General features: G+C 44.2%; 1 pseudogene; it reads right to left on the bottom strand.

Moving 5' to 3' along the window:
- Positions 1–10,197: 10,197 nt before the first annotated feature.
- LOC146041599 (piRNA biogenesis protein EXD1-like) lies at positions 10,198–109,387 on the bottom strand (annotated as a pseudogene).
- Between the last annotated feature and the right edge of the window lie 22,386 nt (positions 109,388–131,773).

Here is a 131,773-nt window from a genome sequence, read left to right as displayed (position 1 = left end):
CGCTGTTAAAATTAAAACTACGGGCAGCGGGGGGCGGGTAGGGGAGGGCAGGGGGCAGGGTGCAGCAATGGGCTGTAAAAGCCCATTGAAAATGAATGGGGAAGCGGCATTCATACTGGTGCTGCAATGACAGGGGCACCAGTATGAATGCACGCCCCCAGATGTGATTGGGCCAGCGGATCCAGCGATCCGCTGTCCTATCACACACACATGCATAGGCGTGCGCACCCCCCCTCACGCTCGCACGCTGCTAAATTCACCTCCAGCCTGCAGCAGATAAAAGCCGTCACACGGCGTCATCGTGGAAGGCTGCAGGGTGCTGGAGCGCTGGATCGCTGCCCTTTCAGTTTCAGCCCCCACCTCTATCGCGACATCCCCGCGCCCGACAGCCTGCCCGCCCGCTCGGCTCCAGAGTAGTGCTCCTGTCCTGACCTCTCTGTCTGCGTGAGCACCAGGTATGTCTGTCACTGGTGGTCGATGGGCAGTCTCTCTCTGTCTGCGTGAGCACCAGGTATGTCTGTCACTGGTGGTCGATGGGCAGGCTCTCTCTGTCTGCGTGAGCACCAGGTATGTCTGTCACTGGTGGTCGATGGGCAGGCTCTCTCTGTCTGCGTGAGCACCAGGTATGTCTGTCACTGGTGGTCGATGGGCAGGCTCTCTCTGTCTGCGTGAGCACCAGGTATGTCTGTCACTGGTGGTCAATGGGCAGGCAGCATGTTAGGGGAGAGAGGGCCAGGGGGGTCTCCCAGACCATATATATATATATATATATATATATATATATCATCTATAACAAACTTATATGTATATCTATATATCATAGATAAGTGGGCAGTACCCTCTGCTGCCGGTGCCCGCGGTGAGGTGAGTGCCTCCCCAGGCAATGTCCTCACCGCACGTCACTGTCAATTTCCATACAAAACGAGGGAAAAGGATGGGTTAATATCCCGAAGAAATTCAGATCGATCCTTAATGTAGTGCCAAAAACCTCAATAAGCAGTGCTAGGCTCCAGTTAATATTTTGTAGCTATTACATTGTTCTATCTTAAAGATTGAAGCCATATCAGCCCTATATTCAGGTAATAATCATGCATTGAATAATTTTAAGCACTGGAGAGTAGCACTGTATACAATATTGAGCCCCGATAAGGTCTGTCTTTACAGAGGTGTATTGATTGCGGTGCAGATTAGACGTAATTAAGTATTAATATGATCTAAGTCCTGTGGTATTGACCTTGCTTATATGCCTAGCTATGTATTTGTATGTCCGTCTGTGTAATTATGTTACATTTATGCAATGTTAAAAAGCGCACTTTTACTGTGTTCCGTCTTCCATATAGATTGTTATGAAACGGGTTGCCGTGGTTACCACGTTGACGCAGGGACGGAGCTTTGCCGCACGCGTCCGTGGTGTCCATGGCAACCCTACTACACACTGCCCGGCATCGCCGGGCCGTCTTTTGATGATGTCATTGGTGATTGTCGCTTCCTGCAGCGAGGAGGATTTCCTGCGCTCAGGGTGGCGTCCTACAGGTATTTAAGGGCTGTTTGATCTGTGTTTGTTGTGAGCCTGAAGACGACACGCTTGTGTCGAAACGTTGTAAAGTTTTTTCACATGTTTTACTAAAAGCTTTTTCCACATTTACTGGCTGGAGTGCTGCTTTCTTGTTGGATTGTATAACACGCTGTGTATTGCGGGCACCCGCCGCTGGAATTGGAGCTGTGGAGTGCCGGACCCCCTTGGGATTTATATATATATATATATATATAAATATAATATAACCCAGCACACAAACCCCTCTGCAGTCTGCACAGCACAAACTCCTCTGCACTGCACCACAAACCACTCTGCTGAGTCTGCACTGACTTTATTGCACTGCCACTACCCTCTGTGTTGCTGTGATATGCACAAATTTGAAGAAGAATTGTACTTACTGTTGGTGATCACGTATGACAAGTGTTTACGAATGCTGTCTGCCTAGAACAAATGTGGTTACCAGGGATAGCAACCAACAACTTTTTTAATTGATCTGTATTTAAAGTCTTTTTCCATGAAGCATACATCTGGCTATATAGGTATTTCTAAAATGACAGAATTTATTTTCTACCTACAGTAATACCGTTTGCTTTCCATTCACTTGTGCAACTGCTCCCCTTGGAGAAGTTGCATGCAATCCCCCCTTGAACCGCCCGAGACCTTCGCATGGGTCAGTATCGCATGCAATATATTGTATGTGGTCCTTTGGAGTATGATATATTGCATGTGATCCCAGCCAAGCCTACCTGGCTAGACTGCAATCGAACAGATCTCTACTGCTGGCAGTGCGACGCACAGGCTCCAATGCGATGCACATGGGACCATGCATCGCATTGGACTTGCTGCTGTCAATTACATGCGTCTATGGCACTTTTTATGAGGTTGATCACCGCAATCGCATAAAAAATGTGCAAATCTCATGTATAGCTAGTGTGTGGGCACTTTAAGGTGACCTGCACAATATGCAATCTGATGCTTTGGGCCGCTTGTAATGAAATCTGAGATTGTGTTGTTATGCACATGGATATGATCAGAGAGATACAGAGCACTAAAATACTGTCCAGGATATTGAGCTTACCTACAGATGGAACAGCTCTCATTAGAGCTGCTCCTGGTGATTCCATTGCCAATCGCCACCTTTCCCCATGCGCCAGAAGGGGGCGTGCATGCACAAGACGCTCACGCGCCCGTTCTGACAGAGCCCAACACTCGCCTGCCACTGCCAGAACCCTGCACTTCAGGGAGAGGGGCAGGGAATCCACCTCTCCACCACCGTGTGAAGGGGATGCGTGTGCTTGTGAGATGAGAACATCCGGATCCCGAGAATCCGGTTAACCCTGAACACCCCCCTATTCGAACGCTTTCTCAAGCCTGTTCGGGTTTTCCCACCCAGACTCAGAGCGCACCTTTCCAACTCTTGCGAGATCCCGCTGTTGGATCTTGCGAGATCTGGACAACGTCACTATATGTATATAAGGACGGCCGGGCGGGTGCCATGTTCTTTCCAGTCTAGGAGATTGAACAGTGTGCACGTCTAGCTGTCTTCCTTGGCGCCCATCCGCAAGCTCATTCTCCCATTCCGCTGTGCAATCTGTAACTACTACACTGCTGATAGTGACAACCTGCTGAGTCTGACTGTGTTAGTGTAGTGTAGTGTAGTGTAGTGGTACACTTACAGAATCTGTGCTGTATATTATATATTTATTACTGTAGTCTGTGCCTCATATAGATTGATTTACCTGTCCTCCAGTCCCTACCACCAAATTCCTTAATAATAATCCTTTTCAATTTTTCTGTGTCTGCTGCTGTGTGATAAGCTGGAACAGGGTAGTACCAGTCTCACCTCACCTGTGTAGGCCGCAAGTCGGTGCAAATTGCAAAATATAATTTTTATTTTATAATAAAGGGGTTAATACTGTCATAATTGGGGAAATTTACTAATATGAATTCCCTAGAAATTCGTATTAGTATTTTTCCTACGACTGCATACGACTGTTTCAGCCGTCTGCAAATTCGTGTTCCAGAGGGGAATTTACAAAGCAGTCATATACGACTGCTTTGTAACCCTCCGATGTCATACTAATTTGTATTAGCTGGCCATATATACGGCCGCTAATACAAAATTTTCAGGCAGTCTGCACGGATCAGTCAGATCCGTGCAGGCTGCAATCAGTCAGATCCGTGCAGGCTGCAAGGTGTAAAAAAAATAGAATAAATAAATAATAATAAAAAAAAAAAACAGCGTGGGGTCCCCCCCCCCACAGCTGTAACCAGCACCAGGCTGAAGGAGCCGGGGCCGGTAATAAAAAATCAGGGAACCCAACAAATAGGGGTTCCCCTATTTTTTTACAACCAGCCCCAGGCTCCAGGTCCGGGGCTGGTTCCCAAAATACAGGGGACAAAATGACTAGGGGTCCCCCGTATTTTAAGAACCAGCCCAGAGGAGCTGACTTTCTTGGCTCCTGATTGGCCGCTAGGCGGCCAATAGAAATCATTCTGAGAAGAGGCGCAGGGTATGAAATATCTCTGCGTGTCTTCTCTGTCCGATGCGGAGAGTGCGGGGAGCGCCGGCAGCTTTAAGAATACCTGGACTACGGCGGATCAAGAGAAGACATCTTCACCACAGGACCAGGTGAGTAGGATTTCCTTCCACAGCTCTACCATGGATTACGGACACGGACACCGCCATGGACCTGGAGGACGACACGGATGCCGACATGGGCATGGAGGACGACACAGGACAACGGACACCAGGACCGAGGGCTACCTACGGGCTCAAGATAGGTAAGTATCAGTATGTGTGTAATGTATGTATTAAAGTTTTATTTTCATTGTGTCAGTGTGTATTTATTGTACTATTTTTATTACTGTGGAACTACAAGTGCCAGCGGGCCCTTTAATGCCCCGCAGGCTGGGACTTGTGGTTCTCCAAGTCCCAGCTTGCGGGGGAGGCTTGCTGGGACTCATAGTTCCACAGTTTTAAACAATAGTTTTTCATATATTTTTTTACACTGAAATCAGCCCGGTGGCCACCGCACAGGGCCACCGGGGACAGCACCAGGCTTCAGCCTGGTCAGGTAAGTCCTGGAGGGGGGGGGGGGCTTTATTTGGGGGGGTCCCCACTCCCCCAGGGCCCCTGGCCAGGCTGACTGGTCAGTAGGGTGATGTTTTGGCCGCGGGACCGTATATAAAAAGTGTCCCCCGGCTGTGACATTACCCTACTGGCTGGTTTGGCCTGGGGCTGTTTCTTAAAATATGGGGGACCCCTAGTCATTTTGTCCCCCGTATTTTGGAAACCAGCCCCGGACCTGGAGCCTGGGGCTTGTTGTAAAAAATCGGGGAACCGCTATTTGTCGGGTTCCCTGATTTTTTATTACCGGCCCGGCTCTGTCAGCCTGGTGCTGGTTGCGGCTGGTTGCGTTTTTTTTAAATATTTATTTTTCTATTTTTTTTACACTAAAGCCTGCACGGATCCATGCAGGCTTAAAGTAAATACGACAGGGAAATCAAGGTGTATTTTCCTGCCGTATTTTTGCGGCTGTTTCACGCCAATTACCAGCCGTATTATCAATACGGCTGCTTAGTAAATCAGGAACCACCATTCTTTTGAATGGTGATTCCTGTCGTACCCTATCGATGGTGTAGACATTCGTATTTGTAAATACAAATACGAATGTCCCATCATTAGGAATACGAATTGCTGTATTTTCGTGATAGTAAATCCCGAAAATACAAATGTGTAAAAAATAGGTGTATTTCTGCCTACGAATACACTTATTTTTTACGAATTCATATTAGTAAATTCCCCCCAATAATCCTTTAAAATTGTTATGCGTCTGCTGCTGTGTGTGTAAGCCAGAAGAGGGTACTACAAGTCTCCCCTCACCTGTGCAGGCCGCTCGTTGGTGCATATTGCAAAATATAATTTTTATTTTACAATAAAGGCTTATTGACTTATTAATAATCTTTTAACATTTTTCTGTGTCTGCTGCTGTATGACTGTTAGCTGGGACAGGGTACTACAGGTCTCACCTCACCTGTGTGCACGCCGGTGCTGAAAAATAATCAATCTAATTTTTTGGGACAATAAGGATTACTGACTTAAATTCCTTAATAATAATCCTTTTCAATTTTTCTGTGTCTGCTGCTGTTTGGCTGTTAGCAGGGACCGGCCAAGGTAGTACAAGTCTCAACTCACCTGTGTGCACAGTGCTCACCACACATCAGTGCTGCAAAATAAGAAATCATTATTTTTTTTTACAATAAGGGTTACAGATACAATAATCTTTTTAAAATTTTCTGTGTCTCTGCTGCCGTGTGGCTGTACTCCAGAAAGATAATGGAGAACCAAAATATGGAGGCTACAATAATACAAGAACCTCTTCCTACAAGTGCTGAAGCTGCTGCCACTAGTCAAGACATAGAATATGATGATGAAATGCCATTAACATCTTCTGCCAATGCTGATGGCCAATTTCATCGTTGAGGGCTTGTAAAATCCAAAAAGGCAAAGTTGAGTACGTTTAAGAAAAAAATAAATGTAAATTCTTGGAGGAGAAACGTAAGCTTGCCAATATGCCATTTACCACATGGAGTGGCAAGGAATGGCTGAGGGCCTAGCCTATGTTCTTAATTATTGGTCCAGCTTCACATGACAATCACAGCCCTCCTCCTCCCCTCCCCCCTAGAAAATTAAAGAGCTGTCAACAAATAGACAGCAAACATTTCAGCCTTCTAAAGACACAGTATCACAAATCCTCAAGGTGAGTCCAAGGGTGTTGGTGGTTGCGAAACCTGACCTTCCCATTACTGTATGGGAAGAGGTGGCTCCTACCACCATTTGCAGCACGCCCTCTGCATACAGTATGTTACTGTCTACATCCTTGCTGGCGGGTCGCCAGAACGTACGCGCTGGCGACCCGCCAGCAGCCTCGCCAGCGAGGAGATTGAGACGCACGTGCGTCTCACGCGCACACGCGTCTCAGTCTCCGTCGCTAGCGCGACGGAAACCCTGTCCGTCTCCGCCTCAGGGAGACGGACAGGGTTAGGGGGGGTTAGGGGGGTGCGGGCAGGCGGCGGGGACCCCGGGTTACCGTCGGCAAGCCGGCGGGGACCCGGGGGAACGGATCGAAGCGCCGTCGGAAGGGGACGCGCGCGCCGCTCGTGCGCGCGCGTCCCCTTCTCACCATCGCCATGGCGCTGGCGGGGGATGGCGGCTGGCGACGCCAGCGCCATCCCCTGCAAAGATGGGACCTGACCCATCTGTATGCTGAAAGGATCGCCCACAGTCTAGTTCCTGATTTTGAAGTTGTCAATGTTGTACACCAGGAGGAGGAATTTGGAGGAAGTTGATGAGGAGGAGGATGCTGCTGATGGGGATGTGGTTTTCTTAAATGAGGCACCGGGTAAGACAGTTGTTGTCCGTGGGATGCAAAAGGCCATCACCATGCCTGGGCAGAAGACCAAAAAATCCACCTCTTTGGTCTGGAATTATTCTTATCCAGATCCGGACAACAACTGTATCACCATATGTAGCTTATGTAAAGCTGGAATAAGCAGGGGTAGGGACGTTGATCACCTAGGGACATCCTCTTATGCATCACCTGAAGTTAGTTCATACTGTAAGTCACTGTTTAGTTCAGAAACTGTGGCTAGGACCGTAAGCAGTCCAAGGACACCTAAATCCCTTTATCCAGTTGTATCCAAGCGCCTAAAAACCACACCAGCAAGTCACTCCTTGTCAATTTCCTCCTCCATCCGGATTGGAGGTAGTCCTGCAGGCCATGTCACTGTCATGACTAACTCCTCTTCCATCCGGGATTCCTCCGGAGGATCCTGCAGTGGTACGGCTTCTATTGCTGCCGCTGTTGCTGCTGGGAGTCGGTCATTGTCTCAGAGGGGAAGTCGTAACACCGCTATATCTTTCACTAAGCAATTGACCGTCCAACAGTCATTTGCCATGAGGACGAAGTACAACAGCAGTCATCCGATGGCAAAGTGGATAACTGCAACCTTGACAGCTATGTTGGTGTTAGATGTGCGTCTGGTGTCCGCCATCAGTGGAGTGGGATTTAGACGGTTGATGGAGGCATGGTGTCCCGGTACCAAATTATAATAGATTCCACTTCACTAGGCAGGCGATACCGAGGATGTACAGAGATGTCCGAAAAAGTGTCCTCAGTGCCCTGAAAAATGCGGTTGTACCCACTATACACCTTACCACGGACATGTGGACAAGTGGTTCCATGCAAACTAAGGACTATATGACTGTGACAGCCCACTGGTTAGATGCATCGCAGCAGCAGCATCTGCTGCAGGTCAGCTCCTTCCAAGGCAGGCTACATTGTGTAGCACCAGTTTCAGTAAGAGGCACAGTGCTGACAACCTCTTAGAGAAACTGAGGGAAATCATCTTGCAGTGGCTTACCCCACTTAGACTCTTCTGGACATTTGTGGTGTTGGACAATGCCAGTAACATTGTAAGGGCATTACATATGGGCAATTTCCAGCACGTGCCATGTTTTGCCCACACTATAAATTTGGTGGTGTAGCATTTCCTAAAAAGTGTAAGGAGCGCGCAGGAGATGCTTGCAGTGGCCTGCTAAATTGCTGGACACTTGCCTGCCTAAGGCTGGAGCAGCAGCAAAAACTCCTCAACCTGGTGGTGACGCGCTAGAACTCCACCCTCTATATGCTGCATAGGATGGAGGAGCAGCAAAAGGCCATCCAAGCCTACTCGGTCACCTACAACATAGGCAGAGGAGCAGTGATGCACCTGACTCAGGCACAGTGGAGGCTGATTTCCATGTTGTGCAAGATTCTCCAGCCATTTGAACCTGCCACACATGAAGTCAGCTCCGATACTGCCAGCTTGAGTCAGGTGATTCCCCTGATCAGGCTGTTGCAGAAGCAGCTGGAGAAAGTGAAGGTGGAGCTAAAGCGTAGCAATTTCGCAAAGCATGTCCCTCTTGTGGATGAAGCCCTCCATACGCTTTGCCAGGATACGAGGGTGGTCAGTCTGTTAAAGTCAGAGGAATACATTCTGGCCACCGTGCTTGATCCTCGGTTTTAAACTTGTGTTGTGTCTCTGTTTCCGGCAGACACAAGTCTACAAAGGTGCAAAGACCTGCTGGTCAGGAGATTGGCATCTGAAGCAGACCGTGACATGGCAACAGCTCCTCCATCATTTTCTCCCACACCTGTGCCTGCGAGAAAACAGCTGCAATTACCCACACAACCCACTGGCAGGGATGTAGGGCAGGCAGGAGGGAGTTTGGAGTCAGACATCTTGTCCGGACTAAAGGACCTGCCAATGATTGCTGACATCTACTGTCGCTGCATTGGATGCTGTCACCATTGAAAAATAGTGGAGGATTACTTTGGTGACAGCTTTCAAGTAGACATGTCAGACAGTCCATACCTGTACTGGCAGGATAAAAAAGGTAGTTTGGAGGCCCCTGTACAAACTGGCTCTATTTTACCTGAGTTGTTCCCCCTCTAGTGTGTACTCCGAAAGAGTTTTTAGTGCACCAGTGAACCTGGTCAGTGATCGGCGTAGGAGGTTGCTTCCGCAAAATGTGGAGAAGATGATGTTTATCAAAATGAATTATCAATTCTATAATGAAGACCAGCAATTGCCTCCAGAGACAACAGAGGGACCAGTGATTGTGGAGTCCAGCAAGGATGAATTGATAATCTGTGAGGATGAGGAAGTACACCCTGAAGGGGGTGAGGAATCAGAGGAGGAGGATGACCAGGACATCTTGCCTCTATAAAGACAATTTTTACAGGGAGAGGTGTCTTGCTTCTTTTTTGGGGGGCCAAAACAAACCAATCATTTTAGTCATAGTCGTGTGGCAGACCCTGTCGCTAAAATTATTGGTTTGTTAAAGTGTGCATGTCCTATTTACGCAACATAAGGATGGGTGGGAGGACCCAAGGACAATTCCATCTTGCATCTCTTTTTTTGACCATTATGTGCTTTGTGGGGCCTAGTTTTTCAAACTGCCATCTGCCGCTGCAGTGCCACTCCTAGATGAGCCACGTGTTTGTGCCACAAACTTGTGTGGCTTAGTATAGTTAGCCAGCTTCCTCGGTGCATTCATTGGCTTGTCTTTTCACCTGGTAAGAAACCCTTGGCCATTGACAATGTATTCAGGTATTGATTCCTCTCGCTTAACTTGCTGGAAAACAATTTCTACGGCCCAAATCATCCACTGCTCCTTGGCTATATGTATTTAAATACCCATCAACCAATGATGTAAAATCAGCTAACACATGTCTGTCCTATTTCTGCAACATAAGGGTGGGTGGGAGGGCCCAAGCACAATTCCATCTTGCATCACCATTCATTAATTCCACTGCTGAGAGTCATTGATATGTAAGATAAGTGAACTCGTCTTTAATTGCATACAACTGTTTGCACTCCACTTCTTGCTTCGGTTATGTACTGCGAGACTGTTGGTAACAATCACAGAGCCCAGTTATACCACTGCTGAAGGTCAATGATATGTAACATTAGATAAGTGGACTCGTCTTTAATTGCATACAACTGTTTGCTCTCCATTTCTTGCTTCGGCAATGTATTGCGAGACGGTTAGTAATAATCACAGAGCTGAGCAATCCCACTGCAGAGAGTCAAAGCTAGATTCCTCATTGCATTCATTGGTTTGTCTTTTTCACCCGGGTAAGAAACCCTTGGCCATTGACAATGTATTTGTGTATTGCTTCCTCTCGCCTAACTTGCTGGAAAACAGAAAGTTGCAAATGTGTAGACATTGGACGATCATGCCATATATTGGGGTTATTCATTGTTAAAGTTTGCTTGTAAGTCAGGAATGAAACTTGTGAAGATGGCATGTTGAGATGTTGAGTCAAACATTCCTGAAGTGAACACGTACGATTAGGAAGGAAGCCGCCGGTTTTCATGAAGAACAGGTACAGTATACTGTACATCTCCTACCTGTGTATCAAAGACATTGCTAAGAACCACCCCATATTGGTGGGACAAGACATTCCCCAGCCAGCAACAGTCATGGACCACATTTAGAATGCTTTTGTCTTCAAGCACAATTTGTAGCCCGTTTCTGAAAACTACAGGCCCCAAGAGGAGGACATCAAAAAAATAGCGACCTGCAGCCAGCACAACTTTCCATGGCAACACAAGTTCAGTCCCACTACACCAAAGCTCAGGACTTTCTGGCTCTGTAGATGTGGAATTGCGGGACCAAGCATAGTCTGAAACTGGTCTATCACAACATAGTCTGCATCTTCATCCTTAACTACACGTTTAATGGCCTGTAGGATACGGTCATGTATCCCATGCGGTGCAGGTAGATCAGGCTTTCTCATTTCCCCGGCAGGTTTCCCAGCATCTTCAACGCTCTCTTGTGATAAGGTTTTATCACTTTCATTAGCTGTATTTTCTGGCTCTTGACTTGAAGGACCAGACTATTCTTCTTGGTTCCAATTTCAGAATGGTATGCTCAAAGAGGATTTTTGTTCCAGGCACTTCTTTCCCAGTTGCTAAATCCATAACTTTTCTTAAAGTGATTGTACAGATGGGGCCGGTTTTATCTTTGCTGGCGAACCGCCAGCAGCATGCTGCTGGCGATCCGCCAGCAACATGGCGCTCCATCTGACTGAGACGCGCGTGCGTCCTCGTATCCGGGCGGCGGGCTGGCGAGGCAGACGCAATACTGTCCGCCTCCCGCTCGAGGGGGCAGGGGGGACCCGAGGGCACTGCGGGGGGTGCGGTCGCCCGGTGTGGGCACCGGGCGACCGAGGGCAGCACCGTCGGAAGGGGACGCGCGCGCACCTCGTGCGCATGCGTCCTCTTCCGGCATACAGATGGCAGCGGGGCAGGGGATGGCGATGGCGATGCCATCACCTGCAAAGATGAATCCTGCTACATTTGTACAGCTCACATCAATACTCATTGGCACGCCCTGAAAGCATCCATTGGTGGTTGTAAATTTGATATTTTTCCCAATGACCTTTGTTAGGGACCTGGTATCAGTTACTACGTCGATGCTAAATGTGTATTACGTGCACAGGACCAAGCACAGCACACACCGCCGACAGAAACAGCAAACAACCGCACCCTCCTAAAGACATTTTATCACAAATCCCCTAGGAGAGTCACAGGGTGTTGGTGGTTGTGATGCTGGACCCTCCCATCACTGTGATGGAGGATTACTTTGGTGACAGCATCCAAGTAGACATGTCAGACAGTCCTTACCTGTACTGGCAGGACTAAAAATGCAGTTTGGAAGCCCCTGAACAAAGTCAAACTGGATTTATTTTACCTGAGTTGTCCCCCCTCCAGTGTGTATTCTGAAATTTTTTTTAGTGCAGCAGGGAACCTGGTCAGTGAGCAGTGTAGAAGGTTGCTTCCGCAAAAAGTGGAGAAGATGATGTTCATCAAAATGAATTGGATGAGGATAAAGATGACATCTTGACTCTATAGAGCCAGTTTGTACAGGTAGAGGTGACTTGCTTCTTTTTTTGTGGGACCCAAACAAACCAATCATTTCAGCCACAGTCGTGTGGCAGACCCTGTCGCTGAAATGATTGGTTTGTTAAAGTGTGCATGTCCTATTTACACAACATAATGGCATTTATGCCATTATGTGCTTTTGGGGCCTAGTTTTTCAAACAGCCATCCTGTCTGACACTGCAGTACCACTCCTACATGAGCCACATGTTTGTGCCACACACTTTTGTGGCTTAGCATAGTTATCCAGCTACCTTGGTGCAACCTTTTGCCCTAAAAACAATATTGTGAGGTTCCAGGTGTTCAGAATAGACTGGAAATGAGTGGAAATTAATGACATTAAGGTCAGTAATAGCGTAGGAGCAAAAAAAAAATCCAAATTCTGCGATTTTAGCAATTTTTATGCTTTAAAAAAAAAAATCAGAACCCAAAACACGAATTACAAAACACAAAAATGGTGGTGTATTTGAACAGATCCGGATCCAAAACAGTGCCTGAGTTACAGACATCCCTATTCAATATGTGATAATATATGGACCAGATGTATCAAGCATCGAAAAGTACTAAAGTGGAGAGTGTTAAACCACCAGCCAATCAGCTCCTACCAGTCAGTTTTCAAACACAACCTGTGTAAAGACAGTTAGGAGCTGATTGGCTGGCTATTTATCACTCTCTATTTTATCACTTTTTGAAGCTTGTTACATCTGGCCCTTAATGCTTATTAACCACAAAAACAAGCAGGTGCATGATACAATCATTACTATTGACATAATATATATTACCGGTACTTGTGAGTTATCCGGGCGCCCGATTTTTTGATTGTATGCCTTAAGTTAAGGCATACAATCAGATGCGATGCGATGCGATATCGCATCGCATCGCATCGCATGCGACCATCGGATGCGATGACCCGATTTTTCCATAGGAATCAATGTTAAAATGATTCCTATGGAAAAAGGGGTCCTTTTCATACCCCTACTATCCAAGTGGGCATGGAGTTGGATATAAACCTGTGGCGAGCGTAGCGAGCCACCGAGCCCGAAGCGTGGCGAGCGAAGCGAGCCCCGCGAGGGGACGGTATTCCGTGTCCCCTCGCGGGGCTCGCTACGCTCGCCACGCTTCGGGCTCGGTGGCTCGCTACGCTCGCCACAGGTTTATATCCAACTCCATGCCCACTTGGATAGTAGGGGTATGAAAAGGACCCCTTTTTCCCATTGAATTCCATGTTAAAATGGACTCAGTCCATTTTAACATTGATTCCTATGGAAAAATCGGGTCATCGCATCGCATCGCATCCGATGGTCGCATGCGATGCGATGCGATGTCCCGATCCGACCCGATTTTGAAATCGGGCGCCCAGATAACTCACAAGTACCATATTACCTTTTTTTATATTTAATAATGAGATAAGAGGATGTTAGCATATATTTGGCACACTATTTGAGCCTTTCCACCAATGTGTAGGTCACCACTTTCGAGCAGGTCCTTAACACTCTGGGATTCACAAGTAATTGTATATACAGTAAAGGCTGCTGGGGTTCTCAGTGAAATAGAGACCATGTAAAGAGGGAATAACTTTTTTAAGCACTTCTTAAAAAGCCCCTCATTTATCATGTTTACTAAGCGGCAAATGTCTGCTAAACACAGAGGGCTCTAGGTAACTATGCCTGGTCTAGCGTGTCTGAGTGGAGAAGTTGGCAAGATTCTGATAAAGCATTTCTAACAGCAAAATGTTGCTAAATAAATCAAATTATTAAACAGCAAACACATACTGCAATAATCATAAATTATCACTATACTGTATGTGTCATGTAAATAATAATTAGACTTTGTAATCACGTGAAATGTCAATTAAAAAAAATGTCACTGTACAGGGCTGTATACCGTGTTCTCACTGTGAGTGAGAAATACACGGCTTTTACCCAGCATTAAAATGCCAGGGACTGCAGGGACGGACCCCCGTTCTCACTGCAAGGCAAATTCCCGGGTGAAGACATTCATTACGATCCAGTAATTTGCCTTTTAACATGGGTTTTTATGCAGTGAGAATGGGTCAACCCGTGTCTGCATACCCGGATCTCAAACACGGGTGAAAAAACCTGTGTTAAAAGGCAAATTTCCGGATCGACATGCTAGACCTGGGAATTTGCCTTCAGTGAGAATGGGGTATCAGACATAATTGTATCTTTAGCAGAATTGAGAGTCCTCTACTTGGTTAATTCTGGACCAGCAGCTTAGGGTTGTTCACCTGGCTGCCGCTACATCTCTGCCGCACCCTGTTTGTCACCTGGCCCGTCCCCCCTCACCTGGCCCAACTGCACAGTGACTTTAAACAAAGTATTTACTGTTCCGTGCATTAGCCACACCCCTTCCAAGTACCTCGACACAGCACGGCTGTTGACTCTGCTGTAATTGACAGTGAGGTGAGGGGCTTGCAGCAAAAAATAAATAAAAAAATGTAAAAATTATTGCTTAGTTGATGGATTACATGATTGATTGTTGTAGGCAACTGTATGACCAAACTTTTTCATATTGATGAACTCAACACACACAAGTTGTGCAATAAAAAAGCAGTTAGTTTTTACTTATTTAGCTAATGACAACTCATAGTGTTGAATCGCCCCACTTTGATGTATTATTATGTCAACAATAAAAGAAAAAAATAGATTGTGGCATTGGCAGCTTTGCAGCTGTATGGTCTACTAGGTAATGAGATTGGGGAGAGCTGTGCCAGTCGCACAGAAATTAAAAAATTATTATGCGGTAGTGCACAACGGCACACCTAAGACACAGCTCTGCGGTCAGCATACAGGCTGTGGAACTAGTGGCTCCAGCCAGCCAGCGGTAGCGCTGAAACGGGATCACACCCGTGTTCAGGCGCTTATCGCAACTGCATAGTGAGCCCCAGGAATATATACATTGTATCTGATAATTGTTACATCCTGGATAAGCATACACACTGTAAAACTGTCAATACCAGACATAACTTTTCCACTCTTAAATTTCAACCACCATGCTTTTATTCAGGGACAGTGTGAAGTGGGGTCCCACTAGGTGAGGATATATTATATCCTTTTTAAATCACTCAATGTTGTCCTATGTGTTTTTTTTATACCTTCGCAACTATTTTAATGAAACCAATAAAAGTCATGTTTTATTATTAAATTCTCTTTTGGTGCACCAACCAAAGACACCCTTTCTCTGTCCTCCCCATTATGGTCTACTAGGTAGAAAAGGCCTTATTCAAACCTGTTCACTAGGCTGCATATACTCGCAGCCCAGCAAACAGGCACAGATGTAGCGCCACTCATTCAGCCCGCGGCTGTTGCCATTCTCCACTCTGATGGAGCTCTCAGCCGCCTCCCGTCACCGGTCCCTGTCCATCCCCACCACCTCCCCACTCCCCCCCTAACGCTGCCCGTTTCCCTGAAGTGGAAATGGGCAGGGTTTCTCCTCCCCATCATGTGACTGGGACATGCGTGCATGTGAGGCACTCACGTGTCCCATTTAGATGGAGCACCTCTCTGCTAGACCTAATTAGCGGGGGCATTCTGGCGAGCCCTGGAGCTGCATCAGAGGCACTCCATCTTTAAGTGCCGACCACCCCCCCACACACGCACACACTACCCGAATCCCCTGGCTAGCATGTGAGGGGATGTGTACATGAACACATCCCCTCGCAAAGGGGTGCCCAGGAGAGAAATAATTCGATGGTCACTAACGTTCCCAGGGGAATGCCCAGCATTTTATGAGGACGCCCATAAAATGATGGGCGTTCCTTGCAGTCACCCCTGCCCGCCCACGGTCCTCCTGTTATTGTGCACATGCACAGACCCCCCACCATAAAAAACGGGGTCAAATTTTGACCCATATGAACGGGTCTGAATCAGGGCTAGAGACTGATAATAATAATAATTACATATTACTAAATATGTTTGATTGTTTGATTCAAATTTTAATTTGTAAGACTGTTCTGTATGTGAAAGAAATAACATAAAATACAAGTGATTTTTAAAATGAACACGCAAGACATATTTTTTAATTACAAATTAAACACTATATACCTCAGGTATATCAGGCTCAATATAATAAATTACCACAGAATCAATTAATTAATGTGCTGCTTCCAAATAATTAGAACCAGCATGAACAAAAATACAATAGAAAAGAGTGCACTAAAGAGATCTATACTTATTTTAATTAATTAAAGAAAATAAAAATGCTATTTAAAACAATTCATTTAAGAAAATACACACTTTAGAATACCGTATTTTTCGGCGTATAAGACGACTTTTTTCCCCTGAAAAACATGCCTCCAAGTGGGGGGGTCGTCTTATACGCCGGGTACACTTCAGTTGGGATCAGGCCAGGCTGTGCAGGGTTAATGGAGGGGAGCCGCTGCAGCATTCCTGAGTGACAGGAAGAAGAGCAAGCCACAGGATTGGCTGGCGCCGGGAGGAAGAGGCGGGCAGTGGAAGAGAGGAGGAAGGAGCGTGCACCGTGCATGGAAATCACGTGTAGCCAGAGAGAGGGTGCCGCACCAGTGCCGTGATGACCGTTTCCCACACCGACGCAGCACAGCCGCTGAAAAGGGAGGCCACACAGTGTAGCCGAGGCCAGAGCAGACAGAGGCGCCGGGGACAGCAGCACAAGGGACCCGCCACCCGCCGCAGCACACGTGGAGACCGGAGCCATGGCACTCAGGGGGAGAGGCTCCCCACAGGTACAGCTCCCACCCACTCGACCACGCACCACAGCAAATGGGGATCAGGGACAGGCACTCCAGTTAACAGCAGCAGATTATGCCGGTAGTCGGGGAACCCCTCCAGCCTAACCCTCTGCCTCCAGTTCTAGCACCCCTGCCTGAGGGACACTAGGTCCTCCGAACGCCCCCTGTGATTGACAGCCCAGCAGTATTCCCTCCAGGATACACAGACTGGCTACTTGCTATATCCCATCCAGTATCGCACGGTACGTTTTATTTGGTGTGTGGAAGAGGGGGTAGTCTTATAGGGCGAGTATATAACAAACTCTACATTTTGAGTGGAAATCTTGGGGGGTCGTCTTATACGCCCAGTCGTCTTATACGCCGGCAAATACGGTAATAACAATATTGCATATAAAATAAAATTCCAATTTTATATCACACCCACTTAAAAGTTAATTCAAAACTCTTGTATCCTGTGTAGTGGATAAGTGGGTAAGAGCACTGAAGACAGTATATAGAATAACATAAGAATTTGGAATGATCTTGGGTGTGATATTTAATTGTAATTTTATTTTATATGCAATATTGTTATTATTATATTTTTCTAAAGTGTGCCTTTTCTTAAATTAATTGTTTTAAAATGTGTCTTTTTATTTTCTTTAATAAATTAAAATAAGTATAGATCTAGAGTATTGTGTTCAGTTCTGGAGGCCATATCTCCAGAAGGATATAAATACATTAGAGACTGTACAAAGAAGAGCAACTAAAATGGTGCATGGCCTACATCACAAAACGTACCAGGAAAGACTAAAAGATCTTAATATGTATACTTTAGAGCAGAGAAGGGAAAGGGGGGACATGATAGAAACTTTCAAATATATCAAGGGCTTTAACAAAGTACAGGTGGGAGACATTCTTCACAGGAAGAGGAGCAACAGAACACGAGGACATGCACTGAAACTAAAGGGAGGAAGATTCAGGGGAAATGTGAGGAAGAATTTTTTCACAGAAAGAGTAGTAGATAAGTGGAATAGCCTCCCAACAGAGGTGGTAGATGCAAATACAGTAGTACAATTTAAACATGCTTGGGATAAGCATATTGATATCCTTACAAAAAACTAAGATGGGCCAAGTGGTTCTTATCTGCCGTCAAATTCTATGTTTCTATGTTTATTTAGTGTGCTCCCTTTTCTATTATATTTTTGTTCACACTTACAAATTACTTATGTTTGTCTATGCAAAATAAACCAATATGCCTCCAAAGATGCAGCCCATAATGAAAAGAAAAGTTGTGCAAGATGGAACTGGGCTTAGGCCCTCCCACCAAAATTTATGTTGGATATTGCACAGTTTAACAAACCAAGCACTTCAGTGACAGGGACTAACACTTTTGTGGCTGAAGTGCTTGGTTTGTTTGGGCCCCCACAAAATAAGTTTTTTGGAAGTACTACTATGATCACAAATGAGGAGTGCTAATTATTTAATAATCTTTTAAAATACATTTCATGAGGGACTTCCGCTTCTGGCTATATGCGGGCAGCAGCATGCTAGACACTGCTCCACACACGGACTCACCCACCCGCAGATAGGGCTTTCTCACAGCCCTCCAAATCACCGCCATTCCTTCCAGAGATGCTGCTCCTGACAATGGAGAAATTTCTATCTCCGCCGGGTACCTTGAAAATGCTACAGCAGAGAAATGACAAGCGCCCAGCCGAATCCAAGATGGCACCCGGACCGGACTCAGCTCCCCTCAACCCAGTCTTAAAGCTACCAGAATCTCAGGTACCACAGGCTACAACTAGTGACTCCACTCCAGTTACATATAGTGACATTGTCACTGCAATAAACGCAGCCATGACACCCTTATTAAATAAAGTAGTAGCCGACATTACACTGCAGCTGCAGCACCTTAATATGAGGGTCACAGACAACGAAAACAAAATAGGAGTGTTATCCCATGTTATGCATCTGGTCCAGCGTGACACTATTAGGCTCCAAAAGGACAATTTACACATTTGGAACAAATTAGATGACATGGAGAACCGCTCCAGACGTAATAATGTCAGAGTGGTTGGATTGCCTGACCCCCTTGGATTGCCTGACAAGGTGTCCCTTGTCCCCCTTGCTTTTTGCCATAGCCATAGAACCCCTAGCCAAAGCTTTAAGATCCTCCCCTAATTTTACTGGTATATCCATTAGAAACATAGAACTGAAATTGGCCCTATTTGCAGACGATATGCTTCTCTTTATCTCAAATCCACTATCATCAATCCCTGCAATAATGGGAATAATAGAAACATATGGTCCCAAATCCGGTTATAAAATCAATGTCACTAAATCTGAGATCCTCCCCATATCCTCCCCATCAGCAATGTTTCTCAATCATCCCAGTATGGCCCAATTTACAATACAACACACTAAATATCTGGGAATCTCCATTACCAAAGACCCACACCGTATCTACAAATCTAACTTTACTCCAATATTAACTAAAATCACATCCCAACTAGAGTGATGGAATAAACTTCCACTATCATTATTGGGGAGAGCTTCGGTGTTGAAAAGTATCATATTTCCTAAAATATTTTATTGTCTTCAACTACTGCTATGCATCCTTCCCAACTCAGACTTCCTCCTTCTCAACAAACTCATGTCTAAATTCCTATGGAGTGGAAAAAAAACAAGAATGAACATATCTAAACTGATGAGGGGACAGGCGGATGGTGGACTGAGACTCCCAAATTTTCAATTTTACTCCTGGTCAGTACAATTTAAATTTATTAATGACTGGTTTCATAACACGTCCATATACACGGACAACTTACTATACAAGGCAATTTTCCACCCTTTATCCCCTAGTGCTCTTCTTCACACACCACTTCGCAAGATTCCTACCCAAGTATTGACTCATATATTATTCCAGGGCACATATAATGCGTTGATTTCCATAAACAAAAAGATAAAAAGTGATTCTACCATAACACCTTTTATCCCCCTGAGGGGTAACCCCGCATTCGCACTATCACTATCCAACTCTTGCTTTCAGGGATGGAAACTAAAGGGTTTAGATCTTGCCACTAAACTCTTCGACCCAGGAGTGATAATCCCTTTCTCTACAATAAAGGACACATATGACATCCCTAATGCACATTTTTATATGTACTTACAGGCGAGACATTATGCGTCACCACTAATCCTAAACATAACCAACCCCACTGAACCAGCCCCTCTCCTTCATATATTCACTGTCCTAGCCAACATCAAATTTAAAACCAGCTTTATATATGATTTACTCCTTACCTATAACAACCTCCCTCCACTAGCCTCCTTAATCCAGTCCTGGTCATCAGACATTCCAGATGTTACTGATCAGGACGTTCTCTTTAGTAATTTCACACAAACTATGAAAATTCTACATTCAGTTTACATGCAAGAAGTGCACTTTAAATCTTTACATAGATTATATATTGCACCTGCACAGGATAGACATATGGCCGCAGAGGCGACTGGAGAGTGTTTGAAGTGCAGAATGAGTAATGCAAATACTTCCACTGTTTCTGGTCTTGCTCTAAGATCCTGAAATTTAATGGCATATATTAATAAAATATGTTCGGCAGACTTCCCTCTGGATCCTCTAGCATGTATTCATTTTAAAAAGTGGTCTATTCCCCCTCCAGTCTCTGCTACCATACCCTTCCTCACAATAAAGTTCACAATGGCTAAGAAACTAATTCTGACCCATTGGACAGTAAGAACAGCACCAACTCTGAATGAACTACAAGATAGACTATTTCAAATTCTCCTCTTTCATAAGAGAATGACCACCCAAAGGAAAAACAGAACATCTTGAACCTCTCAATGCCCCCATAACATTCATGATTCCCCCCCCCCTTCTGGAAAGACTATTCCCCCCCCCCCCCGCAACTACAATTTTCCTCTTACCCCTTCCTCGATGTATCCTGTCTTGTATGTTGTATAGTTATCAAAGTTATTCAGAAATGTTCTACAGGTGGTAATACTGTTGGAATAACGGTTCAGTTGCAAGCTTAAGCTTAAGTTCTAGACTTCTCCAAGGATCACTACACATCTTAATAATCATTGTGACACTGCCTTAAATGTTATAATAAATGTTAACATGATCAAAAGTCATGGGAGACGATCCCTAACCCATATACTATCTGTTCGCAATCTCTGTATGTAACCTGTCGCAGTTTCAACTGTTGTTTAAAAATGACAAAAGAGAAATAAAAATCTTTGAAACCAAAAAATCCATTTCATGATCTTTAATGGTTAATTTCCCTCCCTACCTCTATAAACTTTGGACTAATGAATGAAGCAGATGCCATCACAAACATTGCCAGGATTTGGGTTAACATAACTCCACTCACAAAAGGTGGCTTTTTTGTCTTATTCCCAGGCAACACAGTCACTTTCTTTCTATCATGGGAAAGGACTGCAGCCACTGATAGCTAATTTTTACAAATATCGTCAATCATCATCCTCGTACTCAACATCAGATCATAGCAGCATACACACACCCCCTCATTATTTTCCACTTCCAAACAAGCATCTTTAATTTCTATTATGGCCTAATCACCATCTTTACTTGGACTGCTCCCCATATGTGCAGATGGTGCTGAAATGGTAGGAGGCAAAAGAGGCTTCTTTACGAAAAAATTATATGAAAAGTCAGACTCTCCTTAGAGATTTCTAAATCTGAACACACAGGTTGATTCTTAATGTTCTTTTTGGCACATTTTTTTAAGGTCAGACACCTGTACCCTTTAGGAGGGAGAAAGTGGAGGAGGAGGCAGGGAGTGTGGGTGTGGTTAACTGATCAGGTGTGTAGCTAATTAGTCTCAGCAGTATAAAACAGCAGGAGGCAAGCAAATTTACTGAGCTTGTGAATTCAACTGACATTGGTTAAAGTGCTATTGTTTAAGTGTGGAGTTATATCCATGAAGGAGTTAAATCCAGGAATAGGTTAAACCAGGTTGTAACAAGAAGCATGGGTCTTCACTGTTTTGTTGTTTGTTGTTCTTTTCTTCTTGCTAGAGGCCCAGTTACCTGACCTGTTAAAGGGTCAACACAGTGCACAATATCAATCTTCACATAAAGATGGACATGCAATCTTGCACCAAAGAGCATGGCCGGACACTGTTAGGGGGGTCAGACTGACTGCAGTACAGTTAAGTATCTTTTCCTTTGATTACTGTTAATTACTGTTCTGAAATACTATTGTACTGGTATTTAATACTGAGTGGCGTGATTTAGTAGCAGTTTCTCCATCTAGGAAAAAATGAGTGGGAACAAGGTTGGGAATCTCCACCAGTGTGAATCTTGTAAGATGTATTCACCAATGGACATTGGGTTCAAAGGCGAGTATGTTTGTACCAGATGCATGCAGGGGATTGCTCTGGAAGCCAATGGACAAGGATCTAGAGTATCACATTGCAGCACTGACAGAGATACAGTATCTAACCATGAGCAGAGTTGTGCAGCTTTCCATCGCTGCATTAGAGGAAGATGGGGCACAGGGGGCGTCGGAGGTTCAGTCAAGCGCGGAAGAGAGGATCGGTAGCTGGTTAACAGTTAGGGGTTTCTAGAAGGAATAGACGACAGAAAAAGTGGCAGGCCAGCTCTGAGCCACCAAATCCTAGTAGATACACCCAAATGGATGAAGAGACTATGGTTGGGAGTTAGGAGCTGGGGTAGCTGGCAGGGAATGGTTCCTCTATCAACCATAGGAAAACCCCCTCTGGCATGGAGGGTAAATCAGAGAGGAAGGGCCCAAGGCAGATAGTGGTGTTAGGGGATTTGATTATTAGGAAAGTTGATAGGCCAAGCTGTTACCGGGACCATGATAGGCATACAGTCTGTTGTCTCCTGGGTGCTCAGATATGTCATAACTCGGACCATGTGGACAGATTTTTTGTGAGGGGCTGGGGGAGACCCAGCGGTCTTGGTGCATGTTGGCACCAATGACAAAGTCAATGGTAGATGGGATGTCCTCAAAAAAGGCTTTAGGGATCTAGGCAATAAACTTAGGTGAGGACATCTAAGCTAATAATCTCCTAAATATTGCCTGTCCACAAGCTAGTCCAGAGAGACAGAGGGAGATTTGGGAGGTTAACGTGTGGCTCAAAGATTGGTGCAGGAGGAAAGGATATGAGTTCCTAAAAAACTGGGCAGACCTCTCAATTATGTGCCATCTCTTTTGCTTCAACGGATTACACCATAATGGTGGGGGGGGCAGACGTGCTCAGGGGTAGAATGGTGGAAAGGCTTGAGTATATTTTAAACTAGGCGGGTGGGGGAGGGTATATTAAGAAACCTTAAACAAATAAGTGAGTGTAGAATAGATGGCAAACACAGCTACTGTACATTGTGGAGGAAGCAAGGGGAAGGGAGGAAGAAGGGAATAAGGTATAGTAAAGGTGTATGAGACACACAGCCAAGTAGAAATATTGTCCATGATACTGATTTATCGTTTCAGGAACCTTCTGAAACTGTAACAGGTAACACAACAAGGGCAAAGAAAAAACGAGATCTGAAATGCCTTTATCTGAATGCTAGGAGTTTAACTGTTAAAATGGGGGAACTAGAGATCCTAGTTTTGGAGGAAGATTTTGATCTCATAGGTGTTACCTTGGTGGGACGAATCACATGAATAGGAGGCTAAAATAGAAGGTTATAGTCTGTTTAAAAAAATAGATTAGGTAGAGGGGGGAGGGGAAGGAGGTATGTTTATATTATTAAACCATTCTTAAAACCATACATAAGGGAAAACATATACGAGAGCAAAATGGAGTCAGTAGAATTGGTATAGGTAGAAATCACAGGTAATATTAAAGGGGCTAAAAAACGTATAGTAGAAAAATGTTATAAACCACCCAACATAAATACGGAGGAGAAAAAAGACCCCTTGCTACAGGTAGGAAAAGCAGCCAGCTTAGGGAACATTATTATTATTGGTGACTTTAACTACCCAGAAATAAATTGGAAAGATAGGTCACATAGTACCGCTAAAGGAAATGTTTTATTGGATGCCCTAAATGACCACTATTTGTATAAATTTACTGAAAGTCCAACCAGAAATAACAATATCCTGGATAACTTGATAAGCCACAATGGGGACATTCTTACTAGCATAACCATAAGGGAGACATTGGGGAACAGTGATCACAATATGATCATATTTGATTTAATTTTTAACAAAGATAATTCGATTGGAGCAACTTGGTCCTTAAATTTCAGAAAAGCAATTTGGTAAGTTTGAGGAGTCTTTAAAGGATATAAACTAGAAATAATTATTTAGAGGTATGGATGCTACTAAAAGATGGCAAACTTTAACCCCTTCCCGCCGCAGCCTGTTTTTGCCTTCCTGACAGAGCCCTTTTTTTCAAATCTGACATGTATCACTTAAGTGGGGATAACTTTTTTTTGCTTTTACTTATCCCAGTGATTTTGAGATTTTTTTTCTCGTGACACATTGTACTTCAAGTTAGTGGTAAATTTGGGTCGATACAGTTGTACTGTGTTTTTTGTGAAAAATACCAAAATGTCGTAAAAAAATGGAAAATTTAGCAATTTTCAAAATGTTAAATTTTCTGCTTGTGAGACAAATAATCATACCACTCAAAATAGTTAATAACTAACAAAGACCATATGTCTACTTTATGTTGCCATCATTATTTCAACCTCCTTTTAATTTTTTTGGACACTAGGAGGCTTAAAATATGAATAGCAAATTCTCAAATTTTCAAGAAAATTTTAAACACTGATTTTTTTAGGGACCAGTTCAGTTCTGATGTGACTTTGAGGGACTTGTATGTGAGACACCCCCATAAATGATGCCATTTCAAAAACTGCACCCCTCACAATATTTAAAACAGCATTTTGAAAGTTTGTTAACCCTTTAGGTGTTTCACAGGAATTAAAACAAAGTGTAGGTGAAATTTCAAAATTTCATTTTTTTTGCAGATTTTCAATTTTAATACATTTTTCTAAGGAACACAGTAGATTTTACTAGAGAAATGTGACTAGAAATTGATTCCCCCAATTCTTTTGTTTTCATAAATATCCTATATGTGGCCCTAGTGTGCACGTTGACCAAACCACAGGCTTCATAATAGAAGGAGCACCTACTTGATTTTGGAGCCTCCTTTTTATGAGATTATTTTTTAGGCACCATGTAGGTTTCTAGGCACCATAAGATGCTAAAAGTTAGGAACCCCCCCACAAGTGACCCCATTTTGCAAACTACACCCCTCAGGGAATTCATCTAGGGGTATAGTGTACATTTCAAACCCCCAGGGGTTTCACCAATTGTGGTACAACTGGGCTGTGAAAATGAAAAATTACATTTTTTACACAAAAATGCAGTTCTGGCTCAAAATTTTTCATTTTCACAAGGAATGAAGGAGACAAAGCACCCCAAAATCTGTGCCCCAATTTCTCCCGAGTACGGCAATGCCTCACATGTGACCAAAAAATACCATTTGGGTGCATGGCAGGACTCAGAAGGGAAGGAGTGATATTTGGATTTTGCAGCACAGATTCTGGTGGAATGTTGGTGGGTGCTATGTCGCATTAGCAAGACCCCCGAAGCACCAATACAGTGGAACCCCCCACAAGTGACCCCATTTTGCAAACTACACCCCACAGGGAATTCAAGTAGGGGTATAGTGTACATTTCAAACCCCCAGGGGTTTCACCAATTGTGGTACAACTGGGCAGTGAAAATGAAAAATTAAATTTTTTACACAAAAATGCAGTTCTGGCTCAAAATTTTTCATTTTCACAAGGAATGAAGGAGACAAAGCACCCCAAAATCTGTGCCCCAATTTCTCCCGAGTACGGCAATGCCTCACATGTGACCAAAAAATACCATTTGGGTGCATGGCAGGACTCAGAAGGGAAGGAGTGATATTTGGATTTTGCAGCACAGATTCTGGTGGAATGTTGGTGGGTGCTATGTCGCATTAGCAAGACCCCCGAAGCACCAATACAGTGGAACCCCCCCACAAGTGACCCCATTTTGCAAACTACACCCCTCAGGGAATTCAGCTAGGGGTATAGTGTACATTTCAAACCCCCAGGGGTTTCACCAATTGTGGTACAACTGGGCAGTGAAAATGAAAAATTAAATTTTTTACACAAAAATGCAGTTCTGGCTCAAAATTTTTCATTTTCACAAGGAATGAAGGAGACAAAGCACCCCAAAATCTGTGCCCCAATTTCTCCCGAGTACGGCAATGCCTCACATGTGACCAAAAAATACCATTTGGGTGCATGTCAGGACTCAGAAGGGAAGGAGTGACATTTGGATTTTGCAGCACAGATTCTGGTGGAATGTTGGTGGGTGCTATGTCGCATTAGCAAGACCCCCGAAGCACCAATACAGTGGAACCCCCCCACAAGTGACCCCATTTTGCAAACTACACCCCTCAGGGAATTCATCTAGGGGTATAGTGTACATTTCAAACCCCCAGGGGTTTCACCAATTTTGATACAACTGGGCTGTGCAAATGAAAAATTACATTTTTTTACACAAAAATGCAGTTCTGGCTCAAAATTTTTCATTTTCATAAGGTATGAAGGAGAAAAAGCACCCCAAAATCTGTGCCCCAATTTCTCCCGAGTACGGCAATGCCTCATGTGTGACCAAAAAATGGCAGGACTCAGAAGGGAAGGAGTGATATTTGGATTTTGCAGCACAGATTCTGGTGGAATGTTGGTGGGTGCTATGTCGCATTAGCAAGACCCCCAAAGCACCAATACAGTGGAACCCCCCCACAAGTGACCCCATTTTGCAAACTACACCCCTCAGGGAATTCATCTAGGGGTATAGTGTACATTTCAAACCCCCAGGGGTTTCACCAATTTTGATACAACTGGGCTGTGCAAATGAAAAATTACATTTTTTTACTCAAAAATGCAGTTCTGGCTCAAAATTTTTCATTTTCATAAGGTATGAAGGAGAAAAAGCACCCCAAAATCTGTGCCCCAATTTCTCCCGAGTATGGCAATGCCTCATATGTGACCAAAAAATACCAGTTGGGTGCATGGACTCAGAAGGGAAGGAGTGATTTTTGGATTTTGCAGCTCAGATTCTGGTGGAATGAATGGTGGGTGCTATGTGGCATTAGCAAGACCCCCGAAGCACGGTGAAATGATGAACCTAATAATCCATAGATGTGTAGTATATTTTAAAACACTCCTTTATACATAGGCCGGGTTTGTCGGGGCAAGTTTCACAGTGGAAAATAGTATCCTTTCTTATTCCCTTTTTATAGCAAACTTTGCACCTTTTTTGTGTCCTGCCCTTTTTTGCAGTGGAGGGGATTTCGTTAGGAAAATGCTGCCCTGGTACAATACGGGGGCCAGTACTAGAAGTACTGGGGCCCTCTGCCTGCTGGTTCCCAAATATTAGGCCCTTTATGACTTCCTCTTGAAAGTGCATAAATGTCCCCCTCTGGCTGGTAGAACGGAATAGCACGTAAGCGTTATACAGTGCCATCTGGATGATATACACGGCCAGCTTCTTGTACCAGATTTTTGTTTTCCGCAGGGCACTGTACGGCTTCAGTACCTGATCTGAAAGATCCACTCCGCCCATGTACCTATTGTAATCTAGGATACAATTAGGTTTTGAGGTGTGGGTACTGGTACCTCATACAGGGACGGAGGTGGTACTGTCTCCATGAATTGTTGTCAGTATAAGGACATCCCTCTTGTCCTTATATTTGACCAACAACATATTTTCGGTGGATTGTGCCCTGCTTTCACCCCTTCTCAGTACTTGGGCAATGTGCGTTTTTGGGAGGCCTCTTTGGTTCTTGCGCACAGTACCGCAAGCTGCTGTACCTCTTGAACCAAGGGCCTTAAACAGGGGGATGCTAGTGTAAAAGTTATCCACATAGAGGTGATAACCTTTATCCAGGAAGGGGTGCACTAAATCCCAGACAATTTTTCCACTAACACCTACGAGGGAGGGGGGGCATTCTGGCGGTTCAATTCTTGAATCCTTCCCTTCATATACCCTAAACCTGTGGGTGTACCCTGAGGTGCTTTCACACAGTTTATACATTTTTATGCCATACCTTGCCCTCTTACTGGGAAGGTACTGGCGGAATTTAACCCTTCCTTTAAAATGTATGAGGGACTCGTCGATACAAATACATTTTTCAGGGATGTACATCTCTGCAAATTTGGCACTGAAATGATCAATGACCGGCCTGACTTTGAATAGCCGGTCAAAGGTGGGATCATCTCTGGGTGGGCACTGTGCATTATCGGTGTAATGTAAAAATTTAAGGATTGTCTCAAAACGAGTCCGAGCCATGGCCATACGGTGGAGTGGGGTGCTGTACAGAACATCTGTACTCCAATATTGCCTAATTTCTGGCTTTTTTACTATGCCCATATGTAACACCAGACCCCAAAACGTCATCATCTCTACTGCATCTACAGGGGTCCACCTAGCAAATAATGACGTGGGGTTTTGAGCAATAAACTGCTAGGCATATAAATTACTTTGGTCCACCATTAAATTTATAAAATCATCAGAGAAAAATAATTTGAAAAAGTCAATTTCTCTGAGACCTGTTGAATCAAATTGGATTCCTGGGATGGCCAAAAACTCAGGAACCTGGGGCTCAAAATTGTCTGGTGGTGGGGTCCATACGGGATCAATCATTTGGGGGGGGTCTCAGCTGCTCTACGGGGGCGTCTTTGAGGGGGTCCCTCATCACTAGAGGAGGAAGATGAGGTTAAGACGAATCCTTCAAATTCCCCGCTTGCATCACTGGCTGTGTCAGAGTCAGAGGCAAGCATGGCATATGCCTCCTCCGCTGAATACATTCTTCTGGATGACTGGGATGACATTTGGGATGACATTTGGGATGCCATTTTTATTTTTGTGTTTCTGTAAGTGTAATGTTTCAACACGTGTATAGTGTAGGGGGGGTACAAACTTTATTTCAACACGGGGGGTATGTAGTGTGTAGTGTGTATGTAGTGCAGAAAAAAAAATACTTTATACAGGAATTTGATCCCAATAAAAAAAAAAAAAATTATATCAACCCTGTGCCAAAAATGCTGTTCAGTGATGTACGTCACTGATCAGCGCTCAGCGGCCACAGGACACCCACAAAAGCAACGTGGGTGTAAAAACAATTTAAAAAAAAAATAAACCACAGCACTCTCCAAAAAAAAATTTTTTTTAAAAACTGCAGAAAAAAAATTATATCAACCCTGTGCCAAAAATGCTCAGTGATGTACGTCACTGATCAGCGCTCAGCAGCCACAGGACACCCACAAAAGCAACGTGGGTGTAAAAACAATTTAAAAAAAATAAACCACAACACTCTCCAAAAAAAAACATCTTAAAAAAACTGCAGAAAAAAAATTATATCAACCCTGTGCCAAAAATGCTGTTCAGTGATGTACGTCACTGATCAGCGCTCAGCGGCCACAGGACACCCACAAAAGCAACGTGGGTGTAAAAACAATTTGAAAAAAATAAACCACAGCACTCTCCAAAAAAAAAACAATTTAAAAAAACTGCAGAAAAAAAATTATATCAACCCTGTGCCAAAAATGCTGTTCAGTAATGTACGTCACTGATCAGCGCTCAGCGGCCACAGGACACCCACAAAAGCAACGTGGGTGTAAAAACAAAACCCCACTGCACTCTCCAAGCAGTGAGAGGCAGCAGGCACAAAACTGTGGGTGCAACCTGACAGGGTATATATAAAAAAAAAAACCTGCACCCCCAAAAAGTTGCTGATCAGTTAATTTATACTGATCAGCACAAAAGGGGGGGCAGCAGTCAGTTGCACAGGCAGCACAACCTTTGGTGCAACTGACAGGTATATATATATATATAAAAAAAAAAACCTGCACCCCGAAAAAGTTGCTTATCAGCACAGATATACTGATCAGCACAAAAGGGGGGGCAGCAGACACAAAATATAGCACTCTCTATCACTATCTCTCACTATCTCTCACTATCTCTAACTATCTCTCACTATCTCTCACTATCTCTCACTCTATGACATTGCAGCAGCAGCACACAGAAAGTCACAAGATCCAGGAAGCATCCAGCTGCTGGCAGCACGCTACCAGCGGTGATCAGGTAAGTATCAGGCAAGGATCAGGTCAGTATATCACGACAGAATGGCACGGTGACCGCTCTGCACGCAATTCCAGACCGGAATGGCGTCTGCAGCGCAGTCACCGTTAGTTTAAATCACGCGCCATGGCTGTGATTGGTCCGTCGGACCAATCACAGCCTTGGGGGCAGGTGGGGTGAGGTGGGGTGAGGTGTGGTCATCACCGGTGACCCCCTCACGCCCCCTCACACCCGGCGGTGATTGATCCCTGTGTTACCGAGCGTCTGATTCGCCGGTAACACAGGAAAATGCTGCGATTGGCTGTTCACATTGAACAGCCAATCGCAGCGATCGCCGACGGGGGGGAGGCATCGCCGCCCCCCCGGGCATGCTGGGACATGTCTGCTGTCAGGGACAGCAGACATCGTCCCTCTGTCACCGCGTCCCTAGACGCGGTGACAGTTTAAAGTCATGACGTATATATACGTCATGTGTCGGGAAGTACATCCCGGCCATGACGTATATATACGTCAAATGTCGGGAAGGGGTTAAAAACAAATACTGCTGTAGGGCACTGATAAATTCATTCCTTGGGTAAATAAAAGAACAAATGGCAAAAGTAAACCAATGTGGCTTAACAGAAAAGTCAAATTCGAAACAGCTAAAAAAAGAGGGCCATTAAAAGTGTTTAAACCACATGGGACACCCAAATCATTTGCTGCATATAAAGAATGTAATAAGAAATGTAAATTAGAGACTGAACCTAAATTAGCCACATATAGCAAATCTAATTCCCAAAAATTCTACAGTTACATAAACCGGTAATGTTTAGGGAAGGAAAATATTGGCTCACTAAAAAATAAGCAGGGTACCCTGGTAATAGAAGGAAAAGAAAAAGCAGATTCAATGAATTTTTTGCTTCGGTATTTACAAGGGAAGAATCTTCAGAAGACCTCCCACAGATTAAATGCTCAGCTCTTGATTGCTCACAAACTGTATGTTTGAGTGATGAAATAGTCAAAAATAGATTACAGAACCTAAATAGTAACAAATCTCCAGGCCCAGATGAAATACACCCTAGAATACTAAAATAATTGAGTTCTGTCATACCACTACCATTTTATCTGATATTCGAGGAATCAATACACTCGGGGACAGTCTGACAGTTAGACTGGCACATAGCTAACATAGTACCAATATGGAAGAAAGGTAGTAAAACTAACCCTGGAAATTATGGACAGTTCAGCCTTACATTCATTGTGGGGAAATATTAGATGAAATAATAAGAGATAGGACTTAGGGAAATCTGTTGATGCAATACTTATTGATATCGCTAAAGCTTTTGACATGGTGCCTCATAAAAGGGTATCAATAAAACTAGGTAATTGAGGGTTAGGAGATAAAATTTGTCATTGGATTAAAAACTGGTTGCACAATCGGGGACAGAGAGTGGTGGTAAATGGCATACATTCCAACTGGGGTAAGGTCCAAAGTGGAGTCCTGCAAGGTTCAATATTGGGACCCACCTTGTTTAATATATTCATTAAAGATATAGGAAGTGACACAGTGAGTAAAATTAAAATATTTGTGGATGACACAAAATTGAGTAAGGAAATTAACTCAGGAGAGGCTGTGGATACACTACAAAGTGACTTAATTAAACTGGAAAGGTGGTAAATGCAGTTTAACGTTGACAAATGTAAAGTAATTCATTATGAGAACAAAAATGAACAAGCTACTTATAGGTTATTAGAGTTATTATAGGAAACTCTGCTGTAGAGAAGGACTTGGGGTCATCATAGTTGAAAAATTGGTTAATATTGCACACTGCTCAAGTGCAACAGCAAACACAAACAGGATGCTGGCATGCATTAAAAGGGGAATGGATTCAAGGGATGTCAATGTGATAGTGCCTCTTTACAAGGCATTGGTGAGACCACACTTGGAATACTGTGTTCAGTTCTGTGCACTGCACCTTAAAAAGGAAATGGAACAGGTACAGAGAAGGGCGACTAAGCTAGTAAAAGGTCTCAAATCACTAGACTACAAATATAGGTTAACCAGGCTGAATATGTTTTTACTGGGAATCCTATGGAACTGGGAGATGATGTACTGAGGCTCAAGGAAAATAAATTTCATACTGAATTAGGAAGAGGATTCTTCACCATTAGAGCAGTAAAATTCTGGAACTCATTGCCAGTGGGGGTGGTTACAGCAACTACTGTTAATGAATTTAAATCAAAACGGAAAACATTTTTGGCCACTAAGATAATTTTATAGATATGACTTACTTAAGTTAGTAGTTACAAGTCAAATAAGTTGTACTTGATGGACTAACGTCTTTGTTCAACCTTAATAGCTATGTTACTACATATGTTACTATGTAGTGTACTGTTATTAACATTGTGAAATATTTCAATTTCAGGTGTCCTTTCCTTACCCTTCTGCCCCCTAAACCACATTAAGTAGATGTTGTAATATCATGACTGGCAGTAGCTGCAGCACTAATATTTGATTGCTTCTCCTGCTCTTTCCTTGACTGACATTCAGTTCCATAGCGATGAGCACACACTAAATTGTATATATTAAACTACAGTTTAATTGAATTATTTATTTACTTCACTTTTTTGGAAAATCCCTGCTCACTGCAGAGTAGCAGTACTTATATATTATGTGAACACATTGGGGTATGGTCTGTGGAGTCACAGTCCTTGTACAGTATGTCATGTTAATGCCCGATTTTGGAACTCAATCATGGCAGAAAAACCCAAGTCGGATTCTCTCGGATTCCAACAGTTTTTTGGGCATGGATGTCATCTCTAATTCAAACACTAATGAACATATTGTCCATGACAGATAGTCCTGCCTAAAGTAGATTTTTACCTATACACCAGTGGCAGAACTTGTGGGTTGTGGGTCCAGGTGCAAAAATGTACTGTCATTTGGGGCCCGTCCTCCACCCCAACCCAATTTCACAATATGCAACATGGCAGAGGGTGACGGAGAGAGGCAGGAGGACACAGAGTGTGATAGTGAAAAATAGTGGGTGACAGGAAGAGTTTGACAAGGGCAGCAGTGGGCCTCTTAATCCTCAGGGGCCCCAGTGCACTGCAACACCAATGGTAGTTCTGCCACTACTATACACCCTTACCACTGCAAGGTGTTATTGAAGATTACATTTCTTCCCCTACAAATATCATGGTATGTTAAGTATATGCCATTCTGCTAAGCCATACACTTTTACATACTTTTTCATTGCTATTAGTTGCTTTCCTATTAGACAACTTATGTTTTTTGTTTAGCACTCCGTTAAGTCACAGCCTGCTGTCACAGCATACAGGCAAATAATCTATTCTTCTTCACTGACAATCTTTTGACTTTTTTTTTTTTATTTTAAACCCACAACTGTCTGAGCATAAACAGGTGCCAAATGTCTTATTTAGTACATCTTTTCAGCTCCCTTTGTAACATGACAAAGAGAAAATGAGATTATCCTCACTTAGTTTTCAGATTCTTTGAAATATGTGACAGGCACAGAAATCTATACGGGTATTGTACTTCTCATCTTTGTCCATTTGCAGCAAAATAGTATATTAAGCACTAGGGGGTAGATGTATGAAGCAGTAATAAGGGAGGAGAAGTGAGCCAGAGGAGAAGTGCCCATGGCAACCAATCAGCTGCTCTATATAATATTTATATTATGCAAACTGTAGATGGTACTTCATTGCTAATTAGTTGCCATGGGCCACTTCTCCTCCCTTATCACTGCTTCATACATCTACCCCTATATACCTTTCCAGATAATTATGATGTCCACATTGATTGTCTGCATCTGAAAAATGTTGACATATTCACAATGTCAATATGTGAACCCTTCCCTCCCAAAAGCCTAAGCCTTGGGCAGATGGGGGTTAGGGTTAGTCTACAGAAGTGGAGGGATAGGGTTATACCCTAGTGAGGTTTAGAGGTTAGGGATAGATATTACTCTGCAAGCTCTATAGCTGTGTACACATGCTTGGATTTTTCCCTTTTTCCGATTCGATTTTGCTTATAGAAGCACAATCGAATCCACCGTCGAATGGTTTTTAGGACACTTTTGATTCAATTGCATTCAATTCGATGCGTGCTCCCATTTTCTCAAATTCGAATAGAAAAATCTACTGTGCCGCCAAGGAAATCTCGAATTCGATCCAGTAAATCGAATGAGTACATTGTGCCTACATTGTGAAATCAAAATCGAATCGAATGCAAAAGTACAGATCCAAAGCCAAATCGAATGGGATGATCTAATGCCAGATCTAATAGAAAATCGAATCTAACATCAAATCTAAAGCAAATCTAAGCGTGTGTACATGGCTTGTAATAGATCTGCTAAAAGTCATCATGACATCATCGATATCAATGGAAAATACAGCTGGAGCCATTGGACCTACCATATAGGGCAAGTCACCACTAGCCCAACAAGGGCGAATTGTCAATATTTCAATAAAGTTTACTTGTCTTCATAGTTGATGTGATCAACTTCAACATGATGAATTTCAGCCAAAATATACCCAAACCTCTATGGGGTTCATGCCTGGGGTACACTTCACAGCTATATTTTATTTATGTGATGCCCTTGGGTGGTTTTATTGGACTGGTTTGGGGGTGCCCTGCATGAACCCCATAGTGCTAGGGACCTGCTCTAAAGAGGTGACCTTAACATGGTGGGCAGGTACATATCTTTGGCCAAATGTATGCTAACAACCCCATAAATTAATTATAAAAGGAATATATGTTAGCAGCAATGAGTGCATAGTCCACCTGCAAACCCCCTCTGTCTTGAATTCAATAATTAACATGAGTGGGAAAATACCTTTGTCCATATAGTGTATGTATATAAAACAAACACATTTGCTATTGCCACTAACTATAATATACTGGATCTTGATGTATCTAGCAAATAAAACGGGATACTGGTCATAATTTGAGCAAAATATTTACCTTTACACATACTTTTCTACTTTCGAAAACTAGTTTCAGGGAGATTATGGTTGGCAGTAGAATTTTGCACAGCTCCCCAACAAGGGGGTGTGTCATGCTCCACCTGAAGGGCGTGGCTAGTTCCGTATATGGGCATATATGTGCTTAAATGCTTGTTGCTAAATATTTCTAGATAACATTAGTAACTATATACTTTGGGTAATGCAGCACGTATTGATAATAACATCGCTGCCTGCAATATTGGATTATCTGTTTGCAAATATTTGCTGTGATATTTAGTTTCTTTTCTCTCAGCACAACATGCGAGATAATAAATGTTATGTCTATGTAATAAATTCCATCTGGAAATCCCATATGATTGTATATATCTTTGATTTCTTTTTCCCCAAAAAAGGTAGCTGCATAAGGTGGGTTAGGAGAAATCAGGGAGATTGTATAGACTCTTCAGGGAGACAGGGAGATTGCTCCTATTTCAGTGAGTCTCCTGCAGAATGCAGGAGGGTAGGAAACTATGCGTCTGCAGCCCAATGTCAAAGGATCCCTAGTCTCTGCAAATCCCTACCCTTGCATTTATGTTGCTTTACAAAACAATAGGGATGCTACAATATTTCCAGGCTTGGGGAGCCAAGATATCTTTCAGGTGGGAAAGAGATCTGAGGGGGGAGAGGAGGAAACTAAACAGTACAGTAGGAAGTGGTCCTATATTGTACAGCCTTGATAGCTGTGCAATATATTCTTCCATACCCCAGCCCCTGTGATACTTACGGTAGATTCAATTGGGATCTAGTTTTAGTAAACTTAGCACTTTCAAGTTCAATATCTAGTCAGGCTCAACAGCCCTAGCGCTAGTAGCAGATCCAGTGGTGAGCCACTTTAAAATAAGAACATTAACATCATTCAAAATTCAGTGTAGTTCCTTTTTGAATAATAATACTAAAAAAAAATGACAATTTATTTAAACATTTAAACCAGACTGTTTGAATTGCAAAAAAAAAATATTGGCCTTCAAAAGGTTAAACATTTTGCATACATCACACCCAATTTTGGATTCCGGTGGATATATGCACTCTGATACCTAGTGAATATTATTCGAGCTCTGGCGGTTTTTCAGTGTGATTTTTTTAGAGGAATTTTCAGTGTCATTTAACTTAACTCATTGATGGAAATGTTCAATTTCCCATGAGAGCCTATAAAATAAATTATAACATCCAGCAACTGCAGTTTTTAAAAATTGCAACATAACCTTATACATATAAGCTGATAAATAACATCTAGAATGGATATTAGTAGCATAATGCCAATGGAACAGACAGTACTGCACATTATGCCCAATGTAATTTCCAGTAATAGCAATAGAAAAAAGTTTTTAATAAATATCTTGTGCGCACTGCAAAATTGTAATGAACATCTTTTGTCCTAATAGTTATTGCAGTTTTCATTATTCAGTGAGGGATTGTAGACAGAACAATACATTTGTCTATGAAAACAATATAATGAGCTAGGACACATTTTTGTGTGTTATATAAACTCGGTGTGTTTTTGTAGATAGGTAAAGTGGAACTACAGAGGGTGCAGCTGCTATGGGGCCCAATCTGTCTCAAGGGTCCGCAGCTCCCTCTGCACCCAGTTACACTGCAGTGTATGCTGAAAGGGGCACCCAATGTAGCTCGCCATCATTCACAGTAGCCTAGTGCATACCCTCCACCCAGATGCCGGAGATCTCAGCCCCCCTCCCAGCAGACCCAGCACCTCCCTCCTCCAACATGAGGGGAAGCAGTGTTAGGTCTGCCTCCTACTCCCACGCAGGGATGAGTCTGCCATTCCTCTAGCAGGAGCACCATTCTGAACTACAGCGTGTAGTTCATGTCCAGCCTGGATACTACTGCTGCCAGCCTCCCATTCACCCTGTGCCTGGGTCCATGAGCCTCACTCACTGACACTCTATGGGCTGCAGCTTACCCCACACACGTGTGTGTGTGTGTGTGAACCTTTATCATCCCCTACCCGCTTCATCTGTGTGTGTTACCTTCCCTACCACCCTTATCCCGAGTTACCCCCTGTACCACTTCTGCTGTGTGTGTGACTCCTAGAACCCTACAACCCCTGTGTATGAAACCTTCCCCTTCCTCTACATCCTTACTATGTGTGTGACCAGGGCTGCGGACAGGGGGTGCTGTGGGTACACACTGTCCCAGGCCCTGGCCTCTGGAGGGGCCCAGGCAGCTGCCCACAGTGAAAGTGGCACAGTGCCACCCCCCACCCCTCCAGCCAGGCACGCACAATACACAGTGCAGCCTGCAGAGCGCCGAGCCTAGGACACAGAGGGGCTTGGCGCTTTGCAGGCTGCACTGTGCAGTGGGCACTCCCAAGGAGATGCACGCAGAGAGTGGAGGTGGTAAGGAACATGGGCAATGCTGCGCTGGTGAAGGTCAAAAGTAGTGGTACTCATGTTTTATTTATCAATTCACAAAATGCAAAGTGAATTAACAAAATCTAAATAAAAGCAATATTTGGTGTAACCACCCTTTGCCTTCAAAATACCATAAATTCTTCTAGGCAAACTTGCACAAAGTCTTGGATTGTACTCAGGTGTTTGATTAACTAATCATACCAAACAGGTGATACTGTATTATCATCATTTCATAGTTTGATACACAGTCATTAACTGAAAGATAAAAAGCTGTGTAGGAGGCTTAAAACTGGGTGAGGAACAGCCAAACTCTCCTACAAATGTGAAGTTGTGGAAGACAGTTCCTGTCACAGGTCATACACCATGACAAGATTGATCACAGCAATGGCAGTTATGCAGCATCAGCAATGTTTTTTTAGGCATTCTTTCTAAACAAACTGAGGTTTCAAGATGTGTTGTTTAAGCTTTTTTGAAGAAGCACAAACAAATGAGCAACATTGATGACCGTAGATATAGTGGTCAGCCAAGCAAACTTAATGCATCAGATGAAAAGACACATCACGCTTACTGTACTTCCTTTTGAAAGTGGTGGATGTCCAGGAGTCCCATCAGTTATAAATTGTCCAGAACCAGTGGGACCCAGGTACAACCATGTACTGTTCGGGGAAGTATGGCCAGAAAAAATATAAGTTATTATCTAATTTTATGGTTTATAACATTGTGTATTCCTAAAAAAAAGCTTTTCACCCAACTGCAAAAAATGACTGTATGTCCTTTGAAATCATATCTGGTTGGATCCCCAATTCTCACTTGGATCAATCGCAATTACCTTAATTAAATCACTTTAAAAAACAGAAGTTTACTGTAAGTTTACGCTGTATTTTTCATTAGACCTTCTCACAGTAGCTGTGAGTTGAAAGTTTTGATAGTAGAAATTAAAGTCAGTAAAGCATTCAGGGTCAGAGGTCAGAATATGATTATTGGTGTGCCACAATAAACCAAGTCACCTTCGCCACTTGAAAATCAAATGTCGCCATCACTAGGACTGAAGATGACCTTCTTTAAGAAGATTGGATAAGAAGAGTCATTGACATTTGACCTAACAGGATATACCAGCACTTTAACGATCTCATTCTTGATTTGAGTGAATAATTCAAATATTATACCATGTACTTTTACTCTCTAAAAACGCAGATAACAATATTGTACAAGAAATGCAAACATTTATTTAAAGCAAAAAGTCTGATAGAAAAGTCTGATAGAAAAGATTATGACATTTCCTCTAAGTGCTGTTAAAGGCTTCCTTAATTTAAAAAAAAAAGTCTAAGAACACAATATCTTTATAAGATCTCTTAATTGGTCTTTTTAAAAAAGAAAAAAAAAACTCCCATTTTCAAAGCTGTTTTTAATAATTTTCAAAAGCCATTTTGAAACAAATCGATTTCTAAGACAAAGCTGTACAAAAGATGCCTGTAAGGTAAGTGCTTCTTGAAAAGTCATTTTGGGACTGTAGAATACACTATGCAATACATTTTAATGTAAATTTTTACATAGATTTTTTTTTTGTCAGACTCAAGTTACCAACAGAGCCACCAAGTGGTAGCTCCTCATAACTGCAGATGGCTAAGTTGCATACCAATAAGAAATTGAATAAGTTGGATAAGATCCACCAAAAAACAGACAATACAAGTACTTTTTAGTGGAAAAAGCTGCTCCAAGATATATAATTTAGTGCTCCTAGGGTAAGACAAAGAAAAAACAACAAATCATAAGCCCAATCTCAAATGCAGCATCAGTCATAAATGCTGCACTCTACTTGCCAAGTTTTGAAAAAGCATGTCAGGGAGATTGTGAAGGTGACACCAAGGGGCTGATTCTGGTTGACTCGCTAAACTGCAAAGATTGCCATGACCATTGAATGATTTATGTCCTTATGTCCAAATGTGGATGAGCCACAAAGCAGAATAAGATCTACTGTACTTGTAGAAGAAAAGACATTAATACGTGTCAGGGCTTGCTCATGTATAGTGCATTACAAGTGGTTCAATATAAGTGGCCATACGAAACCTTACTTATAATACATGAAGCCATAGGGATCATTGTGCCTTAAAACCATAAGGTATCTCCTCCCTATCTAATACCCCTTTCACACTAACAAATATTTCCCGGGTTATTGCACATGAATGCGCAAGAACCTGGGAAATTGGTCAGTGGGAAAGGGTCCTGAAAGATTGTACCGGGACCAACGTTCTGGGATTTCAACCCGGGTCTTGACCAGGGTTGGACCTGAAACAATTGCAGGTCCAGGGGCAGTTTCAATAGGTCAACGCGACTCAGGTCCCATCCACTGCGCTGTAAAGGCGCCGCTGGAAGATGCTGACATCTCCCAAAGCCAACCTGGTCCCTCCTCCTGATTACACCATGCATCAGCTTTATGCCAGGTTGCTCAGCTAGTGTGAAAGTGCTTGCAAGCCAAGTCGCACCCTGGATTTTGTACCAGGCTTTTGTGACCAAGCTTGCAAGTGCTTGAAAGTGAGAAAGGGGTATAAAGTAGAGTCAGAGGTGACTCCGGATTTCTGCTTAAAGAAAAGATTTGATGCAAACACTGTAAATCCTTCACAGGTGGAAACAACCATTTTAAGAACCTAAAAGGTTGCAATCAGTGTTGGCACACAAAGCAAAGTATAGACTGTTGGCCTGATTTAGAGATGAATGCCGATCATACCTAGCCACTGATCGGTGCTTTCGGACAGTTGAACAGTGTTTGTCGGTGGGTTGGGGAATCAAGAGATCGCACCCTCTGGTGTATGGGCCCCTTTACTCTATGTTTTTCTTCCACATCGTGGTACTTAAGGGGGCTAGTAGATAATGACCAGCCCCTCAAATCCTTTAAAGTGACTCTTTATTAGTTTTTACCGTCTTAATTATTACTATTGGTTAACATTTCTTTTCTTACCAGTTAATTTTTGTTTGTTAAGAATTGAGTCTTGATTATAAGTACTATTTATGGTTTGTACTCCTGATATTGTAAAAGCCATTTTCTTTTTATTACATTGTACACTTGATTATGCTTCAGAATCAATAAAAATGTTTAAACAAAAAACAAAAACCTTGCCGATAAGGCAGTTTTATTTAAATCAATGGAAATCACTGTAAACCGCATGAGTTCGGAACAAATTCAATGTTTAACATATAAGAATCTCGGAACAATGTATTCCTAGTGTTCTTTTGGCAGTTTTTAGCAATTTTGATACATTTGAATAGAAATTGAATGGAAAAATAACCTCAGAAATTCAAGACAAATATCAGCCTTATTACACTCTGTTCTCAAATTATATCCAATTAATATATTAAATTAACAAATTTCCTTTGAATGGCCTGAGAATTAATAGGGCTTGTATGTGTCCATTTTTCACACTCTACAAAACAAATTGAAAAAGCTTTCAGCCAAGATTTTAAACCATTTTTTATTTTGTTACCCTAAAAACTAACTCAATTTTAAGTTAGTTAAAAGAATATAATTAAGGCAAAGAACACGCACCACATAATGAAAATAGAGTAACAGATGGTAACTATTTATCTAAGGAATGGTATTTTAGTTAAGAGGATTGCGTAATACAGAAGGGTACACAGTACAGACAAAGCTTAAATAGTTCATCAAGCCAACTAGACTTTGATGTTAAAGTTCTCACATAATATGTGTACAACAAGTTCTTTCTTGTGATATTTATATATCATAAAATACAGTACAGCCAGATGGCTTATAATAATTCTGTCATAAACACAATAAGGCTCTTTAAGCAATTGTTTATAATTGAAAATCAATTTAGTCACACAACAGCTGATGACTCAAACTATGAACAGCCGAGTTACTTAACCAGTGGTGTTGGTTTCTTAAATGTTAGTAGGTACAGCCGTACTCACTGTTACATGCACACTGATAAGGGAGCAGAGTTGGGTTTCATACAGCTCACCACCTGTTCAGTGTATGCTACAAAGATGTAGTGGAGAGGAATGCTGGAACATTCTAGTCAGTGGCGGCTCCAGAGGAGGGGCTGCAGCACAGTTAAAAAAATCAAGTAGGGGAGCCACACCAACTGCCAGTGAGCCAGTTTGAAATGACAGTTTTTGGCAGCTGTTGTTTTGAATTTTGAAAGGCAGGAGTTTCCCCTGATTATAGCAGATATTATACTTATTTATTTAATGAGCACTCTCATAGAAGCTAAGCAGCAGATTTTGGTTTTCCACTATGTCACTCCGAGAAAGAAAAAGATGGCTCCTGTATATGCTCAGTATAGATCTGGGTGGACACCTTTGGCTAGGGTTTGAAGCTTTCCTGATAAAAAGGAAGCCTGAAGCTTGTGAAGTGGCATACTCTGTCAACAGTGGATTGGTGATTTGGAATGATCCATCCATGCAACATCTGGATAACAGAAGGTACAGTATGTTTGGTTAGTAAAGTTAGAAGATGACCACACACAACAGGAAATTGCCGTCACCTATCAATGGTTTTTAATACCATGCATAATAATGATTCCAATGTAAAATTGCATATTTGCACTTTGTACTGGATGTGTCATAAAGGGGAAACTGTCTTTTCATTTTGTAGACTATTTTAGATAATATTCATGACAATGTAATCTAGCCATTTCCTAGAAACCTTTCCATGAATGTTTGCCTGGCCATATGAAGATTAGTCAGTCCTTGGCTCAGTGATTACTTATAATAATTTATAAAGCACTCCCAACAGAATAAAGCCTAATCCCCCGCCCCCACAAGATGGCACATACAGAAGCCTCCTCTTCTCCCCCATATGGTATATACCCTGAGCCTACTTGTTTTGGTAGCCAAACATAGATTTGGGTGCCCCTCACTGTGGGTCAGGGGGAATTATCAATTGGCACACTCACATAAAGCAAGATGCACATATACTAGAAAAGACACAGGGCCAGATGCACTAAGCTTCAAAAGTGATCAAATGGAGAGTGATAAACAACCAGCCAATCAGTTCCTACCTGCCATGTCACAGACTGTGTTTGAAAAATGTCAGGCAGGAACTGATTGGTTGGTTGTTTATCACTCTCTATTTTATCACTTTTTCAAGCTTAGTGCATCTGCTCCATAATCTTGAAATGGTGCTATTGTATGGTGTAATGTGAATTGGTACTACTATGTGGCCATGCCCTAAACAATTGGGACAGTGCACGCTGAAGGCACGGTACAAAAATTTAGGGTATGGCCACATAATAGTACCAATTCACATTACACCATACAATAGCACCATTTCAACACACTGCGCAGGCTAGAGCCACTTGGACACACTGCGCCAAGATTCCACACACCATAATGCCCATTACACAACATGCCACACACCATTATGCCCATTACACAACATGCCACACACCATTATGCCCATTACACAACATGTCACATAATGTTATGCCCATTACACAACATGTCACATAATGTTATGCCCATTACACAACATGCCACACACCGCTATGCCCATTACAAAATGTGCCACATACCGTTATACCCATTACACAACATGCCACACAATGTTATGCCCATTACACAACATGCCACACACCATTATGCCCATTTAACAACATGCCACACACAGTTTTGGACATTTCCCAACATGCAGGGGGGAAAGAGGAGAGGGGTAATAGATGGGGTGTGGAGATAGGGGGTGAGGTAACGGCAGGATGAAGGGGGTGAGGCGACTTGTTTTTTCGATTATGAGGGGTGGGGTGAGAGGGTAAGGTGATGGGGGAGCACTGGCGGTGGGTAGCCTCAGGGAGCAGCTGCGCAGGTGGCATCGGGGAGCAGTAGTGCTCCGACATAAGATATAAAAGGGGACATACCATAGTGCAGGAGTCCTCAAACTATTTTGCTCTGGGACCCCATCAGGCAATACATATAATTACAGGATCCCAGCAGACAGCACATAGGTACATGGCAGCATTGTGGAGGCACAAGATGATTGGAGGAGTCTAATATAACAGATTGTTCAGACTCCTTGAATCACCGACTGAGATCAGAAAAGTCATCAGCCTGATGGTCAACAACATGGAGTCGCAACCCCATGCTGAGAAGGTCGGGATCCACTTTGGGGTTAGGACCCACAGTTTGAGAACCACTGCCATAGTGTAAGGCCTTTAAGGTTTACTGAACAGAAACAGATCATAAACATATAAAAACACAGGCACTATAATCTTTGTATTACTGAACTTTTTAGAAAGGCACAATGATGTCACCTTGCATTCAGCGTTAGCAGAGTCCTTCCAACGCGTTTCAATGCTGAAATCTTTATCAAGGTTAACAATTGATACACCTGAGGGCAGGGCCGGTGCAAGGTTTCTAGGCAACCTGGGCAAAACTTCTGCTTACTGCCCCCCCCCCCCCCCAACACCATCAAACCCCCACTCTCCCAGACAGACAAGAGAAGGTGCATGTGTGGCATGTTATGTTTCCAGCAACCTCACTGTATTGAACACAACAATAATGCATCTCTCAGAGCCATCCTTAATGATTTGATGTTCATTCTCAGTGGCATGCATACATTCATACATACGTATCTATAATAAACTGCTATATATATCTCCCTAAACACATTATTAGAGGCAGAGCCCACGTTACACTCATTACATCTGACTGAGCCCTTGTTACACACATTGCACCAGACAAAGCCCCTATTACACAACCAGGCTCAGCCCCCGTTACACACATTGGGCTAGGCGGAGCCCCCATTGCACACAGTGCACCCGGTGGAGCACATGTTGTACACAATGCACTAGGCGAAGCCCCCGTTGCACACATTGCGCCTGACGGAGCCCCCGTTGCACATATTGCACTAGGCTAAACCACCATTACACACATTGCACCAGGTGGATCCCATGTTACATACATTGCACCATGCAGAGCCTATGTGTAACACAATGCACCAGACTGAGCCCCTATTGCACCAGGCATTGCCACTGTTACACACATTTGCTAAATAGTATTACCTTTACAGACAGCCCCTATTACCTGAATCTAGAAGGTTCTGCAGATCACTTTGATGGGGCAGGCATTCCCTGCATTAGGCCCCACCCCTAAATACCTGCTTATTGTGGCAATCTGACACACTGAGGACTGTATAGCCCTGGCTGCTTCTGAGGAAGGCTTGGGGGGTGGGGAGCTTAAAGATTTTGGTGGCCTTTGAAAAAGGTGAGTTGCAGCGTCTGAAGGTTAGTCTGCCTCCAGACGGGTTTCTGATGCTACTGTTGTCAGGGAGGCACTGCTCTCCACTGCTGCTGGGGCGGTTGCTGCTGTTGAGGGTTGGCAGCTGCTGCTAAATTATTTCCGACTTGTCCACATTTCCGCTCTCCCTGACACCGTGGATTTTTTAAGTATGGTGCTGGGAGAAAAGTGATGGCTGCTCATGGGACCCGCTGCTTCCTTTAACTGTTGACTGAGCAATGAGCGCTCTCCAGTGGCTAGCGCCTATAGGCAGCTGCCTAAAGCTGCCTGGTGGTAGTGCCAGCCCTGCCTGAGGGTGGAATACTGAATGAGTGTGGATGACAATTGTATGCAAGCATTATCCATCACCTTCATCACCAATGCTTGGTGACACATGCAAGGAGGTGACACCAAAACATCATGCTATCATGGAGCCACCCTTCAGATGGTGTCACCCAGTGTGGCCTGCAGAATCCGCACACCCTTGTTACACCACTACTAATTTATGTAATGTTCACAGTGATCCTACATGGTTCTTTGTGTTTAAATAGTACACTGCAGTGCAGACTCCAGTCTTGCTTTTCTCCAAGGAAGCTTCATGCCCTATCCCAAAATGGCTGCAGTTATCTCTATAAACATGTGCTATCTTATCCTACCCTATCTGGTTTCTTATCTTGTATATCATTGTATCCTACAGTATCTTGTTTCTTTACAATGTAAGAATGTAGTGAGACATAAGGCTCCTACTTTAGTAGACAAGCAGTCTGCAATCTTCAAGCTGTTCTAGCACAATTGAACTGCTACCCAGTGAGCAACAGTATATGAAACCCAACTGAACTCATGTTCCATTCCATCACTTTTGTACATGTAACAGTGAGTACAACAATTTTTGCTATCTATCAACAGTGCCTGATTAACCAATAGCCTCATTAGGCTGCAGGCAAGGGCGCCGAGGCTGGGGGGGGGGGGGGGTGTTGCCTTGCAGGTGACAGCCGAGGAATAAAATTACGGCCTAATTTATTGCATGCTTGTTGATGTATTGTGGAGTTGAGGGCAAAGCTCTAAGGGTGACTGCCAGATGGTTCTGCCAATGTAACTTACTGATGGAACCATTACTTTATGAACATTGTGCTACAGTGTCAGCTGGGCAGCCTAAAGCCAAAGTCTCCTTCACACGCCACAAGCATTAGATCCTACATACCAGTTGTATAACTTCGTTACATGCACATGGGCAGTATGACTGGCAAGTCCCTAAGTGTCCGAGCATTGATGCATACAGATGTCGCAGCATAGTACAAACTCCTCTGAATGTTCCAGTGGCCCATAGCCCACCCCCCCAGCCTATCACCTAGGAAGCTGTTCCACCATCAGGATCAATGAACTCCAGCCCTGGAAACACTTATATCAGAAAGTCACAGGTGCTGCTAATCAGTCCAACCCTGATCACATCAGTTAGGAAACCTGGACTGGATCTAATTTTCCTACTGCTGCTGAACTAAAACCTGGTCTGGATTTTCCACATTAACCTCATGTGAAAATATGCTGCATCCGCCACAGTACCATACCAAGATTTGTCATCACATGCTTACGGTTGTAGTTTGGCTTCAGGGAACTACTGCAGGCTTCAGGTTATGTTCCTTTTTCATTATTATTTAATCTTAAAGCAGGTGTAAGACACTATATTATGAAGTTTGCCATGTATTTCCGTGTTATTCTTCCGTGTTATGAAAGCGAGGAAAATATAATAAGACAGTTCAAAGGAAAAATAACATGAAAGTATGGTTGTTCAATGGCAGAGAATGCAGATCAGAAATTTTTGCTATAAACACAGCAGCTTTTGGAACCCTGAAGTGCATTTTCCTCTACCACATCTTCCAATTCCTGCTGTTTCCACTTCTATTGCTCATTACTTCTTTTAAAATAAAATATTTTCACATACAATGGTATAATAAACTGCCACGGTTGTGTTTGAGCTAGGTTTAAAGAGAAACTTTGAAAGTAATTTCAGATGGAATTGTACAGAAATGTTTAGTAAGGATTTCAATGTACTTTACAAAGAGAAAATCTGTTGCATTGAAAGGGTAACGCTTCTTCAGTTTGTCGCAGTGGTTGCAGGACATGAAAATAATGGTAGCCTCCCATTTGAATTTTGAACAGTAATGCAGCCCACCCCTGGATCCGCCACTGCTAGTTACCCTACCGTGGGGTATATGTAGCATCACTCTAAAGCCCCGTACACACAGGTGAGATATATTGCTGAGCAATATATTGCTGAGCAATATATTGCTCAGTTTCTCCTTTTCATCAGCGACCAGAGATGGTCGCTGATGAAAGGGAACCTCTGCCGGCGGTGCTTGTTCCTGCGACCAGCAATTAGAATGGGGCTGAAAACGGGAGCGCCCACCTGGCGATTTATCGCCGGGGCACACTCCCATCACTGGCAATATCGCCAGCAACCATATTTCCAGAGATTTCAGCCCCTATCACCCCAGTGTGTACACAGCTTAACTGTGATTCTGTAATCTGGCTACAATTTGTGTTTATTTGCAGCAGGATGCGGTCAGTGGGTCCACAAGCATTTTTTTTAAATAGGTGTTTCATACATGGCAATTCATACAAAGCCATACACTTATACGGTGCCCATGCCAATTTAAGTCGACCTATACACCAGAAAAACACATAAAAAACTTTTTCATGTCAACCTTTTCCATGTCGACCTAATGACCATGTCAACCAATTTCATGTGTGAACCTATTGACTGTCGACCTAAGTTCTGTCGACCTTATGACCCATCCCTGTTTGCAGAATAATTACAAATACAATTGTGTTTATTATTATTGTGTTGAAAGCCAAGCTGAAGTTGACAAAGTTGACAGACTTCTTTTTCAACTTCAGCTCGGCTTTCAACACAATCATCCCCAACATCCTCCACCCCAAACTACTCTGCCGAGGAGTCCCTGAAGCTATGTGTTCTTGGATTGTGGACTTTCTGACTGATTAAAAACAAATTGTAAAAGCGAGGAAATTCACCTCCCAGGTGCGTCCCATCAGCACAGAAGCCCCCCCAGGGCTGTGTATTCTGACCACTGCTCTTCTCTCTGTACACCAACGACTGCACCTCAGAGGTGCAATCAGTAAAGATAATCAAATAAGCCGATGACACTACCGTCATTGGCCTTATTAAGGACGGGGACGAATCGGCCTACAGACAAGAAGTGGACGATTGACCTGGTGGCAGCAGCAACCATCTAGAGCTCAACCCATTCAAAACCATTGAGATGGTAGTGGAGTTTATAAAGAAGGCTGTTGGTGTTCCTCTGCTAACAATTGCTGACAGTGTGGTGTTGTTAATGGACTCCTTCAAATTCCTAGGAACCACAATCTCCTGGGACCTTAAATGGGGGCCCAACACTGATACTATTGTTGGAAAAGCGCAGCAGAGGCTATTCTTCCTTAGGCAACTGAGGAAGTTCAACAGAAGCTTCTGCTCCTCTTCTACTCCGCGATTGTGGAGTCTCCTCAATACTGGTCTGGTACAGCTCCGCCAGCAAGAGGGACAAATGCAAACTCCCAAAGGTAGTCAGAACTGCGGAGAAGATAATCGGGATGGACCTTCTCTCTGTCTAGGACCTGTACCTGTCCAGAGCAAAAAAGCGAGCAACTAAAATAGTCAAGGACCAACTACATCATGGTCATAGCTTGTTTAACTTGCTGCCATCAGGCAGATGCTACAGGGCTATTCCCACCAGGTCCAACAGAAGCCTAAAAAATTTCTTCCCTCAAACGGTTCACCTGTTGACACATGAACACATGAATACCTCCCTGTCTAGTCGCGCCATAACCCTTTGCACATAATCTAACACAGTGTCCCCTCGGAATAACTTTCTGTATACGGTACATGTTCCCCCACCTGGTTATATTGTTTATTGTTTATACCGTATGTTATTTATTGTTACCCACCTGGCTGCTGCACAGCAAACTGAAAAAAAAATCCTAGTATATGCAAGTATACCTGGCCAATAAAGCTGATTCTAATTCTGATTATTACCCAGCTATGTGAGTTCTTATGTCTGACACAGTGCATGTGTACAGTATGTCATTACACAGCAGACCATAATCCCAACTGCCTCTGCAGCTGCTCAATAGGTTAGGAACCTATTACATACGTTTTGTAAAGGGTTAAGGTCAGGGCTGCCGGCAGCTGTGCCAGGCTCAGGTACAGGGAGGAGTTATGGCAGTGTGGCTACAACCGCTCCTTAGGAAATACTGTACAGTATATAAAAAATATTTGTATGCTGGGCTGCTGCTGCTGCAGTCACTCCTCTCCTTTTCTGCTCCAGTCTACAATGGGGTGGAAGGGGCAGCAGGACCTGGGGTCAGCAACAGATGTGGTTTAGCAGTCCCACGGGGGGGGGGGGATGGATCCCGGGGATCCCAATGGTCAGTATCCCAACATTGGAATCCCAACTGCTGGTGCCCCAATGTGGGGACAAGCACAAAGAAGCCCCTTGCACGCTCACTCTTGCCATGCTGTGGGCTCGGTGGCTAGCTGTGCTCGCCACAGCTTCTATTCTCCTTCTATATATAGGGGACGTGACGGGGAATAGCCCCTGTAAGTCGGGATACCCCTGTTTGTGCACTGGCAGACTGGATTCTGACGTTGGGATATTGACCGCCCAGATCCCCCTGTCGGGCAGTCATCACCACCTGCCACTGTCACTCACCCTGTGAGGCTCACATCCACACAAGTTTTTAATGTACCAACACAACAAATAGAGGATAGGTAATTTGCCAAGAGTGGCGGAACAAATCACCGCAGTCACACAGCATAAAATACTGTTGCAAAGCACCCATAATGTTGGAGGCAGTTACACTCTCCTGGACTCCTGTTCCAAGTAGGCCACGCTCCAACGCATTTTGTCACACGGACTTCATCAGAGGGCTGCTTTTTAAGGTAGATACAGGTACGCTACTCTACATTGTTGCTGCTCACTGTCATCTGACCGCAAAGCGAGCACATCGTTGAATGCTGCTCCCTTTGGCTTTACTGCCAGATACCATTGAACGGAATGCGCACAATTGCTCACATTCTTTTTGATGGCATAGCGGGAGCGGGGGAACGCCCAGTCCCTGCTAGGCAGCAACATAATACTGCAGCACGTAAATAGGACACATCTATATAGACAAATGCTTCCCGCAGCAACAGGAGAGGACAAACAGTTTAAAACTCAACCAAAGTACCATCAACATTTTTCATAGACCCTGTGTTTATGCTGTGCCCATTTATCTTGCTTATTTTTGGACAGATAGTGCAAACTTCCCTACCCTACTGGAATGGCCGGGAGGTTCCCGCAAATCGGGTCCCCTTCCCGGCCCCCCAGGGAAGGTGGGCAAGTCTCCCTCATTTTCACCATAGCCCCTGCTCCCTCTCCCTGCTGTTTAAAACTGTGAATTTTGCGGGTCCGCGGGGAGGAGGCAGGGCTAAAATGATGCGATTTGCATCATTTCACGTCATTAACTCCCCTCCCCCCATCCACGGACCTGCAAATTGATGCGGCAGCCTGTCATGGGACGGGGCTTGGTGACATCAGCCGTGCCCCGCCCCCACAATAAAGCCTCTTCCCGCCCCCTTTCACTCCTCTCCCGGCTTCTCCTGGAGAGGAGTTTCAAAAAGTCATCAGGTTTGTGATAGTTGCTTTGCCAAGCTTGCAAGATTTGTAGCAAACCATTTTCAAAGAGTCAAAGCTGAACTGAAACAACAAATCGTTAACTGTTACCTACACATCTTATTGCTTCATATAATATCAGTGATTTTATTTTCAAGAGATTGCAGGTGTCTGAGCAAAAGATCGATGTCTTGGTGGTATAAGCCAGTGGTATTTTCTACATGCATCTTTTTAAATTATTGTTTGTTATATTTATTATCTAAATTATTTTTGTTAAGTCATTAGGGAGAGTACTGTACTGTAGTTCTTCCTAAAAGTATTTTTTTTTTATATCATGCAATTTAATCCTGAGATATTGGTAGTCGGAATATATCACAATAATATCGACCAATATTAGCTGATGGCTCAAAACAAAAATCCTTATTCCCAGGGAGAGATACAGTAAGTCAAAGCTTTGAACCAAAATTATCAACCATCTCCTAACTGACATTTTGCAGACAATGAGGTAGATATATGAAGGGGTGATAAGGGAAGAGAAGTGAGCCAGAGGAGAAGTGGCCCATGGCAACCAATCAGCTGCTCTGAATAATTTGATATAATGCAAATTATAGATGTTACTTCAGTGCTGATTGGTTGTCATGGGGCACTTCTCCTCTGGCTCACTTCTCCTCCCTTATCACCCCTTAATACATCTACCCCTATGCCGGTAAAATGACAGAAGCTGATTGGTTGCTACTCTAATGCTCGGACTGGCCCGACTGGGAACCTGTGGATTTACCGGTAGGCCCCATTGATTTCTGACCACTTCTTTTTAGGTGGGCGGGACCAGATGCAAACATTTAATGCCGCCGGTCAGTCAGTAGACTGACCAGGCGGCTGCAGTCATATGACTGACGAGGCGGCTGCAAGAGGCTTTTGTTATCATTGCAGGGCAGTCATCAGCTATTGAGTGGCTGGTGGCGGCTACATCCTGGGAGGGAGAAGAGGACTGTGCAGACAGTTGGACAGGTGTGTGGGTGGGCTGATGTCATGATGTCTACAGCATCACAACATCACAGGCAGGAGCTGCCCTACTTCCTGACATCACACGCCGGCCTTACCCTCCCAGTTCGACAAAGTAAAAAATAAATGTCACTGTGGGGTTTATTCTAGTTCATTCTTTCTGACAAAATCCTTCTTAGATGGACAAAACCATGTGCACTGCAGGGGGGCAGATGTAACATGTGCAGAGAGAATTAGATTTGGGTGAGTTATTTTGTTTCTGTGCAGGGAAAATACTGACTGCTTTATTTTACACTGCAATATAGATCTCACTTTGAAGAAAAACCCCACCCAAATCTAATTCTCTCTGCACAAGTTACATCTGCCCCACCCGCAGTGCACATGGGCCCTTATTCTGATCGGTGCGGCCGGATCCGAATATGCGGCCAGGACCGTGCGTGCGAAACCCCGCCTTCCATACGGATCGCCAACTCCGTCCGTACGCGGTAAGAAGCTGGCCGAACGGACCGCACGTGTATTTTTCATGGAATACGCCTCCTCCATCTCAGGGAACCTCCCCCATCATTTGATGGTCGCAGACCATCGAATGCAGGACCGAGTGGTCCACCAGCTCCCGCAACCTCAGACCACACGGACATTTTTCCGTGCAAAAGCAGGGATCTGGGCGGGCAGCTGACATCCGGCGATGTCATATGTCCGCCCCCTACACGTGCGTCACGGCCGCATTACCATACGTACGCCCAGCGTTTGCATGGGAACGCCCATGAAACGCGGGGCGTATGCATATGGTAATGAGCCCAAATAGCCCTTCACGCCCCTCTCCACCCCCTGTTCGGAGTGTTCACATTTCATGCAGGATTTGGCCGTACGCCCCGCTCGCACATGCGCAGAGACGCCTCTGCACATGCGCAGACACAAAACATCGGCGGCACCAACGCACGCGGATATTACCGCACCAACCAGAATCAGGGCCATGGTTTTGTCCATCTAAGAAGGATTTTGTCAGAAAGAATGAACTAGAATAACCCCCTGTGTGATCAATAATCGGCCTCATGCCCAAATTGACAATCAACATTAATTTTTCTAAAATGGAGAAGAAGTCAAACATTTGATGTATACAAATTACTAAGAATGCCTCAGTGGGGGTCTTCATTCTTACTCTCTCGGCAATCATCCCATAGTTGTAAAAAAAAATTTCAGGATCAGGTTCTTGGCTTGGCTCCTAGTCCATTCAATAATTAGGTTTAGATCAGACATGTCCGAACTGTGGCAAAACTGTGGCAAGGCGTGCTGGGACTTGTAGTTTCACAACAGCTGGAGGACAATCATTTGGACATGCCTGGATTAGGCGCTCCTCTCCTCCTCATATGTCAGTACTCACTCTTATAAGTCAGGAATGCCCATCCTTCTTCACAGAACTCCAGTTTCCTCTATGAATTCACTCTGTGCCACTCTGCGCCACTCTGTCATCAGACAGCTTTTATGATATGCTTCCGTATTCCCGACGGTCCTAGCGCCTATAAAATTACTTCCTGCCGCTGTCACTGATGGTTATCATAGGGAAGAGAACATTTTGATTGACTGGGTCAAATTTAAAGTCTCTGTTTTCTTTTCAGGCAATGGAAATGATTACATTAGGAATATGGTAATATTTTTTATTTTTTCCAAAAATATACGATAAATGCTACTTGTCTCAACTTCTAAATCTGCATTTTACACAGTTCTATGTGTGCTTTAATCATAAACTGTCCATACTTCATAAATTGTCCATACTTCATGTTATTGAATATTTTAAAAACTGATTTAAAAATGAATTACATTGATTGCTACGGCATATTAATTAGTTTTATTTTTGCAATTTTTTTTTAAAGAAAATATGGAATAGAGAAACAAATCACCATTGTCTGTACCCTGAGCAAAACGATGTTAGAAAGTGAACCATACATGGGTGGAGAGAACAAGATGTATGCAGGCCTAGACAATCAGTTCTGGGCAGTAGTCATGTTCACAGCAGTCCATTTCAAATGCTGTTCTCCTACAGTTGCTCTAAAGGATATTTGATCTAATGAATCGTGGACACAGAGGAGACCCTTTGTAAAGCTTCTGAAAGTTTTTGGAAGTATTTTTTTATGTCCACATAACAAAAGAAAGAAAATATATTCAAGAGCTAAGGTTACAAATTGAGGTATCCAAATACCAGAAAGAAATATTATTTTTAAAGGAACAATGCAAATTGTAAAAAAGCTAGAATTTGATCTGCAGAACAACTATGGACATACCAGCAGCTACAGTACAGTTAAGATGTGTCTGAGTAAGATACTATCAGGGCATAATTACCTACCCTTCACAGGATAGCCAGTTGGCTTCCAAAAATAGGGTACCCCCCAGGAAAGGTGGGCAAATCTCCTGCGTGCCATCACATGCCCCGGCCTCCCTCAAATCTTCCTACCCCACCTGTAAAATCCCCACGGGTGTACATGGAGGGGCTGAAATGACACAACTTGATGATGTAGGGCTCCATCCCGCCCCCCTAATAGCAGCTGAAAGTCTCCTCTTTGGGCTTCTCCCAGAGAGGAGACATTAAATGTCAGCAAGCATGTGTAAGGGTGGAAGTCAAACCACAGAGGAGATTTTCTGCAAGATCAAATATTGGCAAGCCACCTAAGAGATATGATGAAGAATGTGCAAATATTGCATTAATTGAGTCTCAAGGTATCCTAAAACCAAAACTAAGTCTGATTGGTATGAATGGTAAACCAAGATAGGCAAATAGGCTTTGCAAGATTTAAAAAGCACAAGTGGGAAACTATTCATGATAGCAACAGCAATCCCAAGTTAATGAATCAACAGACTGTTCTTATGGCCCATGCTGTCAGTAAAGGGTCTTGCATGTTTCCAGTGAAATCTATCTCACTTCTGGACAGATGTACAGATGGAGCCACCATCAGCTTCCGGTAAGCCGGCTGACGGGGACGCGCGAGCAGCTCACTGGATCACATGTCCCTGTCAGCAAACTAAAATTTCTCATTCTCTATAAAATCATACTGCATGCCGAAGGCGTGCACTGCAAAAAAGAGTATGGTCTCACAAGGAAGGGGCATGGCCACACAATAGTTCTCCAAATTCCTATTACACCAACAGTAGCACAATCTTATTCACATTACACCACATAATAGTTCCCGTTATTCATTTTACAGCATGCCCCTTATTCATGTTACGACACACAGTAGTGCTTCTTATACATGTTACTCTGCACAATAGTGGCCTTTACACACAGAACACACAATAGGAGTGCCCCTTAAACAAGATCCTTATATATTTGTTTTTCTTTTTTTTTTTAGCTGAAGAAATTAACTCAGTTCACTAATGCAGTGATTATTATTCTATGATAAAAGGAGTATAAATGTCACAAAGCCGGACTCTGAATCATTTAATAAAAATTTAATAAGCATTCCATTAGCAATCACACCCAATATTCTGCACCGATAAAGAAATAAGGTGACATTAACACTTCAAATAAGAGTACAGAAAAAAGAGATATATCACCAGCAGCACTTACACTAGGTGTGTATTGGGGTCAGTAATAATAAGCAGCTGTTGAGAATGTTATGTGCAAAAACTGAGCTAGCATAAAAGTTAAAAAGTATCTCCATAATAATCCATGTTTTATAATACTCAGTAACACTCTCAGCTTTTCAATAAATGATCTCTCTCTCTCTGATCTCGGTGCTCACTGTCTCATTCCCATCATGCTGCCAAAAGAGAGGGATCAGAGGAGGCAAGGCCGGCCAAGTCAATAACAGCCACCCATCCACCGTATTTACTGATGTGTGGGTGGTGCCGTTAAGTGGTGCAGAGCGAAGCAGCAGTGCAGCCTATGCAAGTGCAGACTGTCCTGTACTTTGTGGCTGGGCAAGGTGGGTGGGCACGTGGTCAGGGAGGTGAGGAAGTAGTGCCGAGTGTGAAGAGACTTCTGCCATTTATTATCAGAATTTTCAGCATCTGTAATTCTGTTCTACCCCATTCCAATTTCCATCTCACTGTAAACCCTGGTATGTTTGCTCCTGGTATCCTTCCATACAGACTTGCCACAACTGGTGCTGTGCCTAGCACTGGACTTGAAATTCTTAAATGGTCAGCTGCTGCTCCTTTCAGTGCTTCCCATGGAGCGGAACAGCTATAAGTCAGCAAGTATGGTGCACATTATTCTTGCCTATCTGCCAATTGCAGGAACCCAGGAAGGAGGTGGGGCTAAATGACTGGATTGTGAGATTTATCTCCGCCCCCTGGTCACAGACCAGAGAATCATTGGTGCTTCCCTGAAATGAGGGCAGTCTCATAACACCATTTGGCCCCACCCCCAGAAGTGCTGTGCAGTGTCTCCTCTCACGGAGAGGAGACTTACGAAGTACGTTGGTAACTTGGTATTGGGCACATAGAGGCATTTTCCATTCTTAGTACAGAAATGAGGGTAAGATTTGTTAGGCCTGGTGAAGAGATTAAGTGGCTGCTTATAACGCACCAGGCAATCAGTTCCTAACTGTCAGTTTTCAAACCCAGCCTGTAATGTAACAGCTGATTGGCTGCTGCATTATCAATTCACCAGGATTAATAAATCTACCCCTCTGTTTCTTACACAAATAAATGTAAAAATTGCTCTACGCTAAATGAGGCCCCGAGGTGATTAGGAGCCACCTTGTTGGACTATCTATCAACTTAACCACATATGTATAAAGCATAATAGCACTAGACAAAACACATCCATAGATTGCACGCTAACTTACTGTACATCCATCCAATCTGCATAAACATATTTTTAGTGTTCATTCATTTCAATCACGTTCATGAGTCAGTAAGGTAATTTGTGTGCCAGGCTGGCAAACTAGGTTCACAGGTCCCCATAGGCACAGGAGTTACAACTGTTTACGTGTCACTCTTGAAAAGGCAATTAAAGCTAAGCGTTTCTCATTATCACAGAATTCTCTTTGCCCTCAGTTTAAACAGAATATTACTTTGAGGACGGCTCACAACAGATCACAATAAACAAAGTCCAGATTGTCGAAATGAATAAAGAAGAACTCCACCCAAAAATAAATGATTGCATTTCAGATCTCGTAACAATATGAAGGATGGTATAAGTAGTGAATCTGATACTCCACCAGATACAGTATGACAGAGATGAAATAATCACCCTGATGTATACAGATCCCTACCGAATAAATGTGTGGTGTTTTACACAGTATATAATCTGGAACACACCAAATGGAGTATTGTGTTACCAGATTTGATGAGACCGACTGGAAGTACCAGAGCCGACTGTGTCGGCAGAACCACCAGCTACACTGAATCGCTCAGCTGCGGGCTTACCTTTATTGACACTAAGGCCAGTATTCAATGCCTCTGATTCGCCATATTTTCTGGGGAATCAGGCAATTCCCCGAGTGGATTCAGTATGAAATCCCGGTGGTCGGGATCCCGGCGTTCAAAATCCCGACGCCGGAATCCCGACCGCCGAAATCTCGACAAGGGGGGGACGTGGATCGCCCCCCCCTTGCAGGCTCGCTGCGCTCGCCACGCAGCGGGCCCGGTGCCTCACTACGCTCGGCACGCTAATTTATTCTCCCTCCAGGGGTGTCGTGGACACCCACGAAGGGAGAAAGTGTCGGGATTTCGTCGGTCGGGATTCCAGCGTCGGGATTCTGAACGCCAGGATCCCCACCGCCGGGATTTAAACTGCATCCCCCCTGGGTTTACAGGGAATTTTCTCACAGGAAAAACAATTTGCCCTATTCAATGGACACAATTCTCTGCAAATGAAGAGCGAATGTCTGGCGATTCTCTGTTTGTGATTCTCTGCGATTCGCCAGTGATTTTCAATGGGGTTTTTAGTGGAATTCGCCGAGAGTGTATTCAATGCTGAAGTGTAGAACTGCTTTCTCCAGTGATTTTCCCCCGAATTCTCCATTTTACATTCGTCATCTATTTTTGGTGAACTGGAATGTGTTCTTTGAAAATAAAGCTTTTTTTATTTTTATTTTGGTGTCAAAAAATCTGATTTTTTTTTTCTGTGAAGGGGCATGCTATTTTTATTCATGTGCTTGCAGCACATGAATATATTTTAATTTTTTATTTTTTTAAACAATATTTTTTATTTTTTTACACATTCACCAGCAGGGGGCTGAGCCGGGAGCCACTCATTAATATTCATATATTCACTGCACACTGATCCCGATCATTACACATGCACGATCGGGACCAGTGTGTAGCGGCTCCCTAGCACAGCCCCCTGCCAGCTCTGGGGGGCTCTCCCTGTGTCCCCCACAGCCCTCCTTCACCCCCACAGTGTCCGGTGCAGGCAGGGAGGCTTCCATCTCCCTGTCTGCAGCCGTCCCCCAGCTCCCCGGCGGCATTCGCCGGGGGGTTAAAATTCGCCGCCAGGGGCTCTCTGCCCCTCTGCTCTCTGAGTTGAATAGGGCGGACAGGAGGCTGCCCAGCGAATCTCCCTACAGGGAGAATTGGGGCGAAAGTGCAGCGAATCCTACACAGGATTTGCTGCCTCCCCCCAGTACAACCATTGAATACCTGCCTAAGGAGTAATGGCAGGGAGAACATACCACTCCAAAGCTCACATACAGGTAAAGGCTGGAACTCACTGCAGCTGTTACAGTTCAGTGTTCTAGTCTCAGGCTGAAAATCCCTCTCAGAGAACAGACTAGCAGGATTAGTCTAACAATTTGTACACAGATTAACTGTCTGACTAGCTGACTAAAGTCTCACAAATTGCTTCTCTAATACTGCTAACTGACTGACTAGACTGGATTTCAACTAAGTACAGGCTGACTAATTAATCACACAGGAATAATCACACAGGATAAGGCTGACTGACTACAGACAATTCTGACACCTAAGTGAAAGCAGGAAATATCAGCAGCACCTGTTTGCAACAAAAGCCTCCCTGAAATACCCTGCCGCCGCCCACACATTTCCTGGTCTGATGTCAGAGCAGGACGGTGGCCTGACCAGACCAAAGTTAGCTCCAGCATTGCCATAGCAACCTGATGTGGCCACCAACGGCGGCTAACACCAACTTTGAAACTTGTGGCATCAGGACTGAAAAAGGGGTGTGGCCATACCAGTGGCGTAACTAAGTTTTGGGCGCCCCCCCGGCGTTAGGGGGGGCGCCCCCCCCCCGCCGCCCCTCCAAGCACCCCCAATCCCCCGCCGCCCATGCAAACCCCCCCCCCAATCCCCTGCAGCCTTATCTATCGCGCTGGTCCCGGCGGCTCCGTTCTTCTTCTGCTGAGGACCACCACAAAATGGCCGCCCCCATACAGCAGACAGTTTCAGAGAACTGTGTGCTATATGGGGGCGGCCATTTTGTGGTGGTCCTCAGCAGAAGAACGGAGCCGCCGGGACCAGCGAGATAGGTAAGTCTGCGGGGGATTGGGGGGGGGGGTGTAACTATAGCACCGCAGCCCCCGGTGCCCCCACATGCACAGCACCCCCCCCCGCGGTGGCAGGGGCTGCGGTGCTATAGTTACGCCGCTGGGCCATACCTCCCAACTTTCCTGATTACAGTGAGACAGTCCCACTAATTGGAGAACATCTCACTGTCCCTTGGGTGGGTTGCAGTTTCCTCCGCAGGTGGGGGTGGTGGGTGGGGGGGAGACAGCTGGGTGAGCCAGAAATAATATGCAATCAGCATCTCTTCAGTGCAGGGACGGAGGGAGAGGCTGCCCAGCTGCTCCGGAACCAATTTTAATGCCCCCAAAGTTATAAAAAAGCAATGTGCACGGCCTATTACCCAAGGCCCTGTCCCCACCAGGTAGCTCCACCCCTGTATAGGGCCGGATTTTTAAGGACAAAATTTGGAAGGTATGGTGTGGCCTCACAAAAGGGGTCATGGTTTCATCACTATAGGGGTGTGGCTACAGTGAGCTGCTGGCAATGCCCCAGTCCCTCTGTCTGTGTGAATAGACGCTGTGCACTATATATGCCAGTGAATAGAACACTGATCCACAGGAAGACATATAGATAATCGGCTGCAGCAGTCACATGGAAATGCAGTCAAAATACCTCCAGTTCATAATCAGCCACATAATATCCAGTTATTACAATTCTCTCCATTATCAGAGAGAAAATTATCATTGCAGATTTCCAATGTCTACAAACGGTGAAGCAGAAACTCACATTTGCTCCACATTTCACGACTTGAAATGACTTCTCCCAGAAAACCTGATTATAGTTTATCATGGAACAGGGATCATTGACCAGCTCTGGGAAAATGTATTTAGAACAGAAAAGCATGTAATGAGTTGCCAAGCCGCTCATGTGTAGCCTGCAATAATGCGCCCTAATTGATTCTGTTTTATTTTTTTTATGTTCTGCGAATGGATTTCTGAAATGTTGAATTCACAGAGAAGTTTAGATGGCAAGGGCACATTCAGAGGCATCAGATGGTACATCCCTCAGGCTACGTGGCAAATAGAACGAGAGGACTGAACCAAGGCAGCATCAGCAACAGCTGTTCAAAGACCTTGCAGCAGCAGAGGTGGATTACATTGTTCCTGGAGGGATATTTTAAGAAGTGGCAATCTGCCCATGAGGAAATAGTTTAATATCACCTTGAGGAATTTTTCAACCAAAGAAGTTTACTCTCTTTTATGCAAGCCAAGTATCCCCAATGTGCTGATTTGGCAGTGTGTGTTCTGAAAGCTTCCTGTACAGTGTTACAGACAAAGCAGCTTTGTAAATGTAACAGGTTACTTACTGTAGCCCTGCAAAGCTTATACTGATCCACAGATAGAGTCTCCATGCTTATTGGCCACGAGGACCGCTGTGATATTGTAATCATTTGTGTCTGGCATTCAAGGCAGTAAAAGTCTGGAGGATTATTTAATAAATGAGTGCTGCTTAGTGCTGCATGCAAAGGATATGCCGCAATCCGTAGCAAGCAACCAAATTCAAGAAGTGTCGTCTGATCACCATGCGAATAGTTAGCTGCCAGCCTGCCAGAGTGTAATTCCGACATTCGCATGCCTGTGAATGGGTAGTGTGGCAAGTGATTGGATTTTATTTTCGTAGCAGGTGAACAGCATACCATGTACACAGCATAGTACAAACACCACTCCTGTGGTCCCTACCGTAGCCCACACCCAGGCCTATCACTTGGGCAGCTATTCCAAAATCAAGAGCCATGACCTTCTGCCCCGGACACACTTATATCCTGAGTACACAGGTGCTGCTTAATTAGCCCAACCCTGATCACATCAATTAGGAAACCTGGACTGGATCTAATTTCCCTGCTGATCTAAAACCTGGCCTGGATTTAATATCTCTGCTGATCTGTCCTGGATTTTCAACATTATCCTCATGTGCAAATATGCTGTTTCTGGCACCGTAGCAATAATGGCACACCTCAGCGAAAAGCGGCATATCCATTCGCAGCTCACTCACTATCGAATGATTTCCCTACTGTGTGTGTAGCCCTGGATTTACTCAGTGGTTACGATGCAATCATCCTGATCAAGGCTGGAGCAGACCATCCCTGAAAATGCATGAGTGAACATACCTGTATTACATCTAGAGTGCCCAGCTTTTTCTTTTTATTTACTTACACACAGGATCGTAAGTTCAGGCCAGTTGTATGGTATGGTGCCCAACAAAACCCAGTGGGTACCATCTAACAGGCCAGCAGCACTTGCAGGTCCACCGTCGCAGCAGTGCTGAGCCATCCTGTTGCCTATTGCAGGTATTAGCAATGGGCAGCTGATCAACTCTGCAATAGCATCAGGTGCGCCGCAGACCTCCATTGGAGGAGTAGTGGGCACACTGGGATCTTGCTGTGAACTTCACAGGTGCTGCCCCTTCAAGGCTTTCAGCCCAGAGACAAGTGTCTCCATTGCCTCTAGGAGTAACGTTCCTGCTTGCAAACATAAGGGCGCATATTCATGAATGGCTGCATTAGGAGATGAAAACGTACCTCCGCCTATTGCGTGTACTGCTCTAACCTGGAAATAAAGCAATGTAATTGTAACAGGACTTCATTCAGTATCAGCTGTGAATTTTCTCAAAATTACAACTGTTGGCGGTAGCCTGTGGGGGTGGGGGGGGGGGGGACCCAGAGATGCCAATGCAAAATTATGTGTTGTCATCACTATTGAGCAAGCCCATTAACGGTAGCCCCCTGGCTGAGCAGCCTAGCACAGCATGCCTGTGTTGCCTGGTCCGTGGGCCAGAAACTCTCATTCTCCACCCTTACAATGATCCTGCCCTGTTGCATTTTTTGCAATGTGACCGCAGTTTAAGTGCATGGGCAGATTGTGGAAAATCGAATTAGAGTTATTATTTGGTAATCTGCGGGACTATTATTATTTTTTATTTATATAAAGCCCCAAGGGTTCCACAGCACCTAAAAATACATAAATCAGCAAAAAACTAAGCAATTTAGGACAAGCAGAATTAACCCCTAGGTGAGATGTAGAATAAAATGTATATGAAATCATTGCACCCAGGGGAAGTCAGTGGCGTAAGTTCTTTCCAGTTGCCCAGAGGCAAGATAACCCCCCCCCCCCCCCACACACACACACACACAGATACACACGCACCACCTTATATAAACATATGTATGTGTGTGATACTTGCAAAAATTTTAAGAATAGAGGGGGAGTCAGCCACAAAAGTGATATCAACAGCTTTCAATTAACTAATTAAAACTCACAGGGGGGGGAGAGGTGCCCCCTTGGGAGCAGTTGCCTTGGGGCAGATGAATCCATTGCCTCTCAGAGTTATGCCTCTGTGTAAGTCTCTGGGTACCCCAAACTAGAGATGGGCTCCGGGGCCGAAGATTTGGATTAGTCGCCGGGATTTGGAAAGTGGTGGTGAAAGGCTTTGGATTTGGATTTTTTTCAAAAATGGTCAAAAAACACCCAAATCATGTAATTTTGCTTTTTTTTTTTGTCCCTAGAATAATATTAACCTCAATAACATTAGTTTCCAGCCCTTTCCAGACAATTTTGACCACTTTCCATTTAACAAGGTTGTTTTCATTCAATTTAGGCCATGTTCTGCAGCAATCTGGCTGGTTATTATTAGAGATGAGCGATTTGGATTCCATGGAATCCGAACCGCTCCGAACATAGCCAGCCCAAGTGCCCGCACTCGCGAGTTTCCGGCTTTGTTCAGAAACCTGAGTGGGGCAGAACGTGGGAAGCTGGCATTGGATTATCGTGAGACGCTGAGTCTGTAAAAGCTTGTCGTCCCGAGATTTCGGCGCCATTTCACAGTGACGCTTCCTGCTGCTCACAGGTCTGCTTTCACGGCGGTTGCGGGCTTCTGGGGCGTTGTGCACTGGGGTGTTTTAAACTTTAACTTGGGGTGTTGTGCAGACTGCAGAGGGGTGCTGTCTGTGCAATGCAGAGTCAGACAGAGGGTTGTTGTGTGCCACAGTGCATGCAGAGTCAGACTGCAGAGGGGTTTGACACTGGGGTGTTTAACATAACTTGAACTTGTCTTGAACATCTCTTGTACTTGTCATCATCAATCACTCAGAGTTATTAGTATGCAGAGGGGTGCTGTGCAGTGCAGACAGAGGGTAGTTTTGCAGTGCAGAGTAAACAGAGGGGTATTGTGTGCAGTGCATGCAGACTGCAGATGGGTTTGGCACTGGGGTGTTTAACTTGAACTTATACTTGTTGTCATCAATCACTCAGTCATCATTACAAACAATTACGTTAGTGTGCAGAGGGGTCTTGAGCAGACTGCAGAGGGGTGCTTCGCAGTGCAGACAGAGAGGTGTTGTGAACTTATGCAGTGCAGAGACAATACAACATATACTGTCAGAAGAAGAACAAGTTCAGTGTGTGATTATTCTACCTCCTTGGTCCATGCAGTGTTATTCAAGGGCCATATATAAAAAAGAAATACAATATAAAAATAAATTTTGCTGTTCTTTATTTGTTTGCTGTATACTGTAACTGCACCCCAATAGTATTATACACCACAAGTTGCATGTGTGATTTTTTCTGCCTCCACGGTCCACGCAGTGTTATCCAAGGGACATCCATAAAAAAGAAGTACAATATAAAAAGAATTTTGCTGTTCTTTATTTTTTTGCTGTATACTGCACCCCAATAGTATATACCACAAGTTGCTTGTGTGATTGTTCTGCATCCACGGGCCACACAGTATTATCCAAGGACCGTCCATAAAAAGTAAGTACAATATACAAATACATTTTGCTCTTCTTTATTTGTTCGCTGTATGCTATAACTGCACCCCAATAGTATTATATACCACAAGTTGTGTGTGTGTGATTGTTTCTGCCTCCACGGTCCACGCAGTGTTATCCAAGGGCCGTCCATAAAAAAGTACAATATAAAAAAATAAATTTTGCTGTTTATTTTTTTTCTGTATACTGCACCCCAATATTATACACCACAAGTTGCATGTGTGATTGTTCTGCATCCAAGCACCAAAAATTGTACTTCCTTTAGCCCCCCTTTTGAGAGACATATAGGTCCTCTTTTGAGAGCTGCAGGTGATACCTATAGAAAATAACACCTGTTTTTAGCATAATTTGACTATATTGTGCTTTCTCTCCTTTGTCTGTGGGTCGGGAGATTGTGTGTCTAAAAATATCACACATTTCTTGTGACACACACAGAGATATTAGGGTGAGGAGAAGTGGTATTGTTTTTCTACCATTATACAAGCTGCGCATTAAAATCAAATTAAATAAAAAAATCCTAATCAACTTTTCTCGTCTTTAATTATTCATTCTTTGTGTGTAGTGTACCCATAGTATATACTATCAGAAGGTGGGTGTGTGATTGTTCTGCGTCCAAACAGCGTTATACAAGCTGCGCATTAAAAAAACAATTTAATTCAAAAAATCCTAATCGATTTTTCTTGTCTTTCTTAATTCATTCTTTGTGTGTACTGTACCCAGAAAGTATATACTGTCAGAAGGTAGGTGTGTGATCGTTGGGCCTCCAAGCAGCATTATACAAGCTGCGCATTAAAAACCAATTAAATTTTAAATCTTTCTTTATTGAGCTCTGTCCTCAAAAACCAGAAAAAAAATACTTTGCTTATTTCAAGTTCATTTAAAAATGGAGAACAAACAGCTTGGACCAAATACTCCTGCACCAGCTGCTGCCATCATTCATGGTGACACATATGGTACTACTACTAATACGAACGCCGTCGCCTATGCTCATCCTCATCCTCAAACCGGGCATGGAGAGTTACCCTAAAAAGTTTCTAAAACAAAAAAAAACATAAACAGGAATAAAAAGAAAAAGAAAGTCTGATCCTCCTGTAGCTGAAAGAATGAAAATTGCCAGAATTCCATTCACATCACGCAGTGGCAAGGAAAGACTCCGGGCTTGCCCTCTATTTCTGAGTCAGACTTTGGAATATGTAGCTGCCAGTGAGGCACCTCATGCGTCTGACAAAGAAAGATCTTGTCATTCCGCTTTCCTAAGTGAGAAAACAGGCCAATCCACTAAGTCATCAAAACAAACTGCATCTAGGAACAGAAATGTCACAAAGCACTGAGGGGAGTCCAAGTGTGTCCTGGAGTGCTACATGTGAGCCTAATTTCTCAGAGAAGCTGCCTTTCAATCCCGTCGAGTTACAACAAGAGGATGAGGGGTTGACTTGTGTAGCAGACGATGGCACTACTAAGGAATTGCATATTGAAGATGAGGATGTTGTGTGTGTAAGTGAGGCACAAGTGGAACCATCTGTTGGGCATGTCATGCCTGGTCATAGGATGAACAAATGCACATCTTATGAGTGGAATTATTTTCACACCAATTCAGAAAACATTTGCCAAGCCATCTGTAGCCTTTGTGGAAACAAAATAAGTCGAGGTAAGGACATTAAACATCTCGGAACATCTACTCTATTACGCCATGTGCAGCAAGTATAGGGATGTTTTCAAAATTGGTGCTGAAAAATTAACATCAACAAGAAGTCCAGCATCAAATGTGTCCCTTCCCTTTAGTGGACCCTACCACTTGCGATCTCCACTACCAACACCCTCACCCTCAACTTCAGTATCCTCAGTAATGACCAGGGATGATTCTTCTGATACTACTATTCTGCTATTAGAATCCTCCCCTTTCCAAGATTCTGCATAAGAATTCTTGATCGAAAGGATTTCTGTTACTGCTGCTGAGGGTAGTTCACAGTGGTGTTACTATAGCTCTACAGCCCCCGTGGTGGTGGGGAGGCGCTGCGGGGCTATTGTTACTCACTGCCGTCTGCTCCTGCTGTCGGTGGTTCTGTCTACGGGTCCAGGGTCTCCCGGCTACTGCTGCTAATAAAAAAAGTGACCCTCGGCAAATGGCTGCCCCCCATACTGCAGACAGTTTTTGAGGATGCTAAAGGAGGCGGCAGCCTCCTCTAGCAACCTTAAAAATAGTCTTCTGTATGGGGGCAGCCATTTTCTCAGTGTCACTTTTCATTAGCAGGAGCCGGGAGAACCATGACCCGCAGGGGGGGAGGGGGGGGTGGGTTGTTAATAGTTACGCCACTGGTTCTTCAACCCCGAAGTGTCCCAAGAAAACCCATTATGCTACTTTGAAAAAAACAACTGACTGTTCAGCAGTGCTTGGCGAGGAAAAACAAGTATGTCAGTTCTCACCCAGTGGAACAGCGGATCACTGAAGCCATGACTGCCATGATAGTATTGGATGTGCTTCCAATATCTACCATTTATTGTGTGGGTTTCACACAATTAATGGAGGCTGCGTAACCCCGGTACCAGATTCCATCTCAGTTCCATTTCAGTTGGATCTTATGACATGCAAATTGCTCCTGGTGAGCAAGTTGGCAGCTAAAGTGACGTCTCCTCCTTCAATTTCACACAAATCTGCCCGTAAAACACTGATTTTCCAAAAACATCTAGTGGGGATGAAAAGCAATCTACAAAAAAACTTTTTTGGACATCTGGTCGGGTCTAAGTGAATTGCCCAGTATCAGTTGCACCTCTAGCGTGACTACTCCATCAGATACGGACACCATGTTAGTGGAGGACTATTTTCAGGACAGCGGCATTGTAGGCATGTCAGAGAGTCTTTTCACATACTGGAAAGAAAAAGGCAAAATGGAGGCCATTGTGCAGGCTGGCTTTGCATTACTTAAGCTGCCCACCCTCCAGTGTGTACTCGGAGAGAGTGTTCAGCACTGCTGGGAACTTTGTGCGTTATCGTCGTCGGAGGCTACTCCCTCAAAATGTTGAAAAAATTATGTTCAAAAAAATGAACTACAAATTTTACAAGGAAGACCCAGGGACAATTCCATTGTGCACCTCTTCTTTTTCTTGAGATTCTTCTTATTAAATTATGCGCTATTTTCAGCATTGCTTCTTTTATTGTGAGGGCACAAATGAACCAGTGATTTCAGTCACAGGTTTGGCAGTCTTTCTGGCTGAAATGACTGATTTGTCAAGTCCACAATGTCCTAAAACAACCTAAGGGTGGGTGGGCATGCGCAGGGACAATTCCATATTGCACCTCTTCTTTTTCTTTAGATTCTTCTTATTAATTGATGCGCTATTTTGAGCATTGCTTCTTTTATTGTCGGGGCCCAAACGAACCAGTCATTTCAGTCATAGGTTTGGCAGTCCCTCTGGCTGAAATGAAAAATGGGGAAAAAGGTAGCGCTGGAACCAATGAGGATTTTATAAATGAAATAACATTTATTGGTACACATACATAATGAATTCATATAAACAGGGGAGCCGAGAGAGGGGGGGAGCAGGTACTAATTACCCGGGCCCAGGCTCGCTGAAGGGGCCCCGCAGGGGCCCTGGTTCGACTCCTCCCTTCCCCCTCCGTCCCTCCCGGGTATCACCAGTAGCACACACTTCTACAGCATGTGCTGTTCTGACAGCAGGCTCAGCATGAGTGTCTCACTGACAGCGTGAGAGGTCATGCTGAGCCTGCTGTCAGCACAGCACATGCTGTAGGTGTGTGCTGCGTCTGAGATTACAGTTTTTAGAGTTTTCTTTTACCCACCTCTAAACATTTTGGGGGTGTGGCCTAAGTGTGGGAGGTGCCCACGCCACACACACTTAGGCCACACACCCAAAATTTTACCGGGGCCCGGCATTCCTCTCGGCTGCCCTGCATATAAAATAAAAATTTAAAACACATGCTCACTGCCCACAGGGCTACTTTCGTAGGTGCTTTTTGAAGGGGGGATCTGCTCCTATTTATGCCGCCAAAGGGTAAAGCGGAGGACCAGTCAATATGGCCAGGGATTGTATATTTCCCAAATCCAATAGATATTAGATGGTGTGGATATAGTTACCGGTGCCGTTCACAGGTGAGTTCCTCTGGGAGATCTTTAAATCCTTTTAGGATAGCGTGAAAGCTGTCATCCCTTTTTGTTGGAACATGAGGAAGAAGTCCACTGTGAGGCTGGAATTACAGGCATGGTCCACTGGTGGGGCGGCTGGTTGGATCTCAGGATAAAGTGCAAATGCGTTAAGTGGCAGTTGGGGGCCCAGTGGTAATTCCATTTTGCACCTCTTTTGCCATTATGTGCTTTTTGGGGCATAGTTTTTTTTTTAGGCGGCTTATTGGGTATTAAACTGTTAAAAACAGTTACACACTTGCAGAACAACTCAGTGATGCACGAAACACCCACTGCTCCTCAGCTGCACATCGTAAACAAGATCAAGCCAGATAGGGGTATTATTGTGTGTTAAACTGACATGTACGATTAGGAAGGAAGCCCCCGGGTTCTGAACAGGTATACAGCTCCAACCCAGGGGTAAAAGTGGTCCTAGAGAGGTGGGGGAACTCTTTTCCATCAGCCACCTAATTCCACCCCTCCCTTCCACCCATTAGGCAATGTATTGAGAGACGACTGGTAATAATCACACAGTTGAGCAATGAGATTATTATATGGATCGCTTTTCATTATTATATGAATTATGCACTATTTTGTTTTGATCATTGCTTCTTTTATTGTGGGTGGGCCCAGTGGCAATTCTATCTTGCACCTCTTTTGCATTATGTACTTTTTGAAGCAGAGTTTTTTTTTTTGAGGTCGCTTATTGGGTATTAAACTTATAAAAAAAGATATACACTTTCAGAACAAGTCAGTGCTGCATGAAACGCCCACTGCTCCTTGGCTGCACATCGTAAACACCATCAAGCCAGATGGGGTCTTTTTGGGGCCTAGTTTTTCAAACTGCCATCCTGTCTGCTGCTGCAGTGCCACTCCTAGATGAGCCACGTGTTTGTGCCGCACACTTGTGTGGCTTAGCATATTTATCCAGCTACCTTGGTGTAACCTTTTGCACTAAAAACAATATTGTGAGGTGTAAAGTGGTCAAAATTGTTTGGAAAGGGCTGGAAATTAATGTTATTGAAGTTAGTATTACTCTAGGGACAAAAAACGCAAAAACTATGTGATTTGGGTGTTTTTTGACCATTTTTCAAAAAAATCCAAATCCAAATATTTTCCCCGCTATTCGACAAAGCCAAATCCAAATCCAAATCTTGGTAATGAATCCAAATCTTCGGCACCAGCGCTCATCCCTAGTTATTATTTTTGGGGACAGAGCCTCAGCACAAACATATCAATGAAACACAGCACTTTGATTAATGAATGGTGATGCAATATGGAATTGTCCCTGGGCCCATTCACCGAATTGTCACTGGGATCACTGACCCACCCTTAGCTTGTAAAAAAGGACATGCACATTGCACCATTGAACACAAACCAGTAATTTCAGTCAGAGGGACTGCCAAACCTGTGAATGAAATGACTGGTTTGTTCAGGCCCCCACAATAAAAGAAGCAATGCTAATAATAGCCCATAAAATAATAACAAGAAGAATAGCAAGAAAAAAAAGAGGCACAAGGTGGAATTGTCCCTGGGCCCACCCACCCTTAGCTTTAAAAAAAAAAAGGACATGCACATTGCACACTTGAACACAAACCAGTCCTTTCAGTGGTCCAACATCGCGTGGAGGCAGAACAATCACACACGGATCTTCTGAAAGTATCTCACTATGGTGTATTGGGGGGCAGTGCAGTGCACTCAAACAATGTAAATAAAGTTAATAAGTGAAAACATTTTATTTACATTTCTTAAAGGAGGATGCAGCTTGTCCAACACTGCATAGAGGCAGAACAATCACACATGGAACTCATGACAGTATCAGTATGGTGTATTGGGTGCAGTACACACAAACAATAAAGAAGCGTAACATTTTTTTTTTTATGGACGGGGCTTGTCCAACACTGTATGGAGGCAGAACAATCACACACAGAACTTTTTCTGAGTCTGACAGTAGTATCTCACTAAGGTGAATTGGGGTGCAGTGCAGTGCAGCACATCAGATAACACAAACAATGTAAAAATTGAAAAGCAGACTGACACAGCCTGCCTGTGTACTGTACACCCCACTACACTGACTGGTAGCTTCTGCCCTCTGCACACTGACACACAGGGGTTAAAGTGAGGGGGAACTGGGTGGAACTGAGTTCCACCACCTCTAATGGTAGGGGGACTGAGTTCCACCTCCACCACAGCCCCGAACAGTAATTCCAACAGAAAAACCAGTCCCAGCGGCTTCTTCCTCTTGCACGTCGTATGTGGTGTCATGCCATCACTGCCACTGAAGTGAAGAAGAGCCACTAAGAGGAGCAGGCTCTATGCTTGCTGAAGACAGGGTGAGAGGGAGCCTGAGGGACACATGGCATGAAGCTGCTGAGGGACATGCACAGTGAACTTCTGGAGTGACAGAGACAGATGTGTATAAGCAGCACAACTGTGGACATTATGTGTATAAGGGGCACTACTGTACTGTAATGTGTGTATGGTTTTGATACTGTGTGTTGTAATTTTTATTGGAGTTACTATTGTGTGACCACACCCCTTCCTTTTGGGATCATTATCCCTTTATGGGAGGTAGGGCACAAATTCCCTGGCACTGGTCTAGGTTCTACCTAATAAGGTGTGTGTGTGTGTGTGGGGGGGGGGGGGAAGGGGGGGTCACTGACACAACCCAGCACAAACCCCTGCACAAAGCCCCCTGCACAAAGCCCTCTGCACAACACGAGCCCCTCTGCACAGTCACAAACTCATCTGCACATCTCACAAGAATCCAACGCAAGACTGCACCATGAAAAGTTTTTTGGGATGGATGAGGTGTATTTATACCGTTAAAGAAACCTTTATGTGCACATAGGGTACTCCTCACTGGGATTGATACTAAATCCCGGCAGTCGGAATCCCGGCGTTCAAAATTCCGACGCCGGAATCCCGACCGCCGAAATCCGACCACGAAACCCCCACAAGGGGGGGATGTGGATCACCCCCCTTGCGTACTCGCTGCGCTCGCCATGTAGCGGGCCCGGTGCCTCGCTACGCACGGCACACTAATTTATTGTCCCTCTATGGGTGTCGTGGACACCCATAGAGGGAGAAAGTGTCAGGATTTCGGCGGTCGGGATTCCGGCGTCGGGATTTTGAATGTCGGGATTCCGACTACCGGGATTATAACTGCATCCCTCCGCACCATGTCATTGTGCTGAGATTGAGCATCGAATGCAAGTTTGATGATTCAAGTTGAAAATCAAATTTCCTCTGAACATTGTGAACAGCAATAATTGAGTTGTGGTTTAAATACAGACAGTGCTAGAGTATTTGTCTCATTTGCTTGTTGTTGCATAATAAATAATAATTCTTAAAATGATCTCCTGATCAGTCCTGTTCGGTAGGCTGCGCGCAAACCCCCCCCCAGCACCCGAATCCCCTCGGTCATTCAACCAACAATTTAGATTTCTTTGGTAATAAAAGTCAGTCTAGAGACTGACTACTATTATGGATGCTATCCCCTGGCGCTGATGTGATGTTATCCACTGGCCCCGAGCAGGCTTCGCCACTCCCCAAGCGTTTTTATGAGGATGCCTATAAAATGATGGGCATGCCCCTGGCTGCCTCCGGCCCTCCCTTTCTGGAGCAAAAAGTACAAAATTCAACAAAGCCATTAATTCAAAGCCATTAATTGCACATGCATAAACCCCAAACATTGCAGAAGGGGCGGAATTGGGTCCACAACCTATGGGTCTGAATCAACCCCAATATTTGAAATCTGTACAGTACCGCAAGGCACCTACAGTATATCTGTGGACTTTGCATGTTCTCCCTTTTCTTGCATGTGTTTCTATGGCAGTCTGGTCTCCTCTATGCTCATACCCAAAGACCTGGTTGTGTATTTTTGTTCATTTTTGGAATTTTCACCTTATTTGATACGAAGTGCTCTGTTTCCTTTTGTTTTATTAGCTTCAGTATGAGTAGTTTTGAAGTGATTGTACTTTACTTTAATCTTTAACCCTGTGTAATAATAAGTACTTAATAAATATTGGATATTGGAGTAGAACATTTCTAGAACGTTATTATATTGGCCCTTATTCTGGTTGGTGCGGTCGAGCCGCATATGCGGCTCCGACCGCACCAGACGTATCCCCGCCCACACTACGGATCGCCACGGCCGTCCGTACACGGACGGCTGGCGATCCGCACGAAAATGGTGGAGGCGTACGCCTCCACCATGGTGGGAGCTGCCCCCTGCATTCGATGGTCGACGACCATCGAAGGCAGGGCCGCACGCCGCGGCAGCTCCCGCAAGCTGAGACCACACGGACAATCGTCCGTGTGGTAGCTTGTATGGGGGCTGAAAGCTGACATCCGCCGACGTCAGCTTTCCGCCCCCATGAGTGGCGTCATGCCCTCATTACCATGCGTACGCCCCGCGTTTGCATGGGAACGCCCATGAAACGCGGGGCGTACACATAGGGAAATGAGGGGATGAAGCCCCTCACGCCCCTATACGCCCCCTTTGCGGCGGACGAAATCCGTCTGCGGCGAAGGGGGCTGCACATGCGCAGATTGACCTCTGCGCATGTGCAGAAGAAAAACATCGGCGGTACGGCCGCACGCGGGCCGTACCGCACGAATCAAAATAAGGGCCATTGACCTTTGCAAAATATCACACCAAAACTTTGCAAACTTACCATATTATATATTTAAATGTCATTTTGTGTCTCCGGCAAGATTGCACAGCTGGAACAAGCAGGGTGGATGCATAAAACACAAAAGTCATTACAGGCCAGTGTGTGTTACTGTATTTGTTCCGTAAACACTTTCATGCTGGAAATGTGTTAATTTGGGTCAGATATAAATCTCTTACATGTTTGATTTTGGATTTGACATTTTGGTTGAGTGCAGTCACAGCGTGATGTTGATAAATAGCAAACACTAGGCTTCCAAATTTAACACAATTTACTGTACTGTTCCCAAATTGATGAGCTAGTTCTCCTATAGCTACAGGGGTTTATCTGAATGATTGAGAATATATATATATATATATATATAAATAGTGTATATATATATATATATATATATATATATAGATATATATAGATGTGTATATATATATATATATATATATATATATATATATATATATATATATATAGAAAAGAAATGGGAGAAGGCGTGCATGTGAGTATAAAGTATAACAATTTTACTAATAAATAAAAGCTCACGTACACAGGGGTTTAAAACAATCAGTATGATGTCACCAGCTTCCGAAATCGGCACACTACGGCTTCCCCAGCACGGTGGCTTCTGCAGCTGAAGTTAGCAGGACAGTGTGGATTCTGTACAAACAGGCTCCGTCTCGCCAAGGGATGGGACCACCGGTTCAGCATCAACAGGAACACCCTCCACGCGTTTCGTCATGTCCAAACGCGTTGAGGGTGTTCCTGTTGATGCTGAAGCGGTGGTCCCATCCCATGGCGAGACGGAGCCTGTTTGTACAGAGTCCACACTGTCCTGCTAACTTCAGCTGCAGAAGCTGCCGTGCTGGGGAAGCCGTAGTGTGCCGATTTTGGATGCTGGTGACATCATACTGATTGTTTTAAACCTCTGTGTATGTGAGCTTTTATTTATTAGTAAAATTGTTATACTTTATACTTACATGTACGCCTTCTCCCATTTCTTTTTTACATGTACCTAAAAACCGGAGGTTGGAGATAGCCTCCAATGTGGAGAAGGGGCTGCACCGCAGAGAGAGGTGTATTTAAGTGACCACTCGCACATCAGAATATTGGTTGTATATATATATATATATATATATATATATATATATATATATATATATATATAACAAATGGGGGGGACCCCTTCCTGCGCTAATGGAATAGGAGCAGCACCTCTGAAGGGTCTTCTGTTAGACAAGACCCAACCAATAGAAATGGAAAAAAGGGGGAGTATCAGAGTGCCCTCGTATACAATCAATACAGATTTGAACATTTGATATTTAATATAAAACGTACAAATATACGTACAATGTACAGAAATAAAACAAGCCCTTATTAGGGTATCGCAAATATACAAATGGTGAACATAAATAATTGCTGTTCAATTCAGAAGATCTTGATCACAAATAGATAGCCCAACGCGTTTTGTCATGTCATGACTTCATCAGGGGCAGACATTGCAATCAGCAGTGACTGTAAGTTATAATAATACATAACATCAATAATAAATTCATATTTATATAAAAAGAGAAAAAGAACAAGAGGAGGAGATGGAGGTGGAGAAGAAATAACCAATATGGATAACCTATGATACACATGGTATAGCTACCCGTAAACAGGAACCGAATTATCAATCACCACGTGGTGTTTACGGGTAGCTATACCATTAGTTTGTCGTGATTTCACGTGTGATTACATCCTCTTATTATGTGTGCGTTTATGGATGTTATATTACCTCTACATACTGCACAGTCTTTTCGCAATATACCAGTACAGTCATCTTTTCTTTAATTGTTATTATGTGCTGTATTTTCCGTGCACTCATTGTTTGCACCACCCCCACAGCCCACCCCACGTGACCGCCTGAGCGTGCCAGTCAGATGTCCTTGACGTATGCCTCTGCCTGATGCAGATGAAGTCATCACTGTGCGTCCCAGAAGTGAGTCTTGCGGTCCCGGTAAGAGCGTGATGGCTGTAGGAGGGGGTAAGTACCTGAGATTACTTAAATGCACCTTGTCACTGTTTGTATTACACACTAGGTGATTCATCGCGCCCTACGGGCGCTCTTCACACCGTCGTAGGGGGCTACGCCCCATTAAAATGAAAACCGTGTATCGCAAGGAGAGGCTCCTTTAGGAGCCCGGTCCCTGCGTCCATCAGGTTTTTCAGTGGTGCTAAAAGTCTTGCTTTAACAAAGCAATTGTGGGCGTTAATGGGGGCGGTGGCGGTGTGGTGTTGTGGGGTGGGGGTATGTAGTGTTATGGATGTTATTGCTGTGCTGTAAGTGTAGGTTGGTGTAAAGCACATGGGGTGGTATAAGTGTGTGTGTGTGTGTTGTGTGAGCATGAAGGGGTGTTACAATGGAGTGTGAAAAGTACCTTTTATCCGTTGGTGGTATAGTGCTGGGCTGGTGTGGCAGACATGCAGCTTAGAGAGGAGGTTGGCCACAGTAGTTGTGAGGCAGTAGGGGGTGTCAGGCAGCTGTCTCAGGCAGCCGGTAGTGGCATGCATCGGCCACAGTAGTTTGGCAGCAGAAGTGGGTGCCAGGCAGCGGGTGCAGGCATCCGGTGGTGGCAGGCATCAGCCACAGTAGTAGTGCAGCCAGAAGGTGTGGCAGGCGGCGTCTGGAGGCTAGGTGGGGTGTCAGGCAGCGGGCGCAGGCAAGCGGTGCTGGCAGGAGGGAGTGTGAGGCAGCGGGCGCAGTGAAAAGTCGGCTTGCAGGGCTGAGCGTCGGGTTGGCAGCAGAAGGCAGCGGGCGCACGGCACAGTCTGTGTGGAGCGTATTCCCGCGAGAGTTGCTGTGATGACGCGCCCTGCCCTGAGCGCAGGAGCCGGGGCAGAGGGACCGGTACCGTGTTTGCATTATTGGTGCGTTAATGTGTGCGTTATTGCGGGGGGGGGGGGGTTAGGTTGGCTGGCGTGCAGGGTTGGTGACGTCATGCCCCCACAGTGCCAGAGACACATATGCCCCCACAGTGGCAGAGACACATATGCCCCCACAGTGGCAGAGACACATATGCCCCCACAGTGCCAGATATGCCCCCACAGTGCCAGAGACACATATGCCCCCACAGTGCCAGAGACACATATGCCCCCACAGTGCCATATATGCCCCACAGTGCCAGATATGCCCCCACAGTGCCAGATACACATATGCCCCCACAGTGCCAGATATTCTCCCACAGTGCTAGAGACACATATGCCCCCACAGTGCCATATATGCCCCCACAGTGCCAGATACACATATGCCCCCACAATGCCAGATATTCCCCCACAGTGCAAAATACACACATGCCCCCACAGTGCCAGAAACACATATACCCCAGTGCCAGAATTTGCAACTCACCATTGTTGCTGTCTCAACTCCATCTGCTGCTGCTGGGGGAGGGGGGGCGGGGGAGAGCGCAGTGCATGCCCCTCCTGCCCACACCCTGCAGCCCCAGTCCGGTGCAGGCCGCGCACCTCCTCCAGCTCTCCTGTGCTGGCCGCTGCTTCCAGAATCCAGAACACGGCAGCGGCTACAGGAAAATGTCCGCCGGCCTCCTGCACTGAGGACGTGTCCTCAGTGCAGGGGTCCGGTGGCCATTTTCCTGTGGCCGCGGCCGTGTTCTGGAAGACGCGGCCAGCACAGGAGAGCTGGAGGAGGTGCGCCGCGCGGCCCGCAGCAGATGGCTGGGTAAGCGGCTCGGGGGGCACATGGCACCCTGCCCCCCGGCCCAGCCCGCCCCTGGGTCTGTCACTGTGTCAGGTGGGGGCGGCAGGCAGCAGCTTGCTGGGTTTGCTTCAGCGTGGGCTGGTGAGGCTGCCAGCTGATCCGTGCGGGTGTGGGGACATCCCTTGCACGGGGCATAGAGCCTGGGCTGGCCGGAGATCGAGGCTGTGGGGGGCGGGCGTGGTGTGTAGGCGGGGGGCGGGCTTAGGTGTGCGGGCATTGCAATTGGTGGGCGAGGAGGGGGCGGATCGCATCTGGACCCTTGATTTGTGCAGGCATCATCTGCCTGCTGGTGTTTGGCTCAGGCTGCCATAGAGCCTGGCCTGTGTAGAGAGAGCTTGTGGATGGTGTGGGGGGTGCGGTGTGTAGCCGTGGGGCGGGGTTTGGAGGTGTATGGGCGGTAGTGGTGTGTAGGACAGAGCTGGCGTGTAGAATCTTAGAGCCCTTGGTTTGCAGTGTGGATAACGGTGGACGGGCCTGTCAATCACCCGTGGAACCCCGCCCACCATTCCCTACACTGCTTTGAGTGACGGATCTGGCTAAATATATAAGAGATTATTGTTTTGTCCTGACGACGGGGGAGACCCCGAAACGTAGACAACCAGGCAATAAAAATTGTCCTACATTCACCAGCATCTCTAGTCCCTGAGTGCCCTTCTTCCACTGACTCTGTCTACACGGGCTGTGAGGCCCCTAGGGTTGCACCAGGGCAAGTTACCTTCCTGGACTCATTCTAAGTCCTGGGTGCCGGTCCCTCCTTTGGATATATATATATATATATATATATATATATATATATATATTAGTCATCACAGTCCACAAACCAACAGGTAAGTAGGAATGTGCACTCGGCACTACAGGATCACGCAACGTGGTTTTATTATCCTCAAACGTTTTCGGAGCACAAGGCCCCCTTGTCAGGAAATTAAAGGACATACAAGAAGAAATGCAGTACACTCACATTATGTAGGAGAAGCCGGCCACCTTCCCCGCACACCTCCACAGGTGTGAAAAGACGCCAATCAGCCCTGCCATTCCGTAATCCGCCTAAGCAGACTGACACAGCTAGCAGGTACCATGGCAACACCGCAGCGTTCATCACATCTGATATAGGTGAACAGATCGGGACAGTGTCAGTATCTCCATGATATATGGAGGGGGTGAAGGAATAAATCCTTCAGGTAGGATATGCGCTGAGGGGGGAGCAGCTTAATATAGGGGTTAATGTAGTAGTGAAGTTATGCGGACACAACTGGTGGTCAAGCGCTAGGGGGGAGAGGTGGGGACAGCACAGACCTTGGAGAAGCTAGCCCTATCTTACCCTGAGTATTCTTCTTGAAGTCTGCAGCGTATGTTTGTAGCTGCGGGACTTCGCGGCCGGGTGCTATGACGTCACCCGCCGGCTCCGGCTTCTGTAGCAGATTAGCGGCAGCGTTCTTCTGGGTGGCTGGGGCAGCTTTGTTCTCCTCTCCTGGTGCTCTTAATGTAGCCAACGCGTTTCACACCGCGTGGGTGCTTTTTCAAGGAAAAAGCACCCACGCTTGAAGATAGGGCTAGCTTCTCCAAGGACTGTGCTGCTCCCACCTTAACACGAAAGTGTGTAAACATATATGGTCATTTATTATTTTTATATTTATTTTTATTTTTGAATTTATTTATTAGATTTTTTTTTTTTATATTTTTTTCTATTATTATTTTTTTCTTTTTTTCTATTTTACTTATTTTCTATTTATTTTTATTTCTATTTCTATTTGTATTTATTTTTATTCTTATTTATTTTTATTTCTATCTTTATCCTATTACTCTATTTCTGCATCTCCTTTCCTCTCTCTCCTTTTATTGCAAAGCTGAACACTCGGTCATGCATCGGCCTCTATAACCCTACCCTCCCACAATTTGTTTGTGCTCCCCAGTCTGTCCCCACCTCTCCCCCCTAGCGCTTGACCACCAGTTGTGTCCGCACAACTTTACTACTACATTAGCGTCTCCATGATGTCAGAAATAAAACAAGAATACAAGCATATACATTGTATCAATACGTAAATAAATGTAAACATTATACAGATGAAGCCCTTCTCATTTAGCCTGTTAATTGGATTAAGTGAGTAATAGGATTACTATGCTAATCCACTACTGTATTGTTCTATGTATTGTATTGCTGCTGAGAACAATAGGATAGCCAGAGATAGATATATAAATAGTAATTATTTAGCGTCCAATATTACTATTTACTGCAAGATACAGACAGAGATCACATCAAAGAATTCCACATAATACAATCATTAAGCCCTTTTGGAACTACTGTATCCAGCCTATATATCCATGTCACTTCCAGACGTAGCAGTTTTTTATTACAATCACCAACCCTAGGTGAGGGTGGAACATGGTCTATTTTTTGGTATCTTAAAATACACATTTGATGGTTCCTTGCCTTAAATTGGGCTGCTATGGGTTGGTCGTTTGGCTTCCTCATCAGTGCCGCCTTGATGGCGGACTGATGGAGAGCCATATGTTCCTTGAATTTCATAGCTGTTTTCCCGACGTAGTATAAACAGCAAGTGTAGATGGTCACATATACTACGAATCGGGATTCACAGGTAAGGACGTGTCTAATTTTATATTGTGAGGAATTATGTGGATGGTTAAAGAAATTTTTAGCAATCAAATAGCCACGTCACACAATTCACATTCACAATTACATTAGAACCCGAAAATGAACCAAATCCTGATACCACGGTATGCACTAATAGATTGAGTAAATTCTTGATACGTCTGTAACACGTACAGTTAGTGGCCTAGTCGATCTAAAACATTTCAGATCTTTATCTGTGGCCACAATCGGCCATAATGATCATGGGCAACACTGAACTGGAAGTATCATATGTCGTAATGAGAGGGAAGACTTCAGCAGGCTGTTTAACTACCGGCTTCAATAAATCCTCTCTACGTAATTTAAGCACTTTCTCTTTGGAGCTATATAAAGATTATAATGTATAACCCCTCTCATGGAACTTGTTGATCACTACATCCAACTGATCGGAAAGCTGAGTTCTGTCACTGCAAATCCGTGCAACTCTAATCATTTGAGAGTAGGCAGACCTGCAGACATCCAGGTGTGCAATGGGCAAAGCGGTCGCACTGACCGCCGTGCCCATTGCACACCCGGATGTCTGCAGGTACATATTGGGGACTTGAACAAATAATGCAACAAACAGCCAGAGTATTCACTGTTTGTTTCATTATTCATTTAAGTCCCCAGTGCCGCAGTCATCTATTATTCATTTAAGTCCCCAGTGCTGGTGACCCATCTATGTTTATATATATATATATATATATATATATATACCTTACTCTTGCAGTCCCCGGCACTCCCTTTGCCCCCACACTGGAGGTGTCCTGCTCCGTTGCCCTCCCGTGAAGGTGAAACCTCCTTGTATACTGCATGCGATGACAGGCGGCACTCGGAGACTTCCACAAATAGTGAAAACAGTGAAGCTTCACTGTTTTCACTATTTGTGGAAGTCTCCGAGTGCCGCCTGTCATCACGTGCAGTATATATATGTAAAGATGTGCCCCGGTGCTGGGAGTGCTCTCCTGCTCCCAGCGCCGGAGCAACAGTGTGAGGGGGAGAGGGAGCTGAGTCCCCAGTGGGACCCAGCTCCAGACAGCGCTGGGATCAAGACACCGATCCCAGCTCTAACAGTGCGGGAGGCGAAGCGCCGCTCGCGGCAGTTTAAATCTTATGCCGTTCGGGAGCCAATCATGGCTCCCGAATTGGCGACCAATGGCAGACGGCCATGGCAAGCCAATCAGCACTCGCCGCGCCGTCCCCAAGCTCGCCCCCGGCGTCTGACGTCAGACGCCGCCGGGAGGCGAAGAAGGAAGAGGTCCGCACGCCGGCGGAGCGCAGGAGCACCCTGGCTGAAGAAAGACGATGGCTGGAGACGGAGAAGAGTTCCGGCGGCCGCTGAAGAGGCCAGAAGATGCCGGGACCAAGCCAGAAGATATCCGGAGCCTCCTGGAATAAGAAAGCAAACGGCGCCGCTGCTGGTCCGGACTGGCCAGTGGCAGAAGAAAGAAAATGGCTGCCACCCACGGAGAGGCCGGCGGGGGTGGAAAGCATCAGAGCTGAAGGAAGCTCCCCCCGCGGCCTCTCCCAACCCCAGGTAGGGGCCCCAGGCCACCTACCCCTCCCTAGACCACCGGGTGTCAGGCACTAGGCCCATGGGCACTGTCAGGCCCTTCTGGCCTGTTGGCATTATAGTCAGGCCCGTTTGGCCCGTGGGTAAATGATTGCTGGGCCCTCCTGGCCCTTGGTATTTAGCTGGGCCCTCCTGGCCCTAGGGCTTCCTTTCCCCCCCCAATTAACCGGGCACTAGGCCAGAGGCCCCCATAGCTGGGCACTAGACCCAGGGGCTCAGTTAGTCAGGCCCTCTAGGCCTGTGCCCCATTCAGGCATTAGGCCTGCAGCCACCAACAGGCACTAGGCCTGAGCCACAGCTAGAATAAGTCTAATACAAGGTGACGTTAGTGTGTATAGGCCGGTGCTAGGCCTGCGAGCAGCATTCAGGCCCCTAGGCCTGCAGGTGAGTAGGGAAGGGCTCTAAGCCCAGATTGTGGTTTCCTGTGGGTAGTTGGGATTAAGAGGTGGACGTGCTCCGCGGCAGTCCTCTCGTGGTTCCCCAAGTAGCTAACTGGTACTGTTTAGAGTGAGCATACGCTGGCCAGCTCTAGTCAGGAAGGGAGTACAGTACATCTGAATACAGGCAGAGGGTGAAGGAGCAGTTGGTTGGTAAGGTCTTGTACTGTATTGTATGTTGTTGTCCGTGCAGAGCAAAGTTGTTTAGATTTTCGTAGTTGTGTTGCACCACATACACTTAGTTAGTTCTAGGGCTTGGTGTTGTAGTTATGTAGTCGTGCCACATTTAGGTTTCGTTAGGCTCTGCACGGGTCTGGTGTTTGTCTCCTTACAGGGACCTGTGAGGAGAACCGAGGGTTGGAGTACAAGAGTGCGGATGCAGTACAAGAGTGAGGACGGTGAGTGTCATCTTGTTTGTCCGTCTGTGTGTGTGTGTTCCTGCCTATCTTCCTTACTTCCTCCATCCAGGGCGTACGTGGACCTTGTACCCCATGCAAGGTCAAGGCCTTACCTAGGTGCGCAAGTGCCAATAGGTGACACTCCAGGCTCTGAGGCAGTGCGCCGATGATGATGTTTCCAGGAGCCCAGAGGGTGCCTCTGTAGAGACATCGTGGGACGGAGGGCGCATCGGTCTTCATCCAGGAGGAACAGCTCTCACCTACTCTCCTTCCTCCTAGGTGTTCGTGTCCGGTTGCCGGAGAATTCCAGGACAGTGATTTGGCACGGCCTGAAGGTGAGAGGGTGCGGCGCCAGGTAAGTGGTCCGACGACACCTGCACGGCAGCAGACACCGCACCACCCCTACACCCATCTCACACATATATATATATATATATATATATATATATATATATATATATATATATATTTATATAATGTATTTACATCGCTCTTTGGCTGGAGTGTGCCTTTTCCAGCACACACACACACATTATATATATATATATATATATATATATATAATTAGTTGAAAGTATTTACACAAATAGAGACACACCCATGAGCAGACCGCCCAACCCAAACACTGGTCATGCCCCCACATTATTATGTGCTGGCCACAGCCCTTATTATTGCACATAATAGGCCCTGGATAATTTTCAGCTCCAGGCCCATTTAGACCTTAATCTGGCGCTGATAACAAGATGTTCTCATTAGAAATGGACTACCAGAATAATAGTGAACTGTAGGAATCAATAATAATATGGTACACTAGCTGCCGGTTTAAGGTTATTAAAGGTATATTGATATATTATAAAAAGCAATGGTAACTAAGTTGTTCATTGAGCGCCTTTGGTACTAGTGTGCCCAAATTAAAAATCCAACGTGTTTTTAGTTAAAGCAAACGTTTACCACGGTCTCCCCAGGGCCCGGTGCAAGTCACCGGAGCGCCCCAGGCGAGTTGGGGTGGGGGCGCCCCGGTGCCGGGAGGTGGGGGGGCGGTGGTGGTGGGGTACCTGTGTAAAAAACTTGCGGCGCCGGCGTCCCTGCAGTGTTGGAGCGGGCAGGGGTGTCCGTGCCGCGGGGGTACCTGCGGCGCTGTCATTGTGTATAAAGCTGGCGGCGGCCGGCGGGGTCCCTGCAGTGAATAGAAAATAACTAGCGCTTCCCGCGCCGCCGCGCGCATAGCGCTAGTTATTTTCTATTCACTGCAGGGACCCCGCCGGCCGCCGCCAGCTTTGTACACAATGACAGCGCTGCAGGAACCCGGTGGCACGGACACCCTTGCCCGCTCCAGCACTGCAGTGACGCCGGCGCCGCAAGTTTTTTACACAGTTCCTCCAGGTGCCGGTGCCCTAGGCAAATGCCTAGAGCTGCCTAGTGGTGGCGCCGGCCCTGGGTCTCCCCCTTTTTTTTTGTTCCGGAATTTGATCAATTATATCTTAATGATTCCAGGCTATGTTTCTGGCTTGAAAAGTGTTTGTCCACTGGTTGGTCTGCTGAGCCTTCAGACCACTGGCTTGCGGTGGAGTGAGGCAGGTGAGGCGCAGCCTTTCCTGTCATACTACCGTATATGTCATAGTTTTGAATTTAAAAAGTATGTCAAAAATACAAAAGAATATATAGAAAAAATTCTTGTCTTTATTATTCTAATCATTTTTATAGTCAAAACTCTGGAGTAAAAAGTCTATGGCAGGTTAGGCAGTGCCTCACCTTGCTACCTTTTCTGCACATCTCTTATCAAAACTCATCAAATCTCTGGCAGTGACTGCTGCACATGTGTATAATGCCGGCATGTACCCCATGGCTCATATATTGTGTGCAAATCTGGCTCTGGTACTTGCCAGGGACTCCTTAGCCATTTACCTCACCACACGTCCTCCCATGCAGCTCTTATGGCTGCTCTATGTAATGCAAACCTTGGAATAAACAAAGGAGATATCGCCGCTTCATGTCCAACTCAGACTCATCAGCAGACAATACCAGTGACAGAGAAGGCTATGCAGCAAGCTTCCCTTTAGGAGTCAAGACAAGAGGCCAATTATCAAAGAAAACAGACACAACAGCTGACCACAACCTCCCTCAACCATCTCCAATGTTGGAGTGAAGATGGCGGTTGCTGCGGGGGAACTTATATCTCGCAAGAATCTGACGCCAGGATTATGATGTTTTGCCTTTTTTGCGAGCTGAGCTTGGTGGGAAATACTGAACGGCTCTTGGATCACAGTTCGAATCTCTGCTGTTTGGTAGCAGCCGGATTTCATGCCCAGCACGTGATGGTAAATGGGAGGCATGGCTCTCAGTGGGGGAAGGGGCAGTTGGGAGTCCCATGCAATGCTGGTGAGTAAATATGTGATTTGGTCTGTTATTTATACCATCATATCTGTGCATTGTAGAAATATGGCCAAAAAGCGACAAAATATTCTATTCAGACCTGCTCTTTGAGCAGCTAATTTGTCCCGTTTCCAATGGTGAGGGACTGTACATAGGCGATAATGCGCATATGCAGACCCCCAACTACAAGCGCCTTTGGCAAATTTTTCCTTCACCAGGCACTTGCTGCCTGATTGACAGTTCCTGGGTGGACACCCGGTGTTTAATGGGCGCGCCCACAAAAATGGTGGGCACGCCCATAGAAACAATGGATGGGTACCAGGGAACGCAGGCATTCTCCTGCCTGCTCAGGGTGGACCGATTACATCACATGACATCAGCAATCACCCCCAATTTGGACTTTAGCGTGCAGTAGAAAAGTTAATCCTGGGCTACAACCATCGAATGATCTTTCTTCTGTGTGGGCGCATGCGAGCAGATGTGTAAGCATACACATCCACTCGCAGCATAACAAGGGCAGGGGATTTGGCTGGCAGTGGGAGACGTGCGTTCTCCAGAGCGGCATTATCCTGTTCGCTAGGCTCCGAATATACTCAGCCTAGCAAGCATATCTGAATTGGGCCCAAAGTGTGAATAAGATAAAGTAATTGTTGGGCAGTTAAAAAAAGAAAATGAATAAGTAGATCAGCATCATGAGATGTTGTTTAAGGATGCAGATTTATCCTTCCTCTTGTTCCTGTGAGAAAATCCGCTGCAATTCTACTGCACTCAATATATTCACAATTATTGCCCTTTGCAAAACTGTAAAAAATATAGAAGAGCAAAAAATAAAATAAGTTATAAACATATTTGAGATATAGAGGAAGATAACATATTTATAGCATACAATAAATATTCAGTAGTTTTCACGCAGAACAGTATCTTAGAGTTTTATTTATGAAGCGTTGATTTGTAAATTCTGGTGCTTTAGATCTTGTTTGTTATTGATATTTAAAAGAGCAATGTTGTTATAAACAAGACACAGCTAGTAAAAGTATTGCCCTTTTAAATATTGGGCATAAACATTTTTACGACCCAATGTTTTGGAAAATGAACACCATAGAGTCTCCAGTGATTTTTGTCTGTGTATGATCTTGATCGTTCAAGATTAATTTGATGTTGGGTGCAGTGGCGGAACTTGTGATTGGTTGATTCCGGTGCAAAAATATAATTTGGGACCCCCTCCTCCACTCCAACCCAAGTTCCTAGTATGCCACACAGCAGTGGGTGTCAGCAGGGGGCCCTTAGTCCTGAGGGGCCCTGGTGCAATGCACCTTCTGCACCAATGGTAAATCTGTGTTGGGTGTTTTTTATAAATTTTGTAGTCCTACAGAGGTGTCCTCATAGACTGTGTCATAACTCGTGCCAACCAGCCCCTCTCGGTGCGCCAGGTCCTGTTACAACTTTTTGACAATTAGCATCTCATTTGCATAAGTGGTACTTATATATTAGTTGGGCCTCCAATTAGCATATGGATGGTACCGTAGGGAAGTCACATCTCATCACATCGCATGGGCCATTTTAAGGGCATGCGATGCGATGCGATTTTTTCATGTAATTTATTTTATTTTATTTTACACCACAATATCGCATCGCACCTCCCACAAAATCGCATGAGATCGCATGCAATTTTACATTAGGTATACAATAATATGATTGTATTTCCTAAAAATAGCTTTTACGCATCTCCCCACCCCGAAGCGTGCCAAGCACAGCGAGTCCCATGAGGGGTACCGGAACGTATTCTCCAACCTTTTCATACCCCCACTATCCACGTCGGCGTGGAGTTGATTTTATATAGTGTGGCGGACAGTGGCAAACGCAGGATTTTCAGAAGGGGGTTTCCAGAGGGGCGGAGCAAAGCACAGAGATGGACACTTAGGTGACCCAGTATATGCCGGGTCAGGTAAAGTATAGATAGACCAAATATATATAAATAATAATAATAATTAAAAATATATATACATATATATATATACATACATACATACATACTGTGGAAGTCGAGTTGCACACACGCCATTTTAGGATAGTATGGCCGCCATTTTGGTTCGCAGAGTTGCGCAAATAAAGTTTCCATACCCGAGTATGTGTGACAAAGTGGACCAGAAGAGTAGCCATACTATCACACATAAATTCATAATAACATACTTACACTAAATGAAATATAGTTAAAGGTTTAGAACGCCACACATAGCTTAGTTAGCATTGCATACATCTGTCTGTATAATGTTTAGTACCGTTCCGTTCCGTTTCATGTGCGCAGAATTCCGGTCATTGCGAATATTTCGCAATACATACGGTCCGATAGTTATGGACAAAATCCATAACTCAAAGACAGTTTCTGTTGAAAAGAGTGTAACAAAGGAATCTACTTAAATCCGGTTTTGACTGCTATTTACGATCCCTGCCGACGATACTAACAAACAAAGGACTACTAAAGTTCACTCCCCTGCACCTAGTCAAACCAGGTGTATCATCTTACCCCCCAATCACAGTGGACCTGACATACGATCTCTGACCAATAGGAATGGCCTTTGACCTCCCCCTTCTGACCCTATAAGATAGGTGACCCAGGGCTGCCTCGGTCACTTCGGCACATCTTTCTTTCCCTGACCTTCAACCGGGCTATAGTTCAATCCTGAACGATAGCGAGCTCTGACCGGACTGCGCTTGGCATATTTGATGAGACGGTAACGGTTGCATTCACGGTACTTATTCTTATTGTATTGTTGGCTGATTGTATCCTGTATCTGTTTCTCTTCCCCTTAGTATAGCCTGATTATAGTATTTATTGTTAGTCTACTGCATTACCTGTTAAACCTGTATTTTCCATTCCTGTAACCCCCTTTTTGTCCATTAGGGACTTAAATACAACCTTTCTTGCAGAGTTCTTATCTCCTTACTTCTATACTGTGGTTTGTGTCTGTTATTCGCATTTAGCGATAAAGGTATATTACGGACACTGTCCTTAAAGGTATATTCGCAGATTAGAGACGAAGTACTGCGAAGGGATCTCTGTTCGAGGTATTGGTTCTTGGTTGTATAATACACAATAAAAGGTACGCTACGCTGCGCTACGTTTTGTTCGCACGTAGTTAGGTATAAAGGGTACGCAGGTTACGGACATAATACGTAATCTACGCTTTTCACTTATTGTTACTTTGGTCATATTTATACACCATTAACAATTGAGGGCTCGTCCGTCCGTTTCACATTCCGGAACTCAGTACCAGGCGTGCGGCCCGACCTATACCAGCAAAAGGGTGGAAGTATTATTATCCATTGCTGGATAGGCCGGGTCCGCGGCGGTGCGGGGTTCGGGAAGTGCTAGCGCTGAACCCGAAGCACAATAAGTGAAAGCCACGTGTTTTAAAGTATATCATATCTAAGTGTTTAGTTAACTGTACTTCTGCCTGCCACAAGTAGTTTAACGGGGTATAGTGTCTTGGGTTGCTTGTTTATTACAGTATATGTGCCACGTGCGATAAAGTTCGCACACGTGGCCTGTGTTTTATTATAGTACATAGAGGATCCCTTCTGTGCAAAACTATAACTTTTATTGTTAGTTACTGCAGGGTCAGGGACTCCGCCACGTGGCGATAAGTTCTGGGCCTTTTACAGTAACGTAAAGCGTCTATTGTGTATTACGCAAGGTGCGCGCGCACGTGCCCATATCGGGAAATTTTCGCATCTTTGTACGTGATTTACGGATTAAGTGCGGGATTTATTTCGCATCTTGATACGTAACTTTCGGACGGAGTTAAGGGATTTATTCCGCATTTAGGCGCAATTACTGCGTATAGCGAAACCCGAGCGCAACCTTGCAAATACACTATAGAACACGTGGGTGGCCGATTTCATCGGCGGCCTGTGAACAACGCACGTACACACGTGGCTGTTCATTGGTACTGCACATGCAGCACACATAGGAACTCAAAGGTGAACAGTATTGAACCACTAGCTTTATTTAAACAGTATAGTAATATACTGTGGATAAGGCGGTGATTAATAAAAGAAAATACGTTTTTTTCTTTTTGTTCATTTTTCAAAAACAAGCAACTCAAGCATTATTTTAATAGATTTCTATAGCTTATTATTAGGGATTTATACCTGCATAAGTATCTAGTGAAAAGCTACCAGCCTGGGAAGATTTTCTGTACAGAAATATTTCAAAAATAAGCATAAGACCAAGGTGTAACTAGCGCCCAGTGTGAAACATAACTGAGGCGAATGGGTGTGTGACGGCACGACTCAAGCGCAGTGTAGTCCAGTGTAGGACAGTCCAGTTAGGACAGGGTTCACGTGACGACGTGCCCATAGGAACTGCCCCTTCAGTGGAACTGATCCGCTAGGAGGGTACAAGAAGATACATCGGAACCCAGTGATCCGATTAGCTACTTTAGAAAATCCAGTTTTTGGGGGTACAGGAAAACAAGTTTGTTGTACCCTGGAAAAATTAGGCCGCACCTTGCAAGTTGACTAGAAGTTCGCTGCTAGTTGAAAGACTTGGTGATTGAGTATCATACCTCGTATCCTTCGCACCCACTTGATTGTGGGACTGTTCTAGGAAGCTGTAGAAGTGAGTGGTTGGGGAGCTCTCAGACAAGTAATAACCCACCGGTATCTATTAAGCTGTGAATGTTTATTCCTGTAATTATGGGTAATAACGGGTCACGCTGTGATAACGTGCATGTTAGGGAGGAAGCAAGCCGACCAAAAGGATCGGCGGCTTTTATTATGTGCTGTGAGCACGGTGAACGAGCAGTTGTTTACCAAAATAAATGGAGAAAAATGACACAAGGCAGCAAGTTAGAATTTCCCAGTGTTGGTAGCTTCGATCCAGAAATCTTATCGGCAGTAAAAGATGAAATATGTCTACTCTCCAATCGTAAGAAGAGAGTTAAGCACATAGAAATTCTTAAATTGTGGCAGAAGGAAGGGCAAGAACAATGGGGAATCAGATGTATGGCAGTGACAGATACAATCAGCCACAATAAAAATGCAACCGTAGCCGCAACAGCTCCCCCACCCCCATATGTGCCGAAGGGGTTAATGACTAATAAGCAAGACAGTAGTAATAATGTAACTGTTGCTAACTTGTACCCTGTTTTTACCCCCTATAAGCAAGATACAGATCCACAAGGGGGATTCCTGACATCAGCCATCCCTTGCGAAGCTAGCGGAAAGGAGAGAGAGGCTGAGACAGCCCAAGCTGCTGCTGCCATTCTGGTCGAGGAGATGGCTGATGCCAGGAACACGATTGGAGACACAGGTAAGTACACACAACACAGCACAGAGATAGTTGCTCCTGGGATGTTGTCCAATGGTGCAGGGGGGATACAGATCCACCCTCTGCACACAGTGGAACCTCCTTGTGGACGGGGAGACGGGGATGAGGTAATGCCTGTAAAGGATAGTGACATGCACAATACATGGACACGATTGGAACGTCATTCAATCATAAAAAATTTCCCTGATCCCAGCAAAGATCTGGCAAAGTGTCAGAAATTTGTAAGGGAGTGAGGAAATTCAGATGAGCCCACCAATAAGGATTGGCGATATATGTTGAGAGCTTGCCTCCCTTCACACATAGATGTCCAGAAGTTCATTCGAGACAGTGGTGTGGAGGGCGATAAGATTTTAACTGAACAGGGCAACCAGGAAAATATACGCCTAATAAATATACAATTGGGTGTATATTTCCCAGCGACGGTTGAAAATACCCTAGGGTTCACCATCACACAGAAAGATGGTGAGTCCACCAGCGGATATTTCAACCGTGCTTAACAGGCGTTGCCAAAACACTCTGGTATCCCCAGCCCCAGGGACAACATACACCTTAAGGGAGGGATTGTCTCTGTGCTGATACAAGGTCTTAGGGAAAATCTGAGAACCAACATAGAAACCATTCACCCCAACTGCAGACAGATGTCAATACACACTTTAAAGAAATCTGCTGTTGATCTGGACAAACGATTTATGACAGAAAGACAAAACCAAACGGTATGTTTCAAATGTGGAAACAAAGGACACATAGCCAGACATTGCAGGGTAAGTAACCATAGGAAACATAACACATATGTAAGTAACTGGGAGACACAATGGGAGAAGACAGGTAGGTCTCAACACATAGCCATAGCCCCACCTAGTAGCCAACGCCGCCCTAAGCATGACACATATATGCAAACAGGGAGTAGGACACACATACACCCCACATCCAGGTAACATAAGACAATATCTGAGGGAGGAGCCTCAGATATGGGTAAGTGGAATGGTTTAAATATAAAGGTTTTTTTTGTATCAAACCCGTTAACAACATTCCCTCCTGGTCTAGGTTGTGCCAAGCAAATAGCAGTTACAATTGGGGTAACAGGAAAGGTGCAGCAATACCCATTGGTAAAACAAATAGAGATCATAATCGGGCCCTTGCATATCAAATGCTCTGTCTTATTGACTGCAGCGGCTACGATTGACCTTCAAATTACAGAACTACCTTGAAAAATAAGTTATGTCTGCTACTGGACTCCAGAGAATTCATAACTTAGAGACAACAGGATCAGTATGCACAAACTAGATGCAAAATTGTTAGATATACCCCCATGACTAATGCTGCACTGTACTGTTATAGATTTTTTTTTTTTTTCCCATCTAAGGTAGCTAAAAACTACAGCACAAATACCGAGTTCCCTTTGAACTAAAGATGGGAAGGACACAGGATCAATGGCAACAATAGCTTCAATAGAAACCCTGTTAAAAACAGAAAGTATAGCGCCCCAAAGTACAGCTTCACCATTTGAAATCTGAGGTTGAGCTGGAAAAATACCCAGTGAAATAACAAGGTTCCCAAAAGAGAACTTTTAGCTAAATACCCCTAGACACAGCCCATTAGTCACAACCACACTGGGAAAGAGAAAGAGGGAGGGCTTACAAATCAGAACAGGAGTTGAAAAGGGTAAGAACCAAATATTTGAGAGCCAATTCCCCCATAGTGCTAAATCCTGGTGTCATAAAAAAAAAAAAAAAAAAAAATAAAAGAAAAATTTCCTGTTGAAAATAAATGTACACATTACTGTCATTAATATTTTCTACCCTTTTTGAGTTTCTCTCTCTCTTTTTCCAATTTTTTCTCCTTCCCCTACTCTTCTGTTCCAGAAACCTCAGAGAGCCACCAAGCCCCTCCCCCGGGTCTTGCAAGATCGCACACTGTCCTTACGGCCCACAAATGGGTAAATACCAATACAATGGGTTAATGATCTATTGTTATGTCCTTTCCTCATCCACAACACCAGCAGATGGCGATAGACAACTTCTGGTGTATCCTCCTGAGGCAGGACATAAGGTTTCTCAGGACGGATTGCGGTTGCGCCTGAACAAAGGGGAGGGGGGAGGGGAAAATCTGGGACACATTAGTAACCATAAACCCACAAATCATAGAAAAATAGTTCGAAGAATCTGTCGCACTCCCAGCAGAGAAATACAATTGTGAATATCTGGTACCCCATAAAGCGAGTAGTCACAATATAGATATTTTTCAGTAAATCTTGAACAAAGTCCCAATAACTCTAAGCATTACTCCTAATGTTACCCAGGGCAACCACAGCCACCATCTTGTGAAAAGCAGTCCAAGTAATGCACAAAGCATTCCCCTTCTACAAGAGAATGAAAAGGGTTGTAAAATGCATTTACATATAAATAGGTGCAATCACAATACCCATGTCTTCACAGACAGATGTGGATAGTAAAGAAGGAGAAACAGGCCTGATTACAGCCTTTGACATGGGTATGACTGACACAAGAGATCATGTGATTTAGAATATTAGACCTGCTGAGGGGGAGACAGATATAGTGACGTAAGAAACCTGGTGATGCCAGCCTGACCAATGTCGTACTGCAGTGTACAATTAAACCCTATTATTTGAGCACTTCCTACTTGTCTACACAGTGTAGTTGCCATAGCAGTACTGGTAAACAAAACTGAGAATGTGGTGTTGGGGTGTGTTTTAACTGTTTATGCTCCTCATATAGTCTGGACACTCCTAAAATTCTGCCTAAACATGTGAAAAATATTCATCAGCCAAGTCCACTAAACGGGAACTTGCATTGATGTTACCAGTAAAATGGGTAATATTGTAATCCCAGCAACACTCTTACCGGGTGTGCCCTCCAAGGCACAAAGGGTGGAGTGGTGCTGAGGTTGCTGGAATGGTGGAGTTTAGGGGGAGCCGAGACGAATATGATTGCATGACATGTTTGAATCAGACCTTTTGCAGCATGCCCCCAAAGGGTGGTAACAACCCATTGGAAGAGGAAAATCATTTTCTTTCCACAACACAGAGAGGGGAAAATTGTACACTGGCTATACCGTAATAGATGGAGAAGGCATAGTAGAGGCTGAACCCATTGGACGTCTCACTCAGCAACAGCAGCCTCATTAGTAGTACTGCGGGCTGAGAGAAAAACAGCCAATATTCATGCCGACTCCAAGTACGTTTGTTGGGGTAATACAGAAGATCTTAGGCCCTATGGCGCCTCAGAGATGTTTTGTTTCAGTAGCTGGCACTCCAGTGGCGCAAGCATTGTAAGTTTAAAAGATTCCTGACAGTCACACAGCTGCCGGACAGAGTGGCTGTTATCAAGTGTAAAGCCCACATCTTCGATAAGGATTCAGTGTCACTTGATAATGGACATGCTGGCAAGGCAGCTGGGTGAGCCATGCGCTCTGCGGATAATGTTTGTGTTCCCCCTGTAAATGTCAGTGTATTCACATAGAAATACAAGATTTGTGTCCCCTGCAGGAGAAGCAGTCTGGAAGCCGAAGGGATGTGGACAGGAATAGAAAGATGGACAAGGAAAACCAGTGACTCTGAGAACATGCCAAACTGTCAGGGCAGAGATAGCCCATGGCCTGACTTGTCTTGACAGAGAAGGTATGTGGAGAATTAGTCCGAAATTACTGGTGTACCCACAGACAGGTAAGACGACAGGATCATGCCTTACTTGTCTGGGGGAAAGAAACTGCAACGGCTGTTCCCACAGAGCCATCTCCACATCCCTCCTCCAGCAGGATCCTCTGCAGGTAATACAAAATTGGCTTTGTACAGTCCACTCTAGAAGCATTCTAGTTATTTATTTACTTATTTTTTATATATATATATATATATATATATATATATATATGTTGACGTTTGTGTGTATAGATATGGCAGCCCAGAAGCACCCTTGAGTATGCAAAAATATATATGAAAGGTTTAAGTCATGTGTGAACCTTTAGGGACTGATGGTACACCCCATAATCTCTTTTTGTAGTAGTAGAATCACTCTCAGAACTCCACCTCATTTGTCCCCATCGAAACATTGCTTGGAGGGCAGCCACAGGTTATGGTAATCCCACAAGGAGATCCTAGACCACAAATGCAAGTGATGTATCCACACCTGGAAAACTGCAGCAAAAGGACTTTGTTGACACCTGTTGTGAACTGTCATAACCATGAACCAGGAGATGTTGTTGTTTCCCCTGCTTTGCCATATACAGGTTGCTTGATAGACCTTTGGAAAGAACCACCCCAAGTCTTGTTGACCAGCACTACCTCAATAACAAAGTCGCAGAGAGAGAGATTCGGGTACGTTCGTTCTACTGCCAAAAGACCAGAAACCCAGAAGGTCCTTACACCCCAGGGCGAAAGAAAGAAATCGCTAGAGGCACCATTTCGGGAGGACTGGAGAGCAGCTAAGGTCAAGCAACCTGTACAAACTACAAAAGGGACTGTGACACACCCTACTGGTAACAGGTTGGAAGGATCACTAACAAGTTTTTCCTTTCTCAGTTTTCTCTATTGTTGTGGGTCCTATTCTTGTCCCCCACCACCATCCGTTCTTATCTTCAAAGTCAAGGATACTGCCGCCGCACTGCTGCCAGGCATTGGACAGACGATACAGAGTTCTGAGAGTGTGTTACCCGTCCCAGTTTAGGTCAAGGTAGAATCTATAAACTTGACACATTACCCAGGACCGGATGTTTGATAATGATAATATCAACATACTTAAAAGCATACCAAAAAGAGAGACAACAAAGAGTTCAAGGGTCTGTTGTCACAAACAATACCTACCAAAGGATGCCGTATCTGAAAAACAATTGTATATAGTGTAACCACCCCTGTTTTTATTTTTATCCCAAAATTGTACATTATCCTTCGTGACCCTGAGTAGATTGTTCGATAAATGCGGCCCATCGTTTATCCATGATCCTGGATCGGCCAAGAGCAGATGGTTTACTCCCCTTATATGTTTAATTTATGGATCCCAATTTCTCTGTTAGGATTATGAATTTCTGTATTGTCGTGTAAAAGGTTTTGTATTGTAACAGTTTTATATTTACTGTTAAAGGGTGGACTGTGGAAGTCGAGTTGCACACACGCCATTTTAGGATAGTATGGCCGCCATTTTGGTTCGCAGAGTTGCGCAAATAAAGTTTCCATACCCGAGTATGTGTGACAAAGTGGACCAGAAGAGTAGCCATACTATCACACATAAATTTATAATAACATACTTACACTAAATGAAATATAGTTAAAGGTTTAGAACGCCACACATAGCTTAGTTAGCATTGCATACATCTGTCTGTATAATGTTTAGTACCGTTCCGTTCCGTTTCATGTGCGCAGAATTCCGGTCATTGCGAATATTTCGCAATACATACGGTCCGATAGTTATGGACAAAATCCATAACTCAAAGACAGTTTCTGTTGAAAAGAGTGTAACAAAGGAATCTACTTAAATCCGGTTTTGACTGCTATTTACGATCCCCTACTAACAAACAAAGGACTCCTAAAGTTCACTCCCCTGCACCTAGTCAAACCAGGTGTATCATCTTACCCCCCAATCACAGTGGACCTGACATACGATCTCTGACCAATAGGAATGGCCTTTGACCTCCCCCTTCTGACCCTATAAGATAGGTGACCCAGGGCTGCCTCGGTCACTTCGGCACATCTTTCTTTCCCTGACCTTCAACCGGGCTATAGTTCAATCCTGAACGATAGCGAGCTCTGACCGGACTGCGCTTGGCATATTTGATGAGACGGTAACGGTTACTTATTCTTATTGTATTGTTGGCTGATTGTATCCTGTATCTGTTTCTCTTCCCCTTAGTAGAGCCTGATTATAGTATTTATTGTTAGTCTACTGCATTACCTGTTAAACCTGTATTTTCCATTCCTGTAACCCCCTTTTTGTCCATTAGGGACTTAAATACAACCTTTCTTGCAGAGTTCTTATCTCCTTACTTCTATACTGTGGTTTGTGTCTGTTATTCGCATTTAGCGATAAAGGTATATTACGGACACTGTCCTTAAAGGTATATTCGCAGATTAGAGACGAAGTACTGCGAAGGGATCTCTGTTCGAGGTATTGGTTCTTGGTTGTATAATACACAATAAAAGGTACGCTACGCTGCGCTACGTTTTGTTCGCACGTAGTTAGGTATAAAGGGTACGCAGGTTACGGACATAATACGTAATCTACGCTTTTCACTTATTGTTACTTTGGTCATATTTATACACCATTAACAATACATATACATACAGGGGCGTCAACAGCAGTGTAGACCCCTGGGCATAGCAATGTATTGGGGCCCCCTACCGATCCTCCAGCGGTAGGGGTGGGGGAAGCTTTGATGTCACGCGGGTGGTAGGGGGTATTATATCAACCGCTCAGCATGTAGGGCCTGGATCAGTAATTTCCACTAATTACCCCTTTACTGCACAGATGGTGGGAGATGAGGTGGGAGAAGGGGGCATTGGGCTGAATGAAGGGGCCCTGATACATAACTTCCAGGGTGGTAGAGGATGTTTAATATGCAGAGGAGGGGTGTATAGTGGAGTGGGCTTATTATTCACAATTTTCTGGTGGGAGGACAGCTTGCTTGACTGCAAATATCTCCAGTTCCCGAAAATAGATTTCTTAGATTTTAATGGAATTAAAAACTAGAGAATCCATCCTACCAAATGGTATTGGGGACTAGGGGATTAGAATTCAGGAGGCAGAGCAATAGGCCAACGAGTATATAAAACTACATACCAGGTGTGTGGAGCTGGAGCAGTAACCAGCTGCTGGAAGGCTGATATCTCTGGTTCTGGGCACAGTAGAGACAAGCTACTTATGTCCATCAAAGGGGGAGAGTCCCAGGTTTTGGAATATACCCTGATAAAAACTCTAAATCAGACAGAACCTGAAATATCTGACTGGGAATAACAATTAACAGGCTTGGATGGGGACCACTGCTTTGAAGTCAGATATCTCCGGTTCCCAATGGCCGATTTTTAAAATTCTTATACCCATGGAAAGAGAGGACCCTCAGCTTTCAGCTGAGTGCCCTTAGACTCATGGGGGGGTTTCTGGGTACTCAGAAACCCCCCCTGCGTGCGCTACTGGCGGATTACTTTACATGTATTCCGCGTGCGCTCGCCACGCTTCGGGCTCGGTGGCTCGCTGCGCTCGCCACACTATATGAAATCAACTCCGCGCCGACGTGGATAGTGGGGTAATGAAAAATTCGGAGGACGCGTTCCGACCGCCGCTCGCCACGCTTCAGGGTGGCGTGGATAGTGGGGGGGGGGGGGGAGGGGTGCGTTAAACCTATTTTTCGGACATACAATCTTATTATTGTATACCTAATGTCATGGCATCGCACACCCTATAAATTCGCATGCAATTTAAAATCGCATGCAATTTTGCGGCAGATGCGATGGCCCAGGAAAATCGCATCGTATCGCACATCGCATGGCCCTAAAATGGCCCATGTGATGCGATGCGATTTCACTACGCAGAATAGCCCACTAAGCAAATTGCTTAGTGGGCACCCAACTAACATATAAGTACCGCATAAGTAAAACAACTGGATGTAACAAAATGACTTGCTCGATTACACTTTGATGTGTGCCACTTGTACATCTGTCTTCTAATTAATGTGTATATGAAGCAGTGGCGTATCTATAATGGGAGTCCAAGAGGGGGCCCACACCATGCACCATATTTGGTAATACTTACCCTCTGGAGTCCATTGGCAGCAGCAGGAGCACACGCGCAGTGGAGCCTGATTACTCTAGCTCAGACTTCACATTGCGGAGGAGGTTCACAGTAGGGTCTGAGCACTAGAGCACTATCGGCCCCTCCTCACTCCTTCTAACATGTATTCCTGGATTTTAACATCAATTTCAAATTCAAACGTTACACTATTGGCCCGCTTTAAACTGGTTCGTATTTCCCCAACTTTTTTTACTTTTTGTGCCTCTATAATCTGTTTATAAAGCACTCATCTCAAATTTAAAAAAATACACAGTAATGTGTGGAATTGTTTATCCTGCCCTGTCACCTCTTACAAAGTATTCTGCCAGTAACTGGCTATTCAGAAAGGTATAAGAATCCTCATTTTCCATTGTTTGCCAACATTTTTTATACTTAAAAATGTGTTATTTTCTGCTACTTTGTTACATACCACTCTCTAGAAACTACTGCGCTAGAGAGGTCAGTGACCCCACATTTGATGCAGAAGGTTGTCAAATATACTTCAGTCTAGGTAACCTGTATTATTCCTTGACATCATAATCATTTTTTCATCCAAATCAATTATTATTTTCAACCTCTGACTTTATTATGAAGCTTTTTTTCAAAAATGTTTTTGCTGTTTAAGAAGGAGACTGGATATCAAAGCTAAAACCACAAAACTTGTAGAAGTTAGTAAAGTTGCAGTTAACTTCAAGTGGTGGTGGTGTTGCCCATAACAACCAATCAGATTTATATCCCGCGATGTCAGCTGCCCCCCCCCAGAAGCCGCGTCACTGCCGAATTTCCATGGGAAAAATAAATGCGCTTGCGCATAGACCAAACATTGCTCCCCCGTGTGAATGCAGGGAGCCATGGTGGGATTAGAATCAAGCCCTATAGCCAGAATCAATGTAAGAAGGGTCCATTACTAGCTTATTCAGGATCGAGCTGTATATAAAACACAAAGAACAAGATTAACGAAAATGAAATAAACTCCATTGCTTAATATTTTGGTAGTGTATTTTTCATGATTTTATAAATAATTCTAAAACTGAAGTACAAATCAATTACAGAAGCAGCTGCAGCCAAAATATTGTGAAGGAGAAACTGAGCGCTTTGTTTTCATGTGCACAGTTATTACGACATCAATATTTTATTGAAATATTTGCGCGCTGTCCCCAAACGTCCACGGTTATGACTCACGGGCCTATTACATCTGTGTTGGGTTTTTTTCAAACATCGCTCAGTGTCTATGTTACTGAGATTATTATTCTGATTGTCTGTTCAGTCCCCATTGTCCTGACAAATTTGTTTAGCAATATTTTAGATGGCAAATTGCAGGGTATGTTCTTTTCAATATGTGCCTTGGAACACATTGACATTTAAAAACATTCATCAAAACTTAATGTTTTACTTTCCATAAAGTAAAGTTCAACACAGCATTTCAATAATATGCTGACAAAATACATTAAGTCTCTACCTGGTAGAAACAGTGGCTGCTCAGGTTTATTTTATTTTTTTTAAATAAGATTTATAATATGTAAATATTGTGAAAAGGATCAAATACACTGGATAAGAAATAAACTTCTGTATTTATTTCCAGCGTACAGGTGATTACAGCTTGGCATTTCAGATAATAGCTTAGCAGTAGGGAAGCCAATCCCGGGGCATTTTTTCTATCCCGGGATTCGGGATTGAAAAATGCTCAATCCCGGGATCCCGAGATTGGCTTTCCTAATAAAAAGACACCCTGGCTGCCCCACATTTACCTTCATTTGAGGGTGCAGCAGGGTTGCCAGGAGCCCAGTTGCTGGGTGGGGGGACGGGTCGTCCATGCTCCTTGTTGGGTGCGGGCTGGCATGCTGGCTGGGTGAGCGGGTGGATTTGCTGGCTGGGTGGGTGGGCTTGCTGGGTGGGCGGGTTCCTTGCTGGGCGGGCGATTTCCTTGCTGGCTGGGTGGGCGGGTTCCTTGCTGGCTGGGTGGGCGGGTTCCTTGCTGGCTGGCGGGCGGGTTCCCTGCTGGCTGGGCGGGCGGGCAGCGCAGCATCACACTGCCGTACGCAACCTCTCTGCCTGCGCAGCGTGACCTCTGATCTCGTCACACTGCGCAGTGCTGCCGGGAGAAGTCGAGTGATGCTCAGACGCTGCCCGGCATTAGACTGCGCGCATGCGCAGTCTAATCCCGAAATCTCGGGATTGGAAACTCCAATCCCGGGATTAAAATCCCGGCGTTTTGGGGGCCAAATCCCGCCGATCCCGATCCCGGGATTGGCCACCCTACTTAGTAGGTTACAGCAGCCAATGCAGAGTCTTTATAATGTCCCAAGCATAGTCCCCACACCCCAACACCCCAAGCCTATTGCCCAGCCACTAACTGGCATTGGGGACACTGACCCTCTGCCCTGAACAGATATTCAACAGCAAACCACAGGTGTTGTTAATTAGCCAAACAATTATTCAAATCATATCTAAGGAAAAAGCTGGACTGGATCTTATATATTGTCGTCTCTGTAATTAAAGGGTCTTTCTTTGTCCCTCATTGTTCATAGACCAAGTGTAGACTTTATTTTGTTCATAATACTCTTATACTTCACTGAACTTTTTAAACTTAATTAAGTCATTCTTATATTGATCGATTTGTGTCTGCAGCTTATCAAGCCGGATAGTTGAAGTGTCTTGAAAAAGCAGAGTTTTAAGAGTGGACTTCTCAATCACTAGTACTAATAAGTCCATGGAGCACTTGTTTAGGATAGAAATCCAATCATGGGAAAATAACATGTTATAATGGACAATAATAGGTGTTTTTCTATTCGGGAACCCTCTAGGTATAACTTTCTCTCTGCAACAATGCAATAAATTGAAGACATAATATAAAAAGTCTGCGTCTTATTTTCTTTAATTTAACCAATTTTTATATAACTCCTCATAGATGATAATTCACTGTCGTCAGGGTCAGGTTAAGGGGGCCTCAGGGGCTCGAGCTAGGGTGCCCCGATGGTCAGCATGTATTTTCAATTTTTGTGCATGGGAGTGTGATAGTGCTACAGCTTCACCTATCTGCCAATGTGACAATGATTAATGGTGCTGAGCATCGGGTGTCAAGGTACAATGACTGCACAAGTGCACAGAGCATTACTGGGAGTTGACTAAATCCCATGAGACTGCACAAGAGGTCAGAGGCTGAGAGGCTTCTGCTGAGCTCTGATTAGTGGAGCTCAGTGGCGTAAGTTTGTCCCATTTGCCCGGAGACAAGATGAATATTGGTGCCCCCACACACACACACAATGTTTTTCAAAATATATATAGTCTGTTATGAAATATATATTATATACTGCACACATATATATATATATATATATATATATATAGAGAGAGAGAGAGAGAGAGAGAGAGAGAGAGAGAGAGAGAGAGAGAGAGAGATCACATATATTTCAGAAAAGCCACAGAAGCGATTTTAATGGCTTTCAATTAATGGATTTAAACTGGCAGTGGTGGAGCGGTGCCCCCTTGAGAGCAGGAGCCCGGCGGAAGATGACTCCATTGCCTCCCAGAGTTCTGCCTCTGGTGGAGCTCATCACATGCTTCTCAGGCCCATGGAGGACATCAGCAGCAGAAGCCTCATCATGGATGGGTTTTTAATCAGAGGCAGTGTTAAGCCTGTTAGGTCTTCTACAGAGTAAGATACAGAGGGACAAACACAGGCTTTATATATATATATATATATATATAGCAGATAGATGAAAACAGCGGCACTCAGAGTCTTGAAATGATGCAAACAGCGTGAAAACTTTACTGATCTACAGTTTCGGGGTAATCACCCCTTCATCAGGACAAATACACAGTAAAAATACAAGCAATAAATACACTTCAAACCACTCACCCACGCCCCCCGGCGTTCCCGCGTCTCCGTGGTCCTACCCCGAACTTCCGGCTGTATCCAGGAGCGTCATGCTGCGGGGCGGACGTGCGTCAGCTGTTGATCGCCGTTGTCCGGGCAACCAGAGGACTCTCACCCCTCTGTCGTCTCCGGCTTCCGCTCTCCATACTCGCCCGCCTCTCTGTGACGCTGGTGGTTGCCCTGGAAACCGGCCATCTCTCACATAGCCGGTCAGCCCGGCCCCCATCCTGCGTCACCGCTCCCTCAGCATTTGATACGCTGGTAGCCCGTACGCTTCAGGGATGGTTGTCACGGTGATTTGGGAACTGCCTGAAATGTAAACACAGACAATAATGTGATCATGTGCAATATTATGCATATAAAAAAATTGTAAAAATACATGTCGGGTGTTGTCATCCTATCAAACCTTAAAACATGCTAGTGTTACATATCAGTGTGTCCAAATATCTGGACAATTTCTCCACACTCCATGGCGCCCTATTAACAAACAAGAGGCACTTCTATTCATACATCCTTGTGTGGCCAGACCCCATGGTCTGGTCGGTATCGTGCTCTCCCCCATGCGGACTTTATTATATTGGTAAGACTGAATGCCAGTTTAAGGTCCGCATGGCACAGCACCGCCAAGCCATTCGCTCGGCCCTGAACACAGGGTCTAGCGAACAACCAGTGGCCCGGCACTTTGCGGCCATGAAACACAACATGGCCACACTCAGGTATAAAATAATTGACCAAGTGCCGGACAGCCCCCGTGGAGGGAACAGGGGTAAAGCCCTGTTACAATTGGAATCCCGTTGGATTTTTAGGTTGGAAACATTAAAACCAAAGGGACTCAACGAGTCCCTTGGATTAATTAACTTTTTGTGAATTCTAGCCACACTGGCTGTTATATGTATCCAACAGCAGGCCATTTGGCTAGTCAGAATGTATTGAGTTGTTTTGATGTACCCACTGCAAACAGAAACATGATGGGGGGGATGGATAAGAAGGTTCACCCCACCCAGGTACTTATTAAGACAGTAGTGAAAGGTTTTTAGTAGGAGTCATGTGCTCACTTCGCATGCTGATGAGAAACACCATTACCCAGCTTTTTAACATTAGAGTTAAGTTTTCACAGGGCCATGGACACTGGGGATCCAGTGATTCCAAGGTCCTTTTTTAATATTGAAGCACTTTAGAGATTTGTTTCTCAGCACTTAGCACTTTTTTCATATTTTCACTAATGTCTTGATGGTACATTTATTTGATAATGTCGCACTTATTAGGGGGAGAGCACGATACCGACCAGACCATGGGGTCTGGCCACACAAGGATGTATGAATAGAAGTGCCTCTTGTTTGTTAATAGGGCGCCATGGAGTGTGGAGAAATTGTCCAGATATTTGGACACACTGATATGTAACACTAGCATGTTTTAAGGTTTGATAGGATGACAACACCCGACATGTATTTTTACAATTTTTTTATATGCATAATATTGCACATGATCACATTATTGTCTGTGTTTACATTTCAGGCAGTTCCCAAATCACCGTGACAACCATCCCTGAAGCGTACGGGCTACCAGCGTATCAAATGCTGAGGGAGCGGTGACGCAGGATGGGGGCCGGGCTGACCGGCTATGTGAGAGATGGCCGGTTTCCAGGGCAACCACCAGCGTCACAGAGAGGCGGGCGAGTATGGAGAGCGGAAGCCGGAGACGACAGAGGGGTGAGAGTCCTCTGGTTGCCCGGACAACGGCGATCAACAGCTGACGCACGTCCGCCCCGCAGCATGACGCTCCTGGATACAGCCGGAAGTTCGGGGTAGGACCACGGAGACGCGGGAACGCCGGGGGGCGTGGGTGAGTGGTTTGAAGTGTATTTATTGCTTGTATTTTCACTGTGTATTTGTCCTGATGAAGGGGTGATTACCCCGAAACTGTAGATCAGTAAAGTTTTCACGCTGTTTGCATCATTTCAAGACTCTGAGTGCCGCTGTTTTCATCTATCTGCTACATGTTTCTGGCTTCTCAGTCAGCACAGACAGGCAACGGAGCAAGTTACCCCGTGGGGGGGTCTGAGTGCCGGGCATACAAGACTCGTATATATATATATATATATATATATATATATATATATATATATATATATATATATACAATGTCCGGCGGCACTCAGGAACTTGAAAGAAGGACACAGCCTCAGGCGCTCTTAAGCCAACGTTTCAATAAGTTTATCTTATTTTCATCAGGGCAAAAATAAGATAAACTTATTGAAATGTTGGCTTAAGAGCGCCTGAGGCTGTGTCCTTCTTTCAAGTTCCTGAGTGCCGCCGGACATTGTCTATTTGTGGGGACCGAGTGCTCCTAATTGCGGAGGGAAACAGGACCAGGATTGTGTTTATAGCGAGTGCCATAATCCCCCCTGAGTTACTAATTTACCAAGTTTATCCTACCTTTACTCTGTGTTTTGGCAGTATATTATTCTACAGTGCAATTTGCAGCCAGTAAAGTGGGAGGGGGCTCCCCTGTCTAAAGGGACACAGGCTCCCCGAAGGCTTAACCGGCCCTGACTGTCCTCACTCAATTTCTGTGTATATAACAATAACCTACAAAGCAGTGTAATTAAACTGGTCCTGCTTGTCCATTTTGGCAAAACCTTGAGCAAGGTCATTTGTAATAGTATACATAGCTGTCATGTTAACAACCAGAAATAAGCACAGTCTCCGTAAGTGTTGCAGTAGTACTATAGTATATGCTTGTGCTGCCTCTCACAGAATAATATATTAAAAACTGATTTGGTAAATCTGTCAGTCAATCTCAGCTAGCATGATAGGTAACATAGGTGTAAGGCCGATGAATAGGTGGTGCCCAAAAATAGACCACTGCAATGCACTGTAGTTTGAGTTATGGGTTACTATGTTTACCCAGAAGATCCTTGATTGGTTGGGTTGGTGGGAGCACCCAAATGATGTCATCAATAAAGGTCTGCTTTGCAGCAAAGGCAGAATCTGATGAGGGCATCTGATGGCGTGCACCACTAGTTGAACCAATTCAGATAATTATGAGGTGTGTAAATGATACTGTGTATACTGTAAATGTGTACAGTATTTGTACTATTGCCCGGTATTCCTTAGGATGGAGTAACGCCTGAAATTTTGCTTTAAAAATACATTTTAGTGCAACCAGAAGTGCTACGATATACGGTATATACTGTATTTCATACATAGCACTCACCTAAGTATATTCCAAATGTAAGTTTCCAAAGTATTGCAATAATTTGTCAGCTCACCAACCACTTCACAGTCTGGTGGATCCCTTCACTGATTCCAAGATGTCATCATCATCATCATTATCCTCACCCTCATTCATTTATACATCATCCTCGCACACTAGAGCACTGCTATGAGGCACAAAATAAACAACCACTGTGAAGAGAGGTGTCACTGTAGAAGTATTTGGGAGGGACATGGCTGCCACTAGGAATTTTGGGGCCAGTGACTGAATTCCAGTCCGGACCCCCCCGGCTTCCCCCGGAGCTGTCAGTTTGCTCCCCCCTTCGCCCAGAGCTGTCAGTGCCCTCCCCCTGAGCTGTTAGTGCAGTCCCATCTCCCCTTGGGAGCTGTCAGTGCAGTCCCATCTCCCCCTCTCTTTACTTACTGCCAGACTCTGTCTTCACTCAGCATGTCCCGAAGCACATGCATTTTCAATGCAGGACGCCGGCGGCCAATGGAAAGGCAGCACCGGATACGTACATTTGCCACTCTGATTGGCTAATGGTGCACAAGCTCTGATTGGCTCAAAAGCCAGTGCAGCACTTTAATTGGCCGTCTGCGTTCTCCATTGAAGAAGCCTGTGCTTCAGGACCTGCTGAGTGAGGACCGAGCGCAGCACAGGCAGCATACAGCAGAGGGTTGTTATGGGCAAAATGAGCTGCCCAGGCACTTTCAGAGGCCGGGGCCTGGGACAGCTGTACCCACAGCACCCCCCTGTCGCGACCCTGGGGAGGGATCCTCTAAATGTTGATTGGGGCACAAGAAGTTTTCACTACATCCCTGTGTATTATTTACATAGCTTTATACATATGCTAACTTCAATTATGAATACTAATAATAACATACCATTCCTTTCCCTATACCTTTGTGATTTTTGTAAATGTTATTTTATATTTTTTGCAAGTTGAAAGTCTGTGTCTCTTTTTTATTGTTATTTTACAGTGTTTATTCAAGATTTGATTGGTTTTAAAGATAGGCTTTTACTCAGAGTTTGGCAAGGAGATGAACACGCAGGGGCTTTGGCCATCTAGTGAGATCACTTTGAAAATGCCCTAAAATCACCCCGTGTGTATACACCATTACAGTTGAAGTCAAGTGCAGGAAAAATAAACATAGCTGCATCAACAGAGAACACCGTGGCAGAAAATAGAAGGAAATGCACATGGTGAAGGGGGCCCTGCTCATGAGAGCTTACATTCTAAAGGGGAGGAACAAACAGACTTGGTGACACAGATAAGGAAGATTGTGAGTGTTGAACCAGGACCGTCTTAACATTAACCTGGGCCCCTGGGCAAAATATTTCACTGGCTAGACCCCACAGCAGGGTCCAGGCAGTGGCGTCCAGGCAGCGGGGATCCAGGCAGCAGCGGCTGGGAGCTTGTAGCACTATTTGCCAGGCAGCAGGCGGGAAGCACTGCTGATGTTGAAAAGACTGCCCGGACACTGATTGGCTGAATTCTCTCAGCCAGTCAGCGTCCGGCCAGTCTTTTCAAATACAGCAGCGCTTCCTTCCCACTCCACCACCCCGCAAATAGCCCTACAAGCTTCCAGTCACCGCTGCCCACTGCCTGCCACCCGCCACCACAGCCTCAGCAGGTCCCCGAGGCAGTGCTGTCTTCCCCATTGGGGTGGGCAACTGGGCAACTGCCCATTAAGCCCAATGGGAAAGACGGCGCTGTGTGGAACAGAGGAGAACTTCTGAACTTTATCACTCTCCTCCAAGTATTGATACATATCACCCATTGTCTACTATGAGAGAGTATTGCAAACATTTTTTAAGACAGAAATATGGCAAGCTTCATTATAAATATACAACTTAGGTTCAAATATAGTCTGAGGTTTTTAAGAAGGTACAGTAAATGAGCAAACAAGATGATCAGGCTGCTTTATCTGCTGTCAGATTCCATACTGTGATTCTACATAGTACATTGCTGGCAACATTTGGAAATGTATTGAATGGTAATTTGGGGAAGATCAATTTGCATGGGTCGAACAGGTTTTTAAATGCAGTAATGTTGCATTTTTTCTTCCAAAACTGACACGTTCATTTTCATAAAATGATTACGAAATTGCAATCTTGTAGTGGGACTCATTTCAAATGTTATATTGAGCCAATCAACTCTACTGCTTACAAATATATTATTGAGCATTAGCAAATGTGTTCATGATTGTGTACAGATCATTTGCGGGACTGTTAAGGTTTATTAAGGCTGTTAATTTTACTTAGAAGCCATATGAGTGCAATTAAAATTTGGAAGATTTTTCATGCTAACATTTTCCCAGTCCAAGAAATCAATGGTTTCCCAAAATTGCTTTTTATTCATTGTTTTGAACATAAGTAGCAGTTATTGGGTTTTACGCCAAACCATATTCAATCAGTATGAAAGACCATTTAAGATAATTTATTCTAGTGTCAGGAAACTAGTCAGTAGCATAATATCTTGTAAATATATATACCCTCCTCTTGCGCTCATTGGAATAATTTAAGATGCAACTCTCAATTGGTTCCCTCTTATCAAGAACCTACAAAGAATAATGACAGAAATGACTGAGTTTTCTCCCTCTCATCGATAATGTTTCTACAAGGTCAATATTGGACTGACCACACCACTGAATATTTTTAGCACATTTTAAATCCTTACAGTACCTTAATTCACAGAAACGATTTTCACAATATTTCACATATATTAAAACAGAACGGTCTTAAAATCTGTAATGTAAAAAACTTTTGTACAGTATATGAAGTTTCCAGTTTTCTTTCTGAGAATCAACTCGTATTCCCCAATTTCTGTTAATGAAGACTGGGGTACACCGACTATAAGATAAAACCAGTGCGTTTCGTTTCATACAGAGACTTCATCAGGGGTACATCTGCTGATCAACCTGCATCTAGGTATACCTCCCAGACAGGGCCGGTGCTAGTGTCAGCACTCTCCTGCAACCTCTATCTTTGTGCCCTCTCCCTCTCCCCCAATCCCTATAGATTGTAAGCTTGCAGCAGGGCCCTCTAACCTCCAAGTCTGTCTGTTGTTACCCAGTTTGTTTTATCACTGTCTACTATTGTAAAGCGCAACAGAATCTGCTGTGCTATATAAGAAAGTATAAATAAATAAAGGTTGTGGTATCATAAGGAAGGGGCATAGTCACCTAATAGTACCACCTATACAATTACACCATACAGTAGCACAATCATATTCACATTACACCTCACATGTTGTCCCTGTTTTCAATGCACTCCACAATATTTCCAATTATACACAGTGGCCACAAAAGTAATTCCCCTTAAACTTATAATGCCCACAGTGGTGCCAATTAAAAATAAAAAACACAGTAGTATATATATATACATAACTCCGATGGGTACTCTTTACTTAGAACGGCGACCATCGCGACCATCGTATGCACTAAAAAACGGGTGCGATGCGATGCCCGCGATGGCCGCGATTTCCCATAGGGATCAATGTTAAAAGTCAGATTGGACGGACGGATTTTAGTGTTCAATGCCTCAATGCCCGCGATTTTTCCATAGGAAACAATGTTAAATGGGCCACAGAGCCCTAATAGTCCCCCTGAAGTCTTAAATGGCCCCCACAATTTTTAACGCCACCCCACGATCAACGTGAACCCGAAGCGTGGCGAGCGCAGCGAGCCCGCGAGGGGAGGCGGTACGCGTCCTCCGACCTTTTCATACCCCCACTATCCACGTCGGCGTGGAGATGAGAATAGAATAGTGTGGCGAGCGCAGCGAGCCACCGAGCCCGAAGCGTGGCGAGCGGACGCAGATACCTTCACAGGTAAACGCGTCCCTTCGCAGGCTTCACAGGTATCCGCGTCCGCTCGCCACGCTTCGGGCTCGGTGGCTCGCTGCGCTCGCCACACTATTCTATTCTCAACTCCACGCCGACGTGGATAGTGGGGGTATGAAAAGGTCGGAGGATGCGTACCGCCGCCGCTCGCCACGCTTCGGGTTCACGTTGATCGTGGGGTGGCGTTAAAAATTGTGGGGGCCATTTAAGACTTCAGGGGGACTATTAGGGCTCTGTGGCCCATTTAACATTGTTTCCTATGTAAAAATCGTGGCCATTGATGCATTTAACACTAAAATCGCGTCCAATCTGACTTTTAACATTGATCCCTATGGGAAAATCGCGGGCATCGCGGGCATCGCGTCGCACCCGTTTTTTTATGTGCATACAATGACCGCGATGCCAGCGATGCCCACGATTTTTTACCCCCGACGCCCGCGATGCCAATCGCGGGCGCCGTTCTAGGTAAAGAGTACCCTCCGATGGAAGTGTTACTTAAAAACACAATGCCCACAATAGTAATGCCCCTTATACATAATGCCCACAGTAGTGTCCATTACATATAAAATCCACAGTAGTAATGCACCTTATATACATAATACTCACAGTGATAGTGTCATAAGGTGTGAAGAGAGCAGAAGAAGAATAAAAAAGGGGAAGCACGAGAAGGGGAAATGTGAGAGTAAGAATGAGTTGTGAGGGGAACAAGGGGGAAGTGGACGTTTCCTTTCTAAACAATACTGTTCACAATATTGCCTAGTGTATATGGGGCTTATGTCCACCTCTGAAGATTTCAGATGCTATTTCACCCTGTAAATGACTGGACTTGAGGTTGGTTTAGAACCAAAACAGAGGGGATCTGTGCAAATCTCTAATTAAAATGATACAAATTTTAATATCCCTCCATTTATTTTTAACCTATCTAGGGGTGTGGGGGGTCTTTTCAATGGGAGGGGACTTGGTTTCATACCTAACCCCTCTTCTGTATTCTTTTAGCAGCAAAGAATACATCTCTATGAAATTTTTGTTGTATTTTAGTTTTTTTTATATATATATATATATATATATATATATATATATATATATATATAACTCCAAATGGCGGATGGCACTCTGCTTTCAATAACGAATAGGCGACACAAGGTGTGTGGTATATATATACAATTTGCGGCGGCACTCGGAAATAATGACAGTCGACACAAAGCCTTAAAGACGCCAACGTTTCAATGTTATTCACATTTTCGTCAGGGCAGCTGCCTCTGATCGCGGTCCCAAAAGGGCCGCTCTGTGTGCTGGAAGATGGTATCGGTTCAGAGTCATTTGTATTAGGTGTATTTTCATTGGAAGAGTCCAATCTCCGTGGTACATACTTGCGGTGTTTAAAGAATGGCTTTCTCCGATCTCCTTGATACTGCGGTTCTGTCCATCTATATACCGTGTAATTGGTATAGTCACTGTCCACTTTAGCTTTTTTATCAGCTTTGAATTTAATTAGCTCTCTTTTATATGTCTGGATTTGGTTTGTGAGCTTTCCATACCAGTCCACAGAGGTGTCATTTTCAAGCAGCGGTTTGCAGGTTAATTCCAGTTCCACAATCTTGTTTTTGATGGCATTCATCTCTTTAGTTGATTGTTCTATAATTAATATAATAAGATCTAGGGAACATTTATTTAGTATCCCTACCCACTTTTTACAGAAGGCAGGGTCGTTCCTGCCAATAGTTGGGGAATTCCTCACCCGCAATCCGCGTGGGATCTTTTTGCTGCGATAATAATCGCTTAAGGTCAGACAGTGATAATAGTAGTCAGTCTCTTTGCGCTTCAGGCGCAATAATTGATGATAGGTATCCTCATTTGATTTAGCCTCCACCTGGTCAACCAGATTTTCTGTATACAATATGTTTTCCACTTCTGCTTCAGAGTAGGTATGCAACTCACCAAGCGGGTTAGTTGTATGTATATACCCGCTGGCTTCAGTGTCTTGTTGGTTAATTGTATCCATATTGCAAGCGGCTGACTTGTTGGTGAAACCAGCAGAAGTCTTCGTCCAGTGGTTATGTAATTGTATCCAACTGTGCCATGCAATAATCCGAGTAGTAGTCCAGGGAAAACGGCAAGCTCACAGATGTCCTTTACAATGTAACGGGAGCCTTGATAAAAGTGACACAGCAGTGACACTTTACATGTAGCAAACGGTGGGGATCCGGCTCTCCGTTTAGATTATTCTGCGCCGGGTGCCCATACAATATTTGTAGATAGCAGCATAGGATGGTATAGCACTCCTAGCGACTTTCTTTTAGTAGAATAATTCAGACCACAAACGTGGGTAATTTACAACGTTTCAATGCCTTTATTATAGCAGCATTTTCATCAGGTATAAAAGCATAGGATAAACAATCTTACCTTAAATAGAAAAAACACCAAGTGAGCACGCCAAGCCTGGGGGTGGTAACCGACCTCCCGCTAACAGCGCAGAATGATGATCTCACAGCAAGAGACCAACGTGCACCCATCACCATGGAGACAATACATAAACACTGGAAAAAGAAAAAGCAGCATTCAAATAGACATCAGTAATACATCAATCAATAAGCAGAGGAATGGGTGTACACACCGCTTGGGATAACTGTCATTAACAGATAACATACTTGTGCAGCAATCGAGAACGGTCATGCAAATAGGGAAAATGTATATATATTTAAATATACTTTTGGTGGACAGCAGGGATTTTTTTAAATCAAAAGATAAATAACTTTGAAAAAAAATTCTTGGTCGTGAAAGAGCAGCTTTATTGGATTCAGCCTCGATTTACCTCATATAAAAATGTTCTCTGGGTTTAGAGTTGCTGGCAAGAAGTTAGTGATCTAATTACACAGGAGTTTTTCTATGCTCTTATTTTCTGTGAACATATAAATGTCAGACACATTTAATGGGCTAGTTTTTGCCCATGCAAAAATGCGGCATGATTTTGAAATTTCTTTTCGTGTACTATGCCAATAATACGCTTCCAGAATTCTGTGAAGAAAGGTTGCTTGTTAAAAAAATGCACCTTTAGTAGGGTGAGTAGACTATGTGAATTTCTCAGACAACATAGATTAATCTTTAAATGTATAATTAAAGTAATATTGTATTTAAGTAATCACTAGTAATCAATTTGATGCTGCATCAAGCTACAGTCTTAAAATCACCAAACATGAACTGTGATCCAAAACTATCAGATTATTATAATTGGAGATGTGCAGGTTCTGATTTACTCTGATTTACTCTGATTCCAAAGGATCTTATTGGCTATCCCAAATCACATGACTTTTGTTGACAGTTGATAGCCAATAAGATCCTGCTTTGAAATCAGAGTAAATCAGAGCCTGCACATCTCTAATTATAATACAGAAATAAGATAAAAAAATGTAAATTATACAGTAATCAATGTTCGATAGTTTCAAAGCCACCATAAAGTCACCAAATCACTACCATTTTAATTTAAAAGCTTCATATTTTAAAAATACATTTGCTTCGGTTGGGTTACAAACTAAAACAAAAACACCTTTTGTACTTCATCAACACTGTGAGCAAATGTCAACTTCCTTCTTGTCTTTTTTCCTTCAAGTGTACTGTAAAATTGGACAGTGAGTGATGGGGTTTGTCCTCTTTCCTCCTTCTCCTCTCTGAGCTCTGTTACCATGATTGCATTTCAGCGGAACATAGAAAGGCCCCGTTGGGAGACTACCTGGGAAAGCAGAAAAAAAAACACCTGGTCAATATGTGTATCTAAACATGTAGAGGATCAAGGAGAAGCTGATAGCACCATCCTCATGGACATGGAACCACAAATGACTCTTGATTTGCTTTCAGGGTTTGGTCATATGGTCTTATTGTTTTACTATACACGGAAGATCCGCAGTGGGCCAGTGTCTCTGTGAGACTGTCTGTGGCTGGGAGTTGGTAGAGGGTGACAAACTGTCACCCGCTGTCCCATCTGAGGGGGCGCAGTGTCCCGTGGATGGGGAGGCAGTTGGGGGAGAGCAGAAGGTGAGCGATGAAATGATGCCATTTACATGCACATGGCATCTCATCAGTGCAGGGAAGGAGCTAGGGGCATGCCTCCAAAATTGCCAAAAATGGGGTTCGCAGTGCTAGGTCACACCCCCTTTTAAAAGGCAAGCAGGTCAAGTCATAAAAGTTGGTAGGTAGGATAATGTAAGATATCTTGTCAAAAACACATAGAATATGTTATTCTAAAAAATATCAACAATACTTTGCAAAATTGAAAAATGTATTTACAAACCTTTGAGAAAATGTATATATTTTATTAGCTAGTGTAAATGTTTGTTGTTATTGTGCGTTTCACCATCAGGCGACTTTCACTTCTTATCTTGCTCATAAACTCCTGCAACTCCTGCGTTCTTTCTGTGCTTTTCATGTATGCAGTTATACCAGTAGAGTTGTTTATGTTCCGCTGTAATAGCACACATGGCTGTTGCATACAACTGTACCCATTTCAAAGGTACAACCCATTAAACAGAGGTAAAACAGTGTATCAACTTCACATGGCTACAAAGCACAGCCAGTAAGGAAAACAAAACAGCAAAGTCATCTGAAGGTTGAAACCCCTCTAATGACACAAGTGTGTATAATAAAACTGAGGTGGGATACTGTACACATAGGGCCTTATTTTAGTTCACTCTCTAACAAAATACTTCTTAGATGGACAAAACCATGTGCACTGAGGGGGGGACGCAAATGTGCAGAGAGAATTCGATTTGGGTGAGTTATTTTGTTTCTGTGCAGGGTAAATACTGGCTGCTTTATTTTTACACTGCAATATAGAACTCACTTTGAAGTAAAATCCAACTCAAATCTAATTCTCTCTGAACGCGTTACATCTGCCCCAGCTGCAGTGCATATGGTTTTGTCCATCTAAAAATGATTTTGTCAGAAAGAGTGAACTAGAATAAGGCCCATAATGATGATCGTGATCTTTGCAAAAAAAATATGTTCACAGTATAACTTTTTTCATCGCTGGAAAAATACAATATATTTATTTTGTATGAAACCGTGTATGTTCCGCTCCTGGGGCATCTCGCTGCATGACTGTTTTTGGAATCCTGCTGAAAGTTACTTTGCCAGAAATTTGGAGCAACTCATGTATGGAGGATACAGCTAGCTGTCTCAAAGCGAAGGAACATCAATCAATTGATATCCCTGAGGGGAGAGTAAAAGATGCCAAATTTGTATTAATCAGTATAATCAGCAGAAAATGAGCCAAGAGAGCCGTGTTTGGTGTCTACCAACTGTCAGTGTATTTAGAAACATAAAACTTTTGTTTCTCTATTTATTTGATATTTAACTGATGCAGAATTGTGTAGCGGCAATGGTATGACATTCGATTTATACCCAACAATATACTGTAGGATTTTAAATAAAATAATGTCATCATTGCAATTATTATATCAGACTGTAAGACCTTCATTTAAAATAAATATAGTATCATAATAATAATAATAAATATAATCCAGGGGCATATTCTGGACTCTAGCCCAGAACCATCCTGTGATTATTATCAGCAGATGTCTTCTGCACTGTCCCATGCGTATTCACCTTGACAGAGGATATAGGAGTGATCACTTCACACTGGTCCTTCATGTTTGTAATGTAAAACAAATAAGCAAGTAACTGAGCAAAACTGCGCTGCACTGCAGGCGGGGCAGATGTAATATGTGCAGAAACTTCGAAGGAGAGTGACTAAGGCCCTCTGTCTATTTATGAAAACCCTATAGACTCTACAAAGAGCCTTACCCAGCCCACATCAAAGGGGTTAATTTACTAAGATGGGATGTTGCCCATAGCAACCAATCTATTTAGCACCTTCTAGAATATAATAGATGCAATATTATCTGTTGCTATGGGCAACATCCTATCCTCAGTAGAACTCCCATCTTTGTAAATGTACCCTACATGCTCTAGTTCGAAGAGACATCTGTGCAATGCATCTTACTGCACCATAGTAAGGCAAAATAGCCCCCCCCCCCTCCTCTAAACATATGGTGTAAGGTACAAGCACCACTAGGTCTGGATTGGGCAAAAATGCAAGTCTTTCTATGGAGAGGAAATGACCATACACCAGAGGCCGAATATACACAAAGCGGTAAAGATGGGTGCGAAGGGAACAGAGGAAAAATCCTTTGATCGTGAGCATCCATCAAATGATGCTAGGTGATGTGTAAGCGTACAAAACCACTTGCATCCTATTGAGGGGTTTCAAGCGGGGAGGGAGCGTGCAATTGGCGGGGCAGTGTTTACCAGCTCACTAGGCAGTGAAAATATGCAACCTAGGGAGCAGGTTTGAATTACCCCTATATCTAGTAGTACACAGCAGCGTGATATACAGTAACACAAGGATTGTGCCCTCTCCACTTTGTTTCCAAAACTTTCTTTGCAAAATGTACACACCACCTAATATAAATATATGTATGCATGTATGTTATGGCTATGATGTCTAAAATAAAGAGTGTGTGACATCTATGGACCTGCTAGGAGGGGGTCACAGAAGCGATATTGACGGCTTTCAAATAACTGATTCAAACATCCAGGGCAGGAGAGGTGCCCCCTTGGGAGCATGAGTCCGGAGGCAGATGACTCTAGTGCCTCCCAGAGTTACAGCTCTGGTTCAAAAGCTGATTCTGCTTTGTGGTTTGACTTTTTCCTGCTTCAGTGTATTTATAAATATCATAAAGTTCTAATATAATTTTGAGGTTTAACCTTTTGAGTTTTGAGTTTTCATCTCTTTTCATCCATGGCAAATTTTGCCTGCACATGATTATATTTTTGTTATATATTTTTTCATTTATTATAGACGGTCTTGTTATACCAGAAAGCCTATATAAGGAGAAACTTAAAAACATTTCCATTTTTTTTTCTTTTACTTCAATACAAATATTACCTGCCGTCTGGACAGAATAGCCTTTGCCGGCATATTTTTCTGCAATTTATGGCAGACAAAAGTCACAGGTTTACAAAAGTCTGTCATTTTGTTTTGACAAAGATGGTTTGATCAGCAATATTCCCCATTAAAGTACATGAAAGGCACAGAACAATTGTCAGCTGTAGTGGGATAAATGCTATATTTTCTCATTATGCAATGCATGCTACGTTCTTTGTATCCCGGGGAGTGCTCTTATTTCAGTTTAGCAATCCAAGAAATGGAAATGCGATAAAAGGTCTAGAAAGCACTATTTGATGTCACTGTAGTGGAGGCTTCAATTACTCTGACAGGGTCGCCGTTTCTCCTTAAAATACTGTAGGTAACAATTGTATTTTTATGAGAATCTGCTTTTTGTGTTTATGCTTTTCATTTAAAGTCAAGTATTTTTTTTTAAAACGGCATTCATTAGAGGAACTTTAAAGTCTGCAAGTTAAAAATTATAAAAGGTTATTTGTGACACTCGTAAATAAAAACCTGGGAGATATCTAGGGTGAAATTTAATAGGATGAGAGATTCAGAAAGTGAGAGGATTGGTAAGAAATCTCCAGGTTTTTTAAAGCAGCAATCATTTACCCTTCAAAACCAGCTTGATTTTGCAGAGTAAGTGATTGCTGCTTTAAAAAAACTGGTGATTTCTTACCAAATCTCTCTCTTTTTAATCTCTCGTCCTACAAAATTTCACCCTATGTGTAAAATTATTATTTCATGAATTATTGTTTGTTCAGGCCTTCAGCATGTAGTACAGAAATCTGAACAAATTCTTATTTCTACACATACTGTCAGTGGTGTAACTAGATACATGTGGGCCCCATAGCAAAAGTTTGCAAGGGCCCCTATTTATCACCTAATGCTGAAATATGTATACAGCACATGCTACTTTGACAGGCAAGGTGGGCCCCTCTCTGCTCTGGGCCCCATAGCAGCTGCACTCCCTGCACCTATGGTAGTTACGCCCTTGCATACTGTAAGTGTTTTTCTGCCCCCAAAATTGTTAAAAAGTGAAAGATTGGAAGGGTGTTAATTTTTAAATAGAAACAGAGAAATTTACTCAAATGGGAGTTGTATTTGACATGGGATGTTGCTATGGAAACCAATCAGAATCTACTTGTTGTTTATTTAGCACCTTCAAGAAAATAATAGATAGTATCTGATTGGTTGACAATAGCAACATCCCATCTGAAATAGAACTCCCTTCTTAGTAAATGTCCCCCACAGTGTGTAGATAGACAGTCAATAGGTCTACCCCAAAAGATTGACGTGCAATAGGTCAACAGGGTGAAAAAGGTGGACAGGGTGAAAAGGTCTTGATGGGAAAAGTCAATGGGGTCAAAATGTCGACATGAAAAAAGGAGACACATGAAAGGATAGATATGAGATATTCAATTTTTTTTGCTGTTAATGTCAACAAATGTCGACATAGATCCTCATTAAGTGTATTGCGTATCATTGCATGGCCCGCCATGCTTCGGGCTTTGGGCTCGGTGCCTCCCTGCTCTTGGCGCAATATTATATTCTGCCTCTTTACTGACATGGATGGTGAAGAAGCTTGATTAAAAAAAAACTTCGGCTCAGCACTTCCAAGAGCTTCTAAACCACAGCCTAAGGCACCAGCCCTCAGCAACTGCTGCATACCATAGTTTCATGAGATGGGTCAAACGCTTACCCCTGGGAGGCATCAGCTCATCTGCATTCACATAGGAATGCCCAACCGTTTCATGGGGATGCCTATAAAACTCTGGGTGGTCCCATGGGTGAGCTCCGCTCCCACTGCCATCCATCCCGCCTCTCCCTCCCCGCAATGAATGGCCCCGCCAGGGTCTGCACGTGCACAAATATACTCTTGCGCATGTGCAGACTGTGAGGATACGGGTTCCTTTAATCATTCAGACACCGAGCAGATGAAACCAAAATATGATTTATTTTCCACAGCACACACAAATAGATAAAAACAGGAACACAAGGCAAAATATAGCATATAAACGGTATACTGGTAGCAGTCCAAACCGGCAGTTCTTGTAGCATCACAGTTCCAAACCAATTGCACAGAGCAAAACTTTGCTAATCCACACAGCAGTGATAGTACTGTAGATTAGTCCTCCAAATTCCACAGGGATCCCCACCGCAACCCTATCACATATACCACACAGACGTGATAGTGCATTAAACCTCTATAACGTCCCACAAGATACCTAGGCAGAGTACTACCTCTTAGCCCAGGCCAGTGACTAACAACTAGCTGGCTTGTGTGCAAGTCATTTTAAAACCTTCTAATTTTCCACGGTGCTTGAACCATCAATGTGTTTGCCCATGGTCCGGATTGGTGAATTCAAGAATCAGGTATATCCCCCCTTCAAGCTACAGCTGTCCATCTGCTGCTGCCCCCCCCCCCCCTGCTGTGCCCAGTTCCACTGAGTCTGCTTCAGTTCAGAGATGCACAAAGAAGTGCAAATAAAGAGGAACAATCACCGGCTGATTGCGTTATGTGCTGATCACCCCCTGTGAAGATTGCCCCTCAGCTATCACCCTCCTGTAAATAGCAGGGACAATAGCAGGGTAATTGGATCACCCCCTGTGGACTTAAGGCCCCCATACATTAAGGCCCCCATACATTAGTCCGACTTGTCCTAAGGACAAGTCAGACCTGATTTCCCCCTGCAGCTCCCCGGGAGGGGGACACACGATTTGGCACTTGATGTGCCAAGTTTTGCAAATGATACATCGCATGCTATGTATCATTTGCAACTCCTGGGGAGCTGCAATGTGGAGCGAGCAGGGGGGCCGGGGACATCGAGGTGGCGGGCGGGGGATGCTGCAAGGCGGCTGGGGGGACAGACGCACGCTGCTAGTAGTGCGGACGCTGCGGGGGACATAGGCGGCAGTAACATAGAGCCGGGCGGGGGGGGGGGGGGGGGGCGGGAGCTGTCAGTACTGAAAAAAAAAAAGCCCATACAATGAATGGGCAGCCTGTGATTGGCTGAGCGCTCTCTCAGACAATTGCTGACAGGCTGAGAGAGCGCTCAGCCAATCACAGGCTGCCCATTCATTGTATGGGCTTTTTTTTTTTCAGTGCTGACAGCTCCCGGCTCCCCCCGCCCGGCTCTATGTCACTGCCACCTGTGTCCCCCGCAGCGTCCGCACTACTAGCGGCGTGTCCCCCCCCTACCCGGACGGAGCATGACAGCTCCCTGCTCCGGCTCCCCCTGCCGCCCCCCTCCCTCGCCGGCGTCTCCCGCCCCCTTCCCTCACCAGCGTCCTCAGAGTCCCCATGGCTGCACATAAGATTTATCTTATGTGCAGCCGGTCCGACGTCCCAACTCTGACCCGATGCGCACGGGACCGCGCATCGGGTCGGACCGGGTGTCAAAACCTGCGATTTGGTCCGATTTCACTGCCCGATCCTTCTGGATCGGGTGAAATCGGGGCCAAATCGCATAGTGAATGGCGGCCTTTAGTCAGACTTGTCCTAGGGACAAGTCGGACCTGATTTCACCCTGCAGCTCCCCGGGACACACGATTAGGCACTTGATGTGCCAAGGTTTGCATATGATAAATCACATGGATTTATCATATGCAGTCCCCGGGGAGCTGCAGGAGGAGGGAGCCATGCGGGGGACATCAGCGGGCAGGGGATTCCGGCTAATAGAGAGCCGAGCAGGGGGAGGCTGCATAGCGAGCCGGGCAGGAGGAGGCTGTGTGGTGGGGTGACAGCGAGAACAGGGCGCCGGGCAGGGAGGATGACGCACGCTGGCTGCCGCGCAGCGGCGGGAACAGGCCCGGGAGGAAAAGATCATTTGAAGAAAAAAAAAAGCCCATGCAGATGACTAGCAAGCCATTGATTGGCTGAGACCTCTCTCAGCCAATCAGCGATTGGCTGAGAGAGGTCCCAGCCAATCAATGGCTTGCTAGTCATTTGTATGGGCTTTTTTTTTTTCAAGTTATCTGTTCCTCCCGGCTCGCACCGCTGCCTGGCAGCCAGGTTCATCCACCCTGCCCGGCACCCTGCTCCCACTGTCACCCCACCACAACAGCTTCAAGTGCCTCCTGCCCGGCTCCCTATGCAGCCTCCCCCTGCTCGGCTATCTATAGCCGGCATCCACCGCCCGCTGTCATCCCCCGCACGGCTCCGGGGCTGGGCTGCACATAAGATTTAGCAAATCTTATGTGCAGCCTGTCCGACCTCCCGACCCCGATCCGATGCGCACGGGACCGCGCATCGGATCGGAGGGTGTGTCTGCAAGTGCGATTTAGGCCGATTTCACTGCCCGATTAATCCGAATCGGGTGAAATCGTGCCCAAATCGCATAGTGTATGGGGGCCTATAGCCTTTTGGTGAAATTATACACTTCAGCCCTGGATATTTCCTGTATGACCATATATGGGTAACAGCATCTGATATACAGGGTAAAACTATATGATATGCAGTCTAATACTATGGTTCTGGAAATACACACACACATATGGGGAATAGAGACATCTACAGAGAACAATAGGGTACAGACGGACTAAAAAGTATATTAATTACTACACATAATAAAATATAATAATTACAGTCTTACTGTGAGTATAATAACCTTACACAGACCACCCACCATTAGAATGGGGCTAAATTTGCCCCATTCCAAATGGTGTTGAATTAGGCACTTCGACCCTGCCAGTGACAGCCACTCACACCATCCCCAGCCAGACCCAAACCTCATGTACAGTAGGTTATCTTCTCATTATGAGACCTTTATTTAAGGTGAAATAAAGCTACACATTTTTTTTTTTTTTTCGGCCAGACATATTAAAATGATCTGATTTTCATTTCTTGTTCTCAGTGACATGGTGATTTTACAGTGATTGTTTTAGGAAACTGCCCAGTGACACCACATGGAGCCTCGTATAGGACATTTGACAAATTTTGTGTTTAATAATGTTTATTTTTAAAATGATTATGTTAGTTTTAGTGCAATTTTTAAATAGTCTCCATAAATGATCCAATCATCATTCTCTCCACTGTAGATTTGATCAGGTAAGACATAATAATAGACTGATGAGGAATGCCGTGAATGTGCAAAGACGCGGATGGAAATGTAGAGTCATTAACTGTGAAGAAACTTTAAAAGTTGTTATAGAAACTACTCACATTTGCTTCCAGAAACACTTCTCAGTGCAGTTTACAAAATGAAAGATTTTATGTCATCCTTGAAGTTTTTGCATATTTTTCAAGTCTTGGACTAATGCGAGCCAGCGTGGATTGCTAAAATTCTACCCCCCTCCTCCGCATATGTTATCTTAGAAGCTCCAGCTGCTAAAATGTTCACCTTCTCAATCAGCAACACTAGAAATTAGGGATATATTTTAAAAAAGACATGAGCATTTTTCTTTTAATTACGGAGAAAATGCACTTATTTTCTTAACCCTTCATGCATGATTTATGGTAACCTAATGCAAGATTAAAAAAAAAATGTATTAATCTTCAGGGTTTATAAAACATAAAAAGTTTTTTTTTAACTGTATTTATATTTGTACATGTTCACTTGAATGGACAACATGCATCTGTGAGAAAATATTTACCTCTTCCTGGAAGTATAAGCACTCCAACTACCAGGCAACACCCTCTTGCCCTGAGGTTAGATAACCAGTATAGTCCACTTGAGATTAAAGGGTAGAAAATTAGTTAAATGCTCTAGAGCAGGGGTGACCAAACTGGTCCTCAAGATCTACCTCAAATCCACAGTTTGAGAACTGCTGGAATAGGGGGTAGACAATGTCTAGGTCTATAGTCACTTATGTTGACCACTAATGGTCGACAGTGTCTAGGTCAATGCCTAAAATTGTCGACATAGGTCAACTTTGACGGAAGGTTGACACAAGTTTACAGTTGACATGGACGTGGTTGACATGCAAAGTGTCAACATTAGTTTTTCACATTTTTGGTGCCTGTCGTCATATGTCGACATGGGCACCATATAAGTGTACCGCGTCTCACTCTATGCCCACTTGTATAGTAAAGTATGAACCAAGTCGGTCTGAACAAAAACAATAAAAATTTGTGTCAACCTTTTTTAGTGTCGACCATGCCCATATCAACATTATGCTAGTGTCGAACTTCTGCCATTGTCGATATAAGATATGTCAACCATTCTTAGATGTCGACATAATTGTTAAATGTCATATTATAGCAAATTAATAATAAAAAAAATATTTAGAGTTACTAGGGTTTAATGATTTTACAATGATTTGGTTAGATATTACTTTATTTAAAAATATATATATATATATTTTACCTTGAATTTTTCATTATTTGTGTATACCATACTGTACTTATAAGATTTATGACCATTTTATTAGCAGAAATATGGTGTCTGCGAGAACAGGAAAACCGTTTGCCATTTTTTTCTGCATTTTTATATGTAATTATCATTTTTGTTCGAATCATTTTTAATTGTCTACATTTTGATTATTGTTATGATCTAAACACTCCAGAAAAAAAACTATTTTTTTATTTACTTTTAACAGTTTTTTTTTTTTTTCAAATACACTTATACATAATGCTGCAAATGAATATTCATTCTGGAAACCGCAAACTGTGATTTCAAGTGTAAATCAATTTCACTGTGGTATAGACCATAAAACAATAATGCAAACTCTCCCACACAACAAATTCTTCAGTGAAGTGATGAAAGTTTATGCATGGAACAGACGGCTGTAAAAAAGGCAATTTAAGACAAACAAACAAGAAATTCATTAAATAAAATCTTTTCACCTGCCAATAAAACAACATCATACAGTAGGCTACAGCTAGTACCATAAGTTAATTTATTTACAGTATATGGTTAGTAATATTATAAAAACTAATGGCATAGCCATTGGTATCAATGTGGTTGGTGGGGAAAGGGGCATGTCTGTGATGTCAGGCCCCTTGTTAAATGTAATTTTGGGGGAGTGGCCATGTTTCATTCCATCGGCCTTTGTCAGCACATTGTGGATGATAATTGCATGCTCACAGCATCCATCTCTACTGTCTTGGTGTCGACCCCTTGGATCCCTTGGACATCCACCCAGTGCCGTGCAATAATAATAGAGAGACAGTTTAAAGATACACATTGGTGCTCTATTTAGTGAATCTCTTTTTTATACCATTTTAGTAGGAGAAAATACTTTTTACTCTTTTTCCTATTCGTGTATAAATGGTAAAAATGTTTAAGGTTTTTTTCTGTATCCAACATATGTACGCAGTGGGAGAGAGTGCTACTCATAATGGCCAGTAGCACTTCATCTTTCTTTCACTTGGGCTTCTTCTGTGGCCAGATCTTCCAACTACTTTCCTTTCTGAAAACTTCTTTCCTTCACTCTGCCACTCGACTCTCTTCTTCTATATCTTGGTGGCGTCTGTGTAGGACCATCACAGAGCAAGCCACAATTGGCTTGCATTGGTGTCAAAATGCTGCTGCTTAATGGCCACCACAGCCTTAACTTTGTGACTAATGTTGGGAGCAGACAAACTGCCTCAACACCAGCTGCCAATATGTCACGTTGGGACACATCTCTGCCTCATACCACCATACTTCTGGCATTGGAGGCCAATATGTCATATCATTGATTATCTATTCTATCTATCTATCTATCTATCTATCTATCTATCTATCTATCTATCTATCTATCTATCTGTCTGTGTGTCTGTCTGTCTATCCATCAACAGATGGAGCCGATCTCGTTTAGTGGGGGTCTGGCCTTCGTATTGCCAACCACCAGCCGCCGGAAGGGGAAGCATGAAAACGAGACGCTTGCACGTCCCCTTCTGAAGGATCTCTCAATCAGTCCCCGCCACCTCCCTGTCACTGTCCGTCACTCCCTGCCACCTCCCAGCACCCCCCCTAACCCTGCCCATCTCCCTAAAGTGGAGATAGGCAGTGTTCTGCCTGAAAACTAGGACACATCTACATGTAAGATGCTGGCTCGTCCCATTCAGATGCTGGCATTCGCCAGAGGGGGCATTCTGGCGAGCCCCGGCACTGGCTGAGAGGTGCTCCATCTGTATCTATATTTAGATGGGCATAGATGGGCAGTATGGATGGTGTAATGTTTAGCATTACTGCCTCACAGCACTGAGGTCATGTATTTGATTCCCACAATGGCTCTAACTGTGCACAGTTTGTATATTCTCCCCATACTTGCATGGGTTTACTCAGGGTACTCTGGTTTCTACTCACAATCCAAAAATATCTTAGTAGGCTAATTGGATCCGAACATATTAACCCTAGAATGTCTGTGTGAATGTATATGTGGTAGGGTATATAGATTGTAAGCTCCACTGGGGCAGGGACTGATGTGAATGTTCAAATATTCTCTGTAAAGCACTCCAGAATATGTATTCGCTATATAAGAAACTGTTAATAAAAATAAAATAGCGGGGGTCCCACCAGTAGGGGATGCCCTATTCCCGCCGCCTCCCCCCCTTCCCAATCCTGCCCATCTCACTGAAGACTCCTCTTCAGGGAGATGGGCAGGATTAGGGGGGTGTGGGGAGGAGGCGGGAAGGTGGCGGGGACTTGCAAGCGTCTCCCGTTTTCAGCCCCGTTCTAATCGCTGGTCGCAGGAGCTTGCTCCTGCGACCAGCTGATTACCTCTGCGGCACCGCCGGCAGAGGTTCCCTTTCATCAGCGACCATCTCTGGTCGCTGATGAAAAGGAGAAACTGAGCAATATATTGCTGAGCAATATATTGCTCAGCAATATATTGCTCAGCAATATATCTCCCCCGTGTGTACGGGGCTATAGTATGGGTTTAAGTTTATATTTAAAAAAGTTCATCACGTAAATCACTCCGTGTGAATGGATTGGACACTACATATTAGAACATTTCTGGCATTTCAAGTATTGTTGAGAATTCTTTGCTGTAACAAGGGTTTATTTTCACAATAGATAAAGTTAGTTGTGCGAATTCAAATTCCTTTTACAAAAATGTTTGCTTCAGTTGAATTGAAAATGTTATGTTTAAAAAGAGGACACTTTTAACCTTTTTTGTATACTCTTATGGCTAGTGAATGATTATTAATATTGTATAACAGTATCAAGACCACGGCACTGATTCTTTGTAAATATTGTTGCTAAAGTTAGTTTTTTGTTTTTACAAGTTTTACTTCGCCCAAGCCAGATCCAAAGAATGCCAGAACTGTGACACTTTTTTATTGGAGAATAATATTTACAAGTGGTTTATTCCATATCTGTAATGAGACTTGTGCTGCTTATAATTAGATTGGATTTGGAGATTTTATCTATATCAGTGGTTCCCAACCCTGGTCCTCAAGTACCCCCAACAGTGCACGTTTTCCAGGTCACCCGGCAGGTGCACTCATTATTCAGGCACATTTGAAAAAATCCACAGGTGGAGCTAATTATAGCACTTGTGATTCTGTGTGGAGACCTGCAAAACATGCACTGTTGGGGGTACTTGAGGACCAGGGTTGGGAACCACTGATCTATATAATAAGTTGAAGAGTGTGTGTGTGCATGTGTGCGTGCGTGTGTGCGTGTCTGTTGCATTGCGGGCACACAGTGGCACTCAGAGATGCCAAATTTAGCAACAAAGTACCTCTGGACCTGGTGGTGTGCACATCGAAGCCATTTTTGGGAAACTTCACTTAGAAATGTAAAAAACACCAAGGTTCAATTTGCCTTAATTGATGATCTGGAAAAAAGATTGATTATCTTGGAACCCGAAGACAAAGGAACAACACCAAATCTGATTTTATTGCTGTCATTGAGTATGACTGCAAACACATTCTAACATTATGGTGAAGGCTTTCAACAATTGAGAATAATTGGAGAAATACATAGACCACACACATGTACACATTGTACACACACATCACACACACAGTACACCATATACTTTGGAACGAAGGAAGGTCTCGATGGCGCTGAACTTGTATGTCCCTTGAAATATGTGTTGCTCGTGATGTGGGGCAAATAGGTATATGAAAAAAAACGTATTAGAATTTTCAAAGAAATAAATGAAGGTGTTTGCAGAAAAAACACTTTGTGGGGGGATTCGTACCCAAACTCACTGGTTAAGGGTGTGATACAGGTGTGTAAAGGTATCTTTTTAGAGGGTCCACCCGTGCAGATAGAAATGGATTGAATACCAAGGTAGTTGAACAGTGTCCTAAGTGGCGTACCATACTTACTGTATGTACAGGAGCTTGATGCCTATACAGTGGCGTAACTAGCTTTTGGGTGCCCCCCCGCCGCTAAAGGGAGGGCGCCCACCCACGCACCCCGCCGCACCAACCCAGGCCCGCCCCGCCGCACCAACCCCCGCCTCGCCGCCCATGCAAACCCCCCCATCCCCCGCAGTCTTACCATGCAGCAGACAGTTTCAAAGAACTGTCTGCTAAATGGGGGCGGACATTTTGTTGTGGTCCTCATAGCAGAAGAAGGGAGCCGGGACCAGCGCTTACTGAAGACACTGACAGGTAAAGACTGCGGGGGATGGCGGCGGGGCGGCAGGGTGTAACTATAGCACTGCAGCCCCCGGCGCCCGCATATGCACAGCATCCCCCCCCCCGAGGTCGCGGGGGCTGCGGTGCTATAGTTACGCCCCTGCGCCTATAAAGGTTTCTTTTGCTGACACAAACTGCGGAATATCCAGATATCAAAATAGGTGCCTACCATACTCACTGTGCATGTAGGTAGGATAAACATATAATGCTTTCTTTAAATGTGGCCTGGTCTCTCAGATTTTCATCAACCCCGTCCCAGGGGTGTACAGTATATACAAAGAGAAGAGGAGGACCGGTCTCAATAAAAAGGATTTATTACTGGTACAACTGAAATGTGGCCAATTGGCCAATAGCCACAAACAGATAGTCCAATAAACACAATAAAAACATAGATAAAAGCACTCACTTCTCTGCCAACATTTTTCGGCGGTCACAGCCGCCTTTTTTAAGGTAGAGAGTGAGTGAACTGGCAGTGATTAAATAGCACATGGAGAAAACACTTCCGGGTTAATCTGATTAGATATAAAAATCTCAAAAGGATATAATAAAGTGCATAAATGTAATCTAATATTGCCGCTCTAGTGGCGGACAAGCTTGGGGAACTTACTTAAGGACGCTTAGTAGTTAGCAAGCGTTCGTTCCTAAAGTTTATCCGCAGTGGAACACACAGTCGCGTGCAACTTCCGCGATATGGAACGCAAGACCGGAAGTGTCGTCTAAGACACGTCTCTCTTGGCCGGGTCATTTGCTAAATGCACCGCATCAAGCTTCCGGTCTGTGGAACGCACAGCCGGAAGATAGGTAACGCTCTGAGAGCATAGATAGTGGACCCATAGGGTGACATTCTATGGGATGAGATTTTTTCGCACTTTCAAAATCGCCCATTATCGCACTTTTTTAATATCGCATTTTTGCCGCGAATTCGCATATTTAATGAGGTGCGAATTCTGGAATTAAAAGTGCGATTAGGTGCGATAATGTGCGAATTTTAGGCATGAAAATGTGCGAATTTTAGACATGAAAATGTGCGAATTTAAGGAAATGTGCGATTTTTTGTTCATCAAAAAAAATAAATTGGCGTGGGGTCCCCCCTCCTGAGCATAACCAGCCCCGGGCTCATTGAGCTGGGGCTGGTTCCAAAAATACGGGGGACAAAAAGCATAGGGGTCCCCCGTATTTTTGAAACCAGCCCCAAACTCTTGGACCGGTCCTGGTTCCAAAGATACGGGGGACAAAAAATCTGGGGGTCCCCCGTATTTTTAAACCAGCACCGGGCTTCAACAGCCCTCGGTGTCATGCCACAGCCGGGGGACACTTTTTATATATGGTCCCCCGGCCGAAACATGAGCACCGTGGCTGGTCAGCATTGGACGGGGTACCTGGAGGAGTGGGGACCCCCCCATAAAGGGGTCCCCCCCCCCAGGCTTCACCCGTCCAGGGCTGAAGCCCGGGGCTGTCACCGGCGTCCGTGGCCAGTGGACGCCGGCCTGATAGTGTTAAATCTTCCATACATAACATTGCTTGATACAGGAGAACTACAAGTGCCAGCAGACCTCCCCCGCATGCTGGGACTTGGAGAACCTCAAGTCCCAGCATGCGGGGCATTAATGGGCCTGCTGGGACTTGTAGTCCACCTGTAAAAAGAATGTTAAAAAAAACACACACACAGAGAAGTAAAACTTTATTACACACACACACACCTCACTTTTACACCCACATACTCACCGATCCAGGATCCAGCGCTACAGAGGCTGAGAGCGTGATTGGCCGATGCGTCTCCATGGAGACGCATAGCTCAGCCCTGATTGGCTGAGCTATGCGTCTTCATGGAGACGCATAAGCCAAAGACGCTCTCAGCCTCTGTAGCGCTGGGACAGCGCTACATAGGCTGTTAGCGGCATCGGAGAGAGCCGGTTGTCCCCGCTGTCAGTGCGGGCTGTCCGGCTCTGCAGCAGAAGGGAGACCAGCGATGGATCCTGGATCGGTGAGTATGTGGGTGTAAAAGTGAGGTGTGTGTGTGTGTAATAAAGTTTTACTTCTCTGTGTGTGTTTTTTTAAACATTCTTTTTACAGGTGGACTACAAGTCCCAGCGGGCCCATTAATGCCCCGCATGCTGGGACTTGTGGTTCTCCAAGTCTTACCATGCGGGGGAGGTCTGCTGGCACTTGTAGTTCTCCTGTATCAAGCAATGTTATGTATGGAAGATTTAACACTATCAGGCCGGCGTCCACTGGCCACGGACGCCGGTGACAGCCCCGGGCTTCAGCCCTGGACGGGTGAAGCCTGGGGGGGGGGGACCCCTTTATGGGGGGGGTCCCCACTCCTCCAGGTACCCCGTCCAAGGCTGACCAGCCACGGTGCTCATGTTTCGGCCGGGGGACCTTATATAAAAAGTGTCCCCCGGCCGAGGGCTGTTGAAGCCCGGTGCTGGTTTAAAAATACGGAGGACCCACAGATTTTTTGTCCCCCGTATTTTTGGAACCAGGACTGGTCCAAGAGTCCGGGGCTGGTTTCAGAAATATGGGGGACCCCTATGCTTTTTGTCCCCCGTATTTTTGGAACCAGCCCCAGCTCAATGAGCCCGGGGCTGGTTATGCTCAGGAGGGGGGACCCCACGCCAATTTATTTTTTTTGATGAACAAAAAATCGCACATTTCCTTAAATTCGCACATTTTCATGCCTAAAATTCGCACATTTTCATGCCTAAAATTCGCACATTATCGCACCTAATCGCACTTTTCATTCCAGAATTCGCACCTCATTAAATATGCGAATTTGCGGCAAAAATGCGATATTAAAAAAGTGTGATAATGGGCGATTTTGAAAGTGCGAAAAAATCTCATCCCATAGAATGTCACCCATGGTGTTTATATATAGCGCACCATAAAAATGGAATATTTAGCGTTGTGCAGCGGAATGGCCATAAATATACCAATATAAATAAAGCAGTATTAGAAATTATTAGATAATAATACCGCAATTTAGAAAAAGAGAGTCTCCATTCTATAATGTGTTTTCTCCATTTACATAATAAATACAGTTGTGTTTACAAATATAAAAATAAAAATATACAAAAAAATACAAAAATACAAAAATTACAATAATTCAGTTTAAAATTATTTAAAATATATACAGGAACCACTTCCCTTCAAAATCGTGGTTCAAGCCATCAGGAGATAGAGTGGACAGATTAAAAATCCATCGCATCTCTGTTTGTGCGAGGCGAACATCTCTATTATTGTACCTCCAATTGGTTTTAACCATCTCCAACCCCCAAAAGCCTGTAATAGACTTGGTGGAGCTATTATGTACTTCTAAAAAATGTTGCGAGAAAGGATGTTCTTTAAAGCCTCTTTTAATATTTCGAACGTGCTCGGCAAGGCGAACTTTAAGACTCCTTTTAGTCTTGCCGATATATAATTTCTCACAGGAACATCTGATGGCGTAGACAACGTAATTTGAATTGCACGTGATGAATTGTTTAGGCTTCACAATGGAATGATTTAATTCAATCACTGTAAACTTTCTGGTGGTTGATGGACATGCTTTGCACATGGCACAGTCGCCACAGCGGTGAAATCCATTGTTACGTGTAGAAATGGTATTCTGTTCAATAAATGCACTTTTAACCAGTTTATCCCTGAGGCTTGCAGCTCGTCTATAGACAAATTTTGGTTTATTAGGCAGAATATCAACTAGGACTAGATCCTCTAGTAGCAGTTTCCAGTTCCGTTTAAAAACTTGCTCAATAGACCTATTGTAGGCATTATACTGTGTACTGAAGGCTATGGTATAATTCTGAGTATGGGGGGCATCACTAATGGGTTTATCTTTAAGCAGCTCCTTTCTTGAGAGGGACCTAGTCTCATCCAGGGCTACTTCCAGTAATGGGCCATCATAGCCTTTGTTTAAAAATGTATTTTTCATTTTTTTGGCACTGACTTCAAAATTGTTGGAACTTGAACAGTTGCGTTTCAGGCGCACAAACTGTCCATTGGGGATATTAGATACCCATCTCTTCAAGTGGTTGCTGGACGGACAGATATATGAATTTGAATCTGAGGGTTTATAATAAATTGTGTTATTCTCTACAAAGATTCCTAAATCTAAAAAGTTTACCTCAAGTTTACTGATGTTAAATGTCAGCTGGATGTTGAAACAATTGTTATTTAGATACTCACAAAATTTGTTAAGTTCCGTTTCCTGTCCCCTCCATACAAACAATACATCGTCGATATAACGCCACCATTGAACCAGATTTGCATCCCCAGCTATGGCCCTGCCACACCATCAGGTTTTCCCATCCAGCCATGAAAATATTCGCATAGCTGGGGCAAATCTGGTCCCCATGGCTGTACTGACCTCTTGGATGTAGAAACACCCATTAAAATTGAAATAGTTATTGAGTAGGATAAACTCAATCCCTTGTATCAATAGATTTTGCAAATCAGGAGTAATGTTAGTGTTGATCAAAGCTTGTTTGACAGCATGTATGCCGTCCCCATGTCTTATAATAGTATACAAGGACGTGACGTCTGCCATAATCAGAAAACAGTCATCGTCCCAAACAACATCTTTTATCCTATTCAGAACATCCTTAGATCCTTTTACACCATATACGCACACGCAGCACACTACACACACATATATACGCCGCACATAGACATCCATTCACCTCCTCAGCTGCCTGCTGTACTCTGCTGTGTGTGACCCCCGTCCAACCTCCATACTAATGCTGCTGTCCGGAGGTTAGGCCTACCCCATTGATGTAAATAGGAGCCGGGTCAGATTAACGAGACAGGTAGCAGGTGGGATGAATGTGACATGTAGTGTGACGTAGAGGTGCATGGCCCTGCATCAGCCCGCCATCTCTGTCCCTGCATCACCCCGCCATCTCTGTCCCTGTATCACCCCACCATCTCTGTCCCTGCATCACCCCACCATCTCTGTCCCTGTATCACCCCAACGTCTCTGTCCATGCGTCACCCCACCATGTGGCATAATGTGAATTTTGGCTCAATCGAGGAGGCATAATGTGATTTTTGGCTCAATCCGGTTGGAATAATGTGAATTTTTGCTCAATCCGTGTGTCATACAGTGAATTTTGGCTCTTTCTGTGTGGTATAATGTGAATTTTGGCTCAATCCAGGAGGCATGATGTGAATTTTGTCTAAATTCATGTTTCATAACGTGAATGTTGGCTCAATTTATGTAGCATAACAGGAATTTTGGCTCTTCCAGTTTGGCATAACAAGAATTTTGGCTCAATCCGGGTGGTATAATGTGATTTTTTTGCTCATTTTGTGTTGCATAAGGGGAATTTTGGCTCTTTCCGCATTGCATAAAATTTAAGGGGCAAGTGTAAAGGGGGTCTACTACTGTTTTGCATAATGTGTATAAGGGGCATACAGCATGGTACACTACACTCAAGGACATGCCCCCTCTTCAGTAACAGCACCCTCTTTTTCTGGAATGTGCACATAACTTCAGCCTTCAATTTCCCATACCCCAACTAAAAAAATTCCACTTCGACCATTGCACACACATATTAACACATTGGACAGGTACAATACAACACAACACAACACACCACACACCAACATACACTACAACACACATAAAAACAGTACAATGCACACAAACACACAAAAATAAATGCATCATAGGTGCTAAATCTCAGGAGTGGATGTGGAATTCATCAACACACACAAGCTATGAAGTCAGGAGTGGTGCATTTCAACAATACCCCTGATTTCATTGCTGGCATTGAGTATCAATGCAAACACATTCTAACATGGTGGAGGTTTTAATAAATTACAATATTGAGCCTTTAATGCAGCATAAGACAACATTTTACAGAAATTTTGGAAATAAAAAAAAAAAAAACCTCAAGGTTTTCCCGGGCAACGCCGGTCGGATCAGCTAGTAACAAATATTTGTTAAGAGTACCAGAAAATAGGGCACCTGTATCAGACTACCAACCAAACAGCTTCTAACTGTCACTTTGTAAACTGTGCTACATAATAACTAAAAGTTGATTAGTTGCTATCACAAACCTGATTTATTTTACGCATAGATGCTCAGTTTATCACCTTGTGTTTCACAGTTTCTGAGCCTTGTTTTGAAATCCATGCGGCTATGCTTTCTTTGTGTGAGACTGTGTGCTTATGCACCTTCTTCATGGCTGGTTGTGCACCTGGGAGAACTCCAGATTGCTGCAGTAATCACAGACTAAAGGCTCCCATACATTTATCCGATTTGGGGTGATTTCTCGTCCCAATCTGTCTGAATCATTCAAAATCGGCCCAAACCGGATGTGTTTGACACCTCATCCAACCCAATGGATCTGCCGGATCAGACCCATCAGCAGCAGATTGTGATGTATCTGGTCCGATTCCGAGGTGTGTCCTACCTTTCGGCAGTGGAGTTGAGCGGCAGCGAGCAGGAGGAGCAGTATGGCGGGTGGTGATCAGCAGGAGGCCGCTGATTGGCTGAGGGTGCTCTCTCTTAGCCAATCAGAGGGCGGCCAGTCATTTGACATGGTTTTTTTTTTTTAAATTCTAATACCTGGCGTGGCCCGGCATACCCCGGCGTGGCCATCCCACTGATAACCACATGCTGCTCAGCACCCACCCCACTGCTCCTCACCACTCACTGCAGCTCCCTGGTTACATGTGATACAGTAAATAACATTTATCACATGTAATCAAGTGCCAAATCTTATGTGAGCCTCCTAGGGAGCTGCTGGGTGGCTCACAGGAGAATTGGGTCTGACATCCTTAGGACAAGTCGCCATAATTTATGGGCACCTTAACTGCTATCTATTGTGTTCTTGTCTAAATACTGGATAACACCATGTTGGAGACCATCAGCTGATTACCCAGTCAACCAGTGTCCGGCCAGAAGATATTCCTGATCC

The sequence above is a fragment of the Crinia signifera genome, chromosome 19 (assembly GCF_055691185.1).
Source record: "Crinia signifera chromosome 19, ASM5569118v1, whole genome shotgun sequence".
NCBI classification, from domain to species: domain Eukaryota; kingdom Metazoa; phylum Chordata; class Amphibia; order Anura; family Myobatrachidae; genus Crinia; species Crinia signifera.
Note: the sequence above shows the minus strand (reverse complement) of the source record. Positions and strands in the feature narration are given on the sequence as shown.